The sequence below is a fragment of the Oncorhynchus keta genome, chromosome 25, assembly GCF_023373465.1.
Source record: "Oncorhynchus keta strain PuntledgeMale-10-30-2019 chromosome 25, Oket_V2, whole genome shotgun sequence".
Taxonomy (NCBI): Eukaryota; Metazoa; Chordata; class Actinopteri; order Salmoniformes; family Salmonidae; genus Oncorhynchus; species Oncorhynchus keta.
The window spans coordinates 41,715,100-41,850,099 of record NC_068445.1 but is presented as its reverse complement, the minus strand read 5'-3'; the positions used below and the strand labels follow the sequence as shown (position 1 = coordinate 41,850,099).

The 135,000-nt window shown below is 44.2% G+C and overlaps 4 protein-coding genes and 2 long non-coding RNA genes across 9 annotated transcripts; 2 read left to right on the top strand and 4 right to left on the bottom strand.

Moving 5' to 3' along the window:
- Positions 1-33,674: 33,674 nt before the first annotated feature.
- LOC118375586 (stromal cell-derived factor 2-like protein 1) lies at positions 33,675-36,300 on the bottom strand. The gene is made up of 3 exons (XM_052479568.1): positions 36,054-36,300; positions 34,645-34,841; positions 33,675-34,358 (listed from the first exon to the last, which is right to left on the bottom strand). The coding sequence occupies exons 1-3, from the start codon at positions 36,229-36,231 to the stop codon at positions 34,074-34,076; spliced, it is 660 nt and encodes a 219-aa protein (XP_052335528.1). The 5' UTR covers positions 36,232-36,300; the 3' UTR covers positions 33,675-34,073.
- Positions 36,301-53,620: 17,320 nt separating this feature from the next.
- Positions 53,621-60,773, bottom strand: LOC118375584 (ubiquitin-conjugating enzyme E2 L3-like). 3 transcript variants are annotated; one of them, XM_052479570.1, is made up of 4 exons: positions 60,625-60,773; positions 57,654-57,749; positions 57,248-57,434; positions 53,621-55,705 (listed from the first exon to the last, which is right to left on the bottom strand). In XM_052479570.1, exons 2-4 carry the CDS (start codon positions 57,720-57,722, stop codon positions 55,551-55,553), a joined length of 411 nt encoding a protein of 136 aa, XP_052335530.1. In that variant the 5' UTR covers positions 57,723-57,749; positions 60,625-60,773; the 3' UTR covers positions 53,621-55,550. The 3 variants fall into 3 exon arrangements, with proteins under 3 accessions (XP_052335530.1, XP_052335529.1, XP_052335531.1); XM_052479569.1 differs by lacking the exon at positions 60,625-60,773 and adding an exon at positions 60,043-60,188; XM_052479571.1 differs by lacking the exon at positions 60,625-60,773 and adding an exon at positions 59,525-59,549.
- On the top strand, positions 55,712-57,241 carry LOC127911809 (uncharacterized). Of its 2 annotated transcripts, none has more exons than XR_008079438.1 (3): positions 55,712-55,864; positions 56,391-56,419; positions 56,589-56,793. It is a non-coding gene; the product is annotated as an uncharacterized LOC127911809 (long non-coding RNA). The 2 variants fall into 2 exon arrangements; XR_008079439.1 differs by lacking the exon at positions 55,712-55,864 and adding an exon at positions 56,817-57,241 and having other exon boundaries at positions 56,330-56,476; positions 56,589-56,704.
- A 2,280-nt stretch (positions 60,774-63,053) lies between the features above and the next one.
- LOC127911808 (uncharacterized) lies at positions 63,054-64,895 on the top strand. The gene is made up of 3 exons (XR_008079437.1): positions 63,054-63,990; positions 64,114-64,338; positions 64,384-64,895. It is a non-coding gene; the product is annotated as an uncharacterized LOC127911808 (long non-coding RNA).
- Positions 64,896-67,189: 2,294 nt separating this feature from the next.
- On the bottom strand, positions 67,190-95,809 carry LOC118375585 (DNA topoisomerase 1-like). Its single transcript, XM_052479567.1, has 3 exons — positions 95,677-95,809; positions 76,948-77,233; positions 67,190-68,509 (listed from the first exon to the last, which is right to left on the bottom strand). The coding sequence occupies exons 2-3, from the start codon at positions 77,219-77,221 to the stop codon at positions 67,734-67,736; spliced, it is 1,050 nt and encodes a 349-aa protein (XP_052335527.1). The 5' UTR covers positions 77,222-77,233; positions 95,677-95,809; the 3' UTR covers positions 67,190-67,733.
- A 33,340-nt stretch (positions 95,810-129,149) lies between these two features.
- Positions 129,150-130,614, bottom strand: LOC127911907 (circumsporozoite protein-like). Its single transcript, XM_052479956.1, has 3 exons — positions 130,562-130,614; positions 130,333-130,469; positions 129,150-130,240 (listed from the first exon to the last, which is right to left on the bottom strand). Exons 1-3 carry the CDS (start codon positions 130,612-130,614, stop codon positions 129,150-129,152), a joined length of 1,281 nt encoding a protein of 426 aa, XP_052335916.1.
- Between the last annotated feature and the right edge of the window lie 4,386 nt (positions 130,615-135,000).

The window sequence follows — 135,000 nt, the reverse complement described above, 5'->3', positions numbered from 1 at the left end:
AGTAACAGAGTGGAGACTAACCTGCTATAGTAACAGAGTAACCTCCTCTAGTAACAGAGTGGAGACTAACCTGCTATAGTAACAGAGTAAGGCGTATGTATGCCTTATGGCTAACGAGACATGGAGTGATGAAAGAAACATACAGGAACTCAAATCCTTCTGTTCACCTGATTTAGAATTCCTCACAATCAAATGCAGACCGCATTATCTACCAAGAGAATTCTCTTCGATTATAATCACAGCCGTATAAATCCCCCCCCAAGCAGACACATTGATGGCTCTGAACTAACTTTATTTAACTCTTTGCAAACTGGAAACAATTTATCCGGAGGCTGCATTCATTGTAGCTGGGGATTTTAACAAGGCTAATCTGAAAACAAGACTCCCTAAATTTTATCAGCATATCGATTGCGCAACCAGGGGTGGAAAAACCTTGGATCATTGTTACTCTAACTTCCGCGACGCATATAAGGCCCTGCCCCGCCCCCCTTTCGGAAAATCTGACCACGACTCCATTTTGCTGATCCCTGCCTACAGACAGAAACTAAAACTAGAGGCTCCCACGCTGAGGTCTGTCCAACGCTGGTCCGACCAAGCTGACTCCACACTCCAAGACTGCTTCCATCACGTGGACTGGGATATGTTTGGTATTGCGTCAGATAACAACATTGACGAATATGCTGATTCGGTGTGTGAGTTCATTAGAATGTGCGTTGAAGATGTCGTTCCCATAGCAACGATTAAAACATTCCTTAACCAGAAACCGTGGATTGATGGCAGCATTCGCGTGAAACTGAAAGCGCGAACCACTGCTTTTAATCAGGGCAAGGTGTCTGGTAACATGACCGAATACAAACAGTGCAGCTATTCCCTCCGCAAGGCTATCAAACAAGCTAAGCGTCAGTACAGAGACAAAGTGGAATCTCAATTCAACGGCTCAGACACAAGAGGCATGTAGCAGGGTCTACAGTCAATCACGGACTACAGGAAGAAATCCAGCCCAGTCACAGACCAGGATGTCTTGCTCCCAGGCAGACTAAATAACTTTTTTGCCCGCTTTGAGGACAATACAGTGCCACTGACACGGCCTGCAACGAAAACATGCAGTCTCTCCTTCACTGCAGCCGAGGTGAGTAAGACATTTAAACGTGTTAACCCTTGCAAGGCTGCAGGCCCAGACGGCATCCCCAGCCGCGCCCTCAGAGCATGCGCAGACCAGCTGGCCGGTGTGTTTACGGACATATTCAATCAATCCCTATACCAGTCTGCTGTTCCCACATGCTTCAAGAGGGCCACCATTGTTCCTGTTCTCACTTCCGTCATCATGAAGTGCTTTGAGAGACTAGTCAAGGACCATATCACCTCCACCCTACCTGACACCCTAGACCCACTCCAATTTGCTTACCGCCCAAATAGGTCCACAGACGATGCAATCTCAACCACACTGCACACTGCCCTAACCCATCTGGACAAGAGGAATACCTATGTGAGAATGCTGTTCATTGACTACAGCTCGGCATTCAACACCATAGTACCCTCCAAGCTCGTCATCAAGCTCGAGACCCTGGGTCTCGACCCCGCCCTGTGCAACTGGGTACTGGACTTCCTGACGGGCCGCCCCCAGGTGGTGAGGGTAGGTAACAACATCTCCTCCCCTCTGATCCTCAACACTGGGGCCCCACAAGGGTGCGTTCTGAGCCCTCTCCTGTACTCCCTGTTCACCCACGACTGCGTGGCCACGCACGCTCCAACTCAATCATCAAGTTTGCGGACGACACAACAGTGGTAGGCTTGATTACCAACAAAGACGAGACGGCCTACAGGGAGGAGGTGAGGGCCCTCGGAGTGTGGTGTCAGGAAAATAACCTCACACTCAACGTCAACAAAACTAAGGAGATGATTGTGGACTTCAGGAAACAGCAGAGGGAACACCCCCCTATCCACATCAATGGAACAATAGTGGAGAGGGTAGCAAGTTTTAAGTTCCTCGGCATACACATCACAGACAAACTGAATTGGTCCACTCACACAGACAGCATCGTGAAGAAGGCGCAGCAGCGCCTCTTCAACCTCAGGAAGCTGAAGAAATTCGGCTTGTCACCAAAAGCACTCACAAACTTCTACAGATGCACAATCGAGAGCATCCTGGCGGTATCACCGCCTGGTACGGCAACTGCTCCGCCCTCAACCGTAAGGCTCTCCAGTTGGTAGAGCATGGCGCTTGTAACGCCAGGGTAGTGGGTTCGATTCCGGGACCACCCATCAGAATGTATGCACACATGACTGTAAGTCGCTTTGGATAAAAGCGTCAGCTAAATGGCATATATTATTATTATATATTAGGGTAGTGAGGTCTGCACAACGCATCACCGAGGGCAAACTACCTGCCCTCCAGGACACCTACACCACCCGATGTTACAGGAAGGCCATAAAGATCATCAAGGACATCAACCACCCGAGCCACTGCCTGTTCACCCCGCTATCATCCAGAAGGCGAGGTCAGTACACAGGTGCATCAAAGCTGGGACCGAGAGACTGAAAAACAGCTTCTATCTCAAGGCCATCAGACTGTTAAACAGCCACCACTAACATTGAGTGGCCGCTGCCAACACACTGACACTGACTCAACTCCAGCCACTTTAATAATGGGAATTGATGGGAATGATGTAAATATATCACTAGCCACTTTAAACAATGATACCTTATATAATGTTACTTACCCTACATTATTCATCTCATATGCATACGTATATACTGTAATCTATATCATCGACTGCATCCTTATGTAATACATGTATCACTAGCCACTTTAACTATGCCACTTTGTTTACATACTCATCTTATATGTATATACTGTACTCGATACCATCTACTGTATGCTGCTCTGTACCATCACTCATTCATATATCCTTATGTACATATTCTTTATCCCCTTACACTGTGTATAAGACAGTAGTTTAGGAATTGTTAGTTAGATTACTTGTTGGTTATTACTGCATTGTCGGAACTAGAAGCACAAGCATTTCGCTACACTCGCATTAACATGTGCTAACCATGTGTATGTGACAAATAAAATTTGATTTGATTTGATTTTTCCTCTAGTAACAGAGTGGAGACTAACCTGCTATAGTAACAGAGTAACCTCCTCTAGTAACAGAGTAGAGACTAACCTGCTATAGTAACAGAGTAACCTCCTCTAGTAACAGAGTGGAGACTAACCTCCTATAGTAACAGATGGAGTACAGCTGCAGACCAAACTTGCCTGTTGGAGTCGTGACAGGGACAACTGTAGTATTTTAGCCAAGCTTAATATTAACCCTTTTCCTAAACGTAACCTGCTACATAGAAGCCATCCGTTCCGAGAATATAATTTTTACAACATCGGTCTTTGAGAAATAGGCAAATCCTTCTCACCTGTTTGGCTGTAATTGATTTGCCAGCAGCCAGAATGGAGCTTGTTTCTTCAGAGACCCAGCTTTGGCAGTGGATCACTGTGCAATGGATCCAACATGGATGACTCACAAGAACATGATGCCATCTATCCACCATCTCAATCTGAACAATGAACTCAAAGCACGGAGTTCCTTCTCCTTCTTATTCATTTTTATTTGACCTTTATTTAACGAGGCAAGTCAGTTAAGAACAAATTCTTATTTTCAATGACGGCCTAGGAACAGTGGGTTAACTGCCTGTTCAGGGGCAGAACGACAGATTTGTACCTTGTCAGCTTGTCATCTTCCAACGCTCTAACCACTAGGCTACCCTGCCGCCCAAAATGAGAAGGAATTCTAGGACTGAATTCATATCCAGCAGATACGACCTGACCATTTCACTTGTTTACAGTGAGCTACACTGGGGTCAGAAAGCAATCATGGCTGCGGTGGCTAATGCTAGCATGAGGATAAAAAAAGGACAGTTTTAAGGAAAAATATGATGTTCGACTAGCAGGTGTCCACATACTTTTGGTCATGTAGTGTATCTTGGATAACAGGTCTAGGAACAGTGGGTTAACTGGTCTAGGAACAGTGGGTTAACTGGTCTAGGAACAGTGGGTTAACTGGTCTAGGAACAGTGGGGTAACTGGTCTAGGAACAGTGGGTTAACTGGTCTAGGAACAGTGGGTTAACTGGTCTAGGAACAGTGGGTTAACTGGTCTAGGAACAGTGGGTTAACTGGTCTAGGAACAGTGGGTTAACTGGTCTAGGAACAGTGGGTTAACTGGCCTAGGAACAGTGGGTTAACTGGTCTAGGAACAGTGGGTTAACTGGTCTAGGAACAGTGGGTTAACTGGTCTAGGAACAGTGGGTTAACTGTCTTGTTCAGGTGCAGCACGACAGATTGTTACCTTGTCAGCTCGGGGATTTGAACTTGCAACCTTTCAGTTACAAGTCCAACATTCTATCCAGTAGGCTACGCTACCAACCAAGTTTTTAAAACTTAAAATGTATTTTTTTTAAAATCTAGAATGTGTTAAAGTGTAATCCAATATCTTGAAATGATTAGACAGATGATGAACATGTAGTTGGTGAATATTAATATGGAAGTCGAGCATCAGAATCCTCACGCCTGCGTGCTCCAGTGAAACGTCGAGGTCGTCTCAGGTGGAAGGATGTTTGTCGATTTGTATGAGACATACACCACTCATGTTCAGTACAACCATAGGATGGTACCATCCAAGATGTGAGTGGAATGAAAGCATTGTCTTTAGGATAGTTCTGCTGCCATTCTGCCTTACCCTAGACCAGGAACAGACTGGGTCAGAAATTCTAACACACCGACCCATTTTTATCCTCAAGGCCCCCATTATTAGCCAGATAAATCTCATTTTGCAAAACAACAACAACAAAAAATATGAGTTAGACAGAGGCACCTTGGGCTGAAACTGGACCGGCCCATCTGGCATTTGCCCAAAATGCCAGATGGCCAGTCCAACCCTGCCCTGGACCTGGAGTACTCTCAGGTAGGGTATTTATTTTTTAAACGTCCAGTTATCTTGACTGTTGACATATAGGCCTATAAATTGAATAGGTCGCCATTAAACTAGGCCTGAGTGAGACACAGTGAACCAGTGTCTGATACCCTATGTGGTGTGTATCCATCGAGGGTAGTTAACCCAATGACCTGTTCCTACGCATGAGCTTAGCTAGCCAACTTCGCCATGACTAGCATGATCGGAGATTGCTATTGGAGAAGCAGTTCATGCTTATCTTCATAATGTAATGTCTTTGATGTAGTCAGTGGAAGATGAGTGTTGAGTGGCACACATAGCGTTTGTTTTTAGCAGCATGTGACCGGCAGGACTTGCGGGAGGTAAATACACTTGATCAAGCTATGTAGCTTATTGATTCCTTGTTTATGAATAAATAAAAAATAACATGTTTTGTTGTTTCTCTGTAAAACTAGCCACCTAGCTATTTATTAATTTGGCTTTAGCTAGCCAGCTAGATCGGTTCCCAATATCCCAACGTCATAACTAGCTACTAAGCCATTTCAGGCTATTCGTCAAGTTAGAGTAGCTTGTTCTAACTATCTTAGCTGGTAAGGATGCTAGACTTTAGAAAATATAAATATTGCTTTAATTCTTGGGTGATGATACTACATACCAGTGGGACAGTTGTACTAAACTCCTAAGGCATAAAGGTTCTTAAAGAATCAATGTGCATCATTAATTAAAATGACAATTGAACAGGTTAAGAAGTATTCTTAGATAACCTTTTTTAATATATATATATAGAATTAAGCATAATGAAAATGGCTCTTTATTGCAGGATAAAAAAGGCTGTTCCAGATGTATATTCATATATTCATTATATTTCTATTTATTCTATTAAAATAAGGAAAGCTATAGGAAGCATTTCGGTGAAAACTCTAGCCTACAGGACTTTCACTGATGTAGAGGCAGAGCAACTCAACGGGAAAGTGTCAATCAATATACTGTACATTTGCCCATACAGTCTCAATATACTGTACATTTGCCCATACAGTCTCAATATACTGTACATTTGCCCATACAGTCTCAATATACTGTACATTTGCCCATACAGTCTCAATATACTGTACATTTGCCCATACAGTCTCAATATACTGTACATTTGCCCATACAGTCTCAATATACTGTACATTTGCCCATACAGTCTCAATATACTGTACATTTGCCCATACAGTCTCAATATACTGTACATTTGCCCATACAGTTTCAATATACTGTACATTTGCCCATACAGTCTCAATATACTGTACATTTGCCCATACAGTCTCAATATACTGTACATTTGCCCATACAGTCTCAATATACTGTACATTTGCCCATACAGTCTCAATATACTGTACATTTGCCCATACAGTCTCAATATACTGTACATTTGCCCATACAGTCTCAATATACTGTACATTTGCCCATACAGTCTCAATATACTGTACATTTGCCCATACAGTCTCAATATACTGTACATTTGCCCATACAGTCTCAATATACTGTACATTTGCCCATACAGTCTCAATATACTGTACATTTGCCCATACAGTCTCAATATACTGTACATTTGCCCATACAGTCTCAATATACTGTACATTTGCCCATACAGTCTCAATATACTGTACATTTGCCCATACAGTCTCAATATACTGTACATTTGCCCATACAGTCTCAATATACTGTTTGGACATTTGCCCAATAAAGTCTCAATATACTGTACATTTGCCCATGACAGTCCATGACCCTATCCCGTTCCTGACCGGTTTCCCGTCTAGACATGAGCCCCTTTTCCTGACATGACCTCTATCCCGTCTAGACCTTTCCCGTCTAGTTTTGACCTCTATCCCGCCCTAGACATGACCTCTTCCCGTCTAGACATGAGCTCTATCCCATCTAGACATGACTTCTATCCCGTCTAGACATGACCTAATGACCTCTGACCCTATCCGGACATGACTTCTATCCCGTCTAGACATGACCTCTATCCGTCTAGACATGACCTCTATCCCGTAGACATGACTTCTTCGGACATGACCTCTATCCCGTTAGACATGACATGTTGGGAGACCTCTATCCCGTAACATGACCTCTATCCCGTCTAGACATGACCTTAAGACAATTAGCTTAAGGTTGGGAAAAGGGGTCAGGGGTCAGGGTTAGCTCAAATGCAAAAAGACAAATGTTTTGACATGACCTCTATCCCGTCTAGACATGACTTCTATCCCGTCTAGACATGACCTCTATCCCGTCTAGACATGACCTCTATCCCGTCTAGACATGACTTCTATCCCGTCTAGACATGACCTCTATCCCGTCTAGACATGACCTCTATCCCGTCTAGACATGACCTCTATCCCGTCTAGACATGACCTCTATCCCATCTAGACATGACTTCTATCCCGTCTAGACATGACCTCTATCCCGTCTAGACATGACCTCTATCCCATCTAGACATGACTTCTATCCCGTCTAGACATGACCTCTATCCCGTCTAGACATGACCTCTATCCCGTCTAGACATGACCTCTATCCCGTCTAGACATGACCTCTATCCCGTCTAGACATGACCTCTATCCCGTCTAGACATGAGCTCTATCCCGTCTAGACATGACCTCTATCCCGTCTAGACATGACCACTCCCATTTGACCTCCTGCCCTTCGCAGCACAGTTGCTACTGTAGGCCTAGCTATACTAATTAGGCTATATGACTTTAAGTCAACAGGTTGAATTCAAAGTATGGTGCAATGACACAAAGTATAACATGCAATAGACCAAGACAAAGCAGTAATAGTCTGAATACATTTATGAATATTAAGACAAATAGGAGCAGAGCCCTCTTGCCCCATTGGCCAATAACCATCCAAATATCAACAAGAGTTTGTCATCTGAATTCATTTAAATATCTATTAACAATTATTTTACTTATAACTTTTAACTTTGCTTGCTAAAATAAAGGGGGAAAAAAACAAAAAAAATGTTTTTAGTTCCAAGTGTATGACGTCATTTGCAACGTGTTTCCATCCATATAGAGTAGTAGCATGTGCTGTCGGCTATAAAATTACACAACAACTCACAGTATATATGAACTAATGCAACGCAAGCAGAGTCGCGTTCAGCAGGACACAACGTTTTGTAAAGTTTCAGATGTAAATAGGCTATGTACAACAAACATGCCTTTCTGACATGTAGAATAGGAATCACCTCGGATATATGCATTTCCCTCTGCAACGTTCAAGAACGTTTGGCACTTGAACATGGATGGCTCTGCACTGACGGATACGCCTGTAGGCCTATAGGATTCCCTTGTCATGTGTTGTACTAGGATAGTTGCCCATTCCTGTTGAGTCCTGTGAAAAGAGAAAACATATCATTACATTTTTGGTCGAATTGAAATGGTGACGATATGTGGCAAGTCAACTGTCAAGTGAATGAACGAGACAGAGGAAACCGGGAAGCGTCGTAACTAAATATGGGCATATTCCACCAACTTCCTCCGACAGGCTCACATACCTCCGACTGTGATTTATTCGTTTAGCCCCGCCCCCACTCTACACGCACACACACACACACACGCGCGCACACACATTCCTTACAAGGCACATCAAACACATCATAGCAAACGAGTTTCATCTGTAGTCTCTGTGCTGAAAGAGCGGGTGGAAAAGAGAAAAGAAAAGGTTCATGCGTTTGCACGTGCAAAAGAAAAAGACCGACCAGAGGAGGTTTATAATAAAAGGCAGATTGAGAGAGCGAGCGAAAGCGAGGGGAGGGAGAGAAGTAAAAGAGACAGAGATAGGACGCCCAAATAGATGTGTGCATGGCCTCTCTCTCTCCCGCCTCTCCCTCCTATCTCGCTCCTCTCTATCTCTCTCCTCTCTCTCTCTCTCTCTCTCTCTCTCTCTCTCTCTCTCTCTCTCTCTCGCCTTTCTCGTCACATTTGTTATTCACTCCGTGACTGACATCAAACGCTCTCGGACGATTAGCTGCACAATCAGGTCCCTACAGAAGAGGGGAGAAGGCGGGGTCGTGTGGTAGCGAAAGGCGTGTTCTTTTTCCGCTGGACAATGCCATTATTTCTGTTCCATTGGTCAGGAATGCCAGATTTCACAGACCGCTGCCCTCCTCCGAGCGTCGAGCAAAGCTTCTCCAGTGAGCGGTAGAGCAGCCTACCTTCTCTCCGAGCCTCTCCACCCCAGCCTGCCCAGCACAGTCAGCTCTCCGTCCGCCCTCAGCTCCCTGCTCTGGTACCAACCAACCCCAAAGCTGTTATTGCGACCTATAGCCTTTATTATAGTCTGTATGAAGCACTGTTACTGTCAGTGTGTTCATTTCAAGTCAAATAAAGAAGTTCAAGTCAATTCCATTTAATTTAAAAAAACTTAAGGGTTGTTGCTTAAAAATAAAATATAATAATACAATGGGTAGATTGTTTTTAATCACAAATATTGCATTATTGAATTTTGGGAATAAAGGTAGTAATTACTAAATTATAAAGTGTGTTTTCAGAGTTATATCGTGCGTAACGCAATTGACTTCGATAGGCTATTGTGCGTAATTACGCATACGCCATACAGCTACAGAAGGATTGCATAATGTGACTGTTCTGTCAAGACCCACTTTATTGTAGTTTTGCGTTGTCTTTTGGACGATTTGGTACACACCTTTGTAACATATAGCTTAGGCAGATGAGACTAACTCAACGCAAGTTCATGACAGGCGTAAGCCTGCTTGGGTCTCAACGCAAGTTCATGACAGGCGTAAGCCTGCTTGGTAAAGTGCAAAAAACTCCACAATGAAGTATTTAATCTTAGAATAAATTGTGTACAAATGCAAGCGAACGTGGCACCCGTTTAGCCTAAAAGTAGTCTATAAATAATTTTTCAATATAATCACAACATAAACGAAATAAAATTGATATCTCGCTCCCGAGGTGGATATTGAAAATTTTCTGAATGGAAGGCAGAATTTGTGTTCATTGTTAAAATAAAACTATACAGTGACGTTTCCTAGTATATGACCAATCCTGAAGGTGATCAGATAGTTAAATACCTCACATTTCCACCAATGGCGCTTCACGCGGCAAAGACTAGCGCAGAAACAGGCCAATCGGAAATAGGCATGCAAATAAGGAATTTGCTTCAGCAAGAGCTGAATCTCAACTAGTCAAAGATGGAGTCGGGAGCTAGGAGGCCGTGAGGCTGGCCATGGACGAAATAGCATTTTATATTTGGAAGACAATGCCAGGAGACACCACGCATGCTTCGCAGACGCTGAAACGGATGCACGCTTGGGGAAATACATCGGAGACATATTGGGCATTTGCGCTCAGTCAAATGCTGCGGGCAACTTAACTTGATTTTGCCGTTCTCTCTTTCTGCCTTCAAATCATTGTCCCTCCCTTGGCCAGGTACCATTCATGACATTTGGGGCCCTTCTCTCAGTCTGTGAGTAGTGGTGGCGCGGAAATGGCGCGAGCTAGCGGCTATACAGGGATGTTGGGTGGGGTAGGGGGAGGGGTAATACTCGGCTGAAGTAGTTTCAAGTGTGTGTGTGTGTGTGTGTGTGTGTGTGTGTGTGTGTGTGTGTGTGTGTGTGTGTGTGTGTGTGTGTGTGTGTGTGTGTGTGTGTGTGTGTGTGTGTGTGTGTGTGTGTGTGTGAAGAGAGCGATGGGGGTTTGGGGTGTGATTGACAAGTGAATGTGCATGTATGAATTATGTATCGATAACTTTGGGATTGGATTTGACAAGCCTTTGGAATTATCCTGACGCCCTGAAATTTAGTTGACAGCGTTGTACATAAACTTTCTAGCGTGGGCTAAAGCTGGATACGTTCCACTCATGGACAGTTACGAGTGGACAGAAACTCGTAACAGCATCAGATGAAATGGAATTATGAAATACACTGGTTTAAACGTCCCAAGTGGGCCCGATAATAGTTGTTACAAATGTAGGTGTTTGCTTGGGATAGTAGCATGAGGCCTGTCTTTACAGGAGAGGCCTGCCACTTTGTCAGGTCTTTCAATGCTTTGCCAAATTCCCAGAAAACATTTGCCTGAAAACTCAGTTTAACAGCACAACAGCGTTTTGTTGATGTTTCGTACAGATAATTGCCCTTGCAACGTACTGAAGTTACCGTTCCCAACTTTTTTGTTTAAAAGGAAAGTCCTGCTATGTAAAGGATATTGCTGCATATGTTTGCGATTTTTAAAGATCTGAGATGTAAACACGTCAGTGTGTGTGCGCGTGCGTGTGTGTGTGAGTCAGACTGCAGTGTAGACAACGTTTTGCTTCTCAAAATGTCCACTTTGGTATTTTGGGACTAGCAAGTGATTCAAACTCAAAGGCCCGTTGAACGTTGGAAATAACAACCCCTCCACCGGCCCCGCCCTCCGGATCCCGAACGAGGAGGGATTCAAATTGCCACTTTGGCCAAAGGGACGAGAATAGTACGTATTAAAAGAAGGTTTTCTGGCATTGTATCGCGGAATGTGGTCTCTGCCCTATATATGTTTTCTCCACCCTCCGTGTCCTACTAATCTTTATCGCGTATAGGCCTACCTTTAACGAGCCTGTAGAGAAACATAGTTTCTATGCCTCTGTTTCTTTCGCATGCATATAGACATTATGGTTTCATGTACTATTTACTACACGTCTCTGAATGGTATTACATTGAAATAGAATCGCATGTATGTCGAGACCCATCGCTATATAATTAAGTGGAAAATATATATTCATTAAAAAATGGGACTTAACTTAACTCGCAACACACACGTTAATTAATGCAATTGAAGATAAATAGTTTGACTGAAGACTGAATGTTTGAATAGCTATTGCTTATCTCACTGTCTTTCGTTGTTGCATGTTGTAATTGTATGCTGCTCCATATGAATCTCTATGTACATTTATTTTCACTATTTCGTTTTAGTTGCTTATTGTTTACATAGTTGTGTTTTGCTACTAGGTATTTAATGTTTACCTTTATTTTACTAGGCAAGTCAGTTAAAGAACAAATTCTTATTTTCAATGACGGCCTAGGAACAGTGGGGTTAACTGCCTGTTCAGGGGCAGAACGACAGATTTGTACCTTGTCAGCTCGGGGATTTGAACTTGCAACCTTTCGGTTACTCGTCCAATGCTCTAAACACTAGGCTACCCTGTATGCATGTACTATTCCACCGATTTGTGATGTCATTGTTGGTCTGTTTATCGAATTAAACAAAGACCTTTCGGCCAATATTGGTTGGGCGACATATAGCCTTACCAGGTCTGAAAGAAAGCGTACATTGACACTGTTATAGTAGACTTCTAGTGTAAGCCTAAGAAACACTGTCAAACTTGACTACGGTGCGTACACCTTAGCCACTATTCGTCCACTATTCGGGGAATTACTAAAACAAATGAAATGTTGTTGTCCGGAGCCCTTTTACTGGTGTACTACTGTGAAATCAGATGAGCAGTGCAATATTAAAAGGGCATTGGCTGACCCCACCCCTAGCTTCACAGCTCCTGTTGGATATGAGGAAGTTATCTCCACAATGCTTTTTCCTCGATTCCTCTGTAGGCTTATCACATTGAAGAATTAGCCTAGCTATTGATTGATTTATTTTATTCAGTAATTGTCTTTGAAGATACAACGGGTTTTTTTGTACGTTATTACAAAGCCTATAGAAAATGTATAAATGTCTCAGGAATGTCACAGAAAAAAAGCTCATCTTAGTCATGTCTGTGGTGATAATGAACTATTTGTTTAGCTATTTGTTTTTGTGTTTTGGTTGAAACATGTAGGCCTAAACGCTTAAATGTTTTATCACAATTAGCTTTTTGAAATGATTTAGCCTCTATACACCGATGGAGATCACAATAGAAAGCAGTGGTTTGTTTAGAAACTCTAATTGTATTTTCACAACATTATAAAAATAAAAAAAATCCTTAAGAGATGGTCTCACATAGGCCTGTAGTGATTTGCATTATGGCCTTTTCTTCTTCTTCATTTCATGCAAAACAGCTTTCCAACCTCGATATACGAATACACTTCTTTATAGTTCTTTTGGCTTTTACATTCGTGCGTGTGCGTGTGTTCATCATCCCCCGAGCGCGCAGAGGTCAGCTGCTTTGATGACGTTGCACTACTGTTCCATCGGCTGAAGCAGTGCAATAGTATTGTCATGGCATCCGGCCTCCGCCACTGCTTCCCATGCAATCGGATGCTATGGACTAAGGAGTATATATATATATATAAGCACGAGTGTGATTCCTCCTTCCCTGGCCTAAGCTAATGTTGCAGGCCTTCTGGCCCCTGCTCTGCTCTGAGTCCGTGTATGGAACAACCATTCCACAAACCAACCATATGACATATAAATGAATATTGTATAGGAAGTCATCACTCCATAATGGCATAGATCAAATAGGAGAAGACTCATGCGATGCACTTTCATTCAACCAAACTGCTTGTTTTTTTACCCTGGTAGAAAGGACCTCTATTGACCACGCCTCCGAAAAAAGAACATTTTGTTCAAAAGTCAGAACTTCAGGTCGTCTTCGTTTGCATTTGGAAACCACGTGTTCAGATTAAGTAACATCGGAACAATGCTTTGAAGTCTGTTTCCCAACTTTTCACACTTTTGTGAAACGGTATAATGTACACATTGGTTTACTGCTACCCAACCCTCTGCGCCACGGTGTCACATTCTCGTCTAACTGTAATTAATACGTTGTTAAAAATTGTATTTAGGTTTAGTTTAAATTAATTGTCAATTGTGAATGTTTATGACAGAGTAGCAGGACTGTCGCTTGTAGGCAGGCCTATATTGATAAAAAAAAACATTGTGGTTAGGCTAAATTCATCTCATTTAGGCTAAATTAATATATTTTAGGCTAAATTCATGTCATTTAATTTTTTTGTGGGGTCACACTGTGCAAACGTATAAATTACAAGATAGCGTGTAGTAGGGCCCACGTCGTGATGTATGTAGCCTATTCCTCAAATCATAATAACAATTTAGAAGTCTATTTGATTAAATAGTGTTTTTTTTAAAGGATGTTTGTATATAAAAAAAAATGTTGTTTGTATTTGTAATATTTTATCACTTAGCGGTGCAACTAAAATAAGAGTGCAGTAAAACAAAAATATGTGCAATTTATCATTGTTAAAAACAAAGTGATTGTCGTTCTCACTAACAAACCTTGAAATCCCCTCTCAATTTCAAGGATTAACCAGATTTGTAAAAGTGTTGATTATTACAAAAGATTATTCTCGCCCATTTCTACCAATAGACCAATCTTCTAGAAATAAACACAAGCCATGGCATATATGTATTTGTTTGGGTGGTAAGCATGTGATGTGTTGGGTTATAATCCAATTATAACTGCGAGGATTTCTTGTGTGGACATGTCTTCTTCATTTGAAAGCATAATTTCACTCCTCGGCAGATTCTATACTGAAAGACGTTACGGTGTGGGTGGGAACGGGGGTAAATGTCCTATTTGTGGCAGGTCTGGGAGGGGGGCTCTTTTTAAGGAATGCAGAAGGGGAGGGAGGTCAGGTCCCATTCTAAAGCCGGGGATGGAAGGGGTGACGCTTTGAGATAAATGTCATCCTTGCTTATTGCATGGGTGCGTGTGTTCTATAGCTTAAATGTGCTATGCCTGCAAAGTCCTTTTTTTTATAGAGAGATTAAAATATTGTACAGCACATGTTCCCTCCCCGTGTCTGTTTAGCTTGCAACCTCGCTTATATGGCCTTTGGAGTAAAGACATGAAATGCCTGATAGGTTACGGTGTTTCAACTGTGGGTGAGTGGGCGAGAACCAAGAAGGCCCATTGGGATCCATTGCGACAATTGGACTGGTTGATTCAGAGACCGTGCGTGCATAGGCTACTTCATGTTGTTCCGAATTTGGGTGCAATACAAGCACCTATTTAGGCCGATACCTTATTGTCAGCCTACCTCTCTTCTGGCGCATTTCCAGACGTTATTTACCTCAGTGTTTTACCCAGAAGGCTTAGGCTTTTCTGTTTCCATCTACGCAGACCAGAACCCATGTCTCCCTGGGCCATGGCTCCTGCAGACCTGCACTCACTTGAGGCCAATGCCAGGTCACTTTTCAGCTGTCATTTACATAACAATGGCAAACTGTGAACTTTAACCACTTCTCACAAAGCAACTGTTGTGATTATGCCGAGGTTGCTTTTCCTGCTCTTCACAAGTTCTCACTGTCAGCTATGGAAACACAATGTCCCTAGTATAACATACTAGTGTAACATATGGGTGTATAAACTATTGTAACTTGTGTTCATAGTAGAAAAACAGCTGAAATATGCGTGTTGATCAGTGCTTCTACAAAATAACCTATCCATTTCAGCCTCTATTTAAAAATAAAATCTTATTTACAATGACGCCTGCCACCGGTAAAAACCTGGATGACGCTGGGCCAATTGTGCCTCACCCTATGAGGCCGTGCCGGATGTGATATAGCCCTGGATTCGCACCAGGGACAATAGTGATGCCTCTTGCAGTGCCTTAGACCACTGCGCCACTCGGGGAGCTTAAATGCACGCAGGCGTTTTAGGAGAACGTCATATACCGGTTACCGGTCAAACGTGAATGGAGTATGGGGTGGATAAACATTTCTACAAGGCAGCCCTTTGGGGGGGGGCAGCATGTGTAAGCTTGTCAAATGCCTCTGTTGGCAGGGAAATACCAGAATGCATAGCTTAGTAGCAGGTTTGCATGGAGGACGAAACAAAACGCATAGAGTTGTGGCCTCCACTAGTAATAATTGCATATAGCCTAGGCTACGAGTGGCAAACGATATGTTATTGTGTAGTGATTGATCATGTTATCTTTAAGATTCTGCTTTATTGGCAATAGAACGAGGCTACATCTTGTTCTTGGATTTGTAATGTTTTGTAATGACTTTGGTCGTTTGAATGTGCAATTGTTTAATTTATTTGAATGTTTATAAATGCTCATTCTAAGATGGAAAATAACAGTGGTAGTGCTACCGTAGGCCTACGAAACATATTGCCAATTACACCATTCGATGAAGTTTCTCCAAACGCGTTTTGAGTCGGCCTGTACAAGTTGTTTTAACAGTAGATGATCTGATCATACAACATACATAGTAACTGAGAGAGGGGATGTTTTGGGAACATTGCAAGCAGAGGCCCCTCAGAATTTCCAAGAAAAAGAACGGCGGAATTTCTCACATCTGTCTCCAAAGTCTCTGCATTAATGGGGGTCAGAGTTCGCCGTTTCAGCCACTGAAAATAATAGTTGCTCCTTGGAAGCTGGTTCTGCTTAAAATTACCCAAACGTTTCCTCATACTTGATAAATGGAAACAACGTGAGGCCTATAGATTTTTAGCTCAGATGTCCCATTGAATATTAGGCAAGCTTGCTTGATGGGTTTCAATGTAGCTTGGTAATTTCGTTAGGCTATCATATGGTTCAATGTGTAGGCTACATTTCACAACGTATCAAACCATATTTTAACATTCATTTTTTTTTTGCGGGGGGGGGTGTAGGACTTCCTTGTGGTGTCTATTCATAGTCTATCGAAAATATTTAGATGTTTCATTTTTTGAATGAGTTGTTACACTTTTTTGACGTGATAGCCTGAAGTCCAACATGACAGTGCATCTCTGTGTGGAACTCTTAGTTAAAACGCCAAAGCTGCAACAGCTCAATGTATGACTCATCTGCAGACAGTTCATATTTTAGACTGGGTTAAGCCTAATTGGTAAAGTGGTTATATCCAAGAACGAAATTCCAATGAATATTTTCACATCCTTTGCGTGCAGACATGATTCGACTATAGAGTCCAATCTACAGTATGTTTAGGCACCCCCTCCCCCTCCGCTTTCGCGTGCTCTCTTCTCTCTCCCCCATAACATGTGCACGAGCGTTCTTGTACGAGGAGGCCACGTAGGACTGGGAAATTGTAGGTGAAGGTTCAAATGAAAATACAGAAATGATTTTCACAGTGGATTCGATGTCTCCAAGGGTTGTAGCGAGAAATGGGCTACTGGGCAAGACTTTCAACATAGTGGGGGACGGAAGATGGGTTTGTGTTTTGGGTGGAGTATTTCTTCCCCTTCACTCAGATCATTTGCAGGAGAGAACGGATCTAAAGATCTGCGTAACGTAATGATTGGCTATCGGTTCAGTGATTGATTTCGGCAATGAGTTATTCTCTTACAGATTGAAGACAACCGTGTACGTTGTCAGCGGTAGTTTGGTCTTCTCTCAATCTGGAAGGTGCTGGAAGGGAGAATGGGAAGAGTGCATGATTTGGTAGAGTATTGTAATTGTGGTGTTGCTCAAGTGCGTTGTGCGTTAAGGAGAGAGGAGACAGAGAGCGATGAGTGAGGATCCAAAATCAGAGATACTAAATGATAAGAAATGAACCCAACAAATGAGTAAATTGGAAATTCTCAGTAAGGCACGTACCATATCACCCCCCCTCCCCAGGACTGCTGAGCAGAGTTTGGAATTCACACGACGCCAGCACTCGCCACGTGACGAGACAGCCTCTGGGAGACGTGCAGTCAAAATGGGACGTTCTTCTTTACTTGGAAGTCCGCAGGTAGGATATGTCCTCTCCCCCTCGATCTGTTTTATATGCAGTGTTGTCTGTCCCTCCATCTCCAACCTCGTGCTTCTACACCTGCATTGCTTGCTGTTTGGGGTTTTAGGCTGGGATTCTGTACAGCACTTTGAGATATATCAGCTGATGTACGAGGGGCTATATAAATACATTTGATTTGATTTTGATTTTCGTTGTTAATAAGATAAATGTGTACCACGATGTCTTATACGTTGGGTTGCCTAGCAGCCGAGACCCTATCAATATTGCCTCTGCTTTTCTGACTGATAACGGAGTAGTGCAATATTGCTTATAGGGTCTTGACTCCGAGGATGTCCTCTAAATGCCCATTCACCCGTTGTTGTTTACATATTGTATATGGCTGGGTAGAAAAGTAAGAAGAATCATTATACGTCCAGTTGTCACCATTGAAAAGTTACTGTTCGATATTAACTGCATGTTTACTGTGGTATTCTGAAATTATAATGTGTGTGTTATACGTGATAATAGGATAGCTATTAAAACGTTCTTTTGAATAGGTTGAAAAATTAGGTAAAGCATCAAACAATTCTACACTACAAGCCAACTTTTCCATGTATTACAAGCCCCTTTACAGTCATTACGTATTTTTAGGAATTAAGTCCCATTGCACTCGTTGATGTTAGATAGTTATTGGATAGTGTTGTTGCTTTGTAACAAACACGAGTTGCTATATATGCTAAAAAAAAAATAATAGAACTGGTTGAAGTGTAACGAGCTAGTGGGGAACTTACCCACTGGGCACAAATGTCAATTCAACGTCTATTCCACTTGGGTTCGTTGATTCAACCAGTGTGCGCCCAGCGGAAAGTCATTCTCAGGCATCGTATAATGAAACTAAATGATTTACACACAACAACAACAACAACAAAAAACTATTTCCATGAAAGATGTTGATGTATTACTTGTTCATTAGGTTTTTGTCACAGTCTATTACACTGTGAGTTGATCTAGCCTAACTTTAGTTTGGAGACTAACTAATATGTTCTTATGAACCTACATGTGGTGATCGAGGAGTTGCCAGCCTAAGGTTTGAGACATGCCTGATATTGACATAGAGACCAGTCAAATGGATGGAGGACTGAACTTACCTCTGGAGTTACACATTTCACGTTTTAATGTCACATGCACAAGAACAGTGAAATGCCTTCCTTACAAACTCAAAACCCAACAATGTAATAATCATTAACAACATAATATTAGAAAAAACACATGAGAAATAAGAAGAAATATGAAGAACACAATAAGTAAGTAAGTATACTATATACAGGGTCAGTTAATACCATACTATATACAGGGTCAGTTAATACCATACTATATACAGGGTCAGTTAATACTATACTATATACAGGGTCAGTTAATACCATACTATATACAGGGTCAGTTAATACCATACTATATACAGGGTCAGTTAATACTATACTATATACAGGGTCAGTTAATAACATACTATATACAGGGTCAGTTAATACCATACTATATACAGGGTCAGTTAATACCATACTATATACAGGGTCAGTTAATACCATACTATATACAGGGTCAGTTAATACCATACTATATACAGGGTCAGTTAATACTATACTATATACAGGGTCAGTTAATACCATACTATATACAGGGTCAGTTCAATACTATACTATATACAAGATCAGTTCTAGTACCATATTTACAATGTGCAGAGATACTGGAGTGATGGAGGTAGATATGTATAGGGGTAAGGTGACGAGGCATCAGGATATAAGATAAACAGAGTAGCAGCAGCTTGCATGTGTGGGCGTGTGTAGAGTCAGTATAAATCTATGTGCATATTATGTGTGAGTGAGCAGATGATGGAGTGAGTCTGTAGGGCACTGTGAGTGTGTAGGGCACTGTGAGTGGGTAGGGCACTGTGAGTGTGTAGGGCACTGTGAGTGTGTAGGGCACTGTGAGTGTGTGTGGGAGTGTGTAGGGCACTGTGAGTCTGTAGGGCACTGTGAGTGTGTGTGGGAGTGTGTAGGGCACTGTGAGTGTGCAGGGCACTGTGAGTGTGTGTGTGAATGTGTAGGGCACTGAGTGAGAGTGTGAATATGCATAGAAACAGTGTAAACATAAAAAATGATTATATTCTATGATTGTATGGATATGCATTGACATACCATCATACAGACCAATATAGTCCTTCAGGTCCGTCTGTTGCCTTTGTGAGTCGTGTTTGATGATAATTGACTGTCTGTATTCATTGTGTATCTTCTCGTATCATAATGTGGCTTTGTAAACAACATGAATTAATAACCATCCTGGGAGAATGTATTTAGGATAGAACTGGTTTAAGTTTTATTATCGTTGGAGGACGTTAATATCAAATTCAATGTCCTCCACCAATCTATGAATTGGAAAATGTACAATGTTTTCGTCCAGACATAATGTTGAATTTATTTCCTAAACACACTTAAAACACATCTAATCAGTTGCATGAATATATTTCTATCCATTTATATCCCAACACTGGAACTTAAGGGTTGGTAACCGTATGTGTTTGTTCTAACTTCTAGCAGTAGGTCAAGTTTAAAGCAGGGGTGGGTAATTCCAGTCCTCCAGGGCCTGATTGGTGCTACAGTTTTGCCCCAGCCCCAGTTAACACACCTGACTCCCATAATCACCTAATCATGATGTCCAGTTTAGAATGCAATTTTATTCGTCGAGCAGTAGGTCAAGTTAAGTGTGTGTGTGTGTGGGGGTGGTGGTTGACAACAGGTATTTGAACCTGTATAGTGTCTGCATGTCCCTTCAGGGCTGTTCTCTGAAGCATCAACAGAGAACCCAGGGGCCTGGGTGGATGGGACAGGGCGGTCACGTCACATGGGGGGGTCTTACGTACCTCAGCCAGGGGATGGACAGACAGGAAGCTCTGCTCTGTGCCTGACACTCTTTCCCTGTTGCACTACTGTGGGAGCTGTAGCTAGCAGTGCAACAATGAAAGGGCATCGGTCAGCTGGGCCACTTCAACCTTATAGGAAGTATGCAACTTTAACCCTATGAAGTGCACGACTTCAAGCTGAGGTGCATTAGCGCGTATCCTGTAGGAAGGGGATGGGAAAACAAGTGACCTAGAAAACACTCCCTATAATGATACCCCAGATATTTGTAATAATTGTATATTAACGTGTGTTGAAAGGTGATACGTCACTGGTATGTATTTATTAATAAATGTCAATGAGTCAAATGTTGTCTTGTTTTTGGTGTTTTCTTTGAATTTTGAAACAAATGTTTGAATAAAATTTGCTGAGTTTGTGTGTCTGTCAAGAAAGATAGCATTGCATGAATCATTAATTGAACACACAATTATTCCTAGTAAAATATAGCAAACCAAACAACCTTCTTGACAAAGATTAGTGCCCCCTGTTTATGATTAAAACAAGTCAGAAAATAAATGCAATTTGTGAGTACTTTATTAACGTTCTCAAGAAACATGGAGGTGGTGTTTGGTTAGATGGGCATTTTGTTGTTGTTGCGGCGTCACCAACAAGTCAATTACATTTTCATGTTAAAACACTCTGAAGAAGCATCAAGCTATGTCGGAAGCATACTCAGATTATTAACCTATGTCAGAAGCATACTCAGATTATTAAGCATTGTTGAAAGCATCCAGATTAAGCCTTACCCCGTGCTGGAATTTTTCTTCTTTATATCATGTTTCCGACCAAAACCTATTTAATTTATACTGTATTACACCCTGGCATTTAAGTCAATACTATAAAATAGTTTAAAGATAAACTGTAGTGTTAAAGAGAAGTGTCTACCTTTATTTTTTCCAACACTGAAGCTAAGGATACTGTATAGGGAAAGGGTGCCTTAAGATAATAACTAGTAACCCTGCCTACATGGAGAACGCTTCTAAAGTAGCCCTCCCAGTAAGTTTTTCCATTCAAACGCAGCACAGGTTAATATAAAAAAAAAACACTTCCACTCGTCGACTTTCTACTCAAACGGTGGTTGGTGGTAGGCTAGGCATGGTAGGCTAGTCCTTGGGTGGTCACACTAGCGCCCTTTACATTTCCTTTCCCCCAGTCTCACGGTGCCGCGGCGCTGGTAATGTGCGTTCCAATCAGACCCTGCCTGCCTGCCCTTAGCTCTTTTATTACAAGAGGCCCTCCCCCTTCGTTCCTCTCCTCCCCCAAGTCACTAGTCTGGCAGCTGTGGTGCGTAGGGCTTCTGAACTGAAGGTGCGGCGGCGACAGTGGTGGCCCCACACACACACACACACACACACACACACTCAAGTGGACAGCCATTATTGCAAGCATATGAGGCCGAAAGGAGAGTCAGTGTTACCTTTTCTTGACCTATAAAGAGTGGTCAGTTGATCAAATCCAATGAAGGTGTAGACTTTACCGTGAAATGCTTTACTTACAAATTTCTTTCCCAACAATGCAGAGTTAAAATGTAAGAAAAGATGAGAAGAAAAGAAGGAAACAGTAACACAATACAATAACAATAAGGAGGCTATTTAAAAGGAGTAATGGTACCGAATCAGTGTGCAGGGGTACGAGGTAGTTGCGGTAATTGAGGTACCTTGTACTCCTACACTTCGCCTTTGAAGAGTTAAAATGTAGTGGTCCCGCCACCTAATTCCGGGAAGAGGGAGCGCAACAAAACTCCGGTTAAGAATATCGTTTTCAGAAACTTTTTTTACAAGTAGTAAACATAGTCCTATGTGTGAATTAGACGCAGCCTCCGTACGTCATGGAGGTATAGTGAACTCAATGGCCTCTCATTATCAGCATAAAGATCATAGGCTACCGGTAATTGAAATTTAGGAGGCGCGCTCACACTCCATGAAATTACATGCACGTACAGTAAGTAGTACATCTTGCTTGATTCAGTCCGGTCTACAGTGTCAGAAGCCCCGAATCTACAATATAAATACACATGTATAAATAGCCCATACATTAGGGGGTTGGGGTGGTCGAATCAACGTTGTTTCCACATCATTTTAACAACTAAAATGCAATGTAATGACGGTGGTCGAATCAACGTTGTTTCCACATAATTTTAACAACTAAAATGCAATGTAATGGCATTGAATCCACATGGAAAATGGATTGGATTTGAAAAAAAGTAATCAACATGACGAAATTTTTGACTTTTTTTTCACCCAATTTATTACCTAAATCCAATGACATGGTGAAATGTTTTGTTGATTTCACGTTGAATTCGGTAGTTGACAACTCAAAACAAATGTAAATCCCAAACTAGACGTTGAAATGACGTCTGTGCGCAGTGGCTTGCCTACACGTTACATGTCTCCGGCTTCATTCTATAGCCTTTGGATCGACACTGGAGCCTACCGCATTGTGCACGTTACAAAAACAATGTGTTATCTTTCACAGTGTTTCCAATTACACTAATCACGTTTATGAAGTCGAAATAAAATGCTTTTTCAAGATGCAAAATGCAATTTGCCTACATTTTCAGGTAAAGGGTAACTATATGAGCTTTGAAAATAGCCGATGCAAATAATTAGGCTACAGTAAACCTACAGCCACACATGTTCTAACATTGAAATAAGTGTTTTTATTGCAAAAAAAAACCCTGTTCATATTTGTTACAGATGTATATATGTCCACACATATATCTAGTTCTTCACTGCGATGCCAGAAGGCTAGGAGATTATATTAGGAGTCAACCAACACACGAGATTTGCCTATTGAGCCGTTCGAGACCATTTTAAAAGTGCAATCAACATAATCCAATAGCCTTTCCTGGTGAGATCCCGTGGTATCGTCCAAAACAATAAACAGTTGCCAACGTTTAAGGTGCTGTATGAATTATTCATATTGCCTGAGGTCGACGAGCTGTTCACGGTTCAGAGAGGCTTGTGTGTGTAGCCCTTAGCCCCGACAGGCAGTGACACTAGTAATGCAGACCATAGCCGATCGAATGATGGAACGGTACATCCTCACTGGTCCATGATGTGGAGACCACGGTTATTTTCCCTGTGATTTGTCGCCACCTGGCGTTCTGAAAGCGCACACATTTGGAGAGACTCACGGTGAGTAAATCAAGGTTCTTTTTTTGACTCAAATAGTAGTTTTACAGCCCCATCCAGAACACACAGATACATTTTTTAAAAACGGTTTAAATGTATTTTATCATGTAGGATAAGACATCTTTCAAATTAGATTTTGGAGGATTGAAGCATTGCAGTTTAGGAGGATTGGAAATGCAGATGTTTGTCTTTCTCTTAAACTTCTCAATTCAGCTGCATATGTGATATAAAGAAAGTCATGTGGTTTGAGGGAAATGTAGAATCTTTTTCGTTTCGATAATAATAACTTGTCTGATGTACCCTCTTTAATGACACTTACTATTGGGTGAGACAGGATTTCTAGGCGTGTAAATTGGTTTGCAATCAAAATGTTAAACTATTCAACAAAAAAGACTAACAAAAAAATATTTGATTTAATCTAGTCGTGCTAATACTAATACTAATATTTGAAGCTATAAAGCTATAAAACGCACGAGAGAATTATGAACAAAAAACAGTTTATTCTGAATCATCTTAAAAACACTGATGCGTTTAAATGGGAATGTAATGTAATGTAATGTAATGTAATATCCCAATAACAATTGTTGTAAACGAAACCCATTCACTTTAATTTGCATAACGCTTTGGCTCATTGTCAATTAATGTCTTTGTCCAGTTTTCCAGTCTGCTGAATGGATTAATGTATAATTGCTTTAATAAAATAATTTAAGTTGTCACACTTCTGAGGGTTAGAATGATGTAATACAATATCAAATCAAATCAAATCAAATGTATTTATATAGCCCTTCGTACCTCAGCTGATATCTCAAAGTGCTGTACAGAAACCCAGCCTAAAACCCCAAACAGCAAGCAATGCAGGTGTAGAATAGGCTAATAGATAATTTCTCTCAAACATTAAAACCTATTTGAGTGAGATCATGTAACTTAAAAATGGAGATAGACTATTTTTGCCAAATCCGTATCCTGGCTATAGTTAATCAAAAATCTATTTAAAATATTGATGAAAATCTTTAAGACTAGGCTATACCAATGTGGTCTACTCATGGCTATGATATGACAATAATGTCCTCCTGTGTTCTGTTTTGTTGTGTGTTATATCTGTGGAACTCAAGTATGCCGAGGAGGCGGGGTCTACAGTGTAGCCTCGGTTGCGGGGTCTACTGTGGAGCCTCGGAGGCGGGGTCTACAGTGGAGCCTAGGAGGTGGGGTCTACTGTGGAGCCTAGGAGGCGGGGTCTACTGTGGAGCCTAGGAGGCGGGGTCTACTGTGGAGCCTAAGAGGCGGGGTCTACTGTGGAGCCTCGGAGGCGGGGTCTACAGTGGAGCCTAGGAGGTGGGGTCTACTGTGGAGCCTAGGAGACGGGGTCTACTGTGGAGCCTAAGAGGCGGGGTCTACTGTGGAGCCTCAGAGGCGGGGTCTACTGTGGAGCCTAGGAGGCGGGGTCTACTGTGGAGCCTAGGAGGCGGGGTCTACTGTGGAGCCTAGGAGGCGGGGTCTACTGTGGAGCCTAGGAGGCGGGGTCTACTGTGGGGCCTAGGAGGCGGGGTCTACTGTGGAGCCTAGGAGGGATCATCACCTGTGTCCAGAGAGAGGAAGCATGGTGATGCCTTTACAGAGGACAGGGGTTGTGGTGGTGGTAATCTTGATTCTTGTTTTTACTGCAGGTAACTGATGACCCAGCTTTGCTATTATGTTATATGTGTAATCCTCTGCTCTGTGCAATGTCCAATCAATCAAGCATAAATGATAAGTTTCTCATGTTGCACAATCATGCAAACACATTTAATTAGTGATATGTAGCCATTGGTTCCTGAAGAATACATGAATTTGAGAGTGGTTACATTTCTTCAGCCCAAAGGGTGTCGTTTTGTTGTTGTTTGAATCCCATATTGCCCCTTTAAATGTGAAAAATATTGGTTAAAAAATTGGCATCAAAGTTAACATCACCAGGATATATCTTAGTTTACTTTTTAATTTAGAACTGTCATAGAAAACTCAGAATAAATAGTGCTATGTGCGCGCACACACACACACACGCACGCACGCACGCACGCACACACACACAGGCTTCCTCCAACAATCGCTGACAAAAGATATCAACCACCACCTGTCTATAACCTGTCCTGTCACAGAGGGACTTGCATTAAAATTTGTCACATGCGCCGAATACAACAGGTGTAGTAGACCTTACAGTGAAATGCTGAATACAACAGGTGTAGTAGACCTTACAGTGAAATGCTGAATACAACAGGTGTAGTAGACCTTACAGTGAAATGCTGAATACAACAGGTGTAGAGACCTTACAGTGAAATGCTGAATACAACAGGTGTAGAGACCTTACAGTGAAATGCTGAATACAACAGGTGTAGTAGACCTTACAGTGAAATGCTGAATACAACAGGTGTAGTAGACCTTACAGTGAAATGCTGAATACAACAGGTGTAGTAGACCTTACAGTGAAATGCTGAATACAACAGGTGTAGAGACCTTACAGTGAAATGCTGAATACAACAGGTGTAGTAGACCTTACAGTGAAATGCTGAATACAACAGGTGTAGTAGACCTTACAGTGAAATGCTGAATACAACAGGTGTAGTAGACCTTACAGTGAAATGCTGAATACAACAGGTGTAGTAGACCTTACAGTGAAATGCTGAATACAACAGGTGTAGAGACCTTACAGTGAAATGCTGAATACAACAGGTGTAGTAGACCTTACAGTGAAATGCTGAATACAACAGGTGTAGTAGACCTCACAGTGAAATGCTGAATACAACAGGTGTAGTAGACCTTACAGTGAAATGCTTATTTAGTCCTTAACCAACAGTGCAGTTCAAGAAGCAGAGTTAATAAAATATTTACTAAATAAAAAGTTAAACATTTACAGTTAACAATCACTTTGGCACTAATTTCAGAACCTCGTGGTCATTTTTCAAAACTCTAGACACAAAACTCAAAACGGGCATCACTTGTAACATAGGCTGTCCAATGTTCAAAACATTGCATTGTGCATTCATATTGTTAAATAAACCTTGCACTTGTAACGGTTTTCTAGGTGTGGTGAAGGAGAGTCGGACCAAAACGCAGCGTGTAGATTAAGATTAATGTTTAATGAAAAAAACCCACTAAACACAAACACTACAAAACAATAAACGTAACGAAAACAGCCTAAACTGGTGCAAACTAACACTAGCCAGTTACAAGGACACTAAGGACAATCACCCACAACCCAACCAAAGAATATGGCTGCCTAAATATGGTTCCCAATCAGAGACAACTATAAACACCTGCCTCTGATTGAGAACCACTCCAGACAGCCATAGACTTTGCTAGATAACCCCACTAGCTACAATCCCAATACATACACACCAAAACCCCAAGACAAAACACACCACAATACAGAAACCCCATGCCACACCCTGGTCTGACCCAAACATGAAGATAAACACAAAATACTTCGACCAGGGCGTGACAGCACTTGCAGAATCATTGGTTCAAATAACTAATTTATCATGAAATACCATAGGAACATTAATTTAGATCACCCACACACAAGATACCGATAGTTTCACTGTGTTGTTGTTCGTACAATCATTAAATATTGTAGTACAAAATATGTGATACATCTTTCATTATGCTACTACATGTAAATACATCACTGTAAAATGACTAGTAGAGAGAATACTACAGACACAGTGGAATCATTGAACAAAATATACAATTTATTGATGAAATACAACAAAACATTACTGCAGTGTTCCTCACCTGGCTTACTGTAAAACATCACTGCAGTGTTCCTCACCTGGCTTACTGTAAAACATCACTGCAGTGTTCCTCACCTGGCTTACTGTAAAACATTACTGCAGTGTTCCTCACCTGGCTTACTGTAAAAATAAAAACAAAAGATTGATTACTGTACTTCTGTATTTCCATCAACCCTGTCTTGTGGATTTGGCCAAAGGTTCTCATCCACATCACAATGAATGTTTTCATGAGCCAAACATCTTGGGAAGAATGTTCGGGCGAATCCAGGCCTGACACTTGTCTGCTGTGATGGCATTCGTCATCCATGGCCTGGAGAAGGGCGGCTTGTTCGTGAGGGCGCCTATCATATACCTTCCACCCCCATGTGGAGAAAAATTCCTCAATCGGGTTAAGGAAAGGAGAGTATGGGGGTAAGTACAGGGTGGTAAATTGTGGATGGGCCTGAAACCATGCTTGCACCATTTGAGCCTGGTGGAACCTGATATTATCCCACACAATGACGTAGGTCATACCTTCAGCTCTACCAACCTGATTTAGCCTATCAAGGAAGGTTACATTCGAACAGCGAATCATGTGGCTGCCTGCAACTCAATATATAGAGTATATAGATTAGAGAGCTTTAGATGTTGTTCGACCAAACATTAGAACGGGCAAGATGAGTAATCTAAGCAACTTTGATTGTGGTATGATTGTTGATGCCACACATGGTGATTCCAGCATCTCAGAAACAGCTGCCTTCCTGGGATTTTTACACACTACAGTCTCTAGAGTTTATAGGGAATGGTGCGATAAACAAAACACATTCAGTGAGCGGCAGTTCTGTGGGCAAAAACACCTTGTTAATGAGAGAGGTCAGAGGAGAATGTCCAGACTCATTCAAGCTAACAGAAAGGCCACAAATGCTCAAATAACAGCTGTTTAAAACAGTGGTGTGCAGAAGGGCATCTCTTAACGTACAACACCGTGAATAATTCAGGCTGTTGTAGAGGCAAAAGGGGGTCCTACCCAGTACTAGATGGGTGTACCTAATAAAGTAATGAATTGAATAGACAGTAATCTCAGATGTAATGTGTGAATTGCATTTTGAAATGGTAATACTTTGATGTTATGTTGTGTCATTTTGAACAGGTGATTTTAGTTCAATGAACAAATGATCTTAGCTTTATGTGTATTGTATCCAAGCAATTGGAAAAAGTGTTAAAAGAGTTTTGAAAAATGTGCATTTTGATTATTGGTTGTGAGTTTTGTGTCTAGAGTTTTGAAAAATGACATCAACGTTCCGAAATTAGTGCCAAAGTGATTGTAAAAAACTATCATAAAAAGTAACACAATAAAATAACAATAACGAGGCTATATACAGGGGGTACCGAGTCAATGTGTGGGGGTACAGGTTAGTCGAGGTCATTTGTACATGTAGGTAGGGGTAAAGTGACTATACATAGATAATAAACAGAGAGTAGCAGCAGTGTAAAAACAAATGGGGGGGTCGATGTAAATAGTGCGGGTGGCCATTTTATTAATTGTTCAGCATTCTTATGGCTTTGGGGTTAAAAGCTGTTAAGGAACCTTTTGGACCTAGACTTGACGCTCCGGTACTGCTTGCTGTGCGATAGCAGAGAGGACAGTCTGGAGTCTCCAACAATTTTTTGGGCCTCCCCCTGACACCACCTGGTATATATGTCCTGGATGATATGAACCTTGGCCCCAGTGATGTACTGGGCTGTACGCACTACCCTCTGTAGCGACTTACGGTCGGATGCCAAGCGGTTGCCACAGCAGACGGTGACGCAAACGGTCAGGATGCTCTCGATGGTGCAGCTGTTGACCTTTTTGAGGATCTGAGGACCCAGGAAAATCTTTTCAGTCTCCTGAGGGGGAATAGGCTTTGTTGTGCCCTCTTCACAATTGTCTTGGTGTGTTTGGACCTTGATAGTTTGTTGGTTTTTTGGACACCAAGGAACTTGAAACTCTCGACCCGCTCCATTACAGCCCTGTCGATGTTAATAAATGTTAAATAAATAAATAAATAAATGTTAAATAAAGGTAAAATAAATGTTAAAAAAAAATTAAAAACCCAGGAGCAAATATTTTGTATGAATCTTTAGCTCCGCAGCCTTCCGCCCACCACACTGATCAAGGATCAGCCGTGTGTTATTTTTAAAAATATTTTTATTTTATTTTACTAGGCAAGTCAGTTAAGAACAAATTCTTATTTTCAATGACGGCCTAGGAACTCCATTGAGGGTTTCCACCATTTTAAATTAGTCCACTGGGATTCTTATGAGATGGGAGCAATTAGCCAATGATCTGAGCATCGTCTCATCAAATCGGGTAGCCAGCCAGTGGTTAGTAATTGGCTTTATGCTATATCACTACCATCTAGTGGCCACAATAAATTAATGACACACAAGATTTGGTTCAGGACTCCAGCACTGTTGGAGATGGTAAAACACCAATACTAGCTTTACACTTTTTCAAACACAAAAGAAGAACGTTGACTACTTTAAAACATAGATAGCCTCAATGGTGCTGCAGTTCCGGCAGCCGGCGAGAGCATAGCAGCTTTGGTTGAGCTGTGTACCAAGAGAGAGCAGAAGGTTTTTTCTGCCACGACGGGAGTAGAACATAGTTGAGTTTGGGGGTTGTTTTTTTTCTCCCTGTGTGTCGGCCACTGCTCATTCTCTCAAAATGTTGGCGCCTGGAGAACACGCGTTTCCGACATGAGCAGGACGATTATGAGAGGAAGTTACGCCGGGGCCGCAAGCAAAGTCAGGAGAAGAGGAATGTTGGGAAAGGGGCACAGAAAGGGGGATTTCTGAGGAGAAATGGAGGGGAAAAAGGAAGATGAGGTTGAAGAGAATGAGAAAGGCACAAGTTGGATTTGAATTGGTGGAATAGGGCGATAAAAATGGAGATGGAGTTGTTGGAGGAGATTGGTGTCAAGTGCAAACGGAATGAGCCGTGAGCCAGACTTGAGTTCTGGACGTGGAAGTGAATGAGGACGAGTTAAGTGAGGTGGAAGGCGTGGTGAAGAACTCGGCACCTGAGCCTCAATGGACATGAGAAGAATCTGGTCCAGACATTTTTGGAGAAAGTGGATCTTTTGCCTTTTGGCGGATCCATTTTTGGTTTCAGGGTGGGTGGGAAAGGAGTTGGGTGCAGTTGAATCAGTGAAGGTAACCTAGGTAACCTGTAGTGGACTTGTGATATTTGTTTATGTTTCTTCTGACCAGAGGGAGCGGGAGCTTCTTGTCAAGCAATTTGGGTTCAAGATCTGTTTCTTACTTTGCTCTCCATTGAAAGGAGTTTTCTGGGGTAGTGTGAAGTGTGGAGGTGGAGCCATTGAAGTTGACGATTCGCTGGTGTTTGTGATGCCTGTCGTTTGGTGCCCCTGTGATGAGCGTGGTGAAACAGAGGAGTCACTATCAGGCCTTTTGAGTCAGAGTCTCTACCAGACAAAGTCGTGTTAGGATACATCAGTTATCATCAAATCAAATCAAATGTATTTATATAGCCCTTCGTACATCAGCTGATATCTCAAAGTGCTGTACAGAAACCCAGCCTAAAACCCCAAACAGCAAGCAATGCAGGTGTAGAAGCAGTTATCCTGCTAGAGCTTCTGTTCCGAATCCACTGCAGTGTTTCAGGTGCCACGTTTATAGTCGTGTCACAGCGGTGTGTAGGACGGAGTGTCCAAGATGTGGAGGAGCGGTGTGCAGGAGGGCATTGGGATAGAGGATTGTGTCGTTTCAGTGGATAAAGTTTGTGTGTGTCATTTACATTTACATTTACATTTAAGTCATTTAGCAGACGCTCTTATCCAGAGCGACTTACAAATTGGTGCATTCACCTTATGACATCCAGTAGAATAGTCACTTTACAATAGTGCATCTAAATCTTAAAGGGGGGTGAGAAGGATTACTTATCCTATCCTAGGTATTCCTTAAAGAGGTGGGGTTTCAGGTGTCTCCGGAAGGTGGTGATTGTCATGTCAACAGCAGGGGTGTCCATGTTGCTGGGGATCGGAAGTGTCCGGTGAGAGAGAGAGAGACGCAGGTTGAGGTGGCTAGAGTCAGAGTAGTGCAGAAGGTGTCGTATGCTGAGGGACTGAAGAAGGTAGAGGAGGATGGGGTCCTGGGTGAGGGATCCTGAGAGGATGCCTGTGAATAGTAGATCTGTGCCAGCACAGAGGGATAGGCCAATGAGTGATACACTATATATACAAAAGTATGAGGAGACACATTCAAATTAGTGGATTCGGCTATTTCAGCCACACCTATTGCTGAAAGGTGTATAAAATCAAGCACACAGCCAATCAATCTCCATATACAAACATTGGCAGTAGAATGACCTTACTGAAGAGCATTGACTTTCAACGTGGCACCGTCATAGGATGCCACCTTTCCAACAAGTAACAAATTTCTGCCCTGCTAGAGATACCCCGGTCAACTGTAAGTGATGTTATTGTGAAGTGGAATTGTCTATTAGCAACAACGGCCCAGCCGCGAAGTGGTAGGCCACACAAGCTCACAGAACAGGATCGAGTGCTGAAGAGCGTTGCGCGTAAAAATCATCTGTCCTCAGTTGCAACACTCACCCGAGTTCCAAACTACCTCTGGAGGCAACGTTCGTCTGGAGCTTCTTGAAATGGGTTTACATGGCCGAGCAACCACATACAAGCCTAGATCACCAATGCGCAATGCCGAGAGTCGGCTGGAGTGATGTAAAGCTCGCTGCCATTGGACTCTGGAGCAGTGGAAACACGTTCTCTGGAGTGATGAATTACGCTCCACCATCTGGAAGTCCGACGGAGGAATCTGGGTTTCGCAGATGCCAGGAGAACTCTATCTGTCCCAATGCATAGTGCCAACTGTAAAGTTTGGTGGAGGAGGAAGGATGGTCTGGGGCTGTTTTTCATGGTTCGGGCTAAGCCCCTTAGTTCCAGTGAAGGGACATATATTAATGTTACAGCATACAATGACATTCTAGACGATTCTGTGCTTCCAACTTTGTGGGAAGGCCTTTTCCTGTTTCAGCATAACAATGCCCCTGTGCACAAAGTGAGGTCCATACAGAAATGGTTTGTCGAGATCGGTGTGGAAGAACTTGACTGGCCTGCACAGAGCCCTGACATTAACCCTATCAAACACCTTGGGGATGAATCTGAACGCCGACTGCGAGCCAGGCCTAGTCGCCCAACATCAGTGCCCGACCTCCCTAATGCTCTTGTGGCTGAATGGAAGCAAGTCCCCGCAGCAATGTTCCAACATCTAGTGGGAAATGGAGGCTGTTTTGCAGCAACTCCATATTCATGCCCTTGATTTTGGTATGAGATGTTTGTGGACAGCTGCTTGACTTACTTTTGCTCATGTGTGTGTATATGCTTCAGCAAGATTGGCTTCTTAGTGTTCAAAGCAATGGTTATCAACTGTACCGCAGAAATGGAATGTAAATCACAGAGAAAAGATGTCGTGGTGGCAGCTGCAGAGAAGTATTTGGGTATACGAGATTTGACTTCAGAAGAGTTACAGGGTGTGTGGTGCCCTATCCTCCCAGGGCATTGGCATGGTGCAGGAACAGATAGGGTCAAAGTAATGGAATGGGGTAGTGTTTTTTAAATTAATTGTAGGGTTAGTTGGGTGTTTTTTAATTGTATTTCTTTATAGCCTCTGCCCTGTTATTAAACATGATAAATAACCTGAATAGAGTATATGTCTTGTCTGCATCATTTCTTCTGAGTCCTAATGTAACCTCCAACTCATTCTCATTCATCTAATGCTCCTAATGTGAGCCAGTAGTCATCCCCATTGATCCTGGTTGGGTAATGAGAATGTGTCAGTGTCCTCCTGCAAAGTGTCTGAAATGGCCCCCTATTCCCTATTTAGTGCCCTACTTTTGATCAGAGGCTTGTGGGTAAACAGTGTACAAAGCATTAGGAACATCTGCTCTTTCCATGAGACTGACCAGGTGAAAGATATGATCCCTTATTGATGTCACCTGTTAAATCCACTTTATTTAACTAGGCAAGTCAGTTAAGAACAAATTTACAATGACGGGCCTACCCCGGGTCAAAGCCTAACGACGCTGAGCCAATGGTGCACCTCCCTATGAAAATCTCCAATCACGGCCGGATGTGATACAGCCTGGAATCTAAACCAGGGTCTGTAGTGACGACTCGAGCACTACGATACAGTGCCTTAGACCGCGGCACCAATCAGTGTAGATGAAGGGAAGGAGACAGGTTTTAAAAAATCATTTTTAAGCCATGAGACATGGATTGTGTATCTGTGTGTACAAGTCTTTTTTATTTATTTACAATAACAGCCATACATAAACAAAGTAAACACATTTCAACAAACATCAATGACATCACACCTGCTGCGACCCACGTGTTTTCAGCGCAGCCAGACATCATGTACATCTCACAACCACACCCCCTAAGTGTGCCATTCAGAGGGTGAACGGACAAGACAAAATATTTCAGTGGCTTTGAACAGGGTATGATAGTAGGTGGGGTTGCAAGTCAATATTAGGAAGTTATTAATAATGTTTTGTACACTCAGTGTATATTATGTAATAGGGAATAGGGTTCATTTCAGATGTAACCTAGGTGTGACATTGTGTGATGTCTGATGATGTCATCAGAGCTCGCCGTGGTGCAGTGTTGATGACGCCATCAGAACTCTTCATGATTGTGTCTCAGCGGCTCCTGGCTGGGCTGAATGAAGACACCCTCCATAGCCTTCCAGTAGTTGTTCTGGTTGGCAGTACCCATGCCGTGCACCTCCCTTTGCCCGCGGATGGGGTTGCCGTACTGCTCACCCGTCACGGTCAGGAAGGCAGCGGTGCCGACGTGTTTGAAGCGCACCGCCTCGTCCCGCTCCCAGATGGAGCCGTCACACTGCACCTTCCACACGTCCAGGTCATCCCCCTCGCCGTTCTCGCCGAACGCACTCACCTCCTAAAAGGTTGACGAACAGCATTGAGGGTTAGTGGCGTGTCTGTGTGTGTTTATGCCTACGTGTTCTCTTACGCGTGCGTGTGTGTTTGTGTGTGACCTGGTTACAGGACGTTGACTAGCTAAAATAGCGTGTGTTGTATTACCTGACTATTGACAGCAGCCACCTAGGTGTGTGTGTGTTTGTTACCTGGTTACAGGACGGTGACTAGCTAAAATAGCGTGTGTTGTATTACCTGACTATTGACAGCAGCCACCTAGGTGTGTGTGTGCCCACTTCCGCTCTTACCTGGTTGTTGGACAGTGGCGAGCTGAAGTGGTGTGTGTGGAGGTTACGTCCCGTGGTCATGTGCGTGATGCGGATGGCCTGCCCACACTGGATGGGCACGCCGCGTTGGCAGGTCCCGTTGGGCTTCCCCCGAATCCTCCAGTAACTGTTGGCGTCATCTGCACTCTCCACACCCGTCACAGACTGCTGCCCACTTCCTACAGTTTAACAAGGAGTCAACAGCTTTACCTCAACCGCCATCTGGTCTTCATTCCCCTCTTCCTAGCCAGAGAGGTGGTGGGCAATCATTTGTGGAACATTCCAACAGAAATCTGTTACAAAAACTTTGTAAAGTACAAGGTTGCCAACAAAAACAACAGCATACAAAAGTAGCACGACCAATTCACCTAGCTGACGAAAAGGCATCAACTCACCGCATAGCTTACTCATGTTTGTCTATAGGCTACCAGAGTTAGGACATTTTTCAGAATAAACATTGAGAGTGAAAAACGTAATGAAATAGCCCATGCCCTTCCCAGTATCTTATTCTGCCGCTATACAAGTTCCACAAATTATACACCCCCCCAAGAGAGGTATCAGTTCATATAGAAGACTACAGGGTAGTGTTGTGTGTCTTGTATAGTATACAGCTTCCATATAGCCTACCTGTTCAGGGAACAGTCAAGTGGAGCTTCAAAGCCTAAAATGTGTAGCCTCAAGAACACAAAAGCAGCACTTGGTTTGAATAATTGAGGTCAGTTTTAATTCCACTCAATGGCACGAAATGGCTGGCTACACCTGTAATAGTGTACAGAGTTACAGTTAAATCCCTCCTCCTTTGGGTTCTGTTGTGTATTAGACTACAGTACACCCGTGTCCGGTGCAACTGACACCTCTCTGGGGATGGCAAGATTTGCATGAACAGCGAAGCTTATATTTAGCTGTAAACTACACTAGGCTAAGACCTCCTACTACCATCTATGTCTCGATCAGTGGTTAAAAAAAAAGAAGAAATGTATCCAATAGCCACACTTGAACGTAAGCACCTGCTTATTGTGTTGCTATAAAAATGGTATACGTTGGATTGATGGGATCCATCGTTGCAACAGTGTTCCCACTCGATTGAGACACCGTAGCGAGCTCGATTCTCGACTAATCTAGGTCGACTGCACATAAATAGCAGTCATAGAGACTAACAGAGAGTGTATGGTTATTATATACTCATTTAAACGCTTTATACATTTAGCTTAAATCTCTCCTTTTGACCTGTAGTTATGATATGTGGACCAACCGGTGTATTGCTTGCTATAGGTTGGGCTTGATGTGTGTGTTCATTAACTGAAACACACCAATATTCTGATTTAACGACATTGATTCTTGGTCAATCGCCTAACTGAACTTTGGGATGAAGGTCTATGATGATGGCTTACCTGAGCCGTATTTGACATCATGGGAGTGCAGCCGAACGTTGTGTCTCGTGTTCAGCAATTTCACAAGTGAACCGCAGGTGACATAGTTGAACTCGGACTCCCGCCCCTGGCATTTGGACCACAAAAGAACGACCAACAACGATTTGATGAAGCCGCGGAGAGCGTGAATTAATCCCATGTTTGTGTCTATGCGGACATAACCGAGAGCGAAAGGATGTGAAGCTAGAGGACAGGCACTTTCAAATGTAATGCTGATGTAAACCAATCAGAGCTTGACAAGTCCCTGAACACGGAAGTAAAGGATAACACACGCTGTTCTGTGATTGGTTGAAGTACGTGTGACGTCACGTATAATGATAATACGTTTGGAAGACGGAAATGAAAAGATTGTTAGAAAACTACTGAGGATACAACACAATATTGCCTTTTGTCAGAGGAAAACAACACACGATTGTCATGTTGTTAAAGACTCTAGCGCTCAAGCCATATGGTTCTCTCTGCTACCGAACGGCAAGCGGTACCGGTGCACCAGGTTTGGAACCAACAGGACCCTGAACAGCTTCTTTACCCCCAAGCCATGGGACTGCTCAACAAGGCTGCTTTCACTGACTCTGTGCACACACACTAGACTGCTACCTATATGTACTGTACATAGTTACCTCAATTACCTTGTACCCCTGCACATTAACTAGGTACTGGTAGTCCCTGTATATAGCCATGTTATTATCTCGTACATTTACATTTACATTTAAGTCATCGACTCGGTACCTGTACTCCCTCTGTATAGCAATGTTATTATCTCGTACCCCTGCACATCGACTCGGTACCTGTACTCCTCTGTATAGCCATGTTATTATCTCGTACCCCTGCGCATCGACTCGGTACCTGTACTCCCTCTGTATAGCAATGTTATTATCTCGTACCCCTGCATATCGACTCGGTACTGGTACTCTCTGTATATAGCCATGTTATTACCTCGTACCCCTGCACATTAACTAGGTACTGGTACTCCCTGTATATAGCCATGTTATTACCTCGTACCCCTGCACATTAACTAGGTACTGGTACTCCCTGTATATAGCCATGTTATTACCTCGTACCCCTGCACATCGACTCGGTACTGGTACTCCCTGTATATAGCCATGTTATTACCTCGTACCCTGCACATTAACTAGGTACTGGTACTCCTGTATATAGCCATGTTATTACCTCGTACCCCTGCACATAAACTAGGTACTGGTAGTCCCTGTATATAGCCATGTTATTACCTCGTACCCCTGCACATTAACTAGGTACTGGTAGTCCCTGTATATAGCCATGTTATTACCTCGTACCCCTGCACATGAACTAGGTACTGGTACTCCCTGTATATAGCCATGTTATTACCTCGTACCCCTGCACATTAACTAGGTACTGGTAGTCCCTGTATATAGCCATGTTATTACCTCGTACCCTGCACATTAACTAGGTACTGGTAGTCCCTGTATATAGCCATGTTATTACCTCGTACCCCTGCACATTAACTAGGTACTGGTAGTCCCTGTATATAGCCATGTTATTACCTCGTACCCTGCACATTAACTAGGTACTGGTAGTCCCTGTATATAGCCATGTTATTACCTCGTACCCCTGCACATCAACTAGGTACTGGTACTCCCTGTATATAGCCATGTTATTACCTCGTACCCCTGCACATCGACTCGGTACTGGTACTCCCTGTATATAGCCATGTTATTACCTCGTACCCCTGCACATTAACTAGGTACTGGTACTCCCTGTATATAGCCATGTTATTACCTCGTACCCCTGCACATTAACTAGGTACTGGTAGTCCCTGTATATAGCCATGTTATTACCTCGTACCCCTGCACATTAACTAGGTACTGGTACTCCCTGTATATAGCCATGTTATTACCTCGTACCCCTGCACATTAACTAGGTACTGGTAGTCCCTGTATATAGCCATGTTATTACCTCGTACCCCTGCACATTAACTAGGTACTGGTACTCCCTGTATATAGCCATGTTATTACCTCGTACCCCTGCACATTAACTAGGTACTGGTACTCCTGTATATAGCCATGTTATTACCTCGCACCCCTGCACATTAACTAGGTACTGGTACTCCCTGTATATAGCCATGTTATTACCTCGTACCCCTGCACATTAACTAGGTACTGGTACTCCCTGTATATAGCCATGTTATTACCTCGTACCCCTGCACATTAACTAGGTACTGGTACTCCCTGTGTATAGCAATGTTATTATCTCGCCCCTGCACATCGACTCGGTACTGGTACTCTCTGTATATAGCCATGTTATTACCTCGTACCCCTGCACATTAACTTGGTACTGGTACTCCCTGTATATAGCCATATTATTACCTCGTACCCTGCACATTAACTAGGTACTGGTAGTCCCTGTATATAGCCATGTTATTACCTTGTACCCCTGCACATTAACTAGGTACTGGTAGTCCCTGTATATAGCCATGTTATTATCTCGTACCCCTGCACATTAACTAGGTACAGTAGTCCCTGTATATAGCCATGTTATTATCTCGTACCCCTGCACATTAACTAGGTACAGTAGTCCCTGTATATAGCCATGTTATTATCTCGTACCCCTGCGCATCGACTCGGTACCTGTACTCCCTCTGTATAGCAATGTTATTATCTCGTACCCCTGCATATCGACTCGGTACCTGTACTCCCTCTGTATAGCCATGTTATTATCTCGTACCCCTGCGCATCGACTCGGTACCTGTACTCCCTCTGTATAGCAATGTTATTATCTCGTACCCCTGCATATCGACTCGGTACTGGTACTCTCTGTATATAGCCATGTTATTACCTCGTACCCCTGCACATTAACTAGGTACTGGTACTCCCTGTATATAGCCATGTTATTACCTCGTACCCCTGCACATTAACTAGGTACTGGTACTCCCTGTATATAGCCATGTTATTACCTCGTACCCCTGCACATCGACTCGGTACTGGTACTCCTGTATATAGCCATGTTATTACCTCGTACCCCTGCACATTAACTAGGTACTGGTACTCCCTGTATATAGCCATGTTATTACCTCGTACCCCTGCACATAAACTAGGTACTGGTAGTCCCTGTATATAGCCATGTTATTACCTCGTACCCTGCACATTAACTAGGTACTGGTAGTCCCTGTATATAGCCATGTTATTACCTCGTACCCCTGCACATGAACTAGGTACTGGTACTCCTGTATATAGCCATGTTATTACCTCGTACCCTGCACATTAACTAGGTACTGGTAGTCCCTGTATATAGCCATGTTATTACCTCGTACCCCTGCACATTAACTAGGTACTGGTAGTCCCTGTATATAGCCATGTTATTACCTCGTACCCCTGCACATTAACTAGGTACTGGTAGTCCCTGTATATAGCCATGTTATTACCTCGTACCCTGCACATTAACTAGGTACTGGTAGTCCCTGTATATAGCCATGTTATTACCTCGTACCCTGCACATGAACTAGGTACTGGTACTCCCTGTATATAGCCATGTTATTACCTCGTACCCCTGCACATTAACTAGGTACTGGTAGTCCCTGTATATAGCCATGTTATTACCTCGTACCCCTGCACATTAACTAGGTACTGGTACTCCCTGTATATAGCCATGTTATTACCTCGTACCCCTGCACATTAACTAGGTACTGGTAGTCCTTGTATATAGCCATGTTATTACCTCGTACCCCTGCACATTAACTAGGTACTGGTACTCCCTGTATATAGCCATGTTATTACCTCGTACCCTGCACATTAACTAGGTACTGGTAGTCCCTGTATATAGCCATGTTATTACCTCGTACCCCTGCACATTAACTAGGTACTGGTACTCCCTGTATATAGCCATGTTATTACCTCGTACCCCTGCACATTAACTAGGTACTGGTACTCCCTGTATATAGCCATGTTATTACCTCGTACCCCTGCACATTAACTAGGTACTGGTACTCCCTGTATATAGCCATGTTATTACCTCGTACCCTGCACATTAACTAGGTACTGGTACTCCCTGTATATAGCCATGTTATTACCTCGTACCCCTGCACATTAACTAGGTACTGGTACTCCCTGTGTATAGCAATGTTATTATCTCGTACCCCTGCACATCGACTCGGTACTGGTACTCTCTGTATATAGCCATGTTATTACCTCGTACCCTGCACATTAACTTGGTACTGGTACTCCCTGTATATAGCCATATTATTACCTCGTACCCCTGCACATTAACTAGGTACTGGTAGTCCCTGTATATAGCCATGTTATTACCTCGTACCCTGCACATTAACTAGGTACTGGTAGTCCCTGTATATAGCCATGTTATTACCTCATACCCCTGCACATTAACTAGGTACTGGTAGTCCCTGTATATAGCCATGTTATTACCTCGTACCCCTGCACATTAACTAGGTACTGGTACTCCTGTATATAGCCATGTTATTACCTCGTACCCCTGCACATTAACTAGGTACTGGTACTCCCTGTATATAGCCATGTTATTACCTCGTACCCCTGCACATTAACTAGGTACTGGTACTCCCTGTATATAGCCATGTTATTACCTCGTACCCCTGCACATTAACTAGGTACTGGTACTCCCTGTATATAGCCATGTTATTACCTCGTACCCTGCACATTAACTAGGTACTGGTACTCCCTGTATATAGCCATGTTATTACCTCGTACCCCTGCACATTAACTAGGTACTGGTACTCCCTGTATATAGCCATGTTATTACCTCGTACCCCTGCACATTAACTAGGTACTGGTACTCCCTGTGTATAGCAATGTTATTATCTCGTACCCCTGCACATCGACTCGGTACTGGTACTCTCTGTATATAGCCATGTTATTACCTCGTACAACTGCACATTAACTTGGTACTGGTACTCCCTGTATATAGCCATATTATTACCTCGTACCCCTGCACATTAACTAGGTACTGGTACTCCCTGTATATAGCCATGTTATTACCTCGTACCCCTGCACATTAACTAGGTACTGGTAGTCCCTGTATATAGCCATGTTATTACCTCGTACCCCTGCACATTAACTAGGTACTGGTAGTCCCTGTATATAGCCATGTTATTACCTCATACCCCTGCACATTAACTAGGTACTGGTACTCCCTGTATATAGCCATGTTATTACCTCGTACCCCTGCACATTAACTAGGTACTGGTAGTCCCTGTATATAGCCATGTTATTGTTATTTGTTATTCAGTGTGTGTTTATTCCTCATGTCACTATTTCTATGTTTTTATCTAAGTCTGCCTTGTTGGAAACTGACCCAGAAGTAAGCATTTAGTCTACGTCTGTTGTTTACCAAGCATGTGACAAATCAAATGTTTACATAAAAATAAAAATAAAATGTTTTATTTAGTAGGTAATCAAAGACCCCTTGATATTACTTGGGTTTATATGTTTTTAAAAAAAAATGGAGTATTTTTATGTGGCCATTGTACACAGACCCCATTGGCCAACCATATCATTCAATGACTTCTCTTTCCTCCATATGCACTATATATAGCTGGACATGTAAAAATAAATTATACTTTCACCTGCTCTGTGCTTTCAGGTCAAATCAAATCAAATCAAATTTATTTATATAGCCCTTCGTACATCAGCTGATATCTCAAAGTGCTGTACAGAAACCCAGCCTAAAACCCCAAACAGCAAACAATGCAGGTGTAAAAGCACGGTCAATGGTCAATGATATTAAGGAGAGGAGGAGACAAGAAAAGAAGGTACGGAGAGAAACCCTACTATATGGCCCTTATACAGTATATATACACACACACACACAGTCCTTTCTGTAAACCTATGAATTAAAAGGCACTATTTGGAGTCAGGTTACTATTTATTACATGTCCCAGAATCTGTCCTTAAGTAGAATGACTTCATGGGACGTTTCATTCCCGGGCCGACCTATCGTGTCCCAGAGAAAGGGATGACGATCCTTCCCAGTTTCTGGGAGAGGTATATCTCCCTCCTGGTCTGTCTGTTAAGGCTGGACAGGGCGGCCTGGAGGATTCCCCTCAGAGTCGTAGTGGTAGAGTCCGAACCCCGGGAGCCGCTGCTCACTGGAGGGAGACGGCCTGTGTACCTGTGATGAGGGGTCTGGCCAAGCTTCTGTGAAAATAGGAGGAGAAATCCATGATCTATTATGTATCCTAACTACACAGTCCAGTTTAAATCAGGAGTCACCAACCGTCCTCCTGGAGAGCTACTGGATGTGCCAGCTTCTGCTCCAGCCCTATACAAGCACCTGATTCAGCCAATCCCGGTTCTAAGGCGCAAATTATTAGTTAGAATCAGGTGTGTTAGATAGGGCTGGAATGCACCGCATACACACACACACACACACACACACCTGATTGGGATTGACATGAAGGTCTGAAAAGCACATTATTTAAAAAATATATTTTTTAATGATCATTTGCAAGAAAATGTAAATGAGCTGTTAACACGCGGAGATACCACATACAGTATTGTCTGCCTGTCAGGGGAAGAAGCAGAAAAATACTGGAATTATTTGTATTTTGGTTGTTATCAGTTTCAACATATCTCAGAGAAGGCTCAACTTGCCCAACTGCCATAACTACCACACATTCATCCGTCTTTCACTCTGGACATTTACATTAATTATGGGTCATTCAACCAATTAGGTGCATTTTGAGTAGTGTAATTTGTGAAAAAAAAACCAGTTTTATTTCACCAAATTTTTACTTTCTGCAAGCACAGGAAATTCAGCACACCGGATTTTACACTATGAGTTCACTATTAGATGTTCATTGTTTCTTTAGATTTAAAAAAAAAGGAATAGTTTCACCCTATTAGGGACATATTGTGTTTTTAAAATGAACATTAAACACAAATCACATGCAATAAATTATCTTTTTCACAAATGACTTTGTCAAAGCAACAAAAAAGCTAGGGCTTTACAATGAATGTGAAAACTTCAATAAACGTTGGGGTTAAGTAGGTTAAATAGTAAAAGTCACAGAGGATGGACATTTTAAAATGCTGAATTTTGGCTCTAGCAAGTCTTTATTCATATATAAAACTAAATCTGATGTATTGCATTTTCCATCTGGTCGATATTAAATGGTACTTCATTTAATATAGCAGGTGTTTAAAAATGCAATATTTGTGCAAAATTTCTCATAACGCTAACAAAGGGACGCAAAGGCATTCAATTGGCGGATATGGAATGACCCATATACTCTTGATGAATAGAACTTCTAAATACCTTGGGAGTTTAATTCAACAGTCCCCATCAGAACCCAACATATAAGCTTGTTTTACTCCAATGTTTGTAAACGATGTAAATCTAAACAAACACTATATTACCTTCAGAAATGGTATAAAGTTGATATCATAGATGGTCAGTCCTTGCATCCATAGCTCTATCTATGAATTAGAGTGGTTACATTTCTCCAGGCCCGTCCCTCAGCTTTTTTTTTTTTAACCAAAACAGACACACGCGGGGGGATATTGTTTCAATTGTCGATTCTAGTTTAAATGTCAATCCTTACACACACACACGGGCGCACTTACCTTTTTGTTGAAAAGCTCAGGGTTAATGTATTTTGCCTTTGCATCGGCATGGGTGTCAAAGGCAGTCTTATTCAGCCAGTCCTGTTGCTCCATCCTCAGAATGGTTGACGACTGCTCCTCTGGTACCTCTTTCGTGTTTCCTGTGCACTGATTGGTCGAGGGGTCCAGGTCAAGTCCTTCGACCGAAGAGATCACAACATATTTAGGTGTGGGTGATGGAAAGGCGTCAACCGCCAATGGACCAGCAGCAGTTACATTCAATGGAGATACATTAATCTCCTTGTCTAACGTTGATGTCTTCTTCTGATCATGGAGGGCAGAGTTATCAGGTGTAGGGCTGATAAACAGCGGGGCCCCGTCTGCTTTTCTGGCCTGGAGAAGTTTCAGCAGGACTTTGGAAACTACCATCTCTAGCTCCTTGTAGGTCCCTCTTCTCTCAAGGAAAGCTTTGAATTCCTCATTCAGGTACTGAGCCATGGGGTCGCAGAGACTGACAATGGATGACGGGGCTTGGGAAGAGGGGCCTGAGGTTCTGCTGAACAGAACTGTGTCTTCATCCGGCATCCATTCCTGGTCCTGGTCCAACAGTTTTAGATTTCTGAAGAGGTCACATTCTGATATGAGAGAATAACCTTGACTGTTTTCGGGGTCGGAGCTTCCCGGCTCATCCATCCCATTCAAACTGTGGTCGGAGTCTGAGCTTCCCGGCTCATCCATCCTCTTCAGACTGTTGTCGGGGTCGAAGCTTCCCGGCTCATCCATCCTCTTCAGACTGTTGTCGGGGTCGGAGCTTCCCGGCTCATCCATCCTCTTCAGACTGTTGTCGGGGTCGGAGCTATCTGGCTCATCCATCCTCTTCAGACTGTTGTCGGGGTCTGAGCTATCTGGCTCATCCATCCTCTTCAAACTGTTGTCGGGGTCGGAGCTTCCCGGCTCATCCATCCCTTTCAAACTGTGGTCGGAGTCTGAGCTTCCCGGCTCATCCATCCTCTTCAGACTGTTGTCGGGGTCGGAGCTTCCCGGCTCATCCATCCTCTTCAGACTGTTGTCGGGGTCGGAGCTTCCCGGCTCATCCATCCTCTTCAGACTGTTGTCGGGGTCGGAGCTTCCCGGCTCATCCATCCTCTTCAGACTGTTGTCGGGGTCTGAGCTATCTGGCTCATCCATCCTCTTCAAACTGTTGTCGGGGTCGGAGCTTCCCGGCTCATCCACCCCTTTCAAACTGTGGTCGGAGTCTGAGCTTCCCGGCTCATCCATCCTCTTCAGACTGTTGTCGGGGTCTGAGCTTCCCGGCTCATCCATCCTCTTCAGACTGTTGTCGGGGTCTGAGCTTCCCGGCTCATCCATCGTCTTCAGACTGTGGTCGGGGTCTGAGCTGCCCACCACATCCATCCTCATCAGACTGTTGTCAGGGTCTGAGCTTCCCACCACATCCATCCTCATCAGACTGTTGTCGGGGTCTGAGCTATCTGGCTCATCCATCGTCTTCAGACTGTGGTCGGAGTCTAAGCTATCTGGCTCATCCATCGTCTTCAGACTGTGGTCGGGGTCTGAGCTTCCCACCACATCCATCCTCATCAGACTGTTGTCGGGGTCTGAGCTATCTGGCTCATCCATCCTCTTCAAACTGTTGTCGGGGTCGGAGCTTCCCGGCTCATCCATCCTCTTCAGACTGTTGTCGGGGTCGGAGCTTCCCGGCTCATCCATCCTCATCAGACTGTTGTCAGGGTCTGAGCTGCCCACCACATCCATCCTCATCAGACTGTTGTCAGGGTCTGAGCTGCCCACCACATCCATCCTCGTCAGACTGTTGTCAGTGTCTGAGCTGCCCACCACATCCATCCTCATCAGACTGTTGTCAGGGTCTGAGCTGCCCACCACATCCATCCTCATCAGACTGTTGTCAGGGTCTGAGCTGCCCACCACATCCATCCTCATCAGACTGTTGTCAGGGTCTGAGCTGCCCACCACATCCATCCTCATCAGACTGTTGTCAGGGTCTGAGCTGCCCACCTCATCCATCCTCTTCAGAATCCAGACGTTATAACGGCCTGTAACAGGCCTAATGTTCTTTCAATGTAGACTACGTAGGCCGAGTCATGTTTTTTTTGCAAACAAAAAAGGCTTGGCTTACTACCTGTCCAATCACTTGTTTCAGCGATTGGACAAATGCATAATGGGAACAATAGAATTAAAAAGAATTAGAATGTTGGCCAATTATGCATCATCCATTATGTCATTGAGAAGAAAATAAGTCATTCACAGAACATAGAAACAAAGAAATATTATTCAGATTTCTGAATGTTTTATTTCTGTGATGATCAGTCTTTGTTTTTCCTTTGACTAAAGGGGGGGGAAAAAAAGAGAGAAATAAATCCTAAAACACGTCACATAGAAATACCATTTTGATCCAATAGAGGTCACGTGAATCCATAAAATTAGATTACGGATTTCAATGCAGCGGTGAGTCAGTCGGACGAGCTGTGTACTTTTTCCGATCGAATTCCATGATTTATTATGATTGTGTATGATGTGTATGATGTGTATGATGTGTATGCTAGAGAGGCGGATTACAGTTGTTTTTTTTAAAACTCAACGCGTTTTTAAATATAGTGTGCTCGCTTGCAATAGTCTTTCCTATTTGATACAATAATTGAACAATTGTAGGCCTGTTTCTTATATGTTCATCCATTTGTAGGTATGCTAGGGCCATTGCCTCTATATGATTAGTCTGTGAAAGTGACCATAGTGACGTTTTTTTCCCCCAGTCTGAGCGGAATGAGTTCAGTTGCCTTCCAGTGCGTTAGTTTGGCAGCTCGCTGTCCAATCCGCAGGCAGTCGGCTTACATCGGGACATGCTTTTATGGATCAATAAGAAGATGCTCAATGGGGCTAAGCAAAATATGTTTTTTCTAATCCGGATATGCAAATGACCTGATTCGCTGACTCAAATCATATAGGTGGAATTACCACGAAGTAAGGCAATTGGGGACAACAAGAACAAGTAGATTGTGTTCTTGTGAGTGTTTTAAATGAGTAATTATCTACAACGTTCAGGAGATGATCACGTTTCGCGGCTACAATATTTCTCTAAATTCCGTACGTAGATTTTTTATTTTTTAAAGTAAACACCACAAACTCATGTCGGGAAAAGAAAAAGGTGAAACTAATCTACGCCCGTTTCTGATAAAAACCTTAGGGCATCTAGCCTCGGGGGATGCCTTGCTCGATCACACCCTCCTTCCTTGCTCCTGGACTGCCCTGTCTCTTCCACCAATCCATTTGTTTCTTATGGACGGAAAAGAGCAGAAGCTATGAGCTGTCCGATCAGGTCCATTGTTTACCGAGTCCACTGTTGAATTGTCGCAAAACCGGTGAATTGAACATCGATACATTGTTGCGAGGCAGCTGTGTTGCGCGGAGGGAACAAAATAGCGCTGTAGTTTGAATCGCTCTGTCTGTCTGCTGTGCTGTGTCCCCTTTTCCACCAGCGTCCAGCGATAATGCCTCAACCCAAAGTCAAATTGGTGGTGACAGGAGATGATTTTGGGTACTGTCCGAAGAGGAATCAGGGGGATAGTGGATTGTTTCCCAAGCCGGGGGCATATGTAATGTGTCCCTTTTGGTTAACGCCTCATTAGCGAAATAAGCCACCGAGCTGGTCAAAATTAGATGTAGTAAAGTAGGCTACATGGTTTACTTTCATAGCTAATTTGTGACGTTTAATAGACTACAGATAAATTACATTAAGGGTGTGTTCGTAAATTAAATCTGGAATGTCACAGTGCGCTATGGTCGTTCGTATATTCAGTGTTGTCAGATTGTCCATTCATAAAATGCAGAGAGTTTCGCTCTGAGCGTTCAGAGCCACACTGGACGCTCGTGCCGAGGAGTAAGGTTGATCCGTGTTCTGACATCACAACGGCAGTCAAGCACCCAAACTAACTGGCCAATGTTGGCTACTTCCAGACACCAATGAGAGAACCCCTCACTCTGACCATTTTACTCACCAGAGCTGGTTAAACTGTTTTATAATCCAGAGTTTTGGTGACTGTTTACTGACACCTGCCACAGTCAAGGGGTGTTGAGTGTTAGTATATTAAATGTCTACTGAATACCATTTTTAAAACAATACATTCACAACATATTTCACAACACATTAAGTGTTAGCCACATATCTACAATACCAAATCCATGTGTACGTGTGTATAGTGTGTATGTTATCATGTGTGTGTGTATAGTGTGTATGTTATGATGTGTGTGTGTATATAGTGCGTATGTTATGATGTGTGTGTGTATAGTGTGTATGTTATCATGTGTGTGTGTATATAGTGCGTATGTTATGATGTGTGTGTGTATAGTGTGTATGTTATCATGTGTGTGTGTATAGTGCGTATGTTATGATGTGTGTGTGTATAGTGTGTATGTTATGATGTGTGTGTGTATAGTGTGTATGTTATGATGTGTGTGTGTATAGTGTGTATGTTATGATGTGTGTGTATATAGTGTGTATGTTATGATGTGTGTGTATATAGTGTGTATGTTATCATGTGTGTGTGTATATAGTGTGTATGTTATGATGTGTGTGTGTATATAGTGTGTATGTTATCATGTGTGTGTGTATAGTGCGTATGTTATGATGTGTGTGTGTATATAGTGTGTATGTTATGATGTGTGTGTGTATATAGTGTGTATGTTATCATGTGTGTGTGTATAGTGCGTATGTTATGATGTGTGTGTGTATAGTGTGTATGTTATCATGTGTGTGTATACGTGTCTATTCCTATGTTTGTGTTGCTTCACAGTCCCCGCTGTTCCATAAGATGTATTTTTTTGTCTTTGTGGGGTATGTATGGGTGTCTGAGCTGTGTGCCAGTAGTTCAAACAGACAGCTCAGTGCATTCAACATGTCACATATAGTAGTGATGAAGTCAATCTCTCCTCCACTTTGAGCCAGGAGAGACTGACATGCATATTATTAATATTAGCTCTCTGTGCACATCCAAGGGCCAGCCGTGCTGCCCTGTTCTGAGCCAATTGCAATTTTCCTAAGCCCCTCTTTGTGGCACCTGACCACACGACTGAACAGTAGTCCAGGTGTTACAAAACTAGGGCCTGTAGGACCTGCCTTGTTGATAGGGCTGTTAAGAAGGTAGAAACTAGGGCCTGTAGGACCTGCCTTGTTGATAGTGTTGTTAAGAAGGTAGAAACTGGGGCCTGTAGGACCTGCCTTGCTGATAGGGCTGTTAAGAAGGTAGAAACTAGGGCCTGTAGGACCTGCCTTGTTGATAGTGTTGTTAAGAAGGTAGAAACTAGGGCCTGTAGGACCTGCCTTGTTGATAGTGTTGTTAAGAAGGTAGAAACTAGGGCCTGTAGGACCTGCCTTGTTGATAGGGCTGTTAAGAAGGTAGAAACTAGGGCCTGTAGGACCTGCCTTGTTGATAGGGCTGTTAAGAAGGTAGAAACTAGGGCCTGTAGGACCTGCCTTGTTGATAGGGCTGTTAAGAAGGTAGAAACTAGGGCCTGTAGGACCTGCCTTGTTGATAGGGCTGTTAAGAAGGTAGAAACTAGGGCCTGTAGGACCTGCCTTGTTGATAGGGCTGTTAAGAAGGTAGAAACTAGGGCCTGTAGGACCTGCCTTGTTGATAGGGCTGTTAGGAAGGTAGAAACTAGGGCCTGTAGGACCTGCCTTGTTGATAGGGCTGTTAAGAAGGTAGAAACTAGGGCCTGTAGGACCTGCCTTGTTGATAGGGCTGTTAAGAAGGTAGAAACTAGGGCCTGTAGGACCTGCCTTGTTGATAGGGCTGTTAAGAAGGTAGAAACTAGGGCCTGTAGGACCTGCCTTGTTGATAGGGCTGTTAAGAAGGTAGAAACTAGGGCCTGTAGGACCTGCCTTGTTGATAGGGCTGTTAAGAAGGTAGAAACTAGGGCCTGTAGGACCTGCCTTGTTGATAGTGTTGTTAAGAAGGTAGAAACTAGGGCCTGTAGGACCTGCCTTGTTGATAGTGTTGTTAAGAAGGTAGAAACTAGGGCCTGTAGGACCTGCCTTGTTGATAGGGATGTTAAGAAGGTAGAAACTAGGGCCTGTAGGACCTGCCTTGTTGATAGGGCTGTTAAGAAGGTAGAAACTAGGGCCTGTAGGACCTGCGTTGTTGATAGTGTTGTTAAGAAGGTAGAAACTGGGGCCTGTAGGACCTGCCTTGCTGATAGGGCTGTTAAGAAGGTAGAAACTAGGGCCTGTAGGACCTGCCTTGTTGATAGTGTTGTTAAGAAGGTAGAAACTAGGGCCTGTAGGACCTGCCTTGTTGATAGTGTTGTTAAGAAGGTAGAAACTACGACCTGTAGGACCTGCCTTGTTGATAGTGTTGTTAAGAAGGTAGAAACTAGGGCCTGTAGGACCTGCCTTGTTGATAGGGATGTGAGGAAGGTAGAAACGAGGGCCTGTAGGACCTGCCTTGTTGATAGGGCTGTGAGGAAGGTAGAAACTAGGGCCTGTAGGACCTGCCTTGTTGATAGGGCTGTTAAGAAGGTAGAAACTAGGGCCTGTAGGACCTGCCTTGTTGATAGGGCTGTTAAGAAGGTAGAAACTAGGGCCTGTAGGACCTGCCTTGTTGATAGGGCTGTGAGGAAGGTAGAAACTAGGGCCTGTAGGACCTACCTTGTTGATAGGGCTGTGAGGAAGGTAGAAACTAGGGCCTGTAGGACCTGCCTTGTTGATAGGGCTGTGAGGAAGGTAGAAACTAGGGCCTGTAGGACCTGCCATGTTGACAGTGTTGTTAAGACAGAGGAGAACTTTATTATGGACAGACTTCTCCCCGTCTTAGCTACTGTGGTATCAATATGTTTTGAGAGGTCTTCAGTGAGATGTCGTGAGTGAGAGTGAGATGTTGTCAGTGAGAGTGAGATGTCAGTGAGATGTTATCAGTGAGAAGTTGTTAGTGAGAGTGAGATGTTGTCAGTGAGATATCTGCAGTGAGATGTTGTGAGTGAGATGTCTGCAGTGAGATGTTGACAGTGAGATGTCAGTGAGATGTTGTCAGTGAGATGTTGTCAGTGAGATGTTGTCAGTGAGACGTCGTCAGTGAGAGGTTTACAGTCCGTGTCCAAGAACACCATGGTAACCTGTCTAAATGACTACCCGCCCTGTAGCACTCACATCTGTAGCCATGAAGTCCTTTAAAAGGCTGGTCATGGCTCACATCAACACCATCCTCCCAGAAACCTTAGACCCAATCCAATTTGCATACCGCCACAACAGATCCCCAAATGATGCAATCTCTATTCCACTCCACACTGCCCTTTCTCACCTGGACAAAATGAACACCTATGTGAGAATGCTGTTCATTGACGACAGCGCCCTCAAAGCTCATCACTAAACTAAAGACGCTGGGACTGAACACCTCCCTCTGGATCCTGGACTTCCTGACAGGCTGCCCACAGTCGATAAGGGTAGGTAACAACACAGAGAGACCTGGCAGTGTGGTGCCAGGACAACAACCACTCCCTCAACATCGGTAAGACAAAGGAGCTGATTGTGGACTACAGGAAAAGGAGGGCTGAGCACTCCCCCATACACATCGACGGGGCTGTAGTGGAACAGGTCGAGAGCTTCAAGTTCCTCGGTGTCCAATTCACTAAGGAATTATCATGGTCCACACACACCAACACAATTGTGAAGAGGGCACAACACCTCTCCTCCCTTTAGGAGACTGAAAAGATTCGGCATGGGCTCCAGATCCTCAAAAAGTTCTACAGCTGAACCATTGAGAGCATCTTGACTGTCTGCATCACCTGTTTGGTATGGCAACTGCTTGGCATCTGACCGTAAGGCGCTAGAGGATTGTGGGTACGCCTCAGTCTACTTGCACATTCACCATTCCAGTGTTTAATTGCTATATTTTAATTACTTCGCCACCATGGACTTATCTTATCTTTCCTCATTTGCACTCACTGTATATAGACTTTTCTTTTTATAAATTGTATTATTGACTGTATGTTTGTTTATTCCATGTGTAACTCGAGTATTGTTTGTTGTCACACTGCTTTGCTTTATCTTGGCCAGGTCGCAGTTAAACATGATTGGTCAGGGGCGCAGCCATGGGTGGACCTGGGAGGGTATAGGCCCACCCATTTGGGAGACAGGCCCCACCCACTGAGTATTTCCCCACAAAATTACTTTATTACAGACATAAATACTCCTCAGTTTCACCAGCTGTTCAAGGTGGCTGGTCTCAGACGATACTGCCGGTGAAGAGGTCCCTGGGCTGGCATGGTTAGACGTGGTCTGCGGTTGTGAGGCCGTACTGCTAAATTCTCTAAAACAATGTTGGAGGCGGCTTATAGTAGAGAAATGAACATGAAATTCTCCGGCAACAGTTCTGGTGGATATTTCTGCAGTCAGCATGCCAATTGCGCGCTCCCTCAAAACTTGAGACATCGGTGGCATTGTGTGTGAAAAAACGGCACATTTTAGAGTGGCAATTTGTCCCCAGCACAAGGTGCACCTGTGTAATTGTCATGCTATTTAATAAGCTTCTTGATATTCCACACCTGTCAGGTGGATGGATTATCTTGGCAAAAGGAGAAATGCTCACTAACAGTGAGAAATGTTAAGACATTTGTGCACAAAAGTTGAGAGAAATAATCTATTTGTGCATATGGAAAATTGTCTGGGATATTTAATTTCAGCTCATGAAACATAGGACCAACACGGTACAAACTGCATTTATATTTTGGTTCGGTATAGTAGCTATTGGTTAACTATTTAACATTCTGTATTGACCCTTATTGCAATAACTTATGACTCATCACATACACTGTTGTTACAGTTTATTATCCATCTTGTTGCCTAGGCACTTTATCTGTACTTATCTACCTCAATTACCTCGTACACCTGCACATCAACACAGTACTGGTACCCTGTGTATATAGCGAAGTTATTTTTAATCAATGTGTATTTACTCCTTTTGCTATTTTACACAAAATTAAATCAAATGTGACTCGAGTATGGTGCCCTCTAGTGGCAGGTTGTCTCACTAGATGCCAAATTAAAAAGCCTGAACACTATCCCACCCAGTTCACCTTGCCAGGCCACTGACATTAATGTAGGCTATAACTTTCAGCTATGTGCATTGTTTCCCGATTTGAAATACAGACCAGACTATTATGGAAATGTGCCTTTCTGTGGTGTCACTCTGACCACAAACTTTGTCCCGCATTCACATCTTCTAGAAGGAACTGAATCCCTACACTCACTTACCTATTGTTGAATCTGGCCTTTCCCCTTCACGTCGACAGTAGATCTTGTTGCCCAGGGACTGCAGTTGAAAATTAATTTAAAAACACGCACTTTATTAAACAACAAATGTTGCACTGCCCCTCCAAAACAAACATTTTAAAGTGTTTCCATTCCACAACACATTTATTCACCCAGCCACAGGGGACAAGCTCCCAGCAGCCAGACACCCAGCCACAGGGGACAAGCTCCCAGCAGCCAGACACCCAGCCACAGGGGACAAGCTCCCAGCAGCCAGACACCCAGCCACAGGGGACAAGCTCCCAGCAGCCAGACACCCAGCCACAGGGGACAAGCTCCCAGCAGCCAGACACCCAGCCACAAGGACAAGCTCCCAGCAGCCAGACACCCAGCCACAGGGGACAAGCTCCCAGCAGCCAGACACCCAGCCACAGGGGACAAGCTCCCAGCAGCCAGACACCCAGCCACAGGGGACAAGCTCCCAGCAGCCAGACACCCAGCCACAGGGGACAAGCTCCCAGCAGCCAGACACCCAGCCACAGGGGACAAGCTCCCAGCAGCCAGACACCCAGCCACAGGGGACAAGCTCCCAGCAGCCAGACACCCAGCCACAGGGGACAAGCTCCCAGCAGCCAGACACAAGCTCCCAGCAGTCATTCACCCAACCACATGGACAAGTTCACAGCAGCCAGACAATGGGACCAAATGGTTAGCCATCTTTATTATGAAACATTGGACTGAATCACACAGCTGTTACACCCTACTGGCAGACAGACAGCTCAGTGTAAGGTACCTGTTACATAGGACCACTGTCACTGAGGTAAATCATCTGTGTCAAAAATGGCACCCTATTCCCTATATAGTGCACTACTATAGACCAGAGCCCTATTCCCTATATAGCGCACTACTATAGACCAGAGCCCTATTCACTATATAGCGCACTACTTATAGACCAGCGCCCTATATAGCGCACTACTATAGACCAGAGCCCTATTCCCTATATAGCGCACTGTGTATGAACACAGCACATAAGTGCCCTACAATTTGGCCAGAACCCTATAAAGGGAATAGGGTGCCATTTTGGACTCAACTTCAGTCCCCCGGTGTTTCCCCAGTCAGGTCTGACCCTTCACTAAGACCTGGGGGGGCTGTTCTGTTCCAGTGGCTATATCAGCCACTGAGATATACATATATAGGTGTGAGTTAGTCTCTCCGTGATGACAAATAAGATTTGGTTCACGGTGACAAGATTATATTTATGTAGAGAGAAAGGAGGTGGGGGTTCCGATTTAGAAATGTGTATGTGCCGTTTGACAATACGGGTGGGAGTGACGATGATGAGCGGACTGGATAACAGACTTACAGCAATTACGTGAGGAGTCAGAACTATTGTTTTAACTTCCACACTTTGTCTTGAGCAGACTGCAGTGGATGGAGTACACACACAGCTGACCTTATAAAACACAGAGGGAGATAACCAAAAGTATTTCAGAAGGAAGTCTCAGAATGCAAATGGAGAAAATATGTCCAATGCAAAGAGGGGCATCCTCATAAACAGAAAATGGAAACTGAAGTACATCGAGTATTCTTCCGTTTTCCAATCCAAAAAAAAAAAAAAAAGGCATTTTGGACCAGTGGGGAGAAAAACAGACAATTATCACCAGTCAATTACACTTAACTGATGACAATATTGGCCCATTAAATCAGTTGGCATTTTGTTTGTTCAGTGGACTGGCTTCAAACTGAGGGGGATGGACAACGGCTTGTTCCACAGAAAACAGTGCAACTACAGAAGCAGGGAAGTCAGAAGGGAAAAACATTTCAGCACACACTTCCAGGGCCTAGCTAACGTTTCAGCACACACTTCCAGGGCCTAGCTAACGTTTCAGCACACACTTCCAGGGCCTAGCTAACGTTTCAGCACACACTTCCAGGGCCTAGCTAACGTTTCAGCACACACTTCCAGGGCCTAGCTAACGTTTCAGCACACACTTCCAGGGCCTAGCTAACGTTTCAGCACACACTTCCAGGGCCTAGCTAACGTTTCATTTTGGGGTGTGACAAGACCAAGGTGAGACAAGAGAACAGGAAACAGAAAATAAGAAAAGCAGAACCACAACTTTTCATTCTCTGTCAGAAAAATCTCCTTCCACAAATTAGTGCTACCACAAGAGGCATACGACACTCAAGCTGTGATTTCTTGTTTTTCCTCTTTTTAAACAAACAGCCAAACTAAAACATTGGATTTTTTTGTTTAATAATTTCCTTCTACCCCCCCCCCTCATTAGTTCACCATCTTTAACATGAAAGTGATCTAACCAATTTTATTTTTTTCATTTTAATTTAAGAAAATAGTAGAAAGTTAGTAACGGCCTCGAACTATCACCAGGAGGAGAAACCTGTCTGATCCAGGGTCCTGTGTAAAGGGTAGGCTGTGTCGGCAGCCATGCGCTGAGGTGAGGCTGCTAGGATGACATGTATGTGTGAGGGAAGAATGGAGGAGAGGATGTGTGGGGAGATGAGGAGGAGAGAGTGGGGAAAGGTACAGAGAGAAGGAAGGAGAAGACATACATTTGGTTGTGGGGATGGGGAAGGGAGAGAGAGAGAGGGGGCTACACACTGGTCAAGTAATCAGTCCATTGGTCTCCTTTCTCCATGTTTCTTTGTAAACTCTTCTGCGTTCTTAAAGAATTTTTTACGGTCCTTTGAGTATTCTTCTGCTAAGTCTGCCCTCAGAGGGTGCTCTGGCTGGGGGTCGTTCACCAACGCAATCAGGGACTGAATTACTGCAGAATAGACAGGGAAAACAAACGCATTACTACAAAATCAATTGCTACATTGAGAACCTGAAATGACTAGTGAAAGTGTTTATTTTCCTGTCATCTGCTCCAGTGTCAGGGTATTACAGGGGAGGCAGGTAGCCCAGTGGTTAGAGGGGGAGGCAGGTAGCCCAGTGGTTAGAGGGGGAGGCAGGTAGCCCAGTGGTTAGAGGGGGAGGCAGGTAGCCCAGTGGTTAGAGGGGGAGGCAGGTAGCCCAGTGGTTAGAGGGGAGGCAGGTAGCCTAGTGGTTAGAGGGGAGGCAGGTAGCCTAGTGGTTAGAGGGGAGGCAGGTAGCCTAGTGGTTAGAGGGGAGGCAGGTAGCCTAGTGGTTAGAGGGAGGCAGGTAGCCTAGTGGTTAGAGGGGGAGGCAGGTAGCCTAGTGGTTAGAGGGGGAGGCAGGTAGCCTAGTGGTTAGAGGGGAGGCAGGTAGCCTAGTGGTTAGAGGGGGAGGCAGGTAGCCTAGTGGTTAGAGGGGGAGGCAGGTAGCCTAGTGGTTAGAGGGGAGGCAGGTAGCCCAGTGGTTAGAGGGGGAGGCAGGTAGCCCAGTGGTTAGAAGAGGGAGGCAGGTAGCCTAGTGGTTAGAAGGGGAGGCAGGTAGCCTAGTGGTTAGAAGGGGAGGCAGGTAGCCTAGTGGTTAGAAGGGGGAGGCAGGTAGCCCAGTGGTTAGAAGGGGGAGGCAGGTAGCCCAGTGGTTAGAAGGGGAGGCAGGTAGCCTAGTGGTTAGAAGGGGGAGGCAGGTAGCTCAGTGGTTAGAGGGGGAGGCAGGTAGCCTAGTGGTTAGAGGGGGAGGCAGGTAGCCTAGGGGTTAGAAGGGGAGGCAGGTAGCCTAGTGGTTAGAGGGGGAGGGAGGTAGCCCAGTGGTTAGAAGGGGGAGGCAGGTAGCCCAGTGGTTAGAAGGGGGAGGCAGGTAGCCTAGTGGTTAGAAGGGGGAGGCAGGTAGCCCAGTGGTTAGAAGGGGGAGGCAGGTAGCCTAGTGGTTAGAGGGGGAGGCAGGTAGCCTAGTGGTTAGAGGGGGAGGCAGGTAGCCTAGTGGTTAGAGGGGGAGGCAGGTAGCCTAGTGGTTGGAGGGGGAGGCAGGTAGCCTAGTGGTTAGAAGGGGGAGGCAGGTAGCCCAGTGGTTAGAGGGGGAATTTGAAAATAAGAACTGCCAAGTTAAATAAAGGTAAAAAAAATAAAATAATAACATGGGCATTACAGGCATAATTTACATTCTAGGCAAATGAGAGGTATTTAAGTCCTGACATGCATGTGCAAGTCAACTTTCAGGAAAATTCAGCACTGTTATATAATGTGTTAATGTATAAAGTTAATGTATGTATAATGTGTGTATAATGTATGTATGTATAATGTATAAAGTTCAAGCTAATGTTCCAGCTCTCCCACCAGAGTGACTATGGGGAGACTGAGGCTCACCCACCAGAGTGACTATGGGGAGACTGAGGCTCACCCACCAGAGGGCTGAGCGCGCTCCCACCAGAGTGACTATGGGGAGACTGAGGCTCACCCACCTTGGTCTGTTTTGGTGGCTGGCTTCCAGTTCTCTGCGCTGATGACAGGCAGACACACCTGTCCCTTCTCGTCGATGTTGGGGTGGTAGATCTTCGTCTTGAACGTGATCTTGGGGGGCTTGAAGGGGTACTCGGCGGGGAAGATTAATTCAATCCTGAAAGCTCCCTTGTCATAAGGTGCGTTGTCCTGGAAGAGTAACGTGTAGAAAATAAACCATGGTTAGTTAGTGTGACAATGACCATATCCAAGGAGCAACCTGTAGAACTGTGTAATCACATTCCATACATGTAATAAGGTCCGTAACTACAACAGGGCTTCTGTGAACTTTATAATAGCCTTCACGAGAGAATTGTGATGCCATGAATTGACGATGATAAGGAATACAAAATAAAAAAAAACACTTACAGGGACAATGAGACCTTGCCAGGTCAGTATGTTGGATTCATCCACTTGAATGTTTCGGAAGTTTTTCATTCCAGACTTGCGAATCTCTTCAAGTTCCTAAAAAGACAGTGACATACAACATTATGGCCTGTAAAGCGACCCCCCCTCCAATGAGGAGAAGCGACCCCCCCCCTCCAATGAGGAGAAGCGACCCCCCTCCAATGAGGAGAAGCGACCCCCCCCTCCAATGAGGAGAAGCGGACCCCCAATGAGGAGAAGCGGACCCCCCTCCAATGAGGAGAAGCGACCCCCTCCAATGAGGAGAAGCGACCCCCCTCCAATGAGGAGAAGCGACCCCCTCCAATGAGGAGAAGCGACCCCCCTCCAATGAGGAGAAGCGACCCCCCTCCAATGAGGAGAAGCGACCCCCTCCAATGAGGAGAAGCGGACCCCCCTCCAATGAGGAGAAGCGGACCCCCCTCCAATGAGGAGAAGCGACCCCCCTCCAATGAGGAGAAGCGACCCCCCTCCAATGAGGAGAAGCGACCCCCTCCAATGAGGAGAAGCGACCCCCCTCCAATGAGGAGAAGCGACCCCCCTCCAATGAGGAGAAGCGGACCCCCTCCAATGAGGAGAAGCGGACCCCCTCCAATGAGGAGAAGCGACCCCCCTCCAATGAGGAGAGCGGACCCCCCTCCAATGAGGAGAAGCGACCCCCTCCAATGAGGAGAAGCGACCCCCTCCAATGAGGAGAAGCGACCCCCTCCAATGAGGAGAAGCGACCCCCCTCCAATGAGGAGAAGCGACCCCCCTCCAATGAGGAGAAGCGACCCCCTCCAATGAGGAGAAGCGACCCCCCTCCAATGAGGAGAAGCGACCCCCCTCCAATGAGGAGAAGCGACCCCCCTCCAATGAGGAGAAGCGACCCCCTCCAATGAGGAGAAGCGACCCCCCTCCAATGAGGAGAAGCGACCCCCCTCCAATGAGGAGAAGCGACCCCCCTCCAATGAGGAGAAGGAACATAAGTGTAATGTATAATCCCTACTCTTAGAAGAGGTTAGGAGAACTTCCAATTAACTGTGGCTCCACATTCACTACAACAAGTCAAAATGGCATTCAAGTCATTATGCCTGTGAGGCATCAATGTCTGTGAATGACAGCAAACATGGCATTGACATGTCTTGACGTAAACAAACCTGAAAGCCAGAAAGCTTTTACTAATTCACGTTTTGTTTGGCCCACACAATTCAGTTTACCGAATTTACCGAGTGTTTATTATTAATTAGGTCTAGAAAAACGTTTCGGTTTCGTTTACTGCAGCAAAACCTTCACGATGACCTCCATGAGATAACTGCACCATGAGTTAATTTTCTACAAGAGCCATATATCTCTTGTAGAAGACTATCTAGTAGCGTAGGTCTATAGACCTACAGAAAATGGCTATCCAACGTTACTGTTATAGTGACAACAAAAAAATATCAATTACAACACTTGACTAAAATGTACTTCCACAACCATACGTGCGGTGATAGTTAATGCTATTTACTAGCTAACCACTCGCGGTTTCGTTTCTAAAAAAGGATAAACTACTAACATTAGCCGACTAGCGAGATAACTAGCTGAGGTTTACAGCAGTTAACGTGACTGTAGCTACAAGTCGCACTGATAATAAACCGGGCTGACTTGAAGAAAACGTTACAGTTAAAACAGTTGTGCGACTTGCTTAATCCTCGAAACATTTTTGGGACAATGAGATGTGTGTTTGTGACTCGGGTCACATTGTAAAGCGAAACGCCCTTTTCTTGGTTTAGCTCGGTGGCTAAAGTATTGTTCCCCTTCTGTACCCTGGAGATCGGTGTCAGTTCTAACTATTAGCGAGCAACATTACATACTGCGTTTCCCTGCTGTGATCCTCAATTTAGGCTTAAAATACAAATAAATATGCCGGTGTTTCCAAACCAGGAGTGTATTAATTACGCCGATTCTGTGGCAAACCGTTCCGTCTGACGGTATGTTACAAAACGTTTTTGCAACTGAAACGATTCGCTCCAAACGTTTTTGCAACGAACAAAAAAAACAAACAACGAGTTTTTATTGGATAGACTGAGGTAGGTCCCTCCCCGTTTCGGTCGCTATGTTTGGTTCTCAAACTGTTTCCGATGTAAGAGGTAAATGAATACACCCTATAGTTTGAGCTGGCTAACCTAACTAGCTAACGAAAGCTATCTAGTAAACGAAACAAGAGTGACTTCTCGCTTTTAGCGTGACATTATTTCAACGCACAACGTTACGGATACGCATCGTGACGAAATCGTGGCAGCGTTGGGTTGAATAACGACTAAGCCCTTAGATAAACCATTCGGCTTAAATGTTGATAGATATATGAAAATAGTGCGATCATGAGATGTACCTTGTGCAGTCTCCTGCTCGCCGCCATCTTGAATCTACTGTGGGTACCCAGAATACACTGCGGAGACAGGGCGGATTGCTTTCGCAGTTCCAAAAAAGCGACACGCTGGACGCGTTCGAGCGGGTCATTTTTATCAAGTCGGCGACCATGGTTGGTCACCGCCTATTCAAAGTCTGTTGCATTATGCCAATAGAAATTGTCCGACTGGCGCTTACATGAACTTTACAACAGCCATGTGATCAAAGGACATGAAGTTTCGACTGCAGTCGACATGCTCCTCAGCCGTTGCAATTTTCAGCAATCGCCTACATTGTGGGAAGCATTCTTCAATCAATCGTTAGTGTTATTGTTTGACAAACGCGACCAAATACATGACTGAGACAGGAAGAAACGATATTCATGATTAAATTGGATATGCACAAATTAATGTGATAGTTCAGGCTGTTGCTGCCCAATTGATAGCAATATACACACCTATATTTAAATGTGTGATTTGGGGATTGGAGACATGTTTATTTCGGCAATACAAAAAAACTACGTTTCTAAACAATGGCAACACTCCCATGTTGCACAGAGCCTTACTGTTGGAAAACCACATCAGTATCCGCCTTTTTCCTGTAGCAGATGCACCTCCAGTTTGCAGTCGGTTTCTTCAACCTTACCAAACACACCCACTCCTTTCACTCCGCTTTGATACAACGTGATTTTCAAAGCAGGTTAGGAGAGCATTTTCGCTAATCCTATCCCCTTTCCTAACCTTAGCCTCAGTCGCATAACCTGCTACGTTAATTATCCTAACCTGCTGCGTAAATCCTCCTATTCTGCTACAAAATACACTTCGGTATCGAAGTGGCGTTAAAATAGTGTTACCAGTTACAAAAAGGCAATGGTCCGCATTCCAAAGTGTTTTATTATGGGGATAAAAATGAAGGAAAAAAAACGTGATCAAATGTCACTAAATTTTGACTGCAGGCAGAAGGAAGAGGTAAAACTGACCAAAATCTGTCTTTTCCAGAGATAGCGTTTTTTTTTTTGCTCACAAAGTGAGGAGTTTCTTGAATGGAGGTCCATGAGAGTGTCGTATTTGGTATGGCTTGTTTAACCGAATAGAAGTTTCGTTATGCTTGTTACGAGTGTAACCTAACGTAGCAGGCGTAAAATAAACGCCTAAAATTAGATTCATGTTTTAAATATATATTTTTTTATTTCACATTTATTTAACCAGGTAGGCCAGTTGAGAACAAGTTCTCATTTACAACTGCGACCTGGCCAAGATAAAGCAAAGCAGTTCGACACAAACAACAACACAGAGTTACACATGGAATAAACAAACATACAGTCAATAACACAATAGAAAGTGTGTGCAAATGAGGCAAGACTTAGGGAGTTAAGGCAATACATGTGTTTGTTGAAAAAAGTGGCGAAGTAATTACAATTTAGCAATTAAACACTGGAGAGATAGATGTGCCTAAAATGACTGTGCTGGTCTTGAAGATAAGAAAAATAACAGGCCTCTTTCTGCACTGTTCAAACAATCCAGTAAAATGTAGAGGAGTTTAAGATTAGGGTTGAATGCGGGAACCCCGGTTACAGAGATTTACCACTCAACCCCCCCCTCCCCCCCTTTTCCCGTGATAAATGTCTGTGAGAAACCAGTAAATTATAATAAATCATTTATATGAACCGCATGGTGTGAAATGGAACTGTTCAATCATATGCGATATCTAAATGTGTCTTCTCTACGGCCTCTGCATGATGACTCGTCAACGCTCAGGGTGGGGACAGACAGCCCATCGCAGTATGGAGAGCAGTCAACAAGTCATTTATTTACCCAATAGAGCATATAGCTCAAATCAAAAATGTATTGGTCACATACATACACATGGTCAGCAGATGTTATGTTATGTTAAATGCTTATGCTTCTAGATCCGACAGTGCAGCAGTATCTAACACAACAAAAAGCGAATATCTAACAAATTCCACAACAAAATCTAATACACACAACCTATTAAAGGAATGGGATGAGAATATATAAATATAAAATATAAGGATGAGCAGTGACAGAGCGGCTAAGAAGCAATAGATAGTAAAGACTAGATAGAAGGATACAGTATACATTATATACATATGAGATGAGATATGTAAACATTATTAAAGTGGTATTATTAAAGTGACTATTGTTCAAGTCTGTAGGTAGGCAGCCACCTCTCTGTGCTAGTGATGGCTGTTTAACAGTCTGATGGCCTTGAGATAGAAGCTGTTTTTCAATCTCTCGGTCCCAGCTTTGATGCACCTGTACTGACCTCGCCTTCTGGAAGGAAGCGGGGTGAACAGGCAGTGGCTCAGGTGGTTGTTGTCCTTGATGATCTTTATGGCCTTCCTGTGACATCGGGTGTTGTAGGTGTCCTGGAGGGCAGGTAGTTTGCCCCAGGTGATGCGTTGTGCAGACCGCAACACCCTCTGGAGAGCCCTGCGGTTGTGGGCAGTGTAGTTGGCTACCAGGTGGTGATACAGCCTGACAGGATGCTCTCAATTGTGCACCTGTAAAAAGTAAAAGTTAGCGAGGGTTTTCAGTGACAAACCACATTTTTTCAGCCTCCTGAGATTGAAGAGGCGCTGTTGCGCCTTCTTCACCACACTGTGTGTGTGTGTGGACCATTTCAGTTTGTCCGTGATATGTACACGAGGAATTTAAAACTTTCCACCTTCTCCACTCATCATTCCTGAAGTCTAGCTACATCTATGGGCTTTTATGTTTTTCTGTCATGCGTAATGTGCAGTAGCCTATATCTTATGTATTGGATAACAGCACAATCATTTGGTCTTTTCGGGGGTTGGGCTCATAAAATGTATTTAATATATGTCCAATCAATACGGGTTACCGGTATTTGACAGTTGTGGCTGTTTCACGTGATGTACTGTTGTCTCTACCTTCTTCCCCTTTGTGCTGTTGTTTGTGCCCAATAATGTTTGTACCATGTTTTGTGCTGCTACCATGTTGTGTTGCTGCCATGTTGTTGTCATGTTGTGTTGCTGCTTTGCTATGTTGTTGTCTCTCTTTGTGTAGTGTTGTCCCTCTTGTTGTGATGTGTGTTTTGTCCTATATTTATATTTATTTTTATTTTTTATCCCAACCCCTGTCCCACAGGAAGCCTTTTGTCTTTTGGTAGGCTGTCATTTGTTCTTAACTGACTTGCCTAGTTAAATAAAAATAAATAAACAAAAAAACGGGAGAAAAGGGATGGAACATTTGTAAAATACCGGGAAAATATTCAAATTTAGTTAAAATGGGAGTGTCGCCTTGTTAACGCGGAGAGGAAGAGGCAAAGCGAGAGTGAAATCTCTCGCCAAAATCTGTCCAAAATAAACCTAATGTGTTTCCATGGGTTTATTTTGGATCTAAACTTGTTGCCGGCCTGCCCACCTTTGGGACAATGACTCCCATTGTTAAAGTGGAAACATGAGCATCTCGTCATTATATACAGATCTTGTATATAATCCAGAAGCAGAAATTGCATGATAGGCTCGCTTTCCATTTCCCCTGAAAACGAGAACATCCGATTTGGTAGAGACTATTATGAGTGTACTGGTAGGACAGGTGACATCCTGGAAATTTTGAGAAAAAAAAAATACATTATGTGCTGTATAGGAGTTGTGCCTGCTGTTCACACGCGTATCGACCCTCTGGTTGGCTAGAATGGTCCCGGCTGATCTCACCTCCTCCCGCTTGCCTTCCATCTTTGAGGTAGTCCCATTGTTAGAGAGGTCACATGTCTATCCTGTCAATGGACTTGTTTGAGTGGTAAGGCCAAAGAAAAAGACTTGCAGACAAAAGTCGAGGAGTGAAGTCTGGGGGAGGTGCATCTGCTACAGACAAAAGTCGAGGAGTGAAGTCTGGGGGAGGTGCATCTGCTACAGACAAAAGTCGAGGAGTGAAGTCTGGGGGAGGTGCATCTGCTACAGACAAAAGTCTGGGGGGGAGGTGCATCTGCTACAGACAAAAGTCGAGGAGTGAAGTCTGGGGGAGGTGCATCTGCTACAGAAAAAGTCGAGGAGTGAAGTCTGGGGGAGGTGCATCTGCTACAGACAAAAGTCGAGGAGTGAAGTCTGGGGGAGGTGCATCTGCTACAGACAAAAGTCGAGGAGTGAAGTCTGGGGGAGGTGCATCTGCTACAGACAAAAGTCGAGGAGTGAAGTCTGGGGGAGGTGCATCTGCTACAGACAAAAGTCGAGGAGTGAAGTCTGGGGGAGGTGCATCTGCTACAGACAAAAGTCGAGGAGTGAAGTCTGGGGGAGGTGCATCTGCTACAGACAAAAGTGGAGGAGTGAAGTCTGGGGGAGGTGCATCTGCTACAGACAAAAGTCGAGGAGTGAAGTCTGGGGGAGGTGCATCTGCTACAGACAAAAGTCGAGGAGTGAAGTCTGGGGGAGGTGCATCTGCTACAGACAAAAGTCGAGGAGTGAAGTCTGGGGGAGGTGCATCTGCTACAGACAAAAGTGGAGGAGTGAAGTCTGGGGGAGGTGCATCTGCTACAGACAAAAGTGGAGGAGTGAAGTCTGGGGGAGGTGCATCTGCTACAGACAAAAAGCAGACACTGATGTGGATTTCCAACCGCAAGGCTCAGTGCAACATGGCATTTTTTATGAAAGGATTTGTATTTATTTATTTAATATCGAAATAAACATGTTTCCAACCCCCATATCACACATTTACAAACTTAAAATCATGTGTGAGCCTCAAATATCACATTCATTTGTACATATCCACTGTACACATGTGAATCGTGGCAAAGTTGCTTCCTGTTTTTAGTCACGTCTTTGGTCACTTTAGTGTGGGTCAAACAATAACAACCTTATGATGGTTGACAATTGAGCCTCCCACTATGCAGATGATGGCTTCAGGATGAAGCTGGTGAAGAGCAACTGAAAAATAACTTAGTTGAAACTTCATGACCTTTAAATCAAAGGATTTTTGTAAAGTTCATGCAGTCGACATATGGATGCAAGTGAGATCATTTTATTGCCCCATAATGCAACACACTTTGAAAGGCTGTGACCAACGACTTGACAAATTTATCTACTTGAACGTACCCGATCTTTGCTGCAGTCATCTGCAAGTTTCTGCAGTTGCTCTTCAACAACTTCAGCCATCGATCTGCGTTGTGGGAGGCTCGATTGTCAACCAATCATTATGGTGTTTTTGTTTGAGTCGTGCGAATGTGACCAAATACCTAATTGAAACAAGAAGTATCTTTGCAGCATTCATCTATAAGTGAGGGCATTTGATTAATCTGGCCCAGATGAAAGTTTATTGTATTTGTTTTGGAACCGGGTTGCCTCCCATGCGTGAGCCAAAGCCCACGGCGAAAATGTAAATAGTAAAGTAAAGATACCAACAAAAACTACTCAAGTAGTACTTTAAAGTATTGTTTTTACTTAAGTACTTTACACCACTGCATGTAGGTAGGGATAAAAGTAACTAGGCAGTCAGGGTAGATAATAAACAGAGTAGCAGCAGTGTATGTGGAGAGTGAGAAAGTGTGAGTTGGAGTATCAGTGTAGTCAGTGTGTGGGTAGAGTCCAGTCAGTGTGGATAGAGTCCAGTGAGTGTGTGGGTAGAGTCCAGTGAGTGTGTGGGTAGAGTCCAGTGAGTGTGTGGGTAGAGTCCAGTGAGTGTGTGGGTAGAGTCCAGTGAGTGTGTGGGTAGAGTCCAGTGAGTGTGTGGGTAGAGTCCAGTGAGTGTGTGGGTAGAGTCCAGTGAGTGTGTGGGTAGAGTCCAGTGAGTGTGTGGGTAGAGTCCAGTCAGTGTGTGGGTAGAGTCCAGTCAGTGTGTGGGTAGAGTCCAGTGAGTGTGTGGGTAGAGTCCAGTGAGTGTGTGGGTAGAGTCCAGTGAGTGTGTGGATAGAGTCCAGTGAGTGTGTGGGTAGAGTCCAGTCAGTGTGCGGGTAGAGTCCAGTCAGTGTGTGGGTAGAGTCCAGTCAGTGTGGGTAGAGTCCAGTGAGTGTGTGGGTAGAGTCCAGTGAGTGTGTGAGTAGAGTCCAGTGAGTGTGTCCAGGATAGAGTCCAGTGAGTGTGTGGGTAGAGTCCAGTGAGTGTGTGGGTAGAGTCCAGTGAGTGTGTGGGTAGAGTCCAGTCAGTGTGGGTAGAGTCCAGTGAGTGTGTGGGTAGAGTCCAGTGAGTGTGTGGGTAGAGTCCAGTGAGTGTGCGGGTAGAGTCCAGTCAGTGTGTGGTAGAGTCCAGTCAGTGTGTGGGTAGAGTCCAGTGAGTGTGTGGGTAGAGTCCAGTGAGTGTGTGGATAGAGTCCAGTGAGTGTGTGGGTAGAGTCCAGTGAGTGTGTGGGTAGAGTCCAGTGAGTGTGTGGGTAGAGTCCAGTGAGTGTGGGTAGAGTCCAGTGAGTGTGTGGGTAGAGTCCAGTGAGTGTGTGGGTAGAGTCCAGTGAGTGTCCAGTGGTGTGTGGGTCCAGTCAGTGTGTGGGTAGAGTCCAGTCAGTGTGTGGGTAGAGTCCAGTGAGTGTGTGGGTAGAGTCCAGTGAGTGTGTGGGTAGAGTCCAGTGAGTGTGTGGGTAGAGTCCAGTGAGTGTGTGGGTAGAGTCCAGTGAGTGTGTGGGTAGAGTCCAGTCAGTGTGTGGGTAGAGTCCAGTGAGTGTGTGGGTAGAGTCCAGTGAGTGTGTGGATAGAGTCCAGTGAGTGTGTGGGTAGAGTCCAGTGAGTGTGTGGGTAGAGTCCAGTCAGTGTGTGGGTAGAGTCCAGTCAGTGTGTGGGTAGAGCCCAGTCAGTGTGTGAGTAAAGTCCAGTGAGTGTGTGAGTAGAGTCCAGTGAGTGTGTGGGTAGAGTCCAGTGAGTGTGTGGATAGAGTCCAGTGAGTGTGTGGGTAGAGTCCAGTAAGTGTGCGGGTAGTGTCCAGTCAGTGTGTGGGTAGAGTCCAGTCAGTGTGGGTAGAGTCCAGTGAGTGTGTGGGTAGAGTCCAGTGAGTGTGTGAGTAGAGTCCAGTGAGTGTGTAGGTAAAGTCCAGTGAGTGTGTGGGTAGAGTCCAGTGAGTGTGTGGGTAGAGTCCAGTGAGTGTGTGGGTAGAGTCCAGTGAGTGTGTGGGTAGAGTCCAGTCAGTGTGGGTAGAGTCCAGTGAGTGTGTGGGTAGAGACCAGTGAGTGTGTGGGTAGAGACCAGTGAGTTTGTGGGTAGAGACCAGTGAGTGTGTGGATAGAGTCCAGTGAGTCTGTGGGTAGAGTCCAGTGAGTGTGTGGGTAGAGTCCAGTGAGTGTGTGGGTAGAGACCAGTGAGTGTGTGAGTAGAGTCCAGTGAGTGTGTGGGTAGAGTCCAGTGAGTGTGTGGGTAGAGTCCAGTCAGTGTGTGGGTAGAGTCCAGTCAGTGTGTGAGTAAAGTCCAGTGAGTGTGTGGGTAGAGTCCAGTGAGTGTGTGGGTAGAGTCCAGTGAGTGTGTGGGTAGAGTCCAGTGAGTGTGTGGATAGAGTCCAGTGAGTGTGTGGGTAGAGTCCAGTGAGTGTGTGGGTAGAATCCAGTCAGTGTGTGGGTAGAGTCCAGTGAGTGTTTGGGTAGAGTCCAGTGAGTGTGTGGATAGAGTCCAGTGAGTGTGTGGGTAGAGTCCAGTGAGTGTGTGGGTAGAGCCCAGTGAGTGTGTGGATAGAGTCCAGTGAGTGTGTGGATAGAGTCCAGTGAGTGTGTGGATAGAGTCCAGTCAGTGTGTGGGTAGAGTCTTCTTTGCAGCGCTCTCCTTTGCAGTACTCTTCACCGCAGTGCTCTCCTTTGCAGTACTCTTCGCCGCAGTGCTCTCCTTTGCAGTACTCTTCGCCGCAGTGCTCTCCTTTGCAGTGCTCTCCTTTGCAGTACTCTTCGCCGCAGTGCTCTCCTTTGCAGTGCTCTCCTTTGCAGTACTCTTCGCCGCAGTGCTCTCCTTTGCAGCGCTCTCCTTTGCAGTACTCTTCACCGCAGTGCTCTCCTTTGCAGTACTCTTCACCGCAGTGCTCTCCTTTGCAGTACTCTTCGCCGCAGTGCTCTCCTTTGCAGTACTCTTCGCCGCAGTGCTCTCCTTTGCAGTGCTCTCCTTTGCAGTACTCTTCGCCGCAGTGCTCTCCTTTGCAGTGCTCTCCTTTGCAGTGCTCTCCTTTGCAGTACTCTTCGCCGCAGTGCTCTCCTTTGCAGTGCTCTCCTTTGCAGTATTCTTCGCCGCAGTGCTCTCCTTTGCAGTACTCTTCGCCGCAGTGCTCTCCTTTGCAGTACTCTTCGCCGCAGTGCTCTCCTTTGCAGTGCTCTCCTTTGCAGTACTCTTCGCCGCAGTGCTCTCCTTTGCAGTACTCTTCGTCGCAGTGCTCTCCTTTGCAGTGCTCTCCTTTGCAGTACTCTTCGCCACAGTGCTCTCCTTTGCAGTACTCTTCGCCGCAGTGCTCTCCTTTGCAGTGCTCTCCTTTGCAGTACTCTTCGCCGCAGTGCTCACCTTTGCAGTGCCGTTTTGCGCTGGCAAGAGAGTTGTATATGAGCAGATTTATGAATATGTTAACAAACAAAATCTGATGCATGATTTTCAGTCAGAGTTTAGAAAAACTTACACCACTGAGTCACGTCTACTTTAATTGACTGACTTCATCAGGAAAGAGATTGATGAGGGAAGTCTCTGTAGAATGGTACTGCTTGACCTACAGAAGGCCTTTGATACAGCTAACCACTGTCTCCTAATCTCCAAACCGGAGGCACTGAGGTTAAGCAGAATCCCTCTAGGCTGGGTGAAGTTCTACTTGTCAGGTAGGGAGCCAGTGGTGGAGGAGATAATAAGCTATCTCTGTACAAACGGATCATTCTTTTTGGGTCCAGAACTACAGTGCCAGTCACTAGTTTTAGAACACCTACTCATTCAAGGGTTTTTCTTCATTTTCACATTTTTACATTGTAGAATTAATAGTGAAGACATCAAAACTATGAAATAACACATATGGAGTCATGTAGTAACCAAAAAAAGTGTTCAAGAAAATCCAAATGTATTTTATATTTGAGATGATTCAAATAGCCACCCTTTTCTGTGATGATAACTTTGCACACTCTTGGCATTATCTCAACCAGCTTCACCTGAAATGCTTTTCCAACAGTGTCAGACAGTGTCATAGACAGTGTCTCCTACAAACCAGCCCTACCCCATAACACCTCCTCCTCCATGCTTTACAGTGGGAAATACACAGATCATCCGTTCACCCACACCGCGTCTCTCAAAGACACGGCAACCAAAAATCTGGAATTTGGACTCCAGACTAAAGGACAAATTTCCAGTCTAATGTCCATTGCTCGTGTTTCTTGGCCCAAACAAGTCTCTTCTTCTTATTGGTGTCCTTTAGTATTGATTTCATTGCAGCAATTCGACCAAGAAGGCCTGATTCACACAGTCTCCTCTGAACAGTTGATGTTGAGAGGTTGAACGATTAATCAGCATGGCCGATTAATTAGGGACGATTTCAAGTTTTCATAACAATCGGTAATCAGCATTTTTGGACGCCGATTACATTGCATTCCACGAGGAAACTGTATGGCAGGCTGACCACCTGGTTACACGATTTACAGCAAGGAGTCAAGGTAAGTTGCTAGCTAGCATTAAACTTATCTTATAAAAAACAATTCATCTTCACATAAATCACTAGTCAACTACACATAGTTAATGATATAACCAGGTTAACTAGCTTGTCCTGTGTTGCATATGATCAATGCAATGCCTGTTAATTTATCATCGAATCACAGCCTACTTTGCTAAACGGGTGATGTTTTAACAAAAGCGCATTCACGAAAAAAAGCACAATCGTTGCACGAATGTACCTAACCATAAACATCAATGCCTTTCTTTAAATCAATACACAGAAGTATATATTTTTTCAACCTGCATATTTAGTTGAAATAAATTAATGTTAGCAGGCAATATTAACTAGGGAAATTGTGTCACTTCTCTTGCATTCATTGCACGCAGAGTCAGGGTGTATTTAACAGTTTGGGCCACCTGGCTCATTACGAACTAATTTGCCAGAATTTTACATAATTATGACATAACATTGAAGGTTGTGTAATGTATCAGCAATATTTAGACTTAGGGATGCCACCCGTTCAATAAAATACAGAACGGTTCCGTATTTCACTGAAAGAATTAAAAATTTGTTTTCGAAATGATAGTTTCCAGATTTGACCATATTAATGACCAAAGGCTCGTATTTCTGTGTTTAGTATATTATAATTAAGTCTATGATTTGATATTTGATAGAGCAGTCTGACTGAGCGGTGGTAGGCAGCAGCAGGCTCATAAGCATTCATTCAAACTTTACTGTGTTTTTCAGCAGCTCTTAGCAACGCTTGAAGCACAGCGCTGTTTATGACTTACTTCAAGCCTATCAACTCCCGAGATTAGGCTGGCAATACTAAAGTGCCTATTAGAACATCCAAAAGTCAAAGGTATATGAAATACAAATGGTATAGAGAGAAATAGTCGACACGTCATAATTCCTATAATAACTACAACCTAAAACTTCTTAACTGGGAATATTAAAGAACTGGGAATATTGAACTACCAGCTTTCATATGTTCTGAGCAAGGAACTTAAACGTTAGCTTTTTTACATGGCACATATTGCACTTTTACTTTCTTCTCCAACACTGTGTTTTTTCATTATTTAAACCATGTTTCATTATTTATTTGAGAGACACATTTTATTTATGTATTATATTAAGTTAAAATAAAAGTGTTCATTGTTCATTCAGTATTGTTATAATTGTCATTATTACAATTATATAAAAATCGACCGATTAATTGGTATCGGCTTTTTTTGGTTCTCCAATAATTGGTATCGGTGTTGAAAAATCATATTCAGTCGACCTCTAGTTGAGATGTCTCTGTTACTTTAACTCTGTGAAGCATTTAATTGGGCTGCAATTTCTGAGGCTGGTAACTCTAATGAACTTATCCTCTGCAGCAGAGGTAACTCTGGGTCTTCCATTCCCGTGGCTGTTTCATCATAGCGCTTGATGGTTTTTGCGACTGCACTTGAAGAAACTTTCAAAGTTCTTGAAATTTTCCATATTGACTGACCTTCATGTCTTAAAGTAATGATGGACTGTCATTTCTCTTTGCTTATTTGAGCTGGTCATGCTATAATATGGACTTGGACTTACTACCTTGTCACAACACAACTAATTGGCTCAAACACATTAAGAAGGAAATAAATTCCACAAATGAACCTTTAACAAGGCACACCTGTTCATTGAAATGCATTCCAGGTGAAGCTGGTTGAGCTGGTTGAGAGCTGGTTGAGAGAATGCCAAGAGTGTGCAAAGCTGTCATCCAGGCAAAGGGTGGCTATATGAAGAATTCCAAAAACATATATTTTGATTTTCTTTAACACTTTTTTGGTTACTACATGATTCTATATGTGTTATTTCATAGTTTTGATGTCTTCACTATTATTCTACAATGTAGAAAATAGTATATAAAAAAAAGAAAACCCTTGAATGAGTAGGTGTTCTAAAACCTTTTGACTGGTAGTGTAAAATGTGTAGGTCCTCTGAAATCAAGAGTGCAGTTAGGGGTTGAGATCCTGACTATTAAAACTTCTGTTAGCTACCTGAGGTTTAGGTGTCCCACATTAGACTGGGTTTGATTTACACGATTATTTACGGTTCTGCGCCCAGATATCTAACCAATTACTTTCCCCGTGTTAGGAATGGACACAATCACAGCACCAGATCAGGTGTTGCTAATGTGTGCTTATACAGATTCAGGAGTAATGCTGGGAAAGGTACTGTCTTGTAGTGGAATGAGATGCCTCTGCCCATAAAAATGACATCCTCTCCTGGCAGCTTTAACAATAAAGTAAAAAAACTGTTTGATGTCTTCTGGGCTCATTTGAATGTACCTTATGATGTCACTGCAATGATGAGATCGATGTTCTTCTTCTTTGTTTTTATGTTTTATTATCTCTGTCATACTGTGTTCAACCGTGTTGGATCTTGCCTAGTCGTCTTGTTTCAATAGGACCACAATGGAAATAAGTCCCAGACTGTATTGTGTGTTATCCTCCATGATTTAACAATGGAAATAAGTCCCAGACTTTATAATGTGTTATCCTCCATGATTTAACAATGGAAATAAGTCCCAGACTTTATAATGTGTTATCCTCCATGATTTAACAATGGAAATAAGTCCCAGACTTTATAATGTGTTATCCTCCATGATTTAACCATGGGAATAAGTCCCAGACTGTATTGTGTTTTATCCTCCATGATTTAACAATGGAAATAAGTCCCAGACTTTATAGTGTGTTATCCTCCATGATTTAACAATGGAAATAAGTCCCAGACTGTATTGTGTGTTATCCTCCATGATTTAACAATGGAAATAAGTCCCAGACTGTATTGTGTGTTATCCTCCATGATTTAACAATGGAAATAAGTCCCAGACTGTATTGTGTGTTATCCTCCATGATTTAACAATGGAAATAAGTCCCAGACTTTATTGTGTGTTATCCTCCATGATTTAACAATGGAAATAAGTCCCAGACTGTATTGTGTGTTATCCTCCATGATTTAACCATGGAAATAAGTCCCAGACTGTATTGTGTGTTATCCTCCATGATTTAACAATGGAAATAAGTCCCAGACTGTATTGTGTGTTATCCTCCATGATTTAACAATGGAAATAAGTCCCAGACTGTATTGTGTGTTATCCTCCATGATTTAACCATGGAAATAAGTCCCAGACTGTATTGTGTGTTATCCTCCATGATTTAACAATGGAAATAAGTCCCAGACTGTATTGTGTGTTATCCTCCATGATTTAACCATGGAAATAAGTCCCAGACTGTATTGTGTGTTATCCTCCATGATTTAACCATGGAAATAAGTCCCAGACTGTATTGTGTGTTATCCTCCATGATTTAACCATGGAAATAAGTCCCAGACTTTATAATGTGTTATCCTCCATGATTTAACCATGGGAATAAGTCCCAGACTGTATTGTGTTTTATCCTCCATGATTTAACAATGGAAATAAGTCCCAGACTTTATAGTGTGTTATCCTCCATGATTTAACAATGGAAATAAGTCCCAGACTGTATTGTGTGTTATCCTCCATGATTTAACAATGGAAATAAGTCCCAGACTGTATTGTGTGTTATCCTCCATGATTTAACAATGGAAATAAGTCCCAGACTGTATTGTGTGTTATCCTCCATGATTTAACAATGGAAATAAGTCCCAGACTTTATTGTGTGTTATCCTCCATGATTTAACAATGGAAATAAGTCCCAGACTGTATTGTGTGTTATCCTCCATGATTTAACCATGGAAATAAGTCCCAGACTGTATTGTGTGTTATCCTCCATGATTTAACAAAGGAAATAAGTCCCAGACTGTATTGTGTGTTATCCTCCATGATTTAACAATGGAAATAAGTCCCAGACTGTATTGTGTGTTATCCTCCATGATTTAACCATGGAAATAAGTCCCAGACTGTATTGTGTGTTATCCTCCATGATTTAACCATGGAAATAAGTCCCAGACTGTATTGTGTGTTATCCTCCATGATTTAACCATGGAAATAAGTCCCAGACTTTATTGTGTGTTATCCTCCATGATTTAACCATGGAAATAAGTCCCAGACTTTATAGTGTGTTATCCTCCATGATTTAACCATGGAAATAAGTCCCAGACTTTATTGTGTGTTATCCTCCATGATTTAACCATGGAAATAAGTCCCAGACTGTATTGTGTGTTATCCTCCATGATTTAACAATGGAAATAAGTCCCAGACTGTATTGTGTGTTATCCTCCATGATTTAACCATGGAAATAAGTCCCAGACTGTATTGTGTGTTATCCTCCATGATTTAACAATGGAAATAAGTCCCAGACTGTATTGTGTGTTATCCTCCATGATTTAACCATGGAAATAAGTCCCAGACTGTATTGTGTGTTATCCTCCATGATTTAACCATGGAAATAAGTCCCAGACTTTATTGTGTGTTATCCTCCATGATTTAACCATGGAAATAAGTCCCAGACTTTATAGTGTGTTATCCTCCATGATTTAACCATGGAAATAAGTCCCAGACTTTATTGTGTGTTATCCTCCATGATTTAACCATGGAAATAAGTCCCAGACTGTATTGTGTGTTATCCTCCATGATTTAACAATGGAAATAAGTCCCAGACTGTATTGTGTGTTATCCTCCATGATTTAACAATGGAAATAAGTCCCAGACTGTATTGTGTGTTATCCTCCATGATTTAACCATGGAAATAAGTCCCAGACTGTATTGTGTGTTATCCTCCATGATTTAACCATGGAAATAAGTCCCAGACTGTATTGTGTGTTATCCTCCATGATTTAACCATGGAAATAAGTCCCAGACTGTATTGTGTGTTATCCTCCATGATTTAACCATGGAAATAAGTCCCAGACTGTATTGTGTGTTATCCTCCATGATTTAACCTATGTGTATATGGCTTTTCAAGTTTTATGTGTGACTGTTTTTTTTTAAATGGTCAAATGAATCAACTAAACTAAACTAAGTCACTCCTTTGCAGTGGTCTTGTTATCATTTTAATTGAAACCTGTAACAAAAACAACAATATCTCCTGGCAGCCATACAGTGCCTATAGAGAATCTACACCCCTGTGTAAGAAAATGTGATTAAAATGGATTTAATTGTCTTTTTTTGTCGACTATCTACAAACAAAATAGTCTGTAATGTCAAAGTGAAAAACTAAAACATATATATATTTTTTAGATGAAGCGAAAATTGATTAGATAAGTATTCACCCTCCTGAGTCAATACATGTTAGAATCACCTCTGACATCGACTGCAGTGGTGAGTCTTCTTGGGTAAGTCTCATGAGCATTGCACACAATATTTGCCCATTATTATTTTCAAAATTCTTCAAGCTCTGCCAAGGGGTAGGGGATCATGGCTAGATAGAAATGTTCAAGTCTTGTCATTGATTTTCAAGCAGATTTAAGTTAAAACTTGGCCAATCAGGAACGTTCACTGTCTTCTTGGTAAGCAACTCCAGTGTAGATGTGACTTTGTGTTGTAAGTTATTGTCCTGCTGAAAGGTGAATTCATCTCCCAGTGTCTGGTGGAAAGCAGACTGAAGCAAGTTTGACTCTAGGATTTGTTCCTGTGTTCCTTCCATATTTTAGTTATTTAATTAGTTTAAAAAATAATAATATTATATTTTTATTTTGACTTTGACATTATGGAGTATTTTGTGTAGATCAATGACAGAACATTACAATTAAATCTATTTCAATCCCACTTTGTAACACAATAAAATGTAAAGAACATTTCAAGGGGCGGTGTAAGCCTTCTACAGGCACTGTATGTTCAACGATTAGCGACATTACACTTAACTGAACAAAAATATAAAGGCAACAATTTCAACCATTTTACTGAGTTACAGTTCATATCAGGAAATCAGTCAATTGAAATAAATGTATTAGGCCCTAATCTATGGATTTCACATGACTGGGCAGGGGCGTAGCCATGGGTGGGCCTGGGTGGGCATAGACCCACCAACTTGGGTCAATCAGAATTAGTTAAAGATAGAAATACTCCTCAGTTTCATCAGCTGTTTGGGTGTCTGGTCTCAGACGATCCCGCAGGTGAAGAAGCGGATGTGGAGGTCCTGGGCTGACGTGGTTACACGTGGTCTGAGGTTGTGAAGCCGGTTGAACGTACTGCCAAATTGTCTAAAATGGTGTCAGTGGAGGCTTATGGTAGAGAAATGAACATTAAATTATTTTAGAGTTGCCTTTTATTGTCCCCAGCAGAAGGTGCACCTGTGTAACGATCATGCTGTTTAATCAGCTTCTTGATATACCACACCTGTCAGGTGGATGGATTATCTTGGCAAAGGACAAATACTCACTAACAATGATGTAAACAAATTTGTCAACAACATTTGAAAGAAATAAGCTTTTTGTGCGTATGGAACATTTCTGGGATCTTTTATTTTGGCTCATAAAACATGGGACCAACACTGTACATGTTGTGTTTATATTGTTGTTCAGTGTAGTTCTAAATATCAGGTTTCTCCTCAAAGGGATGATGGTAATTATTTACAATATGTTCACTTGACCGGTATTCTCCTGTAGTCTGGTCCAAAATTATTGGCACAGGTTAAAGAAGGAGTTTTATGCCTTGAGACAATTGACACATGGATTGTGTATGTGTGTCATTCAGAGGGTGAATGAGCAAGACAAAATTTTGAAGTGCCTTTGAACAGGGTATGGTAGTGCCTTGCATTGCTTGCTGTTTGGGGTTTTAGGCTGGGTTTCTGTACAGCACTTTGAGATAACGCTGCTGGGTTTTTCACGCTCAACAGTTTTCCTGTGTGTATCAACATTGGTCCACCACCCAAAGAACATCCAGCCAACTTGACACAACTTTGGAAAGCATTGGAGTCAACATAGGACTGAATCCCTGTGGAACGCCTTCGACACCTTGTAGAGTTCAAGCCTCGACTAATTGAGGCTGTTCTCAATATATATATTTATTAAGAAAAATCAGTATTTTGAAATTGTCATCTCAGTCTCCGGACTTGAACCTTATTGAAAACATGTGGTTTGAACTGAAGAGGGGCACGTCCTTAAACGCAGATGAAGAACACTGATCTGGAAATATTATCTACGGAGGAACGGTCTAAGATCTCTCCCAATGTGTTCTCCAATCTCAATAAAACATTTTAGAAGTGCCGTTATTCTCGCAAGGTGAAGTATTGAAAGGTATTGAACAGGGCGCCAATAATTTAATAAACTGTACATACACACGTTAAAGAGGCTGCATGTTTCTGTCTATCCGCTCCCAGTATAATGTGGCAGTCATGTTCAGCTTTTCATCATAGGTGTCTATGACCTGTAATTCTGTATTACCTATTTTGAGAGTGTTTGCCTTTGTCTTCAACTCGTGAGCAAGTGTATTCTGGTTCATGTTCTTCAGGATATTAATTGTGACGCCCAGAGCTCCATTCTCTTTGTATTTGTTCACCATCAGCTCCACGGTATTCTCCCTGCTTGTGTCGCGATCCAACTCGCTTTTTTTAATGGGCTCATAGCCACGCCTCTGGTGCCTGATCAGGAGCCACTGAAATCTCTTCATCTCGTCACTCGTCACCTCATCCAGAATGTTGACCAACACCTGCTCCATTGTTGATGATCACTGCCATGGACAAAAGAATCAGAAACCTATATCATCAACTCGCTTTTCATCTGTAGTATAATAATGATCACTGCAGTACTAACAGCCTGAATAAGGGCTTGGTTGAAAGTGTGAAACTTTATCATGTACCATTGACACCATGTGAATTTGGGAGGTACAGTGGTCCAATGACTGTCAATGCATCTGTCTGTAATAGAAACTCAGGTCTAGAAAGCACAACAGAAGGTAGGCTACAATAAATCAGGTTTAATACAATACGAGTTGTAACAAGGGAACAATAAGCCACATGGGAACATTTAGCTGAAATGTGTGCCCTCTACTGGCGGGAAATCAACAACACACTGAGGTGCGGAAGGCTGCCCAAATTAGGCAGCAGGGGTACTCTGACGCGTTGCTCTATTGTCCTCTGGACACCGCATCTAAGCGATGTTTTTTGATGAAAGCAGTACAATGAGGAATACAAATTAAATCAACGCAATTAGTCCGACCGAGAAGTTGTGAAGACGGCCATGTTGGCGTGGTACTAGGGTAAGCCTATGCTTCAGGAACAGCCCGGTATTACAATATCAACTTTTTCCTCCAAGTTAGCAGGCTATGTTAATTACAGTTCATGAAATACGAGTTCGACTAGATATTTGTTTTTATACCGTTATTTAAAGCTAGAACCCCAGGAAGGTGTATCATTTTGTTATCTGCATCTTACGGGACCGTGGTTGTTGTGGATGGCTGTTGACAAACGTATATGGATGGCTGTTGACAAACGTATATGGGTGGTTGTTGACAAACGTATATGGGTGGTTGTTGACAAACGTATATGGGTGGTTGTTGACAAACGTATATGGGTGGTTGTTGACAAACGTATATGGGTGGCTGTTGACAAACGTATATGGATGGCTGTTGACAAACGTATATGGGTGGCTGTTGACAAACGTATATGGGTGGTTGTTGACAAACGTATATGGGTGGCTGTTGACAAACGTATATGGGTGGCTGTTGACAAACGTATATGGATGGTTGTTGACAAACGTATATGGGTGGCTGTTGACAAACGTATATGGGTGGTTGTTGACAAACGTATATGGGTGGTTGTTGACAAACGTATATGGGTGGCTGTTGACAAACGTATATGGGTGGCTGTTGACAAACGTATATGGGTGGCTGTTGACAAACGTATATGGATGGTTGTTGACAAACGTATATGTGTGTTTTTTTAACCCAATAATGGGTGAATTGAAGAAGTTTATTAAGCTGCCTATCTATCGTTGTTATTGCGACCAGTGAAAAATGTGCTCTTGCCAACAGCTGTGTAACAGGGTTGGTTATGTTTCCACTTGCCTCTAAAGAAATGTGTATTTAATGTTCAAGCATTCTTATTGGTTAGTTCAACTCTGATGACAATAAGGTGTGTTGTGATTGGCCCCGCTTGCAGATAGGGGGAGATCGCGAACGTCAGGTCTCCCCAGTATGAAAATGTGATGCAAGGGGTAGGAAAACACTGTTTTCTATTTTACAATGTGTACAAGTTTGCTGTACGTTGCTGATTTATACATGTGTGGGTATATGGTACCTGTTAGGGATTGAGGGGCTTTCTGGGATATGCTTTGGCATATGATTGCTGTAAATAAGTGTGTTACTATACACCGATGTAATGGTCACATAAGCCACTGCTAACACAGTTGTCTTCATGCTACAGATTTTGCCATCGACAACCATCAATAACATTAAGCCCTGAACAACTAACATGCTGTTTCCTATTTAACAACAGGTATTTACACATGTTATATTTTGTATTGTATTTTCGTATTTTGTTCTCCCAGTATGAAAATGTGATGAAAGGGATTTTGCCATCAATACCGTCCAGCCCTGCACAACTAACGTGCTGTTTGCCATTTAACAACAGTAATAAATGTTCAACTGGGACCACTGGCCGAAGTGATTTATTTAGAGAAAACACAACGCATGGAGAGTACATATACATCTGTTACAGCTGCAGAGTGTGGATCCTTTGGAATAAACGTTCGAGGGACTTCTACTCTTCTAAACTCAAATCAAATCTCATTTTATTGGTCACATACACATGGTTAGCAGATGTAAATGCGAGGGTAGCGAAATGCTTGTGCTTCTAGTTCCGACAATGCAGTAATAACCAACGAGTAATCTAACTAACAATTCCAAAACTACTACCTTATACACAAGTGTAAAGGGATAAAGAATATGTACATAAAGATATATGAATGAGTGATGGTACAGAACGGCATAGGCAAGATGCAGTAGATGGTATCGAGTACAGTATATACATATGAGATGAGTATGTAAACAAAGTGGCATAGTTAAAGTGGCTAGTGATACATGTATTACATAAAGATGCAGTAGATGATATAGAGTACAGTATATACGTAGACATATGAGATGAATAATGTAGGGTATGTAAAACATTATATTAAGTAGCATTGTTTAAAGTGGCTAGTGATATATTTTACATCAATTCCCATTCCTCCCTGGTATTGTGAACAAGTATGGACCGCAATCTTTTACATATGTATATATAATATTTAATGTAATTCGTGCTGATATATATATATATATATATATACTTTTTATCCATAGTCCTAACTGACACATGTTGAAACCTGCACACTTTTGATAGACTTAAAAGGGGATTCTGTAGTTTCTGCATTCAATTGCGTATTATATGTATATAAACCCATTGATTCTTGAAGAATATAAATGATAAATGTTTCGTGAGCTTAGTTCACCTGTCGTAGTACATCAGAACCCAATATTTAAGCTTGTTTTACTCCAATGTTTGTAAACATTGTACATGCAAACAACCATTGTATAGCCTCAAAACATGGTTAAAACTACAATTTTGATATCGTGGATGGTCAGTCCTTGCATCCATAGTTCTGTCTATGAATTTTAGTGTTTACATTTCTCCAGGCCCATCCCTCATTTTCTTACCAAAACAGAGGTGTGGTGGCCACTTTGGTTATTGTTTCGATGAAGGTGTCTCGCTTTCAACAGATTAGAAATTGGAGAGAGGCCAAGTAGCCTGGTGTGCATCAGCAAAAAGTGCAATGGGGCAGATATACAGAGGCAGATATATACAGAGGCAGATATACAGACAGAGGCAGATATACAGACAGAGGCAGATATACAGACAGAGGCAGATATATACACAGAGGCAGATATATACACAGAGGCAGATATATACACAGAGGCAGATATACAGACAGAGGCAGATATACAGACAGAGGCAGATATATACAGAGGCAGATATACAGACAGAGGCAGATATACAGACAGAGGCAGATATACAGACAGAGGCAGATATATACACAGAGGCAGATATATACACAGAGGCAGATATATACACAGAGGCAGATATATACACAGAGGCAGAGATATACACAGAGGCAGATATATACACAGAGGCAGATATATACACAGAGGCAGATATATACACAGAGGCAGAGATATACACAGAGGCAGAGATATACACAGAGGCAGAGATATACACAGAGGCAGAGATATACACAGAGGCAGAGATATACACAGAGGCAGATATATACACAGAGGCAGATATATACACAGAGGCAGATATATACACAGAGGCAGAGATATACACAGAGGCAGAGATATACAGAGAGGCAGAGATATACACAGAGGCAGAGATATACACAGAGGCAGAGATATACACAGAGGCAGAGATATACACAGAGGCAGAGATATACACAGAGGCAGAGATATACAGAGGCAGAGATATACACAGAGGCAGAGATATACACAGAGGCAGAGATATACACAGAGGCAGAGATATACACAGAGGCAGATATATACACAGAGGCAGATATATACACAGAGGCAGAGATATACACAGAGGCAGAGATATACACAGAGGCAGAGATATACACAGAGGCAGAGATATACAGAGGCAGAGATATACACAGAGGCAGAGATACACAGAGGCAGAGATACACAGAGGCAGAGATATACAGAGGCAGAGATATACAGAGGCAGAGATATACAGAGGCAGAGATATACAGAGGCAGAGATATACAGAGGCAGAGATATACAGAGGCAGAGATATACAGAGGCAGATATATACAGAGGCAGATATATACAGAGGCAGATATACAGAGGCAGATATACAGAGGCAGATATATACAGAGGCAGATATATACAGAGGCAGATATATACAGAGGCAGAGATATACAGAGGCAGAGATATACAGAGGCAGAGATATACAGAGGCAGAGATATACAGAGGCAGATATATACAGAGGCAGATATATACAGAGGCAGATATATACAGAGGCAGATATATACAGAGGCAGATATATACAGAGGCAGATATATATACAGAGGCAGATATATACAGAGGCAGATATATACAGAGGCAGATATATACATATATACAGAGGCAGATATATACAGAGGCAGATATATACAGAGGCAGATATATACAGAGGCAGATATATACAGAGGCAGATATATATACAGAGGCAGATATATATACAGAGGCAGATATATATACAGAGGCAGATATATATACAGAGGCAGATATATATACAGAGGCAGATATATATACAGAGACAGATATATATACAGAGGCAGATATATATACAGAGGCAGATGTACAGAGGCAGATATATGTACAGAGGCAGATGTACAGAGGCAGATGTACAGAGGCAGATGTACAGAGGCAGATGTACAGAGCTGTGAACAAGTATTGCCCCCTTTCTCATTATCTCTACGTTTGCATATTTTTGATACGGCACGTTATCAGATCTTCAACCAAAACCTAATATTAGATAAAGGGAACATGAGTGAACAAATAAAACAATGACATCCTTACATGTTTCATAAAGAAAGTTATTCAACACCCACTTCCCCTTGGTTTAAACACATTAAGGCACGAACATCACACATAAAACAAAAGATTCAACAGTACATCATACAAAATGTATAATTCCACCATACAACAATATAATAATGTATGTGTGTAGAGTGCGTGTGTTAGCATGTGTGTGTGTGCATATGTGTGTGTCTGTACCTGTGTGTGTGTGTCTCTTTACAGTCCCCGCTGTTCCATAAAGTATTTTTTTATCTGTTTTTTAAAAATCAAATTTTACTGCTGCATCAGTTACCTGATGTGGAATAGAGTTCCATGTAGTCATGGCTCTATGTAGTACTGTGGAATAGAGTTCCATGGAGTCATGGCTCTATGTAGTACTGTGGAATAGAGTTCCATGTAGTCAAGGCTCTATGTAGTACTGTGGAATAGAGTTCCATGTAGTCATGGCTCTATGTAGTACTGTGGAATAGAGTTCCATGTAGTCATGGCTCTATGTAGTACTGTGGAATAGAGTTCCATGTAGTCATGGCTCTATGTAGTACTGTGGAATAGAGTTCCATGTAGTCATGGCTCTATGTAGTACTGTGGAATAGAGTTCCATGTAGTCATGGCTCTATGTAGTGCTGTGCGTCTCCCGTAGACTGTTCTGGATTTAGCTATGATGGCAAACATGGAAAAATAATGACTTGACATCCTCTCCTAATTGGACTAGAACTCTGTGGTGGTTATTTCTTTATTATCAAATGAGGAGAGAAACTTATCACACAAGTCAGAGTTATACTTAAAACTAAAATCTTTATTCACGTATTAATAAGGAAAGCAGGTAAATACCACACACACACAAGTGAATGATGTGAGTGCTCTGCAATAACGAGGCTGGTCAACTCAACACTCTTGACTGTTGGGTTGAGAGCCCCGACACAAAGAATACCAAGATATTTTCTATGGCATAGATGAACCCCATTAGTCTACATGACAAATAACAGATGTGTGGAATTGGTCACAAGGTGAGACTTGAAATATGAGAAAAGAGTATACCCCAGCCAGATATTGACAAATTGACAATTCACAGAAGACAGTATCTGCTGTGAAGACTGTAACCACTAGCTAGCCTGTGGTAAGTGCGTTGGGCCAGTAACTGAAAGGTTGTTGGCTCAAATCCCGAGCTGCAAGGCAGTTAACTCGCTGTTCCCAGGTAGGCCATCATTGTAAATAAGAATTAGTTCTTAACTGACTTGCCTAGTTAAATATTTAGTTTATTTTTAAAACAGGGGTTGGCCTCCAAAACAAGGTTCCTCTCAACTTGAGCCATCTCTCCCCTGGTTCATTCCAGTCAGATCGAAGCAACTTCCCTCACATGAAATGAATGTAGCTTGTTAGGTTTATCACCTAAGATATCGTCAATTTGCTTTCAGCGTTAACACACACACACACGAGAGTTCTAAGAACCCTATTCTATTTACATAGAACAACCATTTGATGCAATAACCATCAAATGGTAGGCCACACAAGTTCACAGAACAGGTCCTCTGAGTGCTGAAGAGCGAAGCACGTAAAAAATCATATGTCCTCGGTTGCAAATCTTTGTCTAAAAATTATGCCGAAAAATAGAATCCTGACTAGAACCCAAAAAATGTATCATATTACTCCAGTGCTAGCCTCCTTACACTGACTTCCTGTTAAGGCTAGGACTGATTTCAAGGTTTTACTGCTAACCTACAACAGGGCTTACTCCTACCTATCTCTCTGATTAGGTCCTGCTGTACATACCTACACGTACGCTACGGTCACATGACGCAGGCCTCCTTACTGTCCCTAGAATTTCTAAGCAAACAGCTGGAGGCAGGGCTTTCTCCTATAGAGCTCCATTTTTATGGAATGGTCTGCCCAACAATGTGAGAGAAGCAGACTCGGCCTCAACCTTTTATTCTTCATTGAAGACACATCTCTTCAGTAGGTCCTATGATTGAGTGTAGTCTGGCCCAGGAGTGTGAAGGTGAACGGAAAGGCTCTGGAGCAACAAACTGCATTGCTGTCTCTGCCCGGCCGGCTCCCCTCTCACCACTGGGAGTCTCTGCCTCTGACGGGGTGCTGAGCCACTGGCTTACTAGTGATCATCAATGCCATCCCTAGGAGGGGTGCGTCACTTGAGTGGGTTGAGTCACAGACGTGATCTTCCTGTTCGGCTTTGCTCCCCCTTGGGCTTGTGCGGTGGTGGAGATATTGGTGGGCTATATACTCAGCCTTGTCTCAGTGTAGTAAGTTGGTGGTCTGTTGATATCTCTCTAGTGGTGTGGGTGCAGTGCTTTAGCAAAGTGAGTGGGGTTATATCCTGCCTGGTTGGCCCTGTCCGGGGGTATCGTCAGATGGGGCCACAGTGTCCCCCGAACCACCCCTGTCTCAGTCTCCAGTTTCCAGTATCTATTCTGCAATAGTTTATGTGCCGGGGGCTAGGGTCAGTCTGTTATATCTGGTGTAATTCTCCTGTCTTATCTGGTGTCCTGTGTCCTGAATGTAAATATGCTCCCTCTAATTCTCTCTCTCTCTCCCTCTCTCCCTCCACTCTCGGAGGACCTGAGCCCTAGGATCATGCCTCAGGACTACCTGGCCTGATAACTCCTGGCTGTCCCCAGTCCACCTGGTTGTGCTGCTGCTCCAGTTTCAACTGTTCTGCCTGCGGCTATGGAACTGTGAGAGCAAAATGACAAGATTATATTATAATAATTTTCATGCATCGAATAGCTTTGATGAGTACTTCCTTATCTGTGTCTGTGTGAACTGACAGGAGCCTAAAAACCTACAGCTGGCCGAGATGTGGTGGGTGTAACCGAGATAGCCTGGAGAAGTAGATCGTAATCCTTCATTGTCTCAAAATCATCCTGGCATCTGGGAAACTAAGCCGAGGTGGTGTTAAAACCACACCAGAGGTAGATAACCAGGAGATGAACCCAAAGTTGCATGGGAGGGGTGGAACCAGCCACGAATAAGCATTTTTAGTGTCAGTTATATAAGAAATCGGCAACACAAATTAGAGTGTGCAGCTTCTGTACAGACAATTACTTAGAAGATAAACAGTGATGTGTATGAACATGTTCTGAGGTCTAACTACACCAAATATACAAAAGTATGTGGACACCCCTTCAAATGAGTGGATTCAGCTCATTTCAGCCACACCCATTGCTGACGTGTATAAAATTCACCACACAGCCATGCAATCTCCATAGAACAACATTGGCAGCAGCTTCATAATTGCAATAATTAAATCGATATTAAATAAAGATGATTGTTTGAAGAAATTACAATGTCTCTCTCACTTGATTAGAATATTCCGCCACAGAACCCTGACCTGTTCACCGGACGTGCTACCTTGTCCCGGACATGCTATTTTTGACTCTCTCTCTCAACGGTCTTGACCTCTGAATGATCGGCTATGAAAAGCCAACTGACATCTACTCCTGAGGTACTGACCTGTTGCACCCTCTACAACCACTGTGATTATTATTTGACCCTGCTGGTCATCTATGAACGTTTGAACATCTTGAAAAAAAATCTGGTCTTAAATGTTCATGTACTCTTATAATCTCCATCCGGCACAGCCAGAAGAGGACTGGCCACCCCTCAGAGCCTGGTTCATCTTTAGGATTCTTCCTAGCTTCCTGCCTTTCTAGAGTTTTTTCTAGCCACCGTGCTTCTACATCTGCATTGCTTGCTGTTTGGAGTTTTAGGCTGAGTTTCTGTTTAGCACTTTTGTGAAATCTGCTGATGTAAAAAGAGATGTATAAATACATTTCATTGATTGGTTGATTAAGATATTGTTGAGGAATTGCACTTACAAACTATCTTATGAACTTCTTATGTTTTTTCTTAAGAAGTGTTTTGTGAATCTGGGCCAAGGTCTTGTCTTGGTGTCAGATACATTTCTACTCGGCCTCGACTAGGTCTCGGACCAGCGGAGTAAACAACACAACTCTATATTATCAGCTTCCATTAAACAGGCAGTTAACCCACCGATCCCACTGTTCCTAGGCCGTCATTGAAAATAAGAATTTGTTCTTTAACCGACTTGCCTGGTTAAATAAAGGTTCATTGAAATAAATAAATAAAAAAGTCAGCGCATAAAACTGCTTCGACAAGCCAAATATATACACTCATTTGTTGAAACATAAATATCTTGTGGTCCTTCTGTAGCACAGTTGGTAGAGCATGGCGCTTGTAACGCCAGGGTAGTGGGTTCGATTCCCGGGACCACCCATACGTAGAATGTATGCACACATGACTGTAAGTCGCTTTGGATAAAAGCGTCTGCTAAATGGCATATATTATTATTATTATTATTATTATTATCTTAAAACACCCTTATTTATTATGGACATGTTTGCACAATGGCAAACCTATAGGCCTCCAGTATGTGACAGGTTGGTGATTCTGTAAAGGACAGCAACCGTAATACCAGCCGGCGCACTCGTGTAGGAGAAAGTAAATATTAGTTGAATACTATACTGTTTAATTAGACTTATTATGCTGTTTAACTTACAGAATTGTTATATGTTAGTATTTTGCTGATACAGGCTTGTGTTGAGGGGGTATGACTGCAGTAAGTGACTTCCTATTTTCACAATCTACAGGAACTTAGACGTGTGGAAATATGTAGGAAGGAACTGACAACGGTGGCAACGTCAGCTATATTAATCTGCACAGACAAGCTACATGTAGGAGACGCACGTTTTTGTAAAATAACACAAAGGGACACTTTATTTTCAGTGGGCTTTGCGTATACTCACTTCTTAATCCCTACTGATGCGTATCAAAGTAGTGTAGTGGAGGTATAGGACTTATCCCGAGTGGGGCAGCGGTCTAAGGCTCTGCATCTCAGTGCTAGAGGCGTCACTACAGACACCCTGTGAAACATGTGATTTTGAGTGAAAATCAGAAGAATAGAGAATAGAGAAACAGGATGTTTCCCACAGGGAGGCTTTCCTTCGCTGGGTGGGCCGTTTGGGAACTTTTTAACAAAATCTCCAGGCACCACTACACCACTGCATCGGGCCGATGGAGAGACAGCAGTCACACACAGCATGATGTTAAATCACCACTACACCACTGCATCGGGCCGATGGAGAGACAGCAGTCACACACAGCATGATGTTAAATCACCACTACACCGGGCCGATGGAGAGACAGCAGTCACACACAGCATGATGTTAAATCACCACTACACCACTGCATCGGGCCAATGAAGAGACAGCAATCACACACAGCATGATGTTAAATCACCACTACACCACTGCATAGGGCCGATGGAGAGACAGCAGTCACACTGCATGATGTTAAATCACCACTACATCGGGCCGATGGAGAGACAGCAGTCACACACAGCATGATGTTAAATCACCACTACACCACAGCATAGGGCCGATGGAGAGACAGCAGTCACACACAGCATGATGTTAAATCACCACTACACCACTGCATCGGGCCGATGGAGAGACAGCAGTCACACACAGCATGATGTTAAATCACCACTACACCACTGCATCGGGCCGATGGAGAGACAGCAATCACACACAGCATGATGTTAAATCACCACTACACCACTGCATCGGGCCGATGGAGAGACAGCAGTCACACTGCATGATGTTAAATCACCACCACTGCATCGGGCCGATGGAGAGACAGCAATCACACACAGCATGATGTTAAATCACCACTACACCACTGCATCGGGCCGATGGAGAGACAGCAGTCACACACAGCATGATGTTAAATCACCACTACATCGGGCCGATGGAGAGACAGCAATCACACACAGCACGATGTTAAAGGATAAGCAGTCCATAAACACGGACATAATAAGCCAGTAGGTCCCAATCATAAAAATACATAATGCATTTCACAATCAAAATGTACAAGTATTACTCCCCATTTCACGTTTAGCAAACAAAGTAATCAATTACCTAAAGTTTAAAGTGGAACTGACAGCGTGTTAACTACTTTGCGGATATGTACCAAACAGACTATCATTATATCAGTCAAAAATATACAATTCCCAGTTTATTCTACAAAACCAACTTCAGAAGAGGTTTTAGAAATAGGTTCTATATTTGACTCAACGTTCCATGACGTACACGAAGGCATTGTTGGATGCAGTTCAATGTGTGATTAATATAATTCACCAATACATTTCTTGGCAGTCCCAAAAATATTGCTACCAGGTTGTAAATCCCAGCTGGCCTGGTACATTGTTTACTGTCTCCATTCAGGATGCACTCTTTCAGTTTCAATAACTCAATATTTTGGACAAAAACTGAGAAATGTAAATAAGGCTGGGAATATCAATACAATCATACTAGGAAGGGAAATGATCACAAGTCAGTCATAACGTGGCTAATTGGCTAGCGTATCTATTTAGGTAGCAAGCTAAAAACACTGAGCCTGACGTTCGCTAGATAGCTAACGAACTGCTAGATAGCTAACTAACTGCTAGATAGCTAACTAACTGCTAGATTGCTAGATAGCTAACTAACTGCTAGATAGCTAACTAACTGCTAGATTGCTAGATAGCTAACTAACTGCTAGATTGCTAGATAGCTAACTAACTGCTAGATAGCTAACTAACTGCTAGATTGCTAGATAGCTAACTAACTGCTAGATAGCTAACTAACTGCTAGATTGCTAGATAGCTAACTAACTGCTAGATAGCTAACTAACTGCTAGATAGCTAACGAACTGCTAGATAGCTAACTAACTGCTAGATAGCTAACTAACTGCTAGATTGCTAGATAGCTAACTAACTGCTAGGAGGATGTCATGCCATTGGATGAGTGGGTGAGTTACTGACTTTTTCCCCTCATATCGTTTTTCGGGGGCTATACACAGATACAGAGGCAGGTGTCATTTGGTTAGCTAACAACAACTTGTACGACTGTTATCCAAGTAGCATATCTCTTAGCAAATTATTTCTGGCTATCTACTCCGATTTCAGAGTACTCTTGTCTGAGTGTGCCAGAGTGCAGAATAACTGATGCATTTACGAAGGCGCCACACCTCACTGAAAAAGGCCGGTGTCAGCAAAACGTAGGCAAAAAAATGTAATAGTAAGTCAAGAATGCTCTAGATAACTGTAACTGGGTGAGTGACTGGTTGCCGGGAAGTCAGGCGCAGGAGAGCAGAGACGGGTGATAACAGGAGAACTTTAATATACACCCTGGCCCAAAGGCACAGGCGAGGCAGCACAAAGTGGTGTTTCCATAGTTGCAGAAATTAATGTCGCTTTTAGCGAATGGAATGCGTTCTAATGATCTAAAGTCTCCCTGTTTTAACTGCGTGTAAACATACACTCCAGTTCAAATTGAATGATGTCATCCCCGTGTTGTAAATGGCTTGTTTCTTTGTATAAAGGCCTACTGTAGCTCTGATTGGCTATAGCGCACCGGTCTGTGTGGTAAATGGCTTGTTTCTTTGTATAAATCTCTACTGTAGCTCTGATTGGCTATAGCGCACCGGTCTGTGTGGACTCCGGTCCTGGACGAGACAGATGGTTTTATTAGGTTTTATTTACTGCAGTGTTTATTGATTGTCCAAACACCACAGCAACAATCCCACTCTATATTGCTATAGAATTCTCCCAAATGCCTTAGTATACGTTATTCCCACACATTCTAAGAATTTCTGAAAACGTGAAAATGACAATATCTAAGTGGTCGCTTTTAATAAGATTCAATGTTGCTAAAATGCTGTCAGTTCCACTTTAAATGCAACAATGTTTCATACACAACTTATTTTCAAAGAGATAGCTAACAACAGGATGTGACGCTGCAATAACAAACATAGTTCCATTCACTAGATTAAGATCATTTGAAACTTAACTTGTTGTTGAAAGTTATTCTTGGAAAGGGAGAAGCTAATAAATTAGCAACAACATCCTCTTTGATAAGACCTGCTGCAACTGCTGCAAACTAGCCTGCAACAAAAGCTAGCTAGCTAGACCGTGGGAAAACTACTGCTCGCTATTGCGCAGTGACCCGTTGGCCTTCAAGAAGGCAGAAGTTTCCATACGTTTCTGTAAAAACGGTCCCACCCATTAAGTCAAAATGTGATTGGTTGATTCCACTGTCACTCCAAAATTTTGCCATAATACAGTTGAATGGCAGATGCATTTTGTCTAGCTTCTGATGGCCTTGCAAATGGCTGACTTAGCTAGCTATATCTATCTCCCCAGAGACCAGCAAAGAAAAATCCTGATTGCATCTTTTTTTCTCTTCAGTGTTTACCCTTTTACTTCCCAACCAAAACTGAAAAGATGAAATCAGAACAAAATTGAAAATAATAATATAAATATATAATAATAATAATTTGTATAAATCCTTAGCCCTTCTCTGAAGGCGTAGAAGGCCCATTGTTCCCCACTGTGTTTGGGTTAGTAATAATTTGTAGTGGCTCTATTTTCCCCCAGAATGCATTTTCTTCACTATTTTGAATGTCTAAAGAATCCATATGTTGTTGTGAAATACGAACACAGAAATACTGGACGTTTTCAACTCTTATGGTGGTGATTTTACAAAATTACAATCATGGTCTTGAATTGGACACATTTTTCTAGTCTTGGTTTTGACTCGGTCTCAGAGCCCTTGTCCCCTCCTGGTCTCGGTCTTGACTCAGACTCGATTATCTCCGGTCTTGGTCTTGAATTGGTCTCACTTTAGGTGGTCTCCAACACCCTACTGTTAGTTAGCAAGGGGTTGAAGTAGATGCATCAGTCTTATTTTTATATATTCAATGCCTCACTTGATTTCATCAACTATATTGACAAGACAAGTTGGCCCAGAGGAAGCCAGCTGTTCTCAACCCCTACATTGCCCCATTCTTCCAAGAGCTCACGGAGTTTGAATGAATAACTCTAGCGAGGTAAGTATACACACACACATAAACACACAACACCAGCTTGATATGTCCCTTGTCCCCTGTCTTTTTACTCCTAGAGTAACAGCCCTGGTTTCTGTCTCTCTATTCTTTCGTTTGCATGTCCTAATTTAGATTTTAGTGTTGTAATGGTCCTTCTGTGGCTCAGTTGGTAGAGCATGGCGCTTGTAACGCCAGGGTAGTGGGTTCGATTCCCGGGACCACCCATACGTAGAATGTATGCACACATGACTGTAAGTCGCTTTGGATAAAAGCGTCAGCTAAATGGCATATATTATTATTATTATATTATTGTAATGATGCTCTTATTTGGTTACATACAGTGCCAGTCAAAAGTTTGGACACACCTACTCTTTCAAGGGTTTTTCTTTATCTTTACTATTTTCTACATTGTAGAATAATAGTGAAGACATCAAAACTATGAAATAACACATATGGAATCATGTAGTAACCAATAAAGTGGTAAACAAATCATAATATTCTAAATAAATCACCAACAGTGTCACCAGCAAAGCACCACTACACGATCACACCTCCTCCTCCATGCTTCACGATGGGAACCACACATATCTGTTCACCTATTCTGTGTCTCACAAAGAAACAGTGGTTGGAACCACAAATCTCAACAACCTAAAAGGACAGATTGCCACCGGTCTAATGTCCATTTCTCATGTTTCTTGGCCCAAGCAAGTCTCTTCTTCTTATTGGTGTCCTTTAGTAGTGGTTTATTTACAGCAATTCGACCATGAAGGCCTGATTCACACAATATCCTCTGAACAGTTGATGTTGAGATCTGTCTGTTACTTGAACTCTGAAGCATTTATTTGGGAAGCAATCTGAGGTGCAGTTAACTCTAATGAACTTATCCTCTGCACCAGAGTACATTAAATGGGGCGGCAGGGTAGCCTAGTGGTTAGAGCGTTGGACTAGTAACCGGAAGGCTGCAAGTTCAAACCCCCGAGCTGACAAGGTCTGTCGTTCTGCCCCTGAACAGGCAGTTAACCCACTGTTCCTAGGCTGTCATTGAACGTAAGAATTTGTTCTTAACTGACTCTGTAAAAAAATGTTTATATATATATATATGCACTGTTGCTATGGTTACACCTCTTGGGACTTTTCCAGAACATGGGTGTTCCTTTCAGAGGATGACATGTCTGTAAAATGTATGGTCCTACATGCATACCTGTCTTAGTGGAGAACAAGTTTGTATTTTTGAACTATTGGTGTGGCTCTACAGTTTCCCTAATATGAAACCTAACTAAAAGGCAAAACGGTGGCTAAATGCCAGAGTCATTAAGAGGAGTTACTCTGTGTGACTTAAGGAGGAAGAATGTATAAGAAGTATGTGTCAAGACTGGAAAGTTAGTTGTTTTCACGACCAGCTCGGCTTTTATTATGTCGTAATAAAAGTCTATTTGAACTCACAGGCTCCGGTATTTGCGAAATATTATTGACTGAACATTTTCACGACAGTTTGACGGTGAACCCAGTCTGAGGTCCTGAGCGCTCTGGGGCAGGTTTTCATCAAGGATCTTTCTGTACTTTGCTCTGTTCATCTGTCCTTCGATCCTGACTAGTCCCCCAGTCCCTGCGGCTGAAAAACATCCCCACAGCATGATGCTGCCACCTGGATTCCTCCAGATTTGATGCTTGGCATTCAGGCCAAATAGTTCAATCAGAACAGAGAATCTTGTTTCTCATGTTCTGAGAGACGTTTAGGTGCCTTTTGCCAAACTCCAAGCAGGCTGTCATGTGCCTTTTACTGAGGACTGGCTTCCGTCTGGAAACTCTACCATAAAGGCCTGATTGGTGGAGTGTTGCCGAGATGGTTGTACCTCTTTAAGGTTCTGCCATCTTCACAGAGGAACTCTGGAACTCTGTCAGAGTGACTATTGGGTTCTTGGTCATCTCCCTGACCAAGGCCCTTCTCTCCCGATTGCTCAGTTTGGCCGGGCCGCCAGCTCTAAGAATAGACTTGGTGGTTCAAAGCTTCTTCCATTAAAGAATGATGAAGGCCATTGTGTTCTTTGGGGCCTTCAATGCTGCAGAAATGTTTTTGTACCCTTCCCCAGATCTGTGCCTCGACACAATCCTGTGTGGGACCTTTATGGACAATTCCTTCGACCTCATGTCTTGGTTTTTCCTCTGACATGCAGTGACAACTGTGGGACCTTATATAGACAGGTGTGTGTCTTTCCAAATCATGTCCAATCAATTGAATTTACCACAGGTGGACTCCAATCAAGTTGAAGAAACATCTCAAGGATGATGAATGGAAACAGGATGCACCTGAGCTTTAATTTCGAGTCTCATAGCAAATGGTCTGAATAATTATGTAAATAAGGGATTTCTGTTTTTCTATTATTTTTAATACATTTGAAAACATTTCTAAAAACCATTTTTCGCTTTATTATTGGGTTATTGTGTGTACATTGAATAAGGCTGTAATGTAACAACATGTGGAAAGGTTGACCTCAGGTCTCCCTACTGGAAGACCGAGGTAGGGGGAGCAGGGGAATTTCTAACTCTGTACAGTACTAATGCAATTAGTAATGCAATTAGTTGTGAAATTTAGTTTGTGTGTTTCTCGTTTAAAGAGCCTGATTATTACAGGATTGCAATCTTCTTTATAAGTGTGTTATTCTATTTGTGCCTTTGTGTGATATAGGACTTGTGCAATTTAGTTTTATTTCTATGTTTTTTTTGTTAGCAATATGGTAAAGTTTAATATTTATATTCTCTCTTTTATCTGTATTTATATACAACAGTTTGTTTCTATTTGTCTTTGTTACTACTTTTTTATATTTGAGTGTTATTTTTGTATATTTCTATCGTTTTAAATGTTAGGATTATTTAATTTTGTTGTTCCAAATGTCTGATTTAAAATGTTAGTGCAGAATGGTGATTTTCTTTTTTTTTTTTTTTTTTTTTCCGAAGACGACGACCATACAAGCTAGAACGGCAACTGGGACTTGGAAATATATAAATATAGAATAGGCTAATTGTTTTACCTGCGCGTAACCCTAAAACTAAGGACTAATTAGGCTACTATGTTGTTTATCATTGTGTTGTCATGGAGGACTGATTGGGCTCATTGCTTCGAGTTGAAAAATAAATGCTGCGCTCATGGAATTGCATGATTTGAGCACAACAGAAAAGTGTTATTTGCACGTGAAAAATGAATTCAATATGCTGCGTTTGCTGTAAGCCTATTGTTTCCGTTTTTGTTGGTGACAGTTTGGTATCTCGACAATTTGCAGCTTTTTAAGTCTATCAAAAGAGCTCAAGTTTGAGCATGTGTCCATTACGCCTAATGATTTTTAATTTTTTTAATCAGCACGAATTAGATTGAGTAATAAAAGCCCCACTCGTGGTCTTCTTAAATGCGACTTTTTTTTGACAGTATGGCGCACAATACCACAGCGGAGTTTATAAGGGAGGAACTCAAACTTTTATTCCATAGGAGGGGGTCCGCATAACGAACCTGCAGCAAGAGCGCATGTTTCACTCGATCCACTGGGGCGTATTCATTACGCCGATTCTGTTGCAAAACGTTTTTTTTTTTAAACCGAAGCAAACGAAACGGGGAGGGACCTTCCTGAATTTGTCCAATAGAAACTTTTTATTTGCTTTGTGAACTGAAATCCACAACAACCACAATCCATAAGGTGCAGAAAGATAACAGAGAGCAGCAGCGTGATTCATAGACTAGATATCAACAATACATTCTAACGTAGGCTACACCATTGCTGTCTTCCTTGCCCCCATGCATTTACTCAAGTTGGATCATCTTTGGACGTCATAAATCGCACGAATCTAAGACGTAGCATGTGGATTGTAGCCTACAAAAGCCTATTCCTGTTCTTTTCCCGCCTTTTCCGGATATTTCCCCGCGTATTCCGGTTATTTCCCCGCCTATTCCGGTTATTTCCCCGCCTATTCCGGTTATTTTCCCGCGTTCCACCAAACGTATTTGGTGTGTCATCATAGTGGTCTCTGATTTGCGGTCGGAACAAATGTACCTTTGCACCTTTTACAATGCTTATTTTAATGTCATCAAAACAGAATGGTGTCGATTACTTTTTCTCTCTCACAAAAACCCTTCCTGAATAAAACATTTACCTTAGAAGTAATCACAACTTTTTCAAAATCAATCCTATCTGTAATCTGATAACTACATTGTTGCTGGGAACGTAATGGATTACAGTTACCGTTAAATCCACAATGATTCAGTGATAATTCTTCGGCTGTTCTGCGCAGTGGGTACCGTTTATAAAACATGGGAAATATAAATGGGACAACATAGGATAATAGTGGATAAGGTTATCCAACCAATAACAATAACCTTCGATCAAAACATTTATAAATACAAATAAATAAATACAAATAGGCCGAAATGAAACGGAAGAAGGGCACAACGAGAATCTTCTCGTCGTATATATATATATGCTTGCACACAATCTACAGCCTACATACGTTCATATTTTTTAACACATTTTCCTAAAGGTTAGCTGGCTATATTCATTATAGCCCATATAATACAAGTTAGATATTAGTTTTCATACCGTTTTTAAAGAGATTCTGAAAAGTGTTTTTACTCAGTGTATAGCCTAACTAATAGTACACCACGAAATAAAATCGAGTTAGTGCTTTAGTAGGTATCTTACCTTCAAGAAATTATAACCAGAATGCTTTAGGCTCAACAGGTGTTCTTTGCTTTGGCTTTCATCCGTAATCTATGTAATATAACCGCATTGAAAGCAGGCCACGCCTACCATGTCTCGATGTGAAATGGCCAGCTCGTCAGCGGGGTGCGCGCTAAAAGCGGTTCAATCGGTGACGTCACTCGCTCTGAGACCTCTGAGAAATAGTTGTTCCCCTTTTGTGGAGAGTCGGGTAATGATGCTTAGTGGTTCAGTTGTTGATGTGTGCAGAGGGTCCCTGGTTCGAGCCCAGGTTGGGGCGAGGACAGGGATGGAAGCCATATAGTTACATGGGTACGTAATTATCTGAAATCAAACTTTATTTATATAGTACATTTCTTACAACAAATGCATTTGAAAGGTACTTCACAAATAAAATAATACAAGTTGAGAAAGATAAAACACAAAACGTTTTTCAAAGCATCGACATGAATACCAATTCAGAGATGATCGTCTAGGGAAGTTATGAATAAAAGGGGAATCATGTTCAGCATCAAATGCTTTTTAAGCACTGTGACCTCAAGCAGCAGGCGTAGAAAAGACACCTGAGCGGAGTTCCCGCTGGTCTGGAGATTACAGCCCAACAGAGACTGTTCTACGAAATATATTCCCAAATAAATGTATTCTCAGATATTGTGTTCTCTTTTACGCTGTGTGAACTGACATGTATGGTTGTTGAAGACACTCCGATGTTCCCTCCGAAGGGAATTAAATGTCTATATTGCCCTCCACCGTGGCGCTCTACTCAAACAGTGGCGTGACAAAGTTATTCAAAGCGTATACTTTATTTCTCAGGATGTAATTTGCCAGTGATACTATAATATTATTTATTTAAACAAAAACAGACAACCCCATAGTGGAATAGTTTATCTATTTACCTTGTTGGCTTGTTGTTGTGTGTTCTATGCAAGATCGCTGTTCTTCTTGAGGGCATTCAAGTGGCAAGAGTCACACGAGGGAAATGTGTATTCTGATAAGCAAGCAGTGCACAACACTTCTAATGCAAGTCACGGGTAAACGCTTTTTGAAAGTAGTTTAGTCAAATGTAATTTATTTTGAAAAGCCTTTGTTAAAAAAAAAGAGGGGGATCCCAGGTTTACATTGCTACCATGTTTATTGATCTACTCCTTCAATTAAGCATGTGGCATCGTTTTACAAATGCAGAAATGTGAGTTATAGATCTGTCATTCTCATTGAAAGCCTAACGAGTGGTTGATCTGTTCTTTGTGCTCTATTTCTATGCTTCCTGTTCTTAAGTTTTGTTTTTGCTTCTTTTACTTTCGGGTTTTATTCACCATCTTCAAACTGCTGAGATCACACCTGTTTCCAGGGCCTTGCTGAAATCACACATATTCCCTGTTAGGCCCAGGGAACAGGTGTGGCCTCAGCGAGGCCCAGGTAGAAAGCCCAGATTTTTCTCTGGCACAGGAAAGAAGAGCTTCTTCCTCAGGTACTCCCCGGACACAGGCTTGACCACCCCTTTATCCAACAGCCCTTTCTGGCTCACGTCGTTTTTGACCTCACAGAGTAGAATCAGGATGTCATCTCTGGAGAGAGCAGGAAACACGGGAGCAGACAGCGATGACATAAGCACACAACGTGGATAGTTCAAGTGGGGAAATGTGTATTAACAGGACATGGACATGTACAATTAATGAAAAATATTGTGTCCCCCAAAATAATCAGGTTTTACTTGGGGCAGCCCTTTTCCAGATGGAGGCACAGAGACTGGATAAACCAGCACCCTGTGATATTGTGCCTATAGGAGACAGACGTATCCATAGTGGCCCTGACCACCAGAGTATCTGCACCAACAGGGGCGAAGGCCTTGAAATCTAGGAAGCCGACTGTCTCTAGCCCAGCCTCTGACCCAGCCTCTGATCCTGCCTCTGACCTGCCTCCAACTTTGCCCCTGATCTTGCCTCCAACCCAGTCTCTGACCCAGCCTCCGACCCAGTCTCTGATCCAGCCTTAGACCCAGTCTCTGATCCAGCCTTAGACCCAGTCTCTGATCCAGCCTTAGACCCAGTCTCTGACCCAGCCTCCGACCCAGTCTCTGACCCAGCCTCCGACCCAGTCTCTGATCCAGCCTTAGACCCAGTCTCTGACCCAGCCTCCGACCCAGTCTCTGATCCAGCCTTAGACCCAGTCTCTGACCCAGCCTCCGACCCAGCCTCCGACCCATTCTCTGATCCAGCCTTAGACCCAGTCTCTAGCCCAGCCTCTGACCCAGCCTCTGATCCTGCCTCTGACCTGCCTCCAACTCTGCCCCTGATCTTGCCTCCGACCCAGTCTCTGACCCAGTCTCTCCCAGTCTCTGACCCAGCCTCTGACCCAGCCTCCGCCCCATCTCTGATCCAGCCTTAGACCCAGTCTCTGACCCAGCCTCCGACCCAGTCTCTGATCCAGCCTTAGACCCAGCCTTCTTCTTCAGCTCAGAGCAGAGCTTCAGCACATCTTGTATCTCCTTCTTAGTCTTGTTCATTTGGCATCACCACCTTGAACCCCAGACAGCTGAACACCTTCTCCAGTTCCACTGCAGGACAAGAGAAGGCACTCAACTCTTAAACAATTCTGTCTCACTAAATCATTATTTCAAATCAACCCATAATAACCAACTACCGAGTTAGACAAGAGAAAGTTGGTCAGATGTTGAAATATAGAAGTGTGTCTGGTTGAAGATAAGAGGTTGAAATACCAGCATCAATGTTTGATCCCGCTCTGTCCCTCATATCATCTGCTGTAAACTTCTGGTTGTTAATCAGACAGAGAACTCTAGGCAGGCTGGTCATCGTATAGCGATGTAGAGTAGAGAGTGGTTTTCAGTTTCACAGAAACCCAATCCCCATCACACTACCATCCCTGGGTTCCCCACCATGCTACCAGCCCTGGGTTCCCCACCACACTACCATCCCTGGGTTCCCCACCACACTACCATCCCTGGGTTCCCCACCACACTACCATCCCTGGGTTCCCCACCACACTACCATCCCTGGGATCTCCACCACACTACCATCCCTGGGTTCCCACCACACTACCATCCCTGGGTTCCCCAACACACCACCCTACCAGCCCTGGGTTCCCCACCACGCCCTGGGTTCCCCATCCCTGGGTTCCCCACCATCCCCTGGGTTCCCCACCACACTACCATCCCTGGGTTCCCCACCACACTACCATCCCTGGGTTCCCACCACACTACCATCCCTGGGTTCCCCACCACACTACCATCCCTGGGTTCCCCACCACACTACCATCCCTGGGTTCCCCACCACACTACCATCCCTGGGTTCCCACCACACTACCATCCCTGGGTTCCCACACACTACCATCCCTGGGTTCCCCACCACCTGGGTTCCCACCACTACCATCCCTGGGATCTCCTGGGGGTTCCCCACCACACTACCATCCCTGGGTTCCCACCACACTACCATCCCTGGGTTCCCCACCACACTACCATCCCTGGGTTCCCCACCACACTACCATCCCTGGGTTCCCCACCACACTACCATCCCTGGGTTCCCCACCACCCTGGGTTCCCACCCGTTGGGTTCCCACCACACTACCATCCTGGGTTCCCCACCACACTACCATCCCTGGGTTCCCCACCACACTACCATCCCTGGGTTCCCCACCACACTACCATCCCTGGGTTCCCCACCACACTACCATCCCTGGGTTCCCCACCACACTACCATCCCTGGGTTCCCACCACCATCCCTGGGTTCCCCACCACTCCATCCCTGGGTTCCCCACCACACTACCATCCCTGGGTTCCCCACCACACTACCATCCCTGGGTTCCCCCACACACCCTGGGTTCCCCACCACGCTACCATCCCTGGGTTCCCCACCACACTACCATCCCTGGGTTCCCCACTAACACTCCATCCTGGGTTCACACTACTCCTGGGTTCCCCACCATCCCCTGGGTTCCCACCACACTACCATCCCTGGGTTCCCCACCACACTACCATCCCTGGGTTCCCCACCACACTACCAGCCCTGGGTTCCCACCATCCCCCTGGGTTCCCACCACACTACCATCCCTGGGTTCCCACCACTACCCCCTGGGTTCCCCACCACACTACCATCCCTGGGTTCCCCACCACCATCCCTGGGTTCCCCCACCATCCCCCTGGGTTCCCCACCACACTACCATCCCTGGGTTCCCCACCATCCCTGGGTTCCCACCACACTACCATCCCTGGGTTCCCCACACTACCATCCCTGGGTTCCCCACCACACTACCATCCCTGGGTTCCCCACCACGCTACCATCCCTGGGTTCCCCACCACACTACCATCCCTGGGTTCCCCACCACGCTACCATCCCTGGGTTCCCCACCACACTACCATCCCTGGGTTCCCACCACACTACCATCCCTGGGTTCCCCACCACGCTACCATCCCTGGGATCCCCACCACACTACCAGCCCTGGGTTCCCCACCACCATCCCTGGGTTCTACCATCCCTGGGTTCCCCACCACGCTACCATCCCTGGGTTCCCCCACCACACTATCACACTACCATCCCTGGGTTCCCCACCATCCCTGGGTTCCCCAGCACACTACCATCCCTGGGTTCCCACCACACTACCATCCCTGGGTTCCCCACCACACTACCAGCCCTGGGTTCCCCACCACACTACCATCCCTGGGTTCCCCACCACGCTACCAGCCCTGGGTTCCCCACCACGCTACCAGCCCTGGGTTCCCCACCACGCTACCATCCCTGGGTTCCCCACCACACTACCATCCCTGGGTTCCCCACCACACTACCATCCCTGGGTTCCCCACCACACTACCATCCCTGGGTTCCCCACCACACTACCATCCCTGGGTTCCCCACCACGCTACCATCCCTGGGTTCCCCACCACGCTACCATCCCTGGGTTCCCCACCACACTACCATCCCTGGGTTCCCCACCACGCTACCATCCCTGGGATCTCCACCACACTACCACCCCTGGGTTCCCCACCACACTACCATCCCTGGGTTCCCCACCACGCTACCATCCCTGGGATCTCCACCACACTACCATCCCTGGGTTCCCCACCACGCTACCATCCCTGGGTTCCCCACCACACTACCATCCCTGGGTTCCCCACCACACTACCATCCCTGGGTTCCCCACCACACTACCATCCCTGGGTTCCCCACCATGCTACCATCCCTGGGTTCCCCACCACGGTACCATCCCTAGGTTCCCCACCACGCTACCATCCTTGGGTTCTCCACCACGCTACCATCCCTGGGTTCCCCACCACGCTACCATCCCTGGGTTCCCCACCACACTACCGTCCCTGGGTTCCCCACCACGCTACCATCCCTGGGTTCCCCACCACGCTACCATCCCTGGGTTCCCCACCACGCTACCATCCTTGGGTTCTCCACCACGCTACCATCCCTGGGTTCCCCACCACGCTACCATCCCTGGGTTCCCCACCACGCTACCATCCCTGGGTTCCCCACCACACTACCATCCCTGGGTTCCCCACCACACTACCATCCCTGGGTTCCCCACCACACTACCATCCCTGGGTTCCTCACCACACTAGCATCCCTGGGTTCCCCACCACACTACCGGTCCTGGGTTCCCCACCACACGACCATCCCTGGGTTCCCCACCACACTACCATCCCTGGGTTCCCCACCACACTACCATCCCTGCGATCTCCACCACACTACCAGCCCTGGGTTCCCCACCAAACTACCATCCCTGGGTTCCCCACCATGCTACCATCCCTGGGTTCCCCACCACACTACCATCCCTGGGTTCCCCACCACACCATCCCTGGGTTCCCCACCATCCCTGGGTTCCCCACCACACTACCAGCCCTGGGTTCCCCACCACACTACCATCCCTGGGTTCCCCACCACACTACCGGTCCTGGGTTCCCCACCACACTACCACCCCTGGGATCTCCACCACTCTACCATCCCTGGGTTCCCCACCACACTACCATCCCTGGGATCTCCACCACGCTACCATCCCTGGGTTCCCCACCACGCTACCATCCCTGGGTTCCCCACCACACTACCATCCCTGGGTTCCTCACCACACTACCATCCCTGGGTTCCCCACCACACTACCATCCCTGCGTTCCCCACCACACTACCATCCCTGGGTTCCTCACCACACTACCATCCCTGGGTTCCCCACCACACTACCATCCCTGGGTTCCTCACCACACTACCATCCCTGGGTTCCTCACCACACTACCACCCTGGGTTCCCCACCAACTACCATCCCTGGGTTCCCCACCACACTACCATCCCTGGGTTCCCCAACACACTACCACCCCTGGGTTCCCCACCACCACCACTACCATCCCTGGGTTCCTCACCACACTACCACCCCTGGGTTCCCCACCACACTACCATCCCTGGGTTCCCCACCACACTACCATCCCTGGGATCTCCACCACACTACCATCCCTGGGTTCCCACCACACTACCATCCCTGGGTTCCCCACCACCCTGGGTTCTACCATCCCTGGGTTCCCCACCACACTACCATCCCTGGGTTCCCCACCACACTACCATCCCTGGGTTCCCCACCACACTACCATCCCTGGGATCTCCACCACACTACCATCCCTGGGTTCCCCACCACACTACCATCCATGGGTTCCCCACCACACTACCATCCCTGGGATCTCCACCACACTACCATCCCTGGGTTCCCCACCACACTACCATCCCTGGGTTCCCCACCACACTACCATCCCTGGGTTCCCCACCACACTACCATCCCTGGGATCTCCACCACACTACCGGTCCTGGGTTCCCCACCACACTACCATCCCTGGGATCTCCACCACGCTACCATCCCTGGGTTCCCCACCACGCTACCATCCCTGGGTTCCCCACCACACTACCATCCCTGGGTTCCCCACCACATTACCATCCCTGGGTTCCCCAGCACACTACCAGCCCTGGGTTCCCCAGCACACTACCAGCCCTGGGTTCCCCACCACACTACCATCCCTGGGTTCCCCACCACACTACCAGTCCTGGGTTCCCCACCACACTACCACCCCTGGGATCTCCACCACTCTACCATCCCTGGGTTCCCCACCACACTACCATCCCTGGGATCTCCACCACACTACCATCCCTGGGTTCCCCACCACGCTACCATCCCTGGGTTCCCCACCACACTACCATCCCTGGGTTCCTCACCACACTACCATCCCTGGGTTCCCCACCACACTACCATCCCTGGGTTCCCCACCACACTACCATCCCTGGGTTCCTCACCACACTACCATCCCTGGGTTCCCCACCACACTACCATCCCTGGGTTCCCCACCACACTACCATCCCTGGGTTCCCCACCACACTACCATCCCTGGGTTCCCCACCACACTACCATCCCTGGGTTCCCCACCACACTACCATCCCTGGGTTCCCCACCACACTACCACCCCTGGGTTCCCCACCACACTACCATCCCTGGGTTCCCCACCACACTACCATCCCTGGGTTCCCCACCACACTACCATCCCTGGGTTCCCCACCACACTACCATCCCTGGGATCTCCACCACACTACCATCCCTGGGTTCCCCACCACACTACCATCCCTGGGTTCCCCACCACACTACCATCCCTGGGTTCCCCACCACACTACCATCCCTGGGTTCCCCACCACACTACCATCCCTGGGTTCCCCACCACACTACCATCCCTGGGATCTCCACCACACTACCATCCCTGGGTTCCCCACCACACTACCATCCATGGGTTCCCCACCACACTACCATCCCTGGGATCTCCACCACACTACCATCCCTGGGTTCCCCACCACACTACCATCCCTGGGTTCCCCACCACACTACCATCCCTGGGTTCCCCACCACACTACCATCCCTGGGATCTCCCCTGGGTTCCACACTACCGGTCCTGGGTTCCCACCACCACTACCATCCCTGGGATCCCCACCACGCTACCATCCCTGGGTTCCCCACCACACTACCATCCCTGGGTTCCTCACCACACTACCATCCCTGGGTTCCCCACCACACTACCATCCCTGCGTTCCCCACCACACTACCATCCCTGGGTTCCTCACCACACTACCATCCCTGGGTTCCCCACCACACTACCATCCCTGGGTTCCTCACCACACTACCATCCCTGGGTTCCCCACCACACTACCACCCCTGGGTTCCCCACCACACTACCATCCCTGGGTTCCCCACCACACTACCATCCCTGGGTTCCCCAACACACTACCACCCCTGGGTTCCCCACCACACTACCATCCCTGGGTTCCTCACCACACTACCACCCCTGGGTTCCCCACCACACTACCATCCCTGGGTTCCCCACCACACTACCATCCCTGGGATCTCCACCACACTACCATCCCTGGGTTCCCCACCACACTACCATCCCTGGGTTCCCACCACTACCATCCCTGGGTTCCCCACCACACTACCATCCCTGGGTTCCCACCACACTACCATCCCTGGGTTCCCCCACCACACTACCATCCCTGGGATCTCCACCACACTACCATCCCTGGGTTCCTCACCACACTACCATCCATGGGTTCCCACCACACTACCATCCCTGGGATCTCCACCACACTACCATCCCTGGGTTCCCACCACACTACCATCCCTGGGTTCCCCATCACACTACCATCCCTGGGTTCCCCACCACACTACCATCCCTGGGATCTCCTCACCACCACACTACCGGTCCTGGGTTCCCCACCACACTACCATCCCTGGGTTCCCCACCACCTGGGACTACCACCCCCTGGGTTCCCCACCACACTACCATCCCTGGGATCCCCAACACACTACCACCCTGGGTTCCCCACACACTACCATCCCTGGGTTCCCCACCACACTACCATCCCTGGGTTCCCCACCACGTTACCATCCCTGGGTTCCCACCACACTACCATCCCTGGGTTCCCCCCACACTACCATCCCTGGGTTCCCACCACACTACCATCCCTGGGTTCCCCACCACACTACCATCCCTGGGTTCCCCACCACACTACCATCCCTGGGTTCCCCACCACGCTACCATCCTGGGTTCCCCACCACGCTACCATCCCTGGGTTCCCCACCACGCTACCATCCCTGGGTTCCCCACCACGCTACCATCCCTGGGTTCCCACCACACTACCATCCCTGGGTTCCCAGCACACTACCATTCCTGGGTTCCCCACCACACTACCATCCCTGGGTTCCCCACCACGCTACCATCCCTGGGTTCCCCACCACACTACCATCCCTGGGTTCCCCACCACACTACCATCCCTGGGTTCCCCACCACACTACCATCCCTGGGATCTCCACCACACTACCATCCCTGGGTTCCCCACCACACTACCATCCCTGGGTTCCCCACCACACTACCATCCCTGGGTTCCCCACCACACTACCATCCCTGGGTTCCCCACCACACTACCATCCCTGGGTTCCCCACCACACTACCATCCCTGGGATCTCCACCACACTACCATCCCTGGGTTCCCCACCACACTACCATCCATGGGTTCCCCACCACACTACCATCCCTGGGATCTCCACCACACTACCATCCCTGGGTTCCCCACCACACTACCATCCCTGGGTTCCCCACCACACTACCATCCCTGGGTTCCCCACCACACTACCATCCCTGGGATCTCCACCACACTACCGGTCCTGGGTTCCCCACCACACTACCATCCCTGGGTTCCCCACCACACTACCACCCCTGGGTTCCCCACCACACTACCATCCCTGGGATCCCCAACACACTACCACCCCTGGGTTCCCCAACACACTACCATCCCTGGGTTCCCCACCACACTACCATCCCTGGGTTCCCCACCACGTTACCATCCCTGGGTTCCCCACCACACTACCGGTCCTGGGTTCCCCACCACACTACCATCCCTGGGTTCCCCACCACACTACCATCCCTGGGTTCCCCACCACACTACCATCCCTGGGTTCCCCACCACACTACCATCCCTGGGTTCCCCACCACGCTACCAGTCCTGGGTTCCCCACCACGCTACCATCCCTGGGTTCCCCACCACGCTACCATCCCTGGGTTCCCCACCACGCTACCATCCCTGGGTTCCCCACCACACTACCGGTCCTGGGTTCCCCAGCACACTACCATTCCTGGGTTCCCCACCACACTACCATCCCTGGGTTCCCCACCACGCTACCATCCCTGGGTTCCCCACCACACTACCATCCTGGGTTCCCCACCACACTACCATCCCTGGGTTCCCCACCACACTACCATCCCTGGGTTCCTCACCACACTACCATCCCTGGGTTCCCCACCACACTACCATCCCTGGGTTCCTCACCACACTACCATCCCTGGGTTCCCCACCACACTACCATCCCTGGGTTCTCCACCACGCTACCATCCCTGGGTTCCCCACCACACTACCATCCCTGGGTTCCCCACCACACTACCATCCCTGGGTTCCCTAAATAATAGTTAATATACTTAATCTAAAACGTTAACTTCAGTGATTTTGAAATGGGAACACTTGACTTTCACTCATGTCATAACCTGTGTTAGTATCAATACATTGTTAGCCTACTGTAGGGTATATAACACACTAGGTTTTCATACTTCAGGCACTTTCCTCATCGCTGGAGCGGCAGCTATCAACTCCCTCACAATGCTCACTCCGTCTGGGTAGAAACACAGAGAAAACACAGTTAGCATCTCCATTATAATAACAGTTATAATATTATAAGCTGTATCATGTTAGTCATTTAGCAGACACTCTTATCCAGAGTGACTTACATGAGAAATTAGGGTAAAGTGCCTTGCTCAAGGGCACATTGACAGTTTTTAAACCTAGTCGGCTCAGGGATTCGAACCAGCACCCTTTCGGTTACTGGTCCAACGCTCTAACCACTAGGCATAACTTCCCTTTCATCTGCTGTAAAATAATAATGATCACTGCTCTACTAACAGCCTGAGTAAGGGCTTGGTTGAAAGTGTGAAACTTTATCATGTACCATTGACACCATGTGTATTTGGGAGGTACAGTGGTCCAATAACTGTCAATGCATTTGTCTGTAATGGGGGAAACTCAGGTCTAGAAAGCACAACAGAAGGTAGGCTACAATAAATCAGGTTTAATACAATACGAGTTGTAACAAGGGAACAATAAGCCACATGGGAACATTTAGCTGAAATGTGTGCCCTCTACTGGCGGGAAATCAACAACACACTGAGGTGCGGAGGGCTTCACAACAGTGGTACTCTGACGCGTTGCTCTATTGTGCTCTGGACACCGCATCGAACTAATGGTTACATTAGTGCGCCGGGGAATATAAATTAAAGGAACTAAATTAGTTCTAACCGAGAAGTTTGAAAGACCTGGTGAGCAGCGAGCAAGGCTATTCATTATAAAGTCATGCATAGGCATAACTAATGTTAGTTCCTTTTCTCAAACTTATCAGGCTATGTTAAAAGAAGAGTTCGACTAGATCCTAGTCTTAATACAGTCCCCCCCAAAGAGTTTTCAAAAGTTGGAGAGACAGTCATGTAGCCGAGAGTATGTAAGGAACAGCAAGGATTGGCATTAGGCCTACATTACGCGCAATAAGTCAGGCACATACTGTATGTAATACGTTTTTTCCTTTTTATAAAATATGTATTTTCAATCAAAGTTCGTACGCTATATAACTTATAGACGATTCCACAACGAAATAAGATCAGAATTAGACTTTATATTAGTCATTTTATACGTTTCTTACCTTAAAGAAATTACAAACAGATGGCAAACAAAGGCAAAGTTGAAAATGATTTTAGGCTATATATAGTCAAAAGATCCTTTCATTTTCATTTAGGATCTTTTGACTATATAGCCAAAACTCATTTTCAACTCTGCCTTGACAGGACCACACACTACAAGCGCTATTACTAAAGCCTTTCAGTGATAGCTGACACGACCCTGTTAATATTCTCCTTCCTTTTAACACGTATCTCTCAACAGTAGGACATAATATGCTTTCTCTTCATATCAGTCTGGGTTTATTTTCATCAATCGGAGAACACAACAAGTATTTATCCAGTAATAATTCAATGCATTTTTATTTTCTTACTTTCAATTATTTAGCCGATAAGAGCAATTTACAGTTGGTTAATTCAACTGAGGTAACAATCATTCACTGAAATAGTGGAAACAGCGTGTGTTCACTGTTCATTCAGTGTATAGCGTCTAGATTTACATGCTAAAATCTCCACTGTGTATGTGAGTTCAGTTCATAGCAGCCACACCTATAGCCATATTAAATAATTTCTTGGCCCATCGTACAGAGAAGTTATGACTTAAAGATACATTTTATTTTATTTTATTTTACCTTTATTTAACTAGGCAAGTCAGTTAAGAACAAATTCTTATTTTCAATGACGGCCTAGGAACAGTGGGTTAACTGGCCTAGGAACAGTGGGTTAACTGGCCTAGGAACAGTGGGTTAACTGGCCTAGGAACAGTGGGTTAACTGGTCTAGGAACAGTGGGTTAACTGGTCTAGGAACAGTGGGTTAACTGGCTAGGAACAGTGGGTTAACTGGCCTAGGAACAGTGGGTTAACTGGCCTAGGAACAGTGGGTTAACCAGGGCTAGGAACAGTGGGTTAACTGGCCTAGGAACAGTGGGTTAACTGGCCTAGGAACAGTGGGTTAACTGGTCTAGGAACAGTGGGTTAACTGGCCTAGGAACAGTGGGTTAACTGGCCTAGGAACAGTGGGTTAACTGGCCTAGGAACAGTGGGTTAACTGGCCTAGGAACAGTGGGTTAACTGGTCTAGGAACAGTGGGTTAACTGGCACAGGAACAGTGGGTTAACTGGCCTAGGAACAGTGGGTTAACTGGCCTAGGAACAGTGGGTTAACTGGCCTAGGAACAGTGGGTTAACTGGTCTAGGAACAGTGGGTTAACTGGCCTAGGAACGGTGGGTTAACTGGTCTAGGAACAGTGGGTTAAAGCAGTAATTCCAGTCACCACAGACTTTAACCAGGGCAATACAGGGGCATAGTGTCGATCATACAAGCGCTTTTTATGCATAAAAATGCTTAAGGCCTTAATAGAAACAACAACAACTCCCATACTCCACCTCTGTTTTGGTAAAAGGCTGAGGGATGGGGCTGGAGAAATGTAACCACACAAATTCATAGACAGAGCTATGACCATGCATGATATAACAATTATATATTTTTAACCATGTTAAGAGGCTATACAGTGTTTGTTTACATTTACATTGTTTACGAACTAAAACCTAGCTTACATTGTGGGTTGTGATGGGGTACAACAGTTGAACTAACCTCACGAGGCATTTCAACAACAAACAATTCACACAAAAACAACAAACAACTTAACATTCACATACATACACGTCAACAAACATCAACGACCTCACGCCACGCTTGCTCAGACCCACATGTTCCCACCACTTCCACACCCAATGTTGCTTCTAGTGCCCGTAGAACTCTCCCACGTATGGCTGAGAATTGTGCCATGTAGTCTGTCCTAGCCAGACCCCCTTTCCATATTTAAATAATAAATACATTTTGAAATTCTCTTAACGTTAGAGTATATTCAGACTTCCGGTATTTAAGTAATAACTTCTTCAATATAAGTGTCAGAATGTCGACTGTCAGAATGGCAGTCTAAGGCCGAGTTTGCTGTGACATTTTAGTGGCAGAATGCATGAACAGGAAGTCCCCACCCACCCACACACCCATGAATACCTATTACTGCTTCTTCTTCCTTCCTTCTTCTTCTTTGTTTACTCCCAAATGGAGCACAAAAAAGACTGAACATTTAGAGAACATTTGATGTTGACTCTAGAAAAGAAGAAGAAATTAATTGGGACTGGAATCTATTAAAATAACAAGGTTAAAGATGTTAAATGTCAAAAGGCGACTGAAGTAATGCAGTAAAATGGTTATGGATGAGTTGTTTGTTTGTTTTAAGGTCCATTATATCAGGACTATGTTAATTAGGCTTGGAGAATGAGGCCTTAGGGCCTGTAGAAGGTTGGCTTGGAGGATAAGGCCGTAGAACAAAGATAGGTTATTATTGTTAGGGGCGGGGTTAAGAACATAGATAGGTTATTATTGTTAGGGGCGGGGTTAAGAACATAGATAGGTTATTATTGTTAGGGGCGGGGTTAGGAAAAGAGATAGGTTATTAGGATTGCAGTTGTGTAAGGTTCTGTATTTATTTTCTTAGTCAACCTTGTGTTCTGTTTCATTGTGTTCTTGAACGTAGCCCTGTCTTTCATTTTTGTTAATTGATTTCACCTGTGTTAGTTACTCACCTGGTCTCATCTGCTCCTTATTTAGTTCAGTTCTTTCTGTTTTTTGTCTTTGTGAGGTATTGTTCATTTTGACTCTACTAAGCCTTTTCCTAGCTTGTTTGTGAAAACCAGTTATAGCCTTCGGTCCTAGTTTAGATTCCTGCCTGTTTATGACCATTGCCTGCATGTGCCCACGATTCCTGCCTTCTGCGAAGGTAGAAAATAAACACCTACCGCGATCTGCGCGTGAATCTACACCTTTTTCTCCCTGACTATTCATTACAAGTTAACTAATAAATGTATCGTTAGGATATAAAAAAGGCAGGATTTTTTTTGTGAGGAGGATTCTCTTTTTTTTAATTTTTTTAAATTTTATTTCACCTTTATTTAACCAGGTAGGCTAGTTGAGAACAAATTCTCATTTGCAACTGCGACCTGGCCAAGAAAAAGCATAGCAGTGTGAACAGACAACACAGAGTTACAGAGTTACAGAGTTTTGGCTTGCTAGAAGAACCTGTTGTCTGCTGCAGGAAGATTTTGCTGTCGCTTTTTAGCTTAAGACATATTTCTATTATACTTGATTTTTAATTCTTAAAGTGTTAAAAGTAAAGCTCTAGAACAAATCCTTAATGTTACCTTATTGAGATACGTTTTAAAGTAGCTGATAAGAGTTTTTAGGCACACGACGGATCATCCTGAGGGGGGGACAACAAACTGTTTTATAGTCGTAAAGGGTAAGAAACCGTTATTAATTGCCCCGCTTCGCATAGAATTGTAATTGGCATAAAAATATTGCATTGGCAGCCTAATAGGGGTTTAGATAAGGGCGGTGAAGGTTTCTAATCCATGGTTAATGTTTACTTATCATAATTGCTTGTTTGATTATTGATCTGTGATATTGACTGATTGACTGGTTGAACAAGGACTTTTTATGCCCGTTTCTTGAATTTTGTATAAACATCCTTCATTGTTCTGTAACCCTGTGTCATCGAACATGCATGTCGTTTTACTCTAGGTTTCTGAGATTGACTTGATTGATTGAGGATTTTTAGCATATGGTTAATTAGTCCATTGGGAACCCAAGTTGCTGGGATAAAATAACCTGAGACCGAACTACAGGTGCATTGGTCGGAGTCGTAAGAGGGTTATTCTGGGCTAAGTCAACCCAGAAATAGAGGCCCCTTCATAAACAAACTGTTTTTGCCATTTGCCACAATGTTAATTGTCCTTTGGTGATTTTGTTATGACTTGTTCAGCAGTCTAATGGCTTGGAGGTAGAAGCTGTTGAGGAGCCTGTTGGTCCCAGACTTGGTGCTCCGGTTACCGCTTGCAGTGCGGTAGCAGAGAAAAAAATATAACTTGGGTGACTAGAGTCTGACGCCACCCACCTATTATATAGGTCCTGGATTGCAGGAAGCTTGGCCCCAGTGATGTACTGGGCCGTATGCACTACCCTCTGTAGTGCCTTACGGTCAGATGCTGAGCAGTTGCCATACCAGGTGGTGATGCAACTGGTCAGGATCCTCTCGATGGTGCAGCTGTAGAACCTTTTGAGGATCTGGGGACCCATGCCAAGTCTTTTCAGTCCCCTGAGGGGAAAAGGTTTTGTAGTGCCCTCTTCACGACTGTCTTGGTATGTTTGGACTATGATAGTTCGTTGGTGATGTGGACACCAAGGAACTTGAAACTCTTGACCCGCTCCACTACAACCCTGTCGATGTTAATGGGGGCCTGTTCAGCCCGCCTTTTCCTGTTGTCCACGATCAGCTCCTTTGTCTTGCTCACATTGAGGGAGAGGTTGTTGTCCTGGCACCACACTGCCAGTTCTCTGACCTCCTCCCTATAGGCCATATCATTGTTGTCGGTGATCAGGCCTACCACTGTTGTGTCATCAGCATACTTAATAGTAGGGAAAACCTGTAACAACTTTTGGGTGTCAGGGAAAATGTATGGAGCAAAAAGTACATTTTCTTTAGGAATGAAGTGAAGTAAAAGTTGACAAAAATATAAATAGTAAAGTTAAGTACAAATACCCCAAAAAACAACTGACTACTTTAAAGTATTTTGACTCAAGTACTGTATACCACTGTGAGATTCCCCCTTCTGATGACCAGGTGGCGAATCGCATCTCTGCATGTCTGGCAGACATATCAGTGTGGATGACGGATCACCACCTCAAGCTGAACCTCGGCAAGACGGAGCTGCTCTTCCTCCCGGGGAAGGACTGCCCGTTCCATGATCTCGCCATCACGGTTGACAACTCCATTGTGTCCTCCTCCCAGAGCGCTAAGAACCTTGGCGTGATCCTGGACAACACCCTGTCGTTCTCAACTAACATCAAGGCGGTGGCCCGTTCCTGTAGGTTCATGCTCTACAACATCCGCAGAGTACGACCCTGCCTCACACAGGAAGCGGCGCAGGTCCTAATCCAGGCACTTGTCATCTCCCGTCTGGACTACTGCAACTCGCTGTTGGCTGGGCTCCCTGCCTGTGCCATTAAACCCCTACAACTCATCCAGAACGCCGCAGCCCGTCTGGTGTTCAACCTTCCCAAGTTCTCTCACGTCACCCCGCTCCTCCGCTCTCTCCACTGGCTTCCAGTTGAAGCTCGCATCTGCTACAAGACCATGGTGCTTGCCTACGGAGCTGTGAGGGGAACGGCACCTCAGTACCTCCAGGCTCTGATCAGGCCCTACACCCAAACAAGGGCACTGCGTTCATCCACCTCTGGCCTGCTCGCCTCCCTACCACTGAGGAAGTACAGTTCCCGCTCAGCCCAGTCAAAACTGTTCGCTGCTCTGGCCCCCCAATGGTGGAACAAACTCCCTCACGACGCCAGGACAGCGGAGTCAATCACCACCTTCTGGAGACACCTGAAACCCCACCTCTTTAAGGAATACCTAGGATAGGATAAGTAATCCTTCTCACCCCCCTTTAAGATTTAGATGCACTATTGTAAAGTGACTATTCCACTGGATGTCATAAGGTGAATGCACCAATTTGTAAGTCGCTCTGGATAAGAGTGTCTGCTAAATGACTTAAATGTAAATGTAAATGTACCACACTCAGATACACATAACAGCAGCGCCATCTATTGGCTTGGCGACGTCTCGTAACAACCACATAGAGATAGTGTGAGTTCTATCCTGCATGTACATTCACTGACTTGATTAACTTGGCATATTAACTTTATGATGTGTTGCTTTTACATGGTTCACGTTATTATTGGGTAACTACCGTTGTACCATGACATTTCTATGTCATCAAATATGTATTCAAATGTTTTGTTTTCACAAAACGATCTTAATTAACGATCTAAAAGGATCTTAATTTGAGCCAGTATACTACGTCATGAAAATAATCCCGCAGCTACAGGAAATGTGAATTATGTGGATCATAATTAAGGTTTGATTTTTTTGATTACCACCAAGAACACTCTGCCTGAATCCAGACTCTGAAATGGGCAAGAAGATACAGACTGAGTGGGTCCAGAAGAACTGACCCAAACATGATATGTAAACCATGTTGTATAGTTCCTTCTCTTCTTCTTTTTATCCTTCTTCTTGTGAGAGACTGTGTGACCTATCTGGCCAGAGGCAAGTTAAGGTTCTCTATGGGCTCTAAATTAAAATGTTTAATTGGTAGGACTGGTGCTCCCAACTTTAAAAAGTGAGGAGGACAAAATAAAATCTAGGAGCACGAGAAAATATTATTCTTCTTTCAATTCGATTGAGATATAGCCTATAGGATGGGGCTATAGGATGGGGCTATAGGATGGGGCTATAGGATGGGGCTATAGGATGGGCCTATAGGATGGGGCTATAGGATGGGGCTGGCTATAGGATGGGGCTATAGGATGGGGCTATAGGATGGGGCTATAGGATGGATAGGATGGGGCTATAGGATGGATAGGATGGGGCTATAGGATGGGGCTATAGGATGGGGCTATAGGATGGATAGGATGGGGCTATAGGATGGGGCTATAGGATGGGGCTATAGGATGGGGCTATAGGATGGGGCTATAGGATGGATAGGATGGGGCTATAGGATGGGGCTATAGGATGGGGCTATAGGATGGGGCTATAGGATGGGGCTATAGGATGGGGCTATAGGATGGGGCTATAGGATGGATAGGATGGGGCTATAGGATGGATAGGATGGGGCTATAGGATGGGGCTATAGGATGGGGCTATAGGATGGGGCTATAGGATGGATAGGATGGGGCTATAGGATGGGGCTATAGGATGGGGCTATAGGATGGGGCTATAGGATGGGGCTATAGGATGGGGCTATAGGATGGATAGGATGGGGCTATAGGATGGGGCTATAGGATGGGGCTATAGGATGGGGCTATAGGATGGGGCTATAGGATGGATAGGATGGGGCTATAGGATGGATAGGATGGGGCTATAGGATGGGGCTATAGGATGGGGCTATAGGATGGGGCTATAGGATGGATAGGATGGGGCTATAGGATGGATAGGATGGGGCTATAGGATGGGGCTATAGGATGGGGCTATAGGATGGATAGGATGGGGCTATAGGATGGGGCTATAGGATGGGGCTATAGGATGGGGCTATAGGATGGGGCTATAGGATGGGGCTATAGGATGGGGCTATAGGATGGGGCTATAGGATGGATAGGATGGGGCTATAGGATGGGGCTATAGGATGGGGCTATAGGATGGGGCTATAGGATGGGGCTATAGGATGGATAGGATGGGGCTATAGGATGGGGCTATAGGATGGGGCTATAGGATGGGGCTATAGGATGGATAGGATGGGGCTATAGGATGGGGCTATAGGATGGGGCTATAGGATGGGGCTATAGAATGGGGCTATAGGATGGGGCTATAGAATGGGGCTATAGGATGGGGCTATAGGATGGGGCTATAGGATGGGGCTATAGAATGGGGCTATAGGATGGGGCTATAGAATGGGGCTATAGGATGGATAGGATGGGGCTATAGGATGGGGCTATAGGATGGATAGGATGGGGCTATAGGATGGGGCTATAGGATGGGGCTATAGGATGGGGCTATAGGATGGATAGGATGGATAGGATGGGGCTATAGGATGGATAGGATGGGGCTATAGGATGGGGCTATAGGATGGATAGGATGGGGCTATAGGATGGATAGGATGGGGCTATAGGATGGATAGGATGGGGCTATAGGATGGGGCTATAGGATGGATAGGATGGGGCTATAGGATGGGGCTATAGGATGGGGCTATAGAATGGGGCTATAGGATGGGGCTATAGAATGGGGCTATAGGATGGATAGGATGGGGCTATAGGATGGGGCTATAGGATGGATAGGATGGGGCTATAGGATGGATAGGATGGGGCTATAGGATGGGGCTATAGGATGGATAGGATGGATAGGATGGGGCTATAGGATGGATAGGATGGGGCTATAGGATGGATAGGATGGGGCTATAGGATGGATAGAATGGGGCTATAGGATGGGGCTATAGGATGGGGCTATATAATGGGGCTATAGGATGGATAGGATGGGGCTATAGGATGGATAGGATGGATAGGATGGGGCTATAGGATGGATAGGATGGGGCTATAGGATGGATAGGATGGGGCTATAGGATGGGGCTATAGAATGGGGCTATAGGATGGGGCTATAGAATGGGGCTATAGGATGGGGCTATAGGATGGATAGAATGGGGCTATAGAATGGGGCTATAGGATGGGGCTATAGGATGGGGCTATAGAATGGATAGGATGGGGCTATAGGATGGGGCTATAGGATGGATAGAATGGGGCTATATAATGGGGCTATAGGATGGGGCTATAGGATGGGGCTATAGAATGGATAGAATGGGGCTATAGAATGGGGCTATAGGATGGATAGAATGGGGCTATAGGATGGGGCTATAGGATGGATAGAATGGGGCTATAGGATGGGGCTATAGGATGGATAGGATGGGGCTATAGGATGGATAGGATGGGGCTATAGGATGGGGCTATAGGATGGGGCTATAGGATGGGGCTATAGGATGGATAGGATGGGGCTATAGGATGGCAAGGATGGGGCTATAGGATGGGGCTATAGGATGGATAGAATGGGGCTATAGGATGGGGCTATAGAATGGGGCTATAGAATGGGGCTATAGGATGGATAGGATGGGGCTATAGGATGGGGCTATAGGATGGATAGGATGGGGCTATAGGATGGGGCTATAGAATGGGGCTACAGAATGGGGCTATAGAATGGGGCTATAGGATGGGGCTATAGCATGGATAGGATGGGGCTATAGGATGGATAGGATGGGGCTATAGGATGGATAGGATGGGGCTATAGGATGGATAGGATGGGGCTATAGAATGGGGCTACAAGATGGGGCTATAGGATGGATAGGATGGGGCTATAGGATGGATAGGATGGGGCTACAGGATGGGGCTATAGAATGGGGCTATAGGATGGGGCTACATGTTGTGTCCTAGGGCTTAGTAGGTACCCATGTACATACATTTGCTTTTTTATAAAAAGCTAAAATGTTGATACAAATACAGTGGGGCAAAAAAGTATTTTGTCAGCCACCAATTGTGCAAGTTCTCCCACTTAAAAAGATGAGAGAGGCCTGTAATTTTCGTCATAGGTACACTTAAACGATGACAGACAAAATGAGAAAAAAAATCCAGAAAATCACATTGTAGGATTTTTAATGAATTCATTTGCAAATTATGGTGGAAAATAAGTATTTGGTCAATAAAAAAAGTTTATCTCAATACTTTGTTATATACCCTTTGTTGGCAATGACAGAGGTCAAACGTTTTCTGGAAGTCTTCACAAGCTTTTCACACACTGTTGCTGGTATTTTGGCCCATTCCTCCATGCAGATCTCCTCTAGAGCAGTGATGTTGCTGGGCAACACGGACTTTCAACTCCCTCCAAAGATTTTCTATGGGGTTGAGATCTGGAGACTGGCTAGGCCAGGCAAGTCATTGATATTTCAGAGTAATTTGTGGAATGTTAGATTTCTACATAGTCCCTATAAAATCGGCTTCCTTTTTTTGCCAAATTCTGTCTTTGTCTGTGTTTTTTTTTCTCCCCAAATTCATTTTTTTCCTTGTTGTTTTTACAGGTTAGTGATTATTTACAGTTTTTTTTATGTGTGTGTGTGGGAGTAGGGGGGTCTAAGTCCACAACAATAATTACACCACCTCAAGAGACAACGTTTGAGGTCTGGGGAAAACCTGAAGATATTTTTGTTTGTTGTTGTAGTTTCATTCAAGTATGCACCATGGACATATAGCAGTAGAATGTTGTTTGGTTACCTGCGTTTCTGGAGTCCACGTGTGTAGAGATTGCTAAACAAATGCCCAATGGATTGATGTAAACAATCAGGATATATGTCTTCCAGGTAGGCATAGGCTACATTGTAGTTAACATTTAATTGAGAAGGTTTTTGGAAAAGTCTTTCCATCTACCAGAAAGCGGTTATCATTAGTATCGTCGCTCACGTCTAAGCAAGGTAGAACGGCACAGCACACACACAGGGACAGGAGAAGTTCTACGTCCTCTGCATTCATCTTCAGAAAGTTACTTTGTAATTAAAGTTCTTGTTCACTTGTGACTTAATGAAGCTGAGGGGGACATGCCAGCTAAGCAGGCAGGTCAACAATGCCATGGGGGTCAGCTGACAGCCGGACAGATTGGTCCACTCAAGTGGATGAGCTGTGGGGCTGAGGAGACAGTGACAGGAATCTGTGTGACATAATAACTGAACTGGCTGTGTTAATTTGCTCTGTGGATGAAGGCTGACCAGCTCTATGGACATGGTTGGAGGAGTGTGACCTGGTGAAGATGAGGGGGACACGCCAACTAAGAAAACAGGTCAACACTACCTTGGGGCCAGTGGACAACTTGACAGATTGGTCCACTCAAAGTGTGTTAGCGACGGGGCTGAGGTGACTGAGATGAGCATAGTGCTGGATGTCACACCCATTGTTACCTGGCAGTCAGGATAACGGCCTAGTGGAGGAATGGGGCCACTTCTTCTTCTTCTTCTGAGAGACTGTGTGACATAATAACTGGCTTGGGGTGTGTTAATGTGCATTGTGGGTGAAGGCTGAACACCTCAATGGACATGGTTCGAGGTGTACAGCCAGGTGAAGCTAAGGGGGACATACCAACTAAGAATACAAGTCAACACAGCTATTCGGGCCTGTGCACAGCAATTGGATAGGCAACTGCTGAGTAGGTCGCTTTGTTAGGGCATTTGGTAAGCCTTTTGGTAGTTATTTTATCTTTTTTCATCTTATTCATCTTCTAACAAATGGAATTATGTTTGGTAGGTCTTTTGGTAGACAGTTTGGTAGGCCTTTGGTATACCGTTTAGTAGAGGAGGGATGTTGGTACCCTTTCTTTTCTTCTTCTTCTTCTTCTTGTTGCCAGCCAAGTGGAGGAGTGAGGCCACTGCTCCTTCTTCTTCTTCTTCTTCTTCTTCTTCTTCTTCTTCTTCTTCTTCTTCTTCTTCTTCTTCTTCTTCTTCTTCTTCTTCTTCTTCTTCTTCTTCTTCTTCTTCTTCTTCTTGCCAGCCAAGTGGAGGAGTGAGGCCACTGCTCCTTCTTCTTCTTCTTCTTGTTGCCAGCCAAGTGGAGGAGTGAGGCCACTGCTCCTTCTTCTTCTTCTTGTTGCCAGCCAAGTGGAGGAGTGAGGCCACTGCTCCTTCTTCTTCTTCTTCTTGTTGCCAGCCAAGTGGAGGAGTGAGGCCACTGCTCCTTCTTCTTCTTCTTCTTGTTGCCAGCCAAGTGGAGGAGTGAGGCCACTGCTCCTTCTTCTTCTTCTTCTTCTTCTTCTTGCCAGGCAAGTGGAGGAGTGAGGCCACTGCTCCTTCTTCTTCTTCTTCTTCTTGCCAGCCAAGTGGAGGAGTGAGGCCACTGCTCCTTCTTCTTCTTCTTCTTGTTGCCAGCCAAGTGGAGGAGTGAGGCCACTGCTCCTTCTTCTTCTTCTTCTTGTTGCCAGCCAAGTGGAGGAGTGAGGCCACTGCTCCTTCTTCTTCTTCTTAATTGTCTTATTCTGTTTATTCTTCTTTTATAATTGTTCTTATTTTTCATCTACCAAAGGAAGGCCGTATTCTTCTTCTTCTTCTTCTTCTTCTTCTTCTTCTTCTTCTTCTTCTTCTTCTTCTTCTTCTTCTTCTTCTTCTTCTTCTTCTTCTTGCCAGCCAAGTGGAGGAGTGAGGCCACTGCTCCTTTTCTTCTTCTTGTTGCCAGCCAAGTGGAGGAGTGAGGCCACTGCTCCTTCTTCTTCTTCTTCTTGTTGCCAGCCAAGTGGAGGAGTGAGGCCACTGCTCCTTCTTCTTCTTCTTCTTCTTCTTAATTGTCTTATTCTGTTTATTCTTCTTTTATAATTGTTCTTATTTTTCATCTACCAAAGGAAGGCCGTATTCTTCTTCTTCTTCTTCTTCTTCTTCTTCTTCTTCTTCTTCTTCTTCTTCTTCTTCTTCTTCTTCTTCTTCTTCTTGTTGCCAGCCAAGTGGAGGAGTGAGGCCACTGCTCCTTCTTCTTCTTCTTGTTGCCAGCCAAGTGGAGGAGTGAGGCCACTGCTCCTTCTTCTTCTTCTTCTTCTTGTTGCCAGCCAAGTGGAGGAGTGAGGCCACTGCTCCTTCTTCTTCTTCTTCTTGTTGCCAGCCAAGTGGAGGAGTGAGGCCACTGCTCCTTCTTCTTCTTCTTCTTGTTGCCAGCCAAGTGGAGGAGTGAGGCCACTGCTCCTTCTTCTTCTTCTTCTTGTTGCCAGCCAAGTGGAGGAGTGAGGCCACTGCTCCTTCTTCTTCTTCTTCTTGTTGCCAGCCAAGTGGAGGAGTGAGGCCACTGCTCCTTCTTCTTCTTCTTCTTGTTGCCAGCCAAGTGGAGGAGTGAGGCCACTGCTCCTTCTTCTTCTTCTTCTTCTTGTTGCCAGCCAAGTGGAGGAGTGAGGCCACTGCTCCTTCTTCTTCTTCTTCTTGTTGCCAGCCAAGTGGAGGAGTGAGGCCACTGCTCCTTCTTCTTCTTCTTCTTGTTGCCAGCCAAGTGGAGGAGTGAGGCCACTGCTCCTTCTTCTTCTTCTTCTTAATTGTCTTATTCTGTTTATTCTTCTTTTATAATTGTTCTTATTTTTCATCTACCAAAGGAAGGCCGTATTCTTCTTCTTCTATTTCTTGTTCTTGTTCTTCTGTTCCTTCTTTTATAATTTTCTTCTTCTCCTTCTTCTACCAAACGTAATGCCATTTTTAGGCTGTTTATAGGCCTCTTGGTAGTACGTTTGGCAGACATTTGGTTGGCTGATTGGTAGGCTTTTAGTAGACAATTATGTAGGCCTTTGGTAGTCCGATAAGTAGAGGGGGAATGATGCCACCCCTTCATCTTCTTATGTTTCTTCTTCATTTTATTATGTTTCTTCTTCTTTTACAATTGCTCTTATTATTATTCTACATTTTCTTCTTCTCTTTCTTCTACCAATTGGAAGGCTGTATTCATCTTCTTCTTGCCAGGGTGGCAACGTCTTATCAAAATAGTAAAATGGGTACCGCGCTCTGACTTGATTTTGCGGAGGTCTGAACGTGTAGGTCACTTGCGATACCTCACCAACTCGCTTCAGTGGAGGTCTGCTTGGGTGAGTATATAGCTTTTGATAATACTTTGACCCAGGGTGGCAATGTCTTTTCAAAACAGTAAAATCCTATGGGTACCGCTCTGACTTGATTTAGCGGAGGTCTGCCTGGGTGAGTTTGTAGCCTAAAACTTTGACCCGATTAAGCAAAGGACAGACAGCAGCGACCCCATATGTTTCTTCTTCTTCGTCTTCGTCTTCTGTTTATTCTTCTTTTATAATTTCAAGTATTAAACGTTGATTGTTGAGATTATTGTGATGAGACTCGGTGATAGGATTTGGGGCGAAATTCCAAGTATAAATGCCGATTGTTGGGATAAAGTTAAGGTTTTTAATATTTTTCTATTAAGGTATTCTGCAATTGTTCTATGTATTTTATAATTGTTCTATGTATCATGTCACGCAAGGAGGACTGGGAGAGCTATTATATACTGTACTCTGTACCAACTTCTGCCTACAATGTATTACTAAAGGAGTATTTTAGCACTTAAACAAAGAGTGTTTTCTTTCCATTACTAATTTCTGTGTATGATAATTATATAAACCTGATCGTTTGTTGAATAAATTGACCAACAGGCGCTTGAATTGGAATCTAAGGAAATTGATTCCAAAATATTGGAACATAAGGAAAGTTGTTCTAGTGTTAGGATGCCTAAGGTTAATTGGCTCCTGAATTTAAATCTCAGTAAATTGATAAAGGATTATTGGAACATGAGGAAATGTGTTCCAGGGTTAGGAAGCCTAAGGTTTATTGTCACCTGATGTGGAATCTAAGGAAATTGATTCAGGATTGTTGGAACATAAGGACATTTGTTCCAGGTCGGCTGTTTGGTATGCCTTTGGTAGACCATTTGGTAGATGGCATTGTTGCCCACTTGTTAGGCCTTTGTTAGGGTGCTTGGTAGGCTGTTTGTTAAGCCTTTGGTAGAATGCTGGTAGGCTTTTGGTAGGCGGTTCGTTAAAACTACATGGTAGACCACTTAGTAGGTTGTTTGGTAAGTGGATTGGTAAGCCATTAAGTGGTGTTTGGTAGACCATTAGTTAGTCTGTATGGTAGACCATTAGGTAGTCTTTTTGGTAGACCATTAGGTAGTCTGTTTGGTAGACCATTAGGTAGTCTGTTTGGTAGACCATTAGGTATTCTGTTTGGTAGACCATTAGGTAGTCTGTTTGGTAGACCATTAGGTAGTCTGTTTCGTAGTTCATTAGGTAGTCTTTTTGGTAGACCATTAGGTAGTCTGTTTGGTAGACCATTAGGTAGTCTGTTTGGTAGACCATTAGGTAGTCTGTTTGGTAGACCATTAGGTAGTCTGTTTCGTAGTTCATTAGGTAGTCTTTTTGGTAGACCATTAGGTAGTCTGTTTGGTAGACCATTTGGTAGTCTGTTTGGTAGACCATTTGGTAGTCTGTTTGGTAGACCATTTGGTAGTCTGTTTGGTAGACCATTAGGTAGTCTGTTTGGTAGACCATTAGGTATTCTGTTTGGTAGACCATTAGGTAGTCTGTTTGGTAGACCATTAGGTAGTCTGTTTGGTAGACCATTAGGTAGTCTGTTTCGTAGTTCATTAGGTAGTCTGTTTGGTAGACCATTAGGTAGTCTGTTTGGTAGACCATTAGGTAGTCTGTTTGGTAGACCATTAGGTATTCTGTTTGGTAGACCATTAGGTAGTCTGTTTGGTAGACCATTAGGTAGTCTGTTTCGTAGTTCATTAGGTAGTCTGTTTGGTAGACCATTAGGTAGTCCTGATTATTGGAACATAAGGACATATGTTCCAGGGTTAGTAAGCCTAAGGTACATTTGGCTCCTGAATTGCAATCTAAGAAAATTTATTCGTGATATTTGGAACATGAGGACATTTGTTCCAGGGTTAGGAAGCCTAACACGGAACCCAAACCGGCTGCACGGTTGCGCCATCGTGCAAAATGTATTTTGTCCCCCTATACCAAACTCGATCACGACACGCAGCTTAAAATATCAAAAAAACTCTGAACCAATTATATTAATTTGGGGACAGGTCGAAACACATTAAACATGTATGGCAATTTAGCTAGTTAGCTTGCACTTGGTAGCTAATTTGTCCTATTTAGCTAGCTTGCTGTTGCTATCTAATTTGTCCTGGGATATAAACATTGAGTTGTTATTTTACCTGAAATGCACAAGGTCTTTTAATCCGTCAATTAATCCACACATAAAACGGTCAACCAAATTGTTTCTAGTCATCTCTCTTCCTTCCAAGCTTTTTCTTCTCTTGACTTTATATTACGATTGGCAACTTTCATAAATTAGGTGCATTACCGCCACTGACCTCGTTCGTCTTTCAGTCACCCAATGTGGGTATAACCAATAAGGAGATGGCACGTGGATACCTGCTTTTGTAAACCAATGAGGAGATGGGAGAGGCAGGATTTGCAGCGCGATCTGCGTCAGAAATAGAACTGACTTCTATTTTATCCCTTGGCAATGCAGACGCTTGTTGGGGCGCGCGAGCGGTGTGGGTGCAATAACTGAGTAATATAGATTTCTAAATTTATTTTGCAACGCTCACACACGCGTCGCGAGCGGTGTAGTCAGCCTGTAAAGTTAATTGGCTCCTGAATTGGAATCTAAGAAAATTGATGGTAGGCTTTTGGTATGCTATTTGGTAAACTGCATGGTAGCCCACTTACTAGGCCTTTTGGTAGGCTTGGTAGTCCGTTTGGTAGACCATTTGGTAGGCCATTTCGAGGTGCGTTTGGTAAGCCATTTTGTAGGCCCTTTGGTAGGCCTTTTGGTATTCCTTTGGTAGGCAGTTTGGTAGGCCTTTGGTAGGTAATTTGGAAGATCTTTGGTAGGCTGTTTGGAAGTCTGTTTTGTAGGCCGTTTCATAGGCCGCTTGGTAGAGCGTTTGCTAGGCCTTTGGTAGGCCATTTAGTAGAGGGGGAATGATGCCACCCCTTCTTTGTCTTCTTCTGTTTCTGCTTCTTCTGTTTCTTCTTTTACCATTTTTCTTATTTTTCTTTATTTTACTTATTCTCCTCCTTCTTCTTCCTCTTCTTCTTGAAAGCCAAATTGAGGAGTGGGGCCACTGCTCCTTCTTCTTCTGTTTCTTCTTCTTTTATAATTTTTCTTCTTCATCTTATTCTTCTACCAAACGGAAGGCGCTTTGGTCAGCTGTTTGATAGGTCGCTTGATAGTATGTTTGGTAGGCCTTTGGTAGGCTGGTTGGTAGGTTTTTTGTAGACAGTTTCGTATGCCTTTGGTAGTCTGTTTAGTTGAGGCAGAATGATGCCACCCCTTCTTCATCATCATATTCTTCTTCTGTGTCTTCTTTGACTTTTTTCTCTTCTTTCTTTTTTTTATTTTTCTTCTACTAAAATGTATTTGTCTAAGAGAGTCCAATGGTCTAAGAGAGTCTAATGTCTAAGAGAGTCCAATGTCTAAGAGAGTCCAATGGTCTAAGAGAGTCCAATGTCTAAGAGAGTCCAATGTCTAAGAGAGTCCAATGGTCTAAGAGAGTCCAATGGTCTAAGAGAGTCCAATGGTCTAAGAGAGTCCAATGTCTAAGAGAGTCCAATGGTCTAAGAGAGTCCAATGGTCTAAGAGAGTCCAATGGTCTAAGAGAGTCCAATGTCTAAGAGAGTCCAATGTCTAAGAGAGTCCGTAGCCGTATTTAGCACTAACTGAAGTTTATTTAGTGCTTTATCCGGGTAGCCGGAAAATAGAGCATTGCAGTAGTCTAACCTAGAAGTGACAAAAGCATGGATTAATTTTTCTGCATCATTTTTGGACAGAAAGTTTCTGATTTTTGCAATGTTACGTAGATGGAAAAAAGCTGTCCTCGAAATGGTCTTGATATGTTCTTCAAAAGAGAGATCAGGGTCCAGAGTAACGCCGAGGTCCTTCACAGTTTTATTTGAGACGACTGTACAACCATTAAGATTAATTGTCAGATTCAACAGAAGATCTCTTTGTTTCTTGGGACCTAGAACAAGCATCTCTGTTTTGTCCGAGTTTAATAGTAGAAAGTTTGCAGCCATCCACTTCCTTATGTCTGAAACACATGCTTCTAGCGAGGGCAATTTTGGGGCTTCACCATGTTTCATTGAAATGTACAGCTGTGTGTCATCCGCATAGCAGTGGAAGTTTACATTATGTTTTCGAATAACATCCCCAAGAGGTAAAATATATAGTGAAAACAATAGTGGTCCTAAAACAGAACCTTGAGGAACACCGAAATGTACAGTTGATTTGTCAGAGGACAAACCATTCACAGAGACAAACTGATATCTTTCCGACAGATAAGACCTAAACCAGGCCAGAACATGTCCGTGTAGACCAATTTGGGTTTCCAATCTCTCCAAAAGAATGTGGTGATCGATGGTATCAAAAGCAGCACTAAGGTCTAGGAGCACGAGGACAGATGCAGAGCCTCGGTCCGATGCCATTAAAATGTCATTTACCACCTTCACAAGTGCCGTCTCAGTGCTATGATGGGGTCTAAAACCAGACTGAAGCATTTCGTATATATTGTTTGTCTTCAGGAAGGCAGTGAGTTGCTGCGCAACAGCCTTCTCTAAAATCTTTGAGAGGAATGGAAGATTCGATATAGGCCGATAGTTTTTTATATTTTCTGGGTCAAGGTTTGGCTTTTTCAAGAGAGGCTTTATTACTGCCACTTTGAGTGAGTTTGGTACACATCCAGTGGATAGAGAGCCGTTTATTATGTTCAACATAGGAGGGCCAAGCACAGGAAGCAGCTCTTTCAGTAGTTTAGTTGGAATAGGGTCCAGTATACAGCTTGAAGGTTTAGAGGCCATGATTATTTTCATCATTGTGTCAAGAGATATAGTACTAAAACACTTGAGCGTCTCTCTTGATCCTAGGTCCTGGCAGAGTTGTGCAGACTCAGGACAACTGAGGTTTGGAGGAATACGCAGGTTTAAAGAGGAGTCCGTAATTTGCTTTCTAATAATCATAATCTTTTCCTCAAAGAAGTTCATGAATTTATCACTGCTAAAGTGAAAGTCATCCTCTCTTGGGGAATGCTGCTTTTTAGTTAGCTTTGCCACAGTATCAAAAAGGAATTTCGGATTGTTCTTATTTTCCTCAATTAAGTTAGAAAAATAGGACGATCGAGCAGCAGTAAGGGGGCTCTTCGGTACTGCACGGTACCGTCCTTCCAAGCTAGTCGGAAGACTTCCAGTTTGGTGTGGCGCCATTTCCGTTCCAATTTTCTGGAAGCTTGCTTCAGAGCTCGGGTATTTTCTGTGTACCAGGGAGCTAGTTTCTTATGAGACATTTTTTTAGTTTTTAGGGGTGCAACTGCATCTAGGGTATTGCGCAAGGTTAAATTGAGATCCTCAGTTAGGTGGTTAACGGATTTTTGTCCTCTGGCGTCCTTGGGTAGGCAGAGGGAGTCTGGAAGGGCATCAAGGAATCTTTGTGTTGTCTGTGAATTTATAGCACGACTTTTGATGTTCCTTGGTTGGGGTCTGAGCAGATTATTTGTTGCAATTGCAAACGTAATAAAATGGTGGTCCGATAGTCCAGGATTATGAGGAAAAACATTAAGATCCACAACATTTATTCCATGGGACAAAACTAGGTCCAGCATATGACTGTGACAGTGAGTGGGTCCAGAGACATGTTGGACAAAACCCACTGAGTCGATGATGGCTCCAAAAGCCTTTTGGAGTGGGTCTGTGGACTTTTCCATGTGAATATTAAAGTCACCAAAGATTAGAATATTATCTGCAATGACTACAAGGTCTGATAGGAATTCAGGGAACTCAGTGAGAAACGCTGTATATGGCCCAGGAGGCCTGTAAACAGTAGCTATAAAAAGTGATTGAGTAGGCTGCATAGATTTCATGACTAGAAGCTCAAAAGACGAAAACGTCATTTTTTTTTTTGTAAATTGAAATTTGCTATCGTAAATGTTAGCAACACCTCCGCCTTTGCGGGATGCACGGGGGATATGGTCACTAGTGTAGCCAGGAGGTGAGGCCTCATTTAACACAGTAAATTCATCAGGCTTATGGTCTAAGAGAGTCCAATGGTCTAAGAGAGTCCAATGGTCTAAGAGAGTCCAATGTCTAAGAGAGTCCAATGGTCTAAGAGAGTCCAATGGTCTAAGAGAGTCCAATGTCTAAGAGAGTCCAATGGTCTAAGAGAGTCCAATGGTCTAAGAGAGTCCAATGGTCTAAGAGAGTCCAATGTCTAAGAGAGTCCAATGTCTAAGAGAGTCCAATGGTCTAAGAGAGTCCAATGGTCTAAGAGAGTCCAATGTCTAAGAGAGTCCAATGTCTAAGAGAGTCCAATGGTCTAAGAGAGTCCAATGGTCTAAGAGAGTCCAATGGTCTAAGAGAGTCCAATGGTCTAAGAGAGTCCAATGTTCGCTGTGTCCAGTAAGGGTGTCCTTTGCGCAGGTCACTATTGAATAAACCCTGGATGAATACTAAACCGTGTTCTCAGCTCCAAGAGGTAGTTTTTCTACAACAATTTTGGAGCCGTGACCCGGATGGAAGGGAGATGACCACCTGACTGACTATCCTGACCAGAACCTAGACATCTCTTCAGTATACCACAAAAAGAGGTAAAGGGACCTTTAAAAAGATAGTCTGTTGTTCTGTCAGGCGGGGCGGATTAGGCTCTTCCTCCTACAATCCTACAATGTGATTTTCTGTTTTTTTCTTCTTCTCATTTTGTCTGTCATAGTTGAAGTGTACCTATGATGAAAATTACAGGCCTCTCTCATCTTTTTAAGTGGGAGAACTTGCACAATTGGTGGCTGACTAAATACTTTCCCCCCCCACTGTATGTATGTATGTATGTATATATATATATATATATATATATATATATATATATATATATATATATATATATATATATATATATATATATATATATATATATAAATAAACTGGTTCATCAGATAGGACGCCTAAGGTTATTTGGCTTCTGAATTGGAATCTAAGAACATTTATTCTGGAGTATTGGAACATAAGGACATTTGTTACAGGATTAGGAAGCCTTAGTTTAATTGGCTCCTGAGTTGGAAATTGATTCCGGATTATTGGAACATAAGGACATTTGTTCCAGGGTTCGGAAGCTGAACATTTATTGGATCCTACATTGGAATCTAAGGAAATGTATTCAGGATTATATGACACTTGAAGGTTAGAGTAAGTAGGCTGATAGCAGAGAGCTAACAGAATGGGTAAAACAAAATGAAGAATATGTGTTCTGAAAGAAAGAACTGTTTTTTGGAGTGATATTCCCATATGGACTGATAATCAATGCCTCTACTTGTTTTATTAGGAATAATGGTGTGTGTGTGTGTGGGAGGGGGGGGAGTTAAAACATTTCCCGCATGGCCAGCTAAAAGGTCTGTAAGACAGGAAGATATAACAGCCTTAGAGAAACACAACGCAGAAACTAAAGGCTCCACATCTCTGGACTACTTATCAGTAGATAACTTCAGTGCAAAATGTGAACAAAATAAATGTCAGCGAAGATAGGTTTAGTTCCTACAGAAAAAGAGACGTCGTGACAAACGTGCGTCAGGCTCTCAGCTCTCCCCCCATAGCACCCCTTTGAGTATTCCCCCCCAGCAACAGAGGATCTTATGGCAAGCTAGACATGTCGTTCCAATAGGATCCGTTTCTACACCAAGCACTACTCCAGTCCCATGAGGCAGCACGATGAGAGGAAATCCCATCAGTCTATCCAAACCTAGAGCTATTAAAATATCCCAAATCAAACAACAGAAGAAAAAGGTCCCCAGCCAAACTGTGACGGCATTCAGAACTCATAAACAACTCAATGAACAGCTGGAAGAAGTTACAACACAAATAGGCAGCACTAAAAAGGCACCCAGACCGTGTAATACTATCTAGCAAATCCCCACGAGGAAAAACTGTCTCAACACCCATAGAGCATATTACCAGGTGTCAGTCACAGCTGTCCAGCAAGCGGATGAAACTTCTATAGATGAAGTACGGGAGAGATTAGTACACCATCCAGTCGTCGTTTCTGAGTTACTGGGGTTTAAACAAAACATGGCCTTGAATGCTTTGAATGGGCGAACGACATTCTCAACCGTATACAGGTGTAATAAGGGGGACATGGAACATGTATTTAGGACATACACAAGCTGCTAAACTCGTTATTCTCACTAGAGCCTGTGCTCTCTCCCAAGACAAAATTGCACACATTTTGACTGACTCCCGCTATGCTTGGAGGTCTATGATTTGGAAGGAGAGAGTTTTCCATACCAGTTCAGGGTAAAAACAAAGTAGCAAACGCACTGGTTATTGGGCAATTACTAGAAAGCATCCAGTTACCCAGAGAACTAGTTATAATCAAACGTGAAGCTCACACCTGTGGTCAGGATGTTGTTTCATTAGGTAACGAATTGATGGTCTGTAACGAGTTTACAGATGGTAACGAGTTTCCAGATGGTCTGTAACTCTCCTCCTGATCTGGGTTTCCAGATGGTCTGTAACTCTCCTCCTGATCTGGGTTTCCAGATGGTCTGTAACTCTCCTCCTCATCTGGGTTTCCAGATGGTCTGTAACTCTCCTCCTGATCTGGGTTTCCAGATGGTCTGTAACTCTCCTCCTGATCTGGGTTTCCAGATGGTCTGTAACTCTCCTCCTCCTGATCTGGGTTTCCAGATGGTCTGTAACTCCTCCTCCTGATCTGGGTTTCCAGATGGTCTGTAACTCTCCTCCTGATCTGGGTTTCCAGATGGTCTGTAACTGTAACTCTCCTCCTGATCTGGGTTTCCAGATGGTCTGTAACTCTCCTCCTGATCTGGGTTTCCAGATGGTCTGTAACTCTCCTCCTGATCTGGGTTTCTAGATGGTCTGTAACTCTCCTCCTGATCTGGGTTTCCAGATGGTCTGTAACTCTCCTCCTGATCTGGGTTTCTAGATGGTCTGTAACTCTCCTCCTGATCTGGGTTTCTAGATGGTCTGTAACTCTCCTCCTGATCTGGGTTTCCAGATGGTCTGTAACTCTCCTCCTGATCTGGGTTTCCAGATGGTCTGTAACTCTCCTCCTCATCTGGGTTTCCAGATGGTCTGTAACTCTCCTCCTGATCTGGGTTTCTAGATGGTCTGTAACTCTCCTCCTGATCTGGGTTTCCAGATGGTCTGTAACTCTCCTCCTCATCTGGGTTTCCAGATGGTCTGTAACTCTCCTCCTCATCTGGGTTTCCAGATGGTCTGTAACTCTCCTCCTTATCTGGGTTTCCAGATGGTCTGTAACTCTCCTCCTCATCTGGGTTTCCAGATGGTCTGTAACTCTCCTCCTCATCTGGGTTTCCAGATGGTCTGTAACTCTCCTCCTGATCTGGGTTTCCAGATGGTCTGTAACTCTCCTCCTCTTCTGGGTTTCCAGATGGTCTGTAACTCTCCTCCTGATCTGGGTTTCTAGATGGTCTGTAACTCTCCTCCTCATCTGGGTTTCCAGATGGTCTGTAACTCTCCTCCTGATCTGGGTTTCCAGATGGTCTGTAACTCTCCTCCTGATCTGGGTTTCCAGATGGTCTGTAACTCTCCTCCTCATCTGGGTTTCCAGATGGTCTGTAACTCTCCTCATCTGGGTTTCCAGATGGTCTGTAACTCTCCTCCTCATCTGGGTTTCCAGATGGTCTGTAACTTCCTCATCTGGGTTTCCAGATGGTCTGTAACTCTCCTCCTCATCTGGGTTTCCAGATGGTCTGTAACTCTCCTCCTCATCTGGGTTTCCAGATGGTCTGTAACTCTCCTCCTCATCTGGGTTTCCAGATGGTCTGTAACTCTCCTCCTCATCTGGGTTTCCAGATGGTCTGTAACTCTCCTCCTCATCTGCCCCCTCGATGGCGCTGCACAAATGCAATCTGACACACCTGAAAGGGTACAGTGGCGTTGGATGGAGGCGGGTTACAAACTACGCGATGATGGTCTCTGGCGTCACCAGAACGGCCACCAGGTGGCGCCACCAACATTGTTGCCCTGTCTCGGACTCATGTTTCATGGAATTACTCATGTGTCCAAAACTGGGATGGTAAGATTATGCAAACAAGAATGGTTTGCACCAAAACGTTTCTCATTAGCAGCACAGATGTGCAAATGGTTTAATATGCCAAAAGCATAAAACAATAAAACCAACCACTCATTCATTAATTAATTAATTTGCATCACTGTCATTCATGCACAACTTTCATTATCATAGTGACTACCCACACATGGACTTGTATTTATTGATACTTCTTATACACAAATAGGTTTACACATGTAGACTGTTAGCCGATAAACATCTGGTTGTGTAGAACACCTGTGCTGTGATATCACAACCACCAGGTGCCGCTGTTGTGCCTTTTTCAAAACCAAACACCACACAGACTATCTATTGTCTGTATAGCCTACAGTATGTAATGGAACTCAACGACAATGAGATATCGCTGCTGGTATTAGTTATTAGTTATTATTTGATTTATTAGGATCCTCATTAGCTGACGCCAATCGCGACAGGTAGTCTTGCTGTGGTCCGACAGACATAACGAAAAATACATTACTGTCAAAATACTTCACAATTTAGATACATTTAAAAACATTAACATGTAGAGTGTGTGTGTGTGTGTGTGTGTGTGTGTGTGTGTGTGTGTGTGTGTGTGTGTGTGTGTGTGTGTGTGTGTGTGTGTCAGTTACACATACATGTCAGTACATACACACCACAAGTAGGTCACATGTCAGTACATTTACATTTACATTTAAGTCATTTAGCAGACGCTCTTATCCAGTGGGACTTACAAATTGGTGCATTCACCTTATGACATCCAGTGGAACAGCCACTTTACAATAGTGCATCTAAATCTTTTAAGGGGGGTGAGAAGGATTACTTATCCTATCCTAGGTATTCCTTAAAGAGGTGGGGTTTCAGGTGTCTCCGGAAGGTGGTGATTGACAGTACATACACACCACAAGTAGGTCACATGTCAGTACACACACACGACAAGTAGGTCACATGTCAGTACATACACACAACCAGTAAGTCACATGTCAGTACATACACACAACCAGTAGGTCACATGTCAGTACACACACACAACAAGTAGGTCACATGTCAGTACATACACACAACCAGTAGGTCACGTGTCAGTACATACACACAACCAGTAGGTCACATGTCAGTACATACACACAACAAGTAGGTCACATGTCAGTACATACACACAACCAGTAGGTCACATGTCAGTACATACACACAACCAGTAGGTCACATGGGGGCGAGGCGTTGTGCCGTGAGGTGTTGCTTTATTTGTTTGTTTAAACCAGGTTTGCTGTTCACTTGCACTATATAAGAGTTCCATAAACTCATAGCTATGTTTAATACTGTACTCGTAGCTATGTATAATACTGTATAATACTGTACTCATAGCTATGTATAATACTGTACTCGTAGCTATGTTTAATACTGTACTCGTAGCTATGTATAATACTGTACTCATAGCTATGTATAATACTGTATAATACTGTACTCATAGCTATGTATAATACTGTATAATACTGTACTCATAGCTATGTATAATACTGTATAATACTGTACTCATAGCTATGTATAATACTGTACTCATAGCTATGTATAATACTGTATAATACTGTACTCATAGCTATGTATGAACCTTTACACCGGATCATCGCAACTAGCTAGCTGCAATTCCGAGTGGCTACTCCTGGCCAACGTCTCTGGCCCAAAACAAGCTACAGTTAGCCTTGAGCTAAGCCCACCTCCCGACTAGCCGAAGAGGCCCAACGATACCTCTTTTGCCAATTGGCCTGGACCCTTTACTGCCGACACGGAGCGCCGCCGATCCATCACGACTTGTCCGCCGACATAATCGTCCGAGGTGGTTTCAACAGGCTTTTTCGTTGCGACATCGCCAAAGATCCATCTGCTGGCCAAGGCCCGCGAGCTTTCTGAAACGCTGTGTCTCCAGCTCACCCAGCGCACTAGAGCTCCTGTAGCATAATCCTGGGCTACAATTACCCGGGCCCACGACCGGTCTGTCGATGTCACCGCAAGAAGAGGAATAAACAGACTCACCCCATCGCGACGTCCCCCAAAGGTTAGCTCTCTAGCCCTCGCTATCTCCCTACTTGCTATTCGGCCTGCTAACGGCTAGCTTGTCTAGCCCGGGCCTACTGAACTGTTAGCTTGTTAGCACAGGCCTGCTAACCATCTGACTCACCTCATCCCAAACACTTCTGAACCCATTTACTTTCTATCTCTCTTTGATTTTTATTTGTTTATACCTTCCGGAAACCTGCCTCACCCACTGTGATACGGATTCGCTATCACTTTTAATTTTTATTTATTTTTATGACACACTCAAGAACCTCCAGACGCTAACCAGCTAACTAGCTACAAGCTATTTAGTCATTGTTAGTTTAAAAAAAAAAAACCTGGATAACACTCGCCAGCCCAGCTTCCCTGCCCATCCACCGCTGCCCCTGGACACTGATCTCTTGGCTACATAGCTGACGCACGCTGGACTGTCCATTAATCACGGTACCCCATTCTGCTTGTTTGTTTATCTGTCGGCCCAGTTGCCTAGTCAACGCCATTTTACCTGCTGTTTGTTGTGCTAGCTGATTAGCCTCGCCTACTGTTTTTAGCTAGCTTTCCCAATTCAACACCTGTGATTACTGTATGCCTCGCTGTATGTCTCTCCCAAATGTCAATATGCCTTGTATACTGTTGTTCAGGTTAGTTATCATTGTTTTAGTTCACAATGGAGCCCCTAGATCCACTCTGCATACCCCTGTTACCTCCTTTGTCCCACCCCCACACATGCGGTGACCTCACCCATTACAACCAGCATGTCCAGAGATACAACCTCTCTCATCATCACCCAGTGCCTGGGCTTACCTCCGCTGTACCCGCACCCCACCATACCCCTGTCTGCGCATTATGCCCTGAATATATTCTACCATGCCCAGAAACCTGCTCCTCTTATCCTCTGCCCCCAACGCTCTAGGCGACCAGTTTTGATAGCCTTTAGCCGCACCCTCATACTACTCCTTCTCTGTTCCGCGGGTGATGTGGAGGTAAACCCAGGCCCTGCATGCCCCCAGGTACCCTCATTTGTTGACTTCTGTGATCGAAAAAGTATTGGTTTTATGCATGTCAACATCAGAAGCCTCCTCCCTAAGTTTGTTTTACTCACTGCTTTAGCACACTCTGCTAACCCTGATGTCCTTGCCGTGTCTGAATCCTGGCTCAGGAAGGCCACCAAAAATTCAGAGATTTCCATACCCAACTATAACATCTTCCGTCAAGATAGAACTGCCAAAGGGGCGGAGTCGCAGTCTACTGCAGAGATAGCCTGCAAAGTAATGTCATACTTTCCAGGTCCATACCCAAACAGTTTGAACTACTAATTTTGAAAATTACTCTCTCCAGAAACAAGTCTATCACTGTTGCCGCCTGCTACCGACCCCGTCAGCTCCCAGCTGCGCCCTGGACACCATTTGTGAATTGATCGCCCCCATCTAGCTTCAGAGTTTGTTCTGTTAGGTGACCTAAACTGGGATATGCTTAACACCCCGGCAGTCCTACAATCTAAGCTAGATGCCCTCAATCTCACTCAAATCATCAAGGAACCCACCAGGTACAACCCTAACTCTGTAAACAAGGGCACCCTCATAGACGTCATCCTGACCAACTGGCCCTCCAAATATACCTCCGCTGTCTTCAACCAGGATCTCAGCGATCACTGCCTCATCGCCTGTATCCGCCACGGAGCCGCAGTCAAACGACCACCCCTCATCACTGTCAAACGCTCCCTAAAACACTTCTGTGAGCAGGCCTTTCTAATCGACCTGGCCCGTGTATCCTGGAAGGACATTGACCTCATCCCGTCAGTTGAGGATGCCTGGTCATTCTTTAAAAGTAACTTCCTCACCATTTTAGATAAGCATGCTCCGTTCAAAATGCAGAACCAAGAACAGATACAGCCCTTGGTTCACTCCAGACCTGACTGCCCTCGACCAGCACAAAAACATCCTGTGGCGGACTGCAATAGCATCGAATAGCCCCGTGATATGCAACTGTTCAGGGAAGTCAGGAACCAATACACGCAGTCAGTCAGGAAAGCTAAGGCCAGCTTCTTCAGGCAGAAGTTTGCATCCTGTAGCTCCAACTCCAAAAGTTCTGGGACACTGTGAAGTCCATGGAGAACAAGAGCACCTCCTCCCAGCTGCCCACTGCACTGAGGCTAGGAAACACGGTCTCCACCGATAAATCCATGATTATCGAAAACTTCAATAAGCACTTCTCAACGGCTGGCCATGCCTTCCGCCTGGCTACTCCAACCTCGGCCAACAGCTCCGCCCCGTAGTTCCTCACCCAAG

Bases quoted from the DNA above. Each gene is read 5' to 3' on its own strand.
- LOC118375586 (XM_052479568.1), bottom strand. From the start codon at position 36,231: ATGGGATTAATTCACGCTCTCCGCGGCTTCATCAAATCGTTGTTGGTC. The intron at 34,842-36,053 runs GTAAGCCATCAT...GTTAAACTGTAG, and splicing joins TGATGTCAAATACGGCTCAG to GAAGTGGGCAGCAGTCTGTG. The intron at 34,359-34,644 runs GTAAGAGCGGAA...TCAACCTTTTAG, and splicing joins CGCCACTGTCCAACAACCAG to GAGGTGAGTGCGTTCGGCGA.
- LOC118375584 (XM_052479569.1), bottom strand. From the start codon at position 60,069: ATGGCGGCGAGCAGGAGACTGCACAAG. The intron at 57,750-60,042 runs GTACATCTCATG...CTGTCTTTTTAG, and splicing joins CGAGCAGGAGACTGCACAAG to GAACTTGAAGAGATTCGCAA. The intron at 57,435-57,653 runs GTAAGTGTTTTT...TTACTCTTCCAG, and splicing joins GGCAAGGTCTCATTGTCCCT to GACAACGCACCTTATGACAA.
- LOC118375585 (XM_052479567.1), bottom strand. From the start codon at position 77,221: ATGGAGCAGGTGTTGGTCAACATTCTGGATGAGGTGACGAGTGACGAG. The intron at 68,510-76,947 runs GTAATACAGAAT...CTCTCTTGCCAG, and splicing joins GGCAAACACTCTCAAAATAG to CGCAAAACGGCACTGCAAAG.
- LOC127911907 (XM_052479956.1), bottom strand. From the start codon at position 130,614: ATGAGTCCGAGACAGGGCAACAATGTTGGTGGCGCCACCTGGTGGCCG. The intron at 130,470-130,561 runs GTGACGCCAGAG...GCATTTGTGCAG, and splicing joins GCCACCTGGTGGCCGTTCTG to CGCCATCGAGGGGGCAGATG. The intron at 130,241-130,332 runs GTTACAGACCAT...CTGGAAACCCAG, and splicing joins AAACCCAGATGAGGAGGAGA to ATGAGGAGGAGAGTTACAGA.